The 136,278-nt window shown below is 47.4% G+C and overlaps 10 protein-coding genes and 1 non-coding gene across 22 annotated transcripts in view; 7 read left to right on the top strand and 4 right to left on the bottom strand.

Annotated features, from left to right (window-relative positions):
- The first annotated feature begins 10,476 nt into the window (after positions 1-10,476).
- CTDSP2 (CTD small phosphatase 2) lies at positions 10,477-37,402 on the top strand. The gene is made up of 8 exons (XM_056797711.1): positions 10,477-10,890; positions 27,988-28,136; positions 30,289-30,327; positions 31,010-31,111; positions 31,748-31,804; positions 32,935-33,027; positions 33,107-33,292; positions 33,506-37,402. The coding sequence occupies exons 1-8, from the start codon at positions 10,827-10,829 to the stop codon at positions 33,629-33,631; spliced, it is 816 nt and encodes a 271-aa protein (XP_056653689.1). The 5' UTR covers positions 10,477-10,826; the 3' UTR covers positions 33,632-37,402.
- MIR26-1 (microRNA mir-26-1) lies at positions 32,578-32,646 on the top strand. Its single transcript, NR_034967.1, has one exon. It is a non-coding gene; the product is annotated as a microRNA mir-26-1 (primary transcript).
- A 147-nt stretch (positions 37,403-37,549) lies between the features above and the next one.
- On the top strand, positions 37,550-56,764 carry AVIL (advillin). Of its 3 annotated transcripts, XM_001364499.4 has the most exons (20): positions 37,550-37,990; positions 39,254-39,345; positions 40,579-40,653; positions 41,281-41,477; positions 41,695-41,803; positions 42,123-42,233; positions 42,711-42,913; positions 43,425-43,503; positions 43,606-43,704; positions 44,173-44,326; positions 44,422-44,522; positions 44,786-44,923; positions 45,016-45,174; positions 51,363-51,542; positions 52,945-53,090; positions 53,247-53,391; positions 54,265-54,453; positions 54,642-54,710; positions 55,402-55,527; positions 56,140-56,764. In XM_001364499.4, exons 1-20 carry the CDS (start codon positions 37,870-37,872, stop codon positions 56,251-56,253), a joined length of 2,607 nt encoding a protein of 868 aa, XP_001364536.3. In that variant the 5' UTR covers positions 37,550-37,869; the 3' UTR covers positions 56,254-56,764. The 3 variants fall into 3 exon arrangements, with proteins under 3 accessions (XP_001364536.3, XP_056653686.1, XP_056653685.1); XM_056797708.1 differs by lacking the exon at positions 56,140-56,764 and having other exon boundaries at positions 37,848-39,345; positions 54,642-54,800; XM_056797707.1 differs by lacking the exon at positions 54,265-54,453 and having other exon boundaries at positions 37,850-39,345.
- A 1,641-nt stretch (positions 56,765-58,405) lies between these two features.
- Positions 58,406-70,716, bottom strand: TSFM (Ts translation elongation factor, mitochondrial). 2 transcript variants are annotated; one of them, XM_001380723.4, is made up of 6 exons: positions 70,536-70,716; positions 69,938-70,084; positions 67,830-67,958; positions 66,210-66,332; positions 63,129-63,216; positions 58,406-58,964 (listed from the first exon to the last, which is right to left on the bottom strand). In XM_001380723.4, the coding sequence occupies exons 1-6, from the start codon at positions 70,635-70,637 to the stop codon at positions 58,558-58,560; spliced, it is 996 nt and encodes a 331-aa protein (XP_001380760.1). In that variant the 5' UTR covers positions 70,638-70,716; the 3' UTR covers positions 58,406-58,557. The 2 variants fall into 2 exon arrangements, with proteins under 2 accessions (XP_001380760.1, XP_016282678.1); XM_016427192.2 differs by lacking the exon at positions 67,830-67,958 and having other exon boundaries at positions 70,536-70,671.
- A 721-nt stretch (positions 70,717-71,437) lies between these two features.
- On the bottom strand, positions 71,438-87,270 carry EEF1AKMT3 (EEF1A lysine methyltransferase 3). Its single transcript, XM_001380720.4, has 3 exons — positions 86,979-87,270; positions 86,639-86,750; positions 71,438-72,349 (listed from the first exon to the last, which is right to left on the bottom strand). The coding sequence occupies exons 1-3, from the start codon at positions 87,153-87,155 to the stop codon at positions 71,967-71,969; spliced, it is 672 nt and encodes a 223-aa protein (XP_001380757.1). The 5' UTR covers positions 87,156-87,270; the 3' UTR covers positions 71,438-71,966.
- A 1,143-nt stretch (positions 87,271-88,413) lies between these two features.
- On the top strand, positions 88,414-92,685 carry METTL1 (methyltransferase 1, tRNA methylguanosine). Of its 3 annotated transcripts, none has more exons than XM_016427193.2 (6): positions 88,414-88,619; positions 90,359-90,522; positions 91,322-91,506; positions 91,589-91,702; positions 91,890-92,010; positions 92,217-92,237. In XM_016427193.2, the coding sequence occupies exons 1-5, from the start codon at positions 88,495-88,497 to the stop codon at positions 91,968-91,970; spliced, it is 669 nt and encodes a 222-aa protein (XP_016282679.2). In that variant the 5' UTR covers positions 88,414-88,494; the 3' UTR covers positions 91,971-92,010; positions 92,217-92,237. The 3 variants fall into 3 exon arrangements, with proteins under 3 accessions (XP_016282679.2, XP_007506207.1, XP_001380746.2); XM_001380709.3 differs by having other exon boundaries at positions 88,415-88,619; positions 91,909-92,010; positions 92,217-92,685; XM_007506145.2 differs by lacking the exon at positions 91,589-91,702 and having other exon boundaries at positions 91,909-92,010; positions 92,217-92,685.
- A 149-nt stretch (positions 92,686-92,834) lies between these two features.
- LOC100031497 (25-hydroxyvitamin D-1 alpha hydroxylase, mitochondrial) lies at positions 92,835-99,046 on the top strand. 2 transcript variants are annotated; one of them, XM_001380705.4, is made up of 9 exons: positions 92,835-93,784; positions 94,430-94,620; positions 95,274-95,476; positions 95,622-95,822; positions 95,903-96,066; positions 96,952-97,121; positions 97,591-97,669; positions 97,887-98,084; positions 98,456-99,046. In XM_001380705.4, exons 1-9 carry the CDS (start codon positions 93,554-93,556, stop codon positions 98,567-98,569), a joined length of 1,551 nt encoding a protein of 516 aa, XP_001380742.3. In that variant the 5' UTR covers positions 92,835-93,553; the 3' UTR covers positions 98,570-99,046. The 2 variants fall into 2 exon arrangements, with proteins under 2 accessions (XP_001380742.3, XP_056653687.1); XM_056797709.1 differs by having other exon boundaries at positions 97,967-98,084.
- Positions 99,047-101,842: 2,796 nt separating this feature from the next.
- MARCHF9 (membrane associated ring-CH-type finger 9) lies at positions 101,843-106,188 on the bottom strand. Its single transcript, XM_007506142.2, has 4 exons — positions 105,829-106,188; positions 104,524-104,679; positions 104,137-104,329; positions 101,843-103,177 (listed from the first exon to the last, which is right to left on the bottom strand). Exons 1-4 carry the CDS (start codon positions 106,183-106,185, stop codon positions 102,843-102,845), a joined length of 1,041 nt encoding a protein of 346 aa, XP_007506204.2. The 5' UTR covers positions 106,186-106,188; the 3' UTR covers positions 101,843-102,842.
- A 3,749-nt stretch (positions 106,189-109,937) lies between these two features.
- CDK4 (cyclin dependent kinase 4) lies at positions 109,938-112,815 on the top strand. 2 transcript variants are annotated; one of them, XM_056797720.1, is made up of 8 exons: positions 109,938-110,129; positions 110,544-110,768; positions 110,939-111,074; positions 111,205-111,372; positions 111,557-111,666; positions 111,876-111,926; positions 112,068-112,203; positions 112,406-112,815. In XM_056797720.1, the coding sequence occupies exons 2-8, from the start codon at positions 110,551-110,553 to the stop codon at positions 112,499-112,501; spliced, it is 915 nt and encodes a 304-aa protein (XP_056653698.1). In that variant the 5' UTR covers positions 109,938-110,129; positions 110,544-110,550; the 3' UTR covers positions 112,502-112,815. The 2 variants fall into 2 exon arrangements, with proteins under 2 accessions (XP_056653698.1, XP_056653697.1); XM_056797719.1 differs by lacking the exon at positions 109,938-110,129 and adding an exon at positions 110,232-110,376.
- Positions 112,816-112,993: 178 nt separating this feature from the next.
- TSPAN31 (tetraspanin 31) lies at positions 112,994-120,667 on the bottom strand. Of its 2 annotated transcripts, XM_056797721.1 has the most exons (6): positions 115,772-120,667; positions 115,180-115,347; positions 114,835-114,915; positions 114,371-114,502; positions 113,706-113,819; positions 112,994-113,548 (listed from the first exon to the last, which is right to left on the bottom strand). In XM_056797721.1, exons 1-6 carry the CDS (start codon positions 115,832-115,834, stop codon positions 113,474-113,476), a joined length of 633 nt encoding a protein of 210 aa, XP_056653699.1. In that variant the 5' UTR covers positions 115,835-120,667; the 3' UTR covers positions 112,994-113,473. The 2 variants fall into 2 exon arrangements, with proteins under 2 accessions (XP_056653699.1, XP_056653700.1); XM_056797722.1 differs by lacking the exons at positions 114,835-114,915; positions 115,180-115,347 and having other exon boundaries at positions 115,772-116,006.
- A 2,884-nt stretch (positions 120,668-123,551) lies between these two features.
- AGAP2 (ArfGAP with GTPase domain, ankyrin repeat and PH domain 2) overlaps positions 123,552-136,278 on the top strand; it is a 17,521-nt gene continuing 4,794 nt past the window's right edge. Inside the window, exons 1-13 of one of the 4 annotated variants that reach the window (XM_056797718.1) lie at positions 123,552-123,833; positions 130,760-130,818; positions 131,884-131,971; positions 132,133-132,218; positions 132,616-132,763; positions 133,336-133,470; positions 134,062-134,171; positions 134,426-134,584; positions 134,759-134,845; positions 134,953-135,057; positions 135,559-135,721; positions 135,912-136,025; positions 136,257-136,278. The exon at positions 136,257-136,278 is cut by the window's right edge and continues 107 nt beyond it. In XM_056797718.1, coding sequence (XP_056653696.1) covers positions 123,671-123,833; positions 130,760-130,818; positions 131,884-131,971; positions 132,133-132,218; positions 132,616-132,763; positions 133,336-133,470; positions 134,062-134,171; positions 134,426-134,584; positions 134,759-134,845; positions 134,953-135,057; positions 135,559-135,721; positions 135,912-136,025; positions 136,257-136,278 — 1,439 coding nt within the window. In that variant the 5' untranslated portion in view covers positions 123,552-123,670. Of the gene's footprint in view, positions 123,834-126,749; positions 128,755-130,759; positions 130,819-131,883; positions 131,972-132,132; positions 132,219-132,615; positions 132,764-133,335; positions 133,471-134,061; positions 134,172-134,425; positions 134,585-134,758; positions 134,846-134,952; positions 135,058-135,558; positions 135,722-135,911; positions 136,026-136,256 lie in introns of those variants that run through there. The other 3 variants (XM_056797717.1, XM_056797715.1, XM_056797716.1) reach the window with 3 other exon arrangements.

Genomic DNA, 136,278 nt, shown 5'->3' on the forward strand with positions numbered 1-136,278 from the left:
TGTGTGTTTGGATTGTTTTATCACACAACCAGTAATCGGCAATATTAAAACCAAGGTCTTCTAAATCTTCTAACTCCCAGCAAAGCACTCTACCCTGGGTACCTCGTGATGTAACAGTATCAGAATGTGGCCCCCCAGGACATTTCCTGATATCAGTAGATGAATTATCTAGACCTTTTAGTAGTTAACAGGTAGTCTTACATGGTTTCTCCACTCCTGGACTTATATTGGAAATAGTCTGCCTCGTGGCCCCTTCCTCTGATTGATTCTCCTTGTCTTTTCTTCTTTCTGGGTCCCACTCACTTCTCTAGACTTTCTTTCCCAAAACTTTTTTTAATTAAAATTTTTATTTAAAAAGATGGGGGGAAAATCACTAAAGCCAATTGATACAAATTGTACAATAATAATAAAATCTGACATAATTATATACAATGTTGCACATCCATGGACCACCCCCATCTCTGCAAAGGAGCAGGATGGGGAGGGGGATTCTGTTTTCTTTGGGATCATGCTTGTAACTTTGTAACATTAACTTTTGATTATTTTGTGGGGTTTGTTCCTTTTATATTATTGTAGTTGGAGTATATCATTTTCTCAGCTTTGCTTACTTCAGTCTGCATCTGTTCATGGATGTCTTCTTTGCATTTCTTATGTTCATTGTTTCTTACAACACAGTAATAATTCCTTATCAGTTTGTTTAGTCGTTCTCAGTCAATGAACATATTCCTTCTTTCCAGTTCTTGGCTACCACAAGAAATGCACAAGCTCTCTCTAACTCCAATTTTTTCCCCCCTTAAACTCTTACCTTAGAATCAATACTGTACATTGTGTGTGTGTGTATATATATATATATATATATTTTTTTTTTTTACCCTTACCTTCTGTCTTGGAGTCATTACTGTGTATTGGCTCCAAGGCAGAAGACTGGTAAGGGCTAGGCAATGGGGGTCAAGTGACTTGCCCAGGGTCACACAGCTGGAAAGTGTCTGAGGCCAGATTTGAACCCAGGACCTCCCGTCTCTAGGGCCGGCTCTCAATCCACTGAGCTACCCAGCTGCCCCTGTATATTGTACATTGGTTGAAAAATAGAAGAGGGATAAAGGCTATAAAAGGGAAAAATAGAAGAGGGATAAAGGTAATAGGGACTAAGTGACTTGCCCAGGATCATACAGCTAGGAAGTATCTGAGGTCAAATTTGAACCCAGGACCTCTTATCTCCAGGCCTGGCTCTCAATCCATTGAGCCACCTAGCTGGTCCCTAACTCCAATGTTCTTAAACCTTTCCTGTGTTATGGATCCCTCTGGCAGTCTGATGAAGAATGTATCTGAAGTACATAAAATGAGAAAGGGAACTGAAGGTTAATGAAAATAAGGGTGTAATTTTGATTTGTCAGTCCAAGTTCACAGGCCCCCTAAAAATCTATCCACAGACCCCAGGTTAAGAATCCCTGCTCTTTTCTTGTGGTAGGAGAAAAAAATTAGCTTGTCCCATCCAAAGACATGAGTTGTTGAGTTTAGCAGCCCTTCGTTGGGAGAATCAATGTGGCTTCAGAAGCCTGCATGGTCAAAGTATTCATCATCCAGATCAGCTCTGGAATTGAAAATCTGAACCCAGAGGTCTTGATTTACAACCCCTAATCTAACCAGAGGGAAACCACAAGTAGCCACCTCGGAGGACCCTGAAGTTGAGCCCTGGATTGAATCCTGGGATCTTTTTTTTTTTTTTAAATATCATCCATCTTTGAATCAATACTGTGTATTGGTTCCAAGGTGGAAGAGGGGTAAGGGCTAGGCAATGGGGATTAAGTGACTTGCCCAGGGTCACACAGCTGGGAAGGGTCTGAGGTCAGATTTGAACCCAGGACCTCCCATCTCTAGGCCTGGCTCTCAATCCACTGAGCTACCTAGCCATACCTGTCCAGGAATCGTTTTAACCTGAGGATAAAAGAAGCAGCAAGAGAGCTGGGAATTAGGGATAGAGGAGGAGGGTGAAGAAGAATTCCAACCACTTGGGCCCACCAAGCATCTATCCCACCTTCTACAAAAAGTCTTTCCCGATCTCTTTACATTCTGGTGACTTCCCTCTGTTGGTTATTTCCCATTTCTCTTCTAAATAATTTGTTGGAACTTAGTTGTTTGCTTGCTATCTCTCCCATTAAATCAGAAGTTCCTTAAAAAAAAAAAAACATTCCCAGTGCTTAATGGAGTGTCTGATACCTAGTGGGTGCTTAATAAATGCTCAATGGAAGGAGAAGTGGGCCTCCTCCCACCCCACTAACCATTTGCTCTGGTTCCTGAAACCATACCCAGAACTGGAAGAATAGGCAACTCATGGAAAGGGAGGAAGGAGAAGAGGAGGAAGAGCCAGCAGCCAACGCAGCAAGGTATGTTTTGCTTTGCTGAAGTAACCTGTAAACACAGAAACAGAAACTCTATCTGCTCCTATCACTTCCCTATTTAGGAGCAGGGCTGGAGTGCCCTGCTCTATTAGCAACTTCTGCCTCTGTGGATATGGCATCAAGAGCCCTCACCTTTACTATATAGGTTATCACGCTTCCAGCAATTTACCCAATGGGGAGGCTTGGGAACCCGAGAACTCATCCCTGCCTCTCTTTCCTATTTTATTTATGGTTGCCCTTATCTCTGAATGATAGTCAAGCTCCAACTTCCCATTGGGCATCTAGCCAAGATAAAAGACGCTTTGGTCTCCTTTCCCCATTCTTCCATTTCACCCCCCTTTCCAAATCTATTGGTGCACGTGTCTTTGTCAGGCTCTCCCTTTTTCTCTTTCTCTAAACAGGGATTTTTAACCTTTCTTGTGTCAAGTCCCTTTGGCTGTCTGGTGAGGCATAAGGATCCATTCATAATGTGTGATGTGTGTGTGTGTGTGTGTGTGTGTGTGTTTGATTCAGAATGGAAGGAAATGCTAAATTTAGTTAGAAAATAGTCAAAATAAATTGGACACACCCCACCACCTGAAATCTATTCATAGGCCTGGAGGTGGATGGATCTCAGTTTTAAAGCCCTGGCCCCAGAGCTTTTCCTCAATTTCCTGTTGTAGAATAGGATGTCTACGTTTCCGGATTAAAGTAATGAGTGGCTCTGTCCCAGGAATCTGATCCCTCAAGGTTAGGGAAAGCCCAAATGAAATGCCTTTTTTTCCTCTCTGTTTTATCATCAAAGGGGAGTAGGAGGAGGCCATTTTTGGATCTCCCCTAAGCAATGTATTCCATACAGGTATCCAGAGGGGAATGCCTTGGGAAAATGCAGGTCAACATCAAAGTCGCTCTTGATCATCTCTAGGGGCTAGGCAGTCTTGGAATTTAACTTTCAAAATCCTGGATGGTATGTGCCAATAGCATGCCTGGGCATAGCTATACTCTGTGAGAGGCCACACTAGAGTTTCATTAGGCACCAGAAAGCCCTGATTCTGAACTCTTCTTCTATTAAGTCCAAGGGTTAGTAACTTGGGATCCCCAAACCCTTTTAGGAGGTCCATATTTTGTAAAAATTTTGTGTTTTACAGGTCCAGTTCACCATGGGGATCTGAAACTCAAGGGGAAGAAGGTGAGTGATTTCCAAAGGTAGACCCAATCCTGAAAAGGTAATTAAAGAGTAGATCCAATAATCTGAGACACAGTTCATTAATGTGTGTCACTGATGGAGGCTGGCTTTTAGATTTCATTTGCCAGGTCAAAAACAATACTTGTTTCTGTGCTAAAAAATATTAACTTTCTACCCTTTGACCCAGCCATAGCACTGCTGGGTCTGTATCCCAAAGAGATAATGGACACAAAGACTTGTACAAAAATATTCATAGCTGCGCTCTTTGTGGTGGCCCAAAACTGGAAAACGAGGGGATGCCCATCAATTGGGGAATGGCTGAACAAACTGTGGTATATGTTGGTGATGGAATACTATTGTGCTCAAAGGAATAATAAAGTGGAGAAGTTCCATGGAGACTGGAACAACCTCCAGGAAGTGATGCAGAGCGAGAGGAGCAGAACCAGGAGAACATTGTACACAGAGACTAATACACTGTGGTATCATCGAACGTAATGGACTTCTCCATTAGTGGCGGTGTAATGTCCCTGAACAACTGTCAGGGATCCAGGAGAAAAAAAACACCATTCATAAGCAAAGGATAAACTATGGGAGTGGAAACACCGAGAAAAAGCAACTGCCTGAATACAGAGGTTGAGGGGACATGACAGAGGATAGACTTTAAATGAACACTCTAATGCAAATACTATCAACAAAGCAATGGGTTCAAATCAAGAAAACATCTAAAGCCCAATGGACTTACGCGTCGGCTATGGGGGGTGGGGGGGAGGAAAAGAAAATGATCTATGTCTTTAACGAATAATGCTTGGAAATGATCAAATAAAATATATTTAAAAAAAAAAAAGAAAAATATTAACTTTTTCTCTTCTTCACATATTTTTATATACACATAACACAAGAAAAAATGGACTGTAATGAATGCTATTATTTGAAAGCCACATACTCTGACTCTATGGGATCCCTTAGGGGATAATAACTTTTATCGGGTACTAACTGGATGGGAAAATAAATTATATCTTTCTTTTCACAAAACTTTGGCTTCCTTTGGCATCCTACATATCATATTTTATGCAATTTAAAACATTGCTCTGAGAAGGGATCCATCGATTCTCAGCCTTTTGGCTAAGATCAAGTGTAGTAGGAGAAGGGATCCACAGATTTTGCCAAATTCTTTAAGAGATCCAAGACACAAAACAAGTTAAGAACCCCTACCAGAGACCATGAGCTCCTCACAGTAATAGTAATGACTCATTTACCTGTGCATGACTTCCAACGGAAACCTTGGAACCTATAAGATACTAAGAACCAAAATATTTACAGCAGGATTTTCTGTGAGAGCAAAAAAAGAGAAACAATGTAGATTCCCAATGATTAGAGAACGACTAAACACATTGGAGCACACAAAAGCACTGGAAGATTACTGGGCTATAAGAAATACGACAAATCCAGGGAAGCATGGAAAGATCCCTGAGAACTGATTCAGAGTGAAGTAAGCAGAGTCACAACATGCACAACGATTACAATGTAAACAGAAAGAACAATAATATAACATTCCAAAGAGAATGTTGCAAAATTACCAAGAATAACCATGGGGGTAAAGAAGAGATATGAGAAGACTCCTTTTCTCTAGAGGTAGGAGGTACAGGAGTAAGTTAATCAATAAACATTTAGTAAGCAGCTACTAGGTGACAGGCATGGTGCTGTGTCAAGAGGGTATAAAAACAAAAACAAAAAGGCAATCTCTGCTCCCAAAGAGCTCATAACTTAATGACAGAAGACTCAGAGTTCTAGGGTATAACAGTCAGGGGCAAAAGAAAGGGGGAGCTGGCTCACACCCCTTTCCTAAATGGAGAATCTGGACTGAATCTGCTCTCTACCCTCTACTCTCCCCCTTCTCCAGTTGAAAGGAGAGAGAGGACCCCAGGGACAAGGACTACTGACTAAGTCTGAGTTCGAGGGTTGATGTGATCTTGCAAAATGATAGTATTCCTAATGACATAATGTATAGAATATTGCACATGTTTTTAGATTTTCTTGTTAAACCTTTACCTTCCACCTTGGATTTTGGATTTGGAGGCAGGAAGTCTATTTCAGATATTTAATTAGCTATAGATAACCTGGGCAAAGCCCTTTCCCTTTCTGTGTTTTATCCAGTTTCCTCAGTTGTAAAAATAGTCCCCTGCTTGGTGAGGTTCAAAATCAGATGAGACTTGTAAAGACTTTTGCAAACCTTAAAGTATTATCTCCGTTCTAGCTATCATTTAAAAGCTCTGGACCTTGATTTCTTCATCGGTCAAATCAGGATAATTATGGTGCTTGCCCTGTTCATTTCCCTGGGCCATCTCCCCAATACCAGCAACAACATGAACTAAATGGACCATGTGCCCTGGCCCAGAGACTTAAGTGAGCTAAGATTTGGGCTTAAGACAAGAGTTCCTTTATGCTGTTTTGACAATCTAAAGAAAATTAGACAGACCAGCAATAGTGACTTTCTCTAGGGAACCTCGAGGCCCTTAGGGAGTTGTTGCCACACATACTACTTGTATCCTAGGTATTAATTCACACTCTTTTCCACATAGCCTTGGAAGTGTTCTAGGTTTTGAAGTCTTTCTGATTTCTGCACCAGACTGGGAACTTCTGGAAGGCAAGGCCTTTGCGTCTCTTATAGAAAGTAGCATAACCACTACAGCTCTCTATATACAAAGATGGATTTCGAACCCCCATTGTTGGCTAAAGACCATCTAAAGAAAGGGTGAGCAGAGGAAGACCCATTGTTAGGATGGGGCAGGAAAATGAAAGAATTTTTCCAGCCAAAGGAAAATTGGCCATTTTAAAATTTTACTAAGGAGGAAAAAAACCAACCAAACCCATTTGAAGAACAAGAGATAAAAGATACTATTCATCTCTTTTATCCTCAATTAACAATTTTAAAATCAGACTTACAATTTCAATGGCGTAGGAAGGTCCCTCCTCTACAGTAGGTGAAGGTCTGTACTTTCTCTGTAAGACAGAGGATCTAGTATTCCATCACAACCATGTACCACAACTGATACAACCATTCTGAAGAACACTTTGGAACTATGCCCAACCTGCTATAAAGCTGCATATCCTTTGACCCAGTAATACCACTACTAGATCCCAAAGAGATCTAAGGAAAAGGACCCACGTGTACAAAAATATTCATAGCAGCTCTTTTTGCAATGTCAAGGAATTGGAAATTGAGGGATGTGCATCAGCAGGAGGATGTCCAAACAAGTTATGATATGATTACTATTGTGTTATAAGGAATGACGATCCGGATGGTTTCAGAAAACCCTGGGAAGATATACAAAGTGATGCAAAGCAAACCAAACAGAATCAGGAGAATAGTAAGGGTAATATTATAACCATGATCAGCTGAGAAAGACTTGGTTACTCTGATGAATACAATAAACCAAGACAATCCAAAGGACCCACAATTAAAAAAAAAAAAGTTAACCCTCTCCAGAGAAAGATGAGCTTCTGAGTGCAGAATGAAATATATTTTTTGATTTTTTCTTTTCTCTCCTCCACAACATGACTAATGTGGAAATATGTTTTGTGTGACTTCATATGTATAAGGGTTATTGCATTTTTCCTGTCTCAATGACTGGGGAATGGGTGAGAATTTGGAGCAGAAGATAAAAATTAACCAAAAATTAACCCCCAAAATGCTTCTTGATTGAAAAATTGGACTTGGAGTCTGAAGATGCAGGCAAAGTTGAATCAACCTTCTATACTTACTTTATAAGTTGTGTAGAATTATAGATTTTAAATTAAGTCGTGTCACCCCATCCTCAAAGACCTTGCCTTTTCAAAAGAGTTTCACTGGTAGAGAAAATAATATTCCTACTCCTGAGGGCCCTTTTCCCAGGATCCTAAAATATATGGGTGATCATTCTTAGCATAGTACCAGGTCCAAAGCCTCTGTTCTCATTGAAGGAAGGAGATTAATGGCCTGCCCTGAGTGAGGGGTGGGGGTGGGGGGTAAAGTTGGTGAGATTGAGAGATGGGCATTCATGTAGTCATGAATCCTCAGGCACATCTCATAATTAAGATAATGTATGCAAATGTGCTCTGTAATCTCTAAAGCATTATTAAAATATAATTAGTGTTAATAACTATATGTCTCTATGCCCCCCTCATATAGATAGAGTTGAAAGAATGGCAGAGTGGCCCATGCTAAATTTAATCAAGTTCCGTGAGGGGCTAGAGTCACATAAGGTTATAGCTTGCAATCTCTTGGGGAAGGGTGGGGATGTTTGTACCTGAGGAAGCCTATTTTTTTCTCAATGGAGGATAGAAAGAAATTGGAGCCCAAAGGTGACCAGAGAAAAGCACTTCTTAAGTACCCTGTGCCAGGCACTATGCTAGGCACTAGGGATCCGAATGTAAAAGTGAGACAGTCCCTGCCCTTGGGGAGCTTATCTTCTACTAGGCTGGTAAAATACATGTTCATAGGTAAATACAAAACCACCAAAAAATCCCCCAGTGATGGTGGGGGCCACTTAAGACTGGGAATATAAAGGTCTCTTGAAAGAGGTGGCACTTGGGTTGAGCCTTCCTTGAAGGGAATCCAAGAAGCAGAGGTGAAAAAGGAAAGCATTCCAGGCATGAGGGGCAGAAAAGACAAAGAACAGTAGACTGATTGCCTGACTATGTCATGGATGGGGAACAGCACAAATTCATTTTGGGGGGGGAGGGGGGTCTGGACTACAGAGTTCAGGAGGAGGAGTATGGGGGAGCAAGGTACAAGTCAGCCAGGCTGAAACCAGATTGGGAGAGACTTTCCGACACACAGAGAAGATAGCTAGAGGATTTATTAAGCATTTACAAGAATGATGATGTAATATGCACCATTCTGGAATATCAATTCAGATGTACTCATCTGAGAATGTCAATTTGTCAACACTGTGCAGGGCAGCTTGTAGAGGGGAGAGATTGGATATGGGGGACCAATTAAAAGACTAGTACAGCAGACAAAGCCAAAAGGTGTTGAGGGACTAGACTAGGGTAGCTGTAGTTTAAAGTAGAAAAGGGGCCAGATGGAAAAGATGAAGAGAAGGGCAGAATCAAGACAAGACTTTGGGGAATGAAAATTTGAGAAAGTTTCTGGGAAGAACAGTGGCATGATATCTCCTCAACAATAAAGCAGTGGAGGAAGACAGAGGTGAGTTTAATGGTAGACTTGTTTAGTTTAAGATGCCTAGGAGACATCTAAGTAAGGGTCCCGAGCTGAGTTTCAGAAGAAAGGTGAGGGCTGGGTAATTAGGTAACTCTGGTAATCTCTGCATAAAAATAATGTGTGAATTTAGAGAGGGTGTATTTATGAGGAACTTGAAAAGGGGACTATGAAGTTTGACAGGCAGTACCACCACAGAGCATCTTCAAACCCTACCCCAGGGAGAATATCCAAAAGAACAGGGGTCAAGAAAGATCAAGGAAAGAGGACCAGAAAGACCTTTCTGCAATGTGTGGCATCAACACCTTCCTGTCCCACTTTCTGTACATTCTCTCTCTTTCGGTTCTCTTACTACCTTCCCAACAAATTATTGGTAAACGAACAGTTTCAGAGACTGGCAGGGAGTAAAGCCACAAGGGGTTGAAAAGTGAGTGGGAGGTGAGAAAGTGAAATCTAGTAGAGAGAGCTTTCCTCCCCCTACCCCCAAGTTTGGCTGTGAAAGAGAAAAGAAACATGGTGACAGCTGAAGAACAGTAGGGTCTAGTCGAAAGAGTTTATTTAGGGCTGGGAGAGATCTGGACATATTTGTAGACAGCAGATAAAAGAGGTTGAAAATTAGAAAGGGAGAGGATCATCTAAATGATCTGGAAGAGAAGACCCCATCCGACCTCTCCTCTAGAGCCCCTGGACCAGCAGGATCTGTATTCTTCGTCTGAAAAAATCAGTGTCTAAATCTAAGATTTAGGCCTTAGTTAAGGGCCCTCCCAGTTCTAAATCCTGTGATTCCATAATTAGAAACTGGCCCAGTCTTAAGCAAGAGGAAGGAAGGGGAGGGGAGATCCTAGTTTATATTCGAGAAGACATTCACAACTATGGGGCATGGGTCGGGGGCCGGAATAAAAGATAAAAAGGGAGACTGAGGAAATTCCCCTAGCCTGCAGTCCTGCCTTCGGAACTGCCTGGCCTGGAGAGCAGGGTCTGGTGACTTCCAAAGTGCCTATCTAAGTACCATCAGAAGAGCGGCCCAAAGCATGGAGGGGCTCGCGGTGCGCTCTTCCTAGCATCGGTGCCTTGGATCGCTCCGGTTCAGTCTCCACCCTCTAGGACACCGCCCCAAGTTGCTCGGCCTCAGGGACCACGAGAGGCGGAGTCACCGAGGCGAGGTAACCCAGACTGACAGCTCCCCTCCAGCTCTGGAAGCTTGGAGGGGTGGGGGGGAAGAAAGGAAAAAAAAAAAACAACCGGGGACCCAGAGACGCTCAGTTTAAATAGGAAGGGGGCGTGGCCATGGAGGAGGTAGAGCCTGGGATCCGGAGAGGCGTGGCCCGAGACGGCTGGAATGTTGTTGGGTCCTCGCACCGCATAGTAAAGTAGGGCAACGCCCTCTTTCTCCGGACTGGCCAATCGGGGAGCAGGAGCGGTTTCAAGTCCCCCCCCCGCCAGGCTGCCCGCCTCCCACCCCACCCCCCTCCGGGATTCGCTTTTTTTTTGGGGGGGTGGGGGGGTGGTAACAAAATTGCTAAGGAGCCGGAAGCTTCGCCAGCCCAGCCCGATCGCACGTGAGGGTCCCAAGACCGAGAACATTGCCCCATTGCCAGTGGCGCAGGGCCGGGTCCCGGAGCGGGAAAAGCCCGGCGGAGAGGAGAGTTGGGAGGAGGAGGAGGAGGGGGTGGGTACAGCAGCCGCGGGTTGTTTATCTGGAGTACGGAGGGAGGGGGGGGCCTGGAAACTGCCCCGTGTCCCATTTCCTCCTCTTGTTTTCGCTCCGGATTCTCCATGTTGGACCCCAACTGAGGAGCCCGGAGCTGCTGCCGGGGGATCCAGGTTGGGGGGACCTGGGGGGGTGGGGGTGGGGAGCTGCTGCCCGGGCCGCCGGCCCTCCTTGCAGGCCGCCTCCCTTCTCTGCCTCGGGGAGGGGGACGGAGGGGGATGTGAACAGCCGAAGGAGCCGCCTCCGCCTCCGCCGTCGCCGTCGCCGCCGCCGCCGCAGCCCCAGAGCCGGCCCCCGCCCAGGCCCCCCGTCCCCGCCCGCCCACCCATCCCGGGCCCGCGGGGTTGTTAGATGGAACACGGCTCCATCATCACCCAGGCGCGGAGGGAAGACGCCCTGGTGCTCACCAAGCAAGGTAAGGCCGGCAACTTCGCAAAACTTTGCCGCCGCCCCCTCTGGCCTCCGCGGGTCCGCCGCTGCCCCCGCCGAGTCCGGCACAGCTCGGCTCCGGGAGGAGGGGCGGGGCGGCCGCCCGGAGGGGCACGAGCGGGGGATGGAGCGGCAGCGGCGACCCTCCCCCGCCTAGGGGCCCGGCCCGGGCCGCCGCCTCCCGCGGGGGGAGGGGTGGGGCTGCGCGGCAGCTGTCACCCAGGCCCGGGCCTTCCGCCCCGGCGCCCAAGTGGGGGAGTGGGCGTTCGGCCGACAGGAAGCCAGACTCCCCGCGAGCCCCTCCGCCGTCTCCTGGTTTGGGGGACCTCGAGGTCCTCCCCGCAGCCCCCGCGGTGGCCGCCAGCTTGCCCGTCTAGAACTTGGGACCCAAGTTCCCCGCCTTGGAGCCCAAGGATGGAGATGGGAGACGGGAGAGGAGGGCCGGTCCGAATCCACTGAACATCTTCTCTCGGACCCCGGCTCCCCAGCCGCACCCAGCTCCGCCCCCGCCCGTGTCCCGCTCTCGGTCGGGCTTCCCCAGCTCTCCGGCCCGCCCTTTTGGATGAGCCGAGGAGCTCCGGGCAGGCGGGAGAGGAGACCCCCCCCTTCCTTCCCTAGCCTACCCTCTCGGATCGGGCTCCCCCGGGAGACAGCGCTGCACAGAGCCGCGTTTGTTTAGCTCGGGGCCCCGGTTACATAATTCGCTTGATGGCATCAGAGCCGGCGTGTTTCCGAATCGCGCCGTGGGAAAGTGGGAGTTTTCCCGGCTCAAGCGCCTGGATTCTCCCGGACTGTGGTCTTGTCCGACAGAGCAAGGGGCTCCTACGGCCTGGGGGCTTGCTCCAAAGCCCGGCTGTGGGGGCTGGGGTCGAAGGACCCTCCTGTGGAGAGCGGAGCCCGAGCACTGGAGGGCTTGAGATTTCCACCGCGCCCCCTTCCTTTGGGGAGGGACCCACAGGAAAATGGGTGCAGACTGGGGGCGAGGAGGAAGGAGTGCTTTCCCGGGGCCAGGCTGGGCCAAGAGCAGGGACTTGCCCAATACTGGGGGACGAGGAGTAAGTTGAGCCACCCCGGCCTGAGGAAGGGGAGAAGTCAGGCGCCTGCCGCCCGCTCCTTCCCTCGGGCCGAGATCTAAAGGAAGGCTTTAGAGAGGGCTTTGAGCTGTCAGAGCTTTGGGCTCCTTGTACCTTGCCATGAATGTGCCTTCACTTCACTCCTGCTATTAATAACCGCCGCTGGCTGAAATGCACCCATTCTCCCAGCTCGACTGCCCGCCAGAGCCTGGCATTCCAACTGGGGCAGATGGAACTGGTTTGGTGGGGTTGAGCCTCGTCCCGTGTTCCACCGAATGAACCAGGACTGGAGCTGGGCCCCTTTCCTGAGGCTCTCCCCTCGGTCCACGCTGGCAAATGTGCCTTGGGTTGGCCACAGCCTTCCAGAGATGGGGAGGAGGGGGGTCCTTCTGTGTCCTGGCCATGGAAATTGCACGGTCTCCGGCGGCCCCCCCTTTCTGGTACTTTGTTCTTGAACTGCGTTGGCTTGTGAGGATCCTGCCTTCTCTTGAGGCTGGAGAGGAGGCAGCACCTGGGCTTGCTGAGGTCCACAGAGGAGGGAAGCCTTCATCCTTCTGGAGAGGCCCCACAAGCCTGGCCCCTCTCATGTGACACAATTAAAAGGGAGAGGAGGTATCTTGGGGGTATATGATGCCCCCCTCCACATGCACACACAAAATGAGTTCTAGGTAATGGTTTCTCTCCATGCACTCCCCCCCACACACACACCTAGTTATGACTGGGGTTTGTTTTGGGGAGACCTTAGTAGTCAGCAGTCAAATGGAGACTTGATCAAGTTTTACTCGTTAGAGGGTCCTAGAATCTGAGCTGAAAAGCACTTTACAGGTCACCTAGCCCCACCACCACATTTTACTGGTTAGGAAACTGAGGCCCACAGAGGTTAAGTGACTTTGCCAAGGTCACCCAGTTAGTCCAAGGCTTGTTTTTGTTGTGAATGTTGAAGAAGACTGTAAACAGAATCCAGCTCCAGTATGGCAGTGAAGTTGTTACTTTTTCTTGGTTTATACTGGCTTGCATTAGCTGCTCTCTCTCCTTCTTTCTCTTTCTCTCTCTCTCTCTCTCCCTCTCCTCTCCCTCCCTCTAAATAAGAACTTTCAAACATGCAGGTTATTATTCATACACTTTTCCCCATCCTTTTTCTGTACCGATTAGGACTTTTAACTCTGATAGATTTGATTCCACCCAACAAATTCTAAGTCAGCTTTCATTTGGTGCTAGACACTGCCACTGGCAAACCCTTAATAAATGCTCTTGGTGGTTCAGATCCCTTGTCTTTAACCAGAGGGAGGGAGGTTGGGATAAATTACTTTGGGGGAAGAAGAAATTTGGAGAAAGCCTGGAGCAGTGTGCTCAGAGTAAACAAATTGCTCTTAGCCAAGGTGTCTTCAAAGTGGGGGAAGCCCAAAGGTAGAAATGATGTTTAAAATCTTTTCTTAAAAATTTAAAACACAGAAGCCTAACACAATCTTTTTTTCTTCAACTTTTATTTTTTAAGCTCTGATTCCCTGAGCATTGAGAGGCCTTGCTTTGGGGTCAGTTGATGGGTCAAAAAAATTATAGAAAGAAATGAGAGAGCAAAATTTCTTGAAAAGTCGAGGGAAATTTGTTCTGCTTCTCAAGACAGATAAAAGCCTTTCTGGGGCTGGCCATTCTAGGGCCTCTCTGGACACTGGACAGTCTCCTATTGAATATTGGCTGTCCTGGGATGAGCTCATCATAGTAAGAGGAGGCAGGGATTGCTTCCCTTGCTCCTTTGGGGAGCAGGAGAGAGGAGTTGTCCCCAAAGAGGACACACCCAATAACTCCAGGCAGAGCTGGGACCTCTCTGTTTGATATCAGTGGTCATTCCCTTTAGGGAGAAAATAAAACTTGGGTTTCCTACTGTCACGTCTGGAACCTGGCATAGAGAGCAGGAGAAAACTGAACTAAACCCCAGCACTTTTTCCATCCTACGAGCTATTTCACTAGCCACTACAGCCTTGGAACCTACATAAGAATGAATCTGCATTTGGATGGTGCTTGACAGTTTGGTCTGCTGCAGACTATTTTCTAGAATTCTGGGCCCTGCTCTTCCCCCCAGGTAGCTCCCTTCCCCTTTCCTAATAAAATGACTACACATACATCCCAGGCAGCCAGGTCCCGAGGGGGCTGGAGCTGGCTCTGCTCATGACTTGAGGAATACCTTCAGGAGTTGCTGTTAACTCCGCATTCGGGGGGACAGGACTTGAATGGGGCTGCCTTCTGCATTCAGAGTGTGCTCTTGGGGGGCTGCCCTCAACAGCATTTCCCGCCCTCTCCTCCCAGCTTTCTCCAGGAATTCTTCTGTGGGAACAGAAAGTCCACGTATTGTAGGTAAAATCCCTTCCTGTCAACCTCCACAGAACTTGGCAGTGTCTTCCTTTTCACCAGAATTGTGTTTGGTAGAAATCGAAGTCTGCGTAGCCTAGCATTAAAGCAGACTTGCTGCCCCACCTCTCACTAATCCATTAAGAAGAAGAAAGCCGCAGTCTAAGGCTTGTGGGGCAGAGAAGGGAGACAGAGCCCCAAGTCTTTCCCCTGCACCCCCTCTTATGGACAGTCTTTTTCCTCCTGGCCTGTTTTGAAGTGGGTTAAGGGGTGACAACAAAGGACTGTCAGTACTTTGGCCATAATGCAAATACTACTAGATCTTGGACGGCTTCAAGTGCCTTTCTTAGAGAGGAATCCATGAAAAGAGGCTACGATAAAGGATTCCTGACCCCAGAGGAAGGGCCTCCATCTCTGCCCCCTGGGAGTAGCCTGTGAATGCACAGATTCCTCCCTTGCAACAATAGACCTTGCTGAGGGATTTTACCCCTAGTGAAGAAGGTGGCAGAGAGGTCTGGCATAGGGGGTTGAGGGCCAGTCTTGGGGTTGAGAGCTGACTCCTAGGAACTCAAGGACCTTGTATCTCTCAGTGCCCTTCCCCAAAATCGTGAAGACTTAGAACTTAGAGATGAGTTATTGATCTCCAATGTGGAGGGAGTTTTCACACCAGGAAATCCTCACACAGGGATTCCTCTTCCCTACTCTCCTGGTCTGTTCTCCTGCCTCACCCTAAAAAAGAGAGACACTTCTCTTACCTCCTGCCACACTGCCAGGTGAATAGATAACCAGGACAGTGGGGGGGGGGGGGTAGGGAAGATTTGGGTGAGATACTGGTTTGGGGAGACAGTACTTTCTTGTGGAGGCGTATCTATAAATGTAATTCAATAAACATTAATCACCTAGCAAAGTTTCAGAGGAAACAAGCCACCTTCTGTGTCAGGGATCCTTTTGGGGGTGGGCACAATACAGCATGTACAAAGAAAAGCAAATATAAGGTAATTGGGGGGTACTCACAATTGGGGGACTTCATGGAAATGGCACCTGAGCTGAGTCGTGAAGAACCCAAGGGTTCAGATGGGTGGGACGTGAGGAGAGAGCCTGAGATTCCAGCTGGAATGCTGTTTTTCTGGCATTGCTCAGCTTCCCAAAAGTAAATATGATAAATACTTGGAGTAACAAATTATCATATTTTTAAAAATGACTTGGCTCAATGGTTAGAGAACCAGGCCTAGAGACAGGAGGTCCTGGATTCAGATTGTGGCCTCAGACACTAGTTGTGTGGCTCTGGGCAAATCACTTAACCTCAATGCCTAGCTATTACCACTCTTCTGCCTTGGAATAATACACAGTATTGTTTATAAGACTCTAAAAGGTAAGGGTTATCTTTTTTTAATGGCTTCAGGTTGCTTTGGGATTCTACGAATTACTTTCTTATAAGATTTGGACTCCTTTTAAACAATTGTAGCATTGGAAATGAGAGAGACAGGGACTTTGAAAAGAAATAGAGGTTCTTAAAATATAGTTTCCTGATTATTACCATTCACCACTCAAAAAATCAGCCAGAGTTAAATCAACTGTGTGAACAGAAGGGGTTAGGCTAGCTAATCTGGGTGGTTTGCTTTAGGGCGAGATTCAGAAGATCACAGATGTTTTTCATTGTTCATTCTGTGGGAGTGAAAAGGAAAGCTTGGCCAGTTCATTCTGTGTGTCACTAGGAGGACCAACAGTAGATTCGTGCTGAGGTGATGGGCTCCCCACTTTCTGAACTCAAGGAGGGCAGGGTCACCCTGGAATCCCTGCATAAATGCTGCTTCCCTCATAAAGGAGACAGCAGAAATTATGCCAAGGACCAAGTAGAAGTTTACTTCTGGGACCTCTTAGCAGCAAAAGATGCTTGGAGCCCAGTATCTCCATGCAGTTGGTCTTCAGCCTGATCTGTTTTGGTATTCTGTCACCTTTGCCCTTCCCCACCCTAATCATCCCAGAGGAATAAATGTGTTTACATCACCAGGCCCACTTCCAGCCCGCCCAGGGAAATTTACAGAAAATCTCAAATGGCAAAAAACTTGGGGGATCATTGAGTTAGAAGCGGAACAGTTGGTCCTGACACACACTTCTCAGCAGAGACAAACCAGAAGGAGGGCAGGGAACAAGTCTGGAATGTTGGAAAGGTGAGCATAAGAATAATAACAATCTGGAGCTGAAAAGTTTAGAATTTATTCATAATATAGCCTTGTAGGTAAGTAGTAGAACCATCGTTATCCCCCTTTTACAGATAAGGAAACCCAGATTAAGAAAGTGACTTCCCCAGCCACTACCCCAGATCTTCTGTATTTCACTGCCTCTCTGAGCCACCTTCTGAAGGAACACTCTGGCCTGGGATGATGGAGTAGAAAGAGCCCAAGACAAAGTCAGGGTGACTTTGGCATGTACTTCCAGTGTGACCTCAGTGCAGGTTACTCCACCTCTCTGGCTTTGAAGGAAAATTACATTATATGGTCTCTAAAGGCCTATTTATTAGTTTGAAAATCTTAGGTTCACCCTAAGACCCAGAAGTCTCAGCCACTTAGCAAAGCTAGATGAGGGGACCAGAGGAGAAATTCTAGGCACCGCCCACAGTCGAGCTTACAAATTGACTCTTTTCCTTTAATTGAATTGAGTCTGCTCCCTTCAGATAAGATAAAGAATGTTAGTGGGGAGAGAGAAGACTCTTACTTTGTTTCTCTCTGTGGAATCTGAGCCTTCCCTATGGCAGAGAACATACATTCTTGCTTAACCCAGCCTCCTCTTTAGAGGGCAGAAATAAATCCACATAGCTAAATGTTGCTACCAGGAGATAGATAACTCCCAGTGTCCTTTCTTTTTTTGGCCTTAACCCAGCTGTGTCAAGGACTTTTTGGATATTTTTTAACTCTTTTCTGTCTTAGTAATAACTTTTAAGAAAGGCGGGCAAGGGCTAGGCAAACAGGGTTAAGTGACTTGCTTAGGGTCACACAGCTAGGAAGTATTTGAGGCCAGACTTGAACCCAGGTATATTCTATCCACTGTGCTACCTATGTGCCCCTTACACCAGCTATGAGAAAGAGTAATATTAATCCAGAAATAATTCATGATATTGAAGTCTTGAAATCCAGTAAACCACAGAGAGAGAGAGGGAGGGAGGGAGAATGAGTATTCTATGAGAATGAGTATTCTATTCAGCATTGCCTTCATCCTGGTCCAGACTATCCCTTTCTCTGTGCCAAATTTTAATTTTTCAAAACTGTCTTTGATCCTGTGGGGCCATTTGAGTTCAAAGAATGTCTTTGACATAATAATCCACTATAGTAGCTCCACAGCCTAAAGTCCCTAGGCCCAAGAGTTCTTCTTAGTTCAATAATTGCTAACTTGCAGCAACCATGGGAGGAAAAAAAGATCCAGTCATCAGGACAGATGAACTGGTAGAAGCAATTTTTCCATCTAAACAATTCTACTCCTTTTTTCTTCACATACTCCCAAAAGCCCCCTAAACAAGCCTGGAGATAGAGAGTGAGTTAGAATCCCATTCCCCGTGATCTGAGCAGATTTTGCAATGCCAGCCCTGACCTCAGAAGAATAGAAATCCTAGGTAAGAATTGTCATGGCCATTGAGGAAGAGTGTGTTCTTTCTAAATCTCCCGGGACTCTCCCCCATTCTGTCTCCTGAAGGTAGAGGGGCCCCAGCACCACAACAAAGAAGGAGCTTTCTCCCCCTCAGCCACATCTTCCTCCACTGACTCCCAGGAATTGGCATGTTGGTACCTGTGCTGTCTGAGGAAGGTCTTGATGTCACTGCTGTCCATATTTGGGAGTAAATGTTGACACATTCTCTAATATAAGCATTTGCCTTTAGTAGATACTTGAGAACATCCAGTCTTTCCCTCCTTGTCTGTTCGAATTTCAGTTTGATTAAATTCAACAGGTAGTTTTAAGTGTCTGCTGAATGCAAGTCCTGTCAAAGAAAAAAAAGTCCTTGCCAGCCCCCATAGACTAGCCTTAACCCTACTGAATGCTGAAGGAAAGGGGACTCCTTTCCCATAGGAGCACAGCTGAAGAGCAGAAAAGGATCATAGAGTGTCAGCTAGTTTTTTTTTTACTTCCCATTTTACAAATGAGGTAACTGAGGCTCAGAATCCCTGCTGTCACACAGTAAGGGGGCAGAAACTGGTTTGAACCCAGGTCATCTGACTCCAATTACAGCACTCTTTCCACTGAATTATGCTACCTCCCCCTTGAGTTTCTGAATTTTCTTCCCTATCTGAATTATCTGGCTATCTTACAAGGGCCCCAGGGCCTCCTAGATAGGCGCTTAGTCTCAGACTTTATCTGGACCTCACCATCAGCATTTATTTTAAGCATTCTACAACTGCTCTTTCCTCAGAGTTGTTTGGACAGCTACTTCTTGAGAAGCTGAGGCTGAAATCTGACAGCAAGTATCTTCTTATATCTCAGAAATTACCAGGATTTCCCCCTCAGATGCACAGATCTTTTCTCTGCTCTCTCAGGAGTCTTTTTGGGAGAGATGGAAAGGATGGCAAGGCCCTGCCCTACGGTCCAGCAGCATCAAAGAGAATGGGCATCTGGTTATATAATTAGGCTCCCTATCACCAATGGCCACCTCCTAAATTCTCAACATCACCTGTCCCATTAGAGGGATGGATGTGTACATTCGGTTCCAGCTCACTCAGAAGTCATCTGCTGACCCCAGAATGATTCTTCCTCTCCCTCCTACCCCAGTTGTAGAACTGAAGAGAGCACAGTATTTCATAAATCCCAGGGAAATTTTATTCCTCATCTGCCCCCAGCAGACCCTGAGCACAGTTTTCTGAGTTTGTGGCTTGGGTTTGGGTTTTTGGCAGTTACTGAAGAGTTGGCACTATATAGATATCATTTGAGGAATCCTGAAGCTGCCATCTCTATAACCAGAATTGTAGATTCCTGGGGGGGGGGGGGGGGGGCAGCTGGGGAAGGAGGCCCACGGACTGGAGCAGGAAATCCAATCCCATTCCACATGTCCACCTCCAATTCCATACCCGTGTCTATTTTAAGACCAGGTTAGTCAAAGATTGCATTCTGGACCTAGGACTCCCTTGACTTGTCCATGGCACAGACAAGGAAATCTAGGGCAAAGGAGAGATTGAGCCCAGCATCAACTTCTTTCTCCAGATTGCCATGACACATGAAAGCCCTCAACTGAGAGAGGACCTCCACATCCCATGTGGCAGAGTAGAAGCTCTCCAAGACTTATTTAAACATTTAGAAACTTGGAGCTGTCCTAGGAAAGGTAGTTGCTTGTTTAACTAATATGACTTTCCTTCTCCCTTGACTGAAGAAGGAAGCTATGCACCTGCTTGTGCTGAAGTCCTCAGAGTGGCTTAGAAAGACTTAGAGAACTGGAAGGAACCTCGGCAGTTGTCTAGACCAACCTCTTTTTTTGCACTGAGGCCCATGGAAGGGAAGTTAATTGACCAGGGTCACATCAGAGATAGGATTTGAACCAAGGTCCTCTGACTCCAGAGCTCTAGTGCCTTTTTCACTGAACCACATTGCTCTTCTTGGCAGTATTTCCTTTGAAATGTCCTGTCTGTACTTACTTGTATGATACCTAGTATTCAGAGGTACCAATCCTGCCACTTAACATTTCAAGGCCTTCTCCCCAATTCCCCAGTAAAACAGACGAGTCAATTCCTCAAAAATAGCCAGGGAAGGAATCTGGGTGGGGGGGGAGCAGAAAGGAACAGGGCACAGATCCTGAGAAAGTTGTGCCTTGCCTCCAAGAACCAAGGCATTGAGCCAATGGCAAGACAGAAATGCTCTAAATTTTCTTCCTTTACTAGTAAGAGGCCATTTTGTAGCCAAAACCCAGCCTATTCTTTATTTAACCATCGGGAGGGAAAATGAACCAAGAAAAAAAATTTCCTCTTTGATTTCCATGCATATTACATTCTCAGAGACAGGAAAGAACTTTGAGGATCCTCCTTTGGTTTTGACCAACACCATTGCTGGGATGTGAGACTGTCTGTGGGTATCAGCAATGCCAACATTTTTAAAAGGATTAGTTTTCAGATCATTCCTAGAAGGTGCCATTTCTGACCTGAGAGAGTTGGGTACCAAATGGCCCAGTTAAGATGTTTTCTTCTGAGGCTTCTCTCTTATTCAAAAATACTGACCATCCAACTAAATACATCATGCCCAGTATTTGTAACCTTGTCTTCAGTGGAAGTGCCACCCCAATGTAGAGTTGAATCACATTTTAGAGCTAGAAGGGACTTTAAAGATCAAGTCAAACCTATTTTGTTGATTTTTTTGTCCCTACCTCATTAGCATAAAACTCCTGTGGGTGTGAGAACCGAAGGGTAGAGTTCTCAAGGAAGGTCATTGGATTGTTTTGGTCTTGAGGGTCAAGGGATCATGGATATAGCTTTGTATTTGGTCCTAGCACCATTTGGGCATCTGCCTCTTTGACTTTCTGTACTGTTCTTCAGGACCTTTATCCACGCCCTGTGGGAGGCCTCATGCCTTCCTGCTGTGAAGCCTGTGCTTCTGGCCAACTGAAGGGGCTCCCTCTTCTCAGGCTGGGTTTGCTGTACTCCCCATCCTGAAAACAGATGTCAGAATCAGGGAAAGCAGCAGTTTGACAACAGCTAGACTTGCCAGGAGGGGAATTCTCCCAGTGCCAGAACACTCCTGATCCAAAGAGGTGCCTGGAGGGATCATGGGCTTGCTTCTGGAGAGAAAATGTAAGAATGTTCATGGAATAGGAGGAGCTGGAAAAAGAGAAATGAAGAGTTGGCTCCCTGGAGGAGCCTTCCCAATCTCAGTCTTCCTCAGCCTTTGGAAACTATTAGTTTATAATAAAATTACAGACCTGGCTCAGCCGTAGAGTAGTAAGTAAGGAGTGTCCAAGATCTCTGGCCCAGAGCAGTCTTCTTCCATGACTAAAGAGAACTTCTTCCCCTTAGACCCATTGCTCCCACCCTGCCTCCCTCCATCCCCCACCCTCACCCACCCCCATTTACTCTGCTTGAGGACAGCTCCTTGCACCTGGCTTAGAGGAACACAAAGCTGGGACTGAACTGAAAGGAATGATTTGAAAGGCTAATTGACTGAAGTTTCAGATCCCACTCGGGTGTGTAGTTTCCCCCTTCCCCTTTAAACCAGCTAAACAAAGCCAGAATTGAAGGACACCCTCCCCAAGCCCCCTCTGACTGTTCTCTATTGTCCTTACACTTCTTCCCCAATGGTTTCTGCTCTGGAGAAAAAAACGTGGACAGTTATTGAGACTATAGGTTGGAGCAGAGGTCCCAAACTCTTGAGCATTTCATTGCCTGCCCAGGTGTAAAGCCAAGGTTAGGCCAGAGCTGGATAGTCTATCAAGTCACTCACCAATTTGTGACATTTTCTTGCTAGCTCCTCTTGCCCTCACAGGAGGAATAAAATAAGTTAGCATGATTTCCCCCAAAATAATACCTTGAATTTGTGTAGCTCTTTGCCCTGGTTGTTTTTAGAGACAACACGTCTTATTTGTCCTTCTTAGGGACCTATAAGGTAAGTAAGATCATCATTATTATCACCATTTATAGATGAAGAAACTGAGGCACAAAGCCATAGCTTTGCCCACTGGTATTCTTTCCATTATGTCAAACCAAGGCCTGGCAGCTTTCATGTTTTGCCTCTCTCCAAGACCCTTCAGCTATGAGATGGTGTGAGTAAAGTGTTTTCATCCTCCTGATCATTCTTATGGCTTACCCCCGTACTGGCAGTGTCCCTCCAGAAGCCCTTGATGACCCAGGAATTGATCGTGAATTGAGTAGACTATAGAGTATCTACCATCTGCAGGGCATGCCAGGAATATTTGGTGATATCTGTGTTTTGGGCTGAATCCAAGACAATTTGACTTGATAGCATTCCCTTCTGGGCGGGGAGAACATGGTGGAGACTTGTGTATTTAGGATTACCTCAGAAGGCCTAAAGGAGCAGTCCCTCCCAAACTGAAATTGCTGGGAGAATTGAGGGAAGCAAAAGAGCAAGGCCTTCAAATAAAGGAAATCAAGAGCACAGACCCAGCCCCTCCTTCCCTCCTCATTAGGCCTCTTACTAGTGAAACTGGCTTTGCTAGCTGGTCTGGGAGAGCTACCCTTTGTCTCACCTCCTTCAGGACTGGCCTTCTTGAAAGCCCAGGTCAGACCTGGTCTTGCCTTTGGGGTCAAAGCTCTTTGTGTCTTCTAAAGTCCGGCAACTGATCATTTGTGTTAGACTTTCCAAGATCCTCAGGCTCTTGAGATTTCAGAGCTTGGCAGGAAAAAGGCCCTGCCCAGCTGATGTCAACCTAGGCCCCACACTGCTGATCTTGCTAGTCAGAGTTGGGCTTCTCGAGGAGAAGCTTAAAGGGCCTGGGCCCACACTCTCCCCCGTCATTCCCTAGCTCACAGGATTACTTCTGCCTTTAGAAAATGCTAGAAGCTTTTCTGGTCTGTTCTCTTATAGAGACGCTCAGGGTGTTTGACTTTGTAACCAAACAGCAGGCAGAGTGAAGTCTCCAGCTGTGGCTTCATCTTGGGGCTGTGGCTGTCTCTTCTGTGTTATGTTGTGGCAGCCTTAGTCAGAACGAGGTTTCCCCTCTGGATTTCTAGTTATATAACACACACACATTTTAAAATAAAAACAGGAAAAGCCCAATGAGCTTTCCCCTTAAATACTGACTGCTGTATTCTCTGTGTGAATAGTTAGCTTGATGTAGACATTCATTAGAAATGGAGTGAGAGCACGAAGCGTCACTTCAGCCATCTTGTGCTTGGACCGTGGACATTCCTAAAAAAAAAGTTCTCTAGGATCCTTCCAGTTCTGAGATTGTGATTCCAGAATGGAGCTGGGAGGGGTGGGGTGACCCTCCCACGCTGAGAAAATGGACCAGTAGGGTTGTTGCTCGTGATTTTAGGCATTGGAGTAACAAGAGAGCATCACCACTTTATGTGGTGAGATGGACAGCAGGGAGCAGAGAGGAAGTGAGATCTCTGAACTTTGCTGGCTGGAAAGGCTGCGGGGACTTAACCCATCTGTTTGTGGTCTCTTGGTCACCCCAGGCTGCACCTGCCGGAAATCCTCTTGTCTTTCATGTTGTTGTTCCTGTTGAATGGCAGCGAAGTTTCTGAGCAGGGTTGTCTGCTACCTGGTGCTGACAGGGAGCGGTCTACTCCTTCTGCTCCGTTCCTGGTTGGAAGGAGTGCTGGGTGGTTCTCTCGTCCTTCCTCACAGGGGGCTGTCCTGGAGATAGGCTAACCCTCTGCCCAGGGAGAAGTGGAGACTTCTGCTGGAAGAACCCGCATTGGGAGTGAGCAGTGGGGACTAGCGTCCTAGAGCAAGCTTGGCCGTCTGGGATCTTCTCAAACTCGTCTTCTGCTCTTCGTCCTCCCTCACCACAGCCTCTGCCCTACAAAAACCCAGACCTTTGGCCTTCCACGTTCTTGTTCCCATGTCGCTCCCACCTCAGCCAGGCCACATGGCCCAGTGGCAATGGGCAGGGGGGGAAAGTGAGCTTCTTAATTGCTCTGTGTTCTGGACCAAACCACTGCCTGCTTCAGAGCCTCCTTTGGTCCTCCCTTCAATGGAGATAACCTTGAGACCACTGCCCTGGAGGGTGGTGTAAAGAAAGCCACTCTGTGCCGTGGTGGACACTAAATAAATGGGAGCTCCCACCACCGTCTCTATTCTGCTCGTTTGAAGTGTAAAGGGACTCTTCGGGCTTCATTGTCCCCTTTGGAAAAGGAGGTCTGGTCCAGTTCTTGGTTCCTTTCCTTGGTTTCCTAACGAGGTCAGTGGCCTCACAGACCTTGGCTAGTCCTACCAGAACTCGGGACATTTTCGGGCTCGTTGAGCCTTGGCCACATTGCTCGGCTGAGTGGGTCTCTTGCACCACCTGCTGGCTGGGAGTGAGTTTTGCTTGTTTCTCCATGCTACAGGTAACGCGCTCTTCTTTAGCCATGCCAGAGATATTCCGAGATGAGGAAAAAGAACTTGAAAGTCATGTTTGTTTGCAGCATTAAGTGCAGGCTTTGGAGACCATGGAGTTGGAAATAAGCAAGGCTAGTGGTGGAGATGAGGAGGGCCAGTCAGAATCATAGGGAAAGAAGAAGCAGGCCAGTGACCAGACCATGGAGTATGTTAAGGGAAGTAGGAGGCCTGGGAAGGTAAGGAGGAGAGCAAGCTTGCCATGAGTATCCGGTACCAGACCCTATAGTTTACATTTGATTCTGGACGTAATGGGAAGCCCCTGAAGCTCAGGGCTGAGGGGGAACAGACTTGTACCTTTAGTAGCAGTGTGGAAAGACAGCTTGGAGTGAGGAGGCCAAATAGGAAACAACATTGTAATAGCCCAGGGGGAGCTGAGAGGTAATGAAGGGCTGGACTAAGCCGGCAGCTTATGTGAGTGCTAGAGATAGCACAGAAATAGAAACGGCGAGATTGGCCATCAGGAGATCTTCAGGATAAATAAGAATGAAGGGTCAAAGTAGACTCTAAGATTGTAAACCTGACTGACTCCAGTACCTTCAGCAGCAATAGAGAAATTCAGAAGAATGGTTTTGGAAGGGAATGAGTTCTGTTCTGGTCACTTTGAGTTTAGGGTGCCTAGAGGACATCTATTTCCAAATGTCTACTAAACACTTGGTGATATAGAATTGGAGCTCAGAAGAGGGTATAGAAGTTCTGGAGCTGAGAACACCAAGAAGATAGAGAGAAAAAAGGTCTAGAATTGAGTCTTAGGATACCCCATAATTAGAGTGGGGTTGGAAGAAAATTAGGAAAGAACCCTGTCAGGAAAATCCAAAAAGGAGAACCTATCCAAGAGGAGAAGGTACTCAACAGGGTCAAAAGCTGCAGAAATGTCTCAAAGGATCAGTTTAAGAACAAGCCCTTAGATTTGGCAGTTTAAAGATCAATGGGTAACTTTGGGGAGAGCAGATTTCCAAGAGTGTAGAAGAGGCCTAGGGGTGGTGGTATAGACCTGTAATCCTTCCTCTTGGGAAGGCTGATGGTAGTGGATCTTTTGAGCTTTGTGGCTTAAGCATCTATACCAGGTCAGAAATGGAACAAGTCAAGAGTTCCCATGCTGAACAGTAGTGGGATTGGATCTGTGATTAGCCATTGTATTCCAGGATGAGCAAATTAGAGAGACCCAGTCTTTTAAAGGGGAAAGAAGTAGAAACATTAAATAATAAATTTTATTTTTCAAGAATTTTGACTAAAGAGAATCAGTGGGGATATCTAATAGTCAGTAGTGGGAAATCAGATCTGGTTCAAAGGATAGAATAGATTTGGGTGTGTTTGGTAGGCAGCAAACAAGGAGCAGGTAAAGACTTGACAGATGGAGATGATGGTATATGCAATTTCCTGAAGAAGACAGAGGGAAAGATATCAAGGGTGCAGGGAGAGGAGTTGGCCTTGATTGGAAGGGCCATAATCAGAGCTGACATGATGAAGGAATAGCAGGAGTGATGTCAAGAGGCTTTGAGATAAAGAGAAATGAAGAGGAGCACCCAATAGCCTTGATTTACTCAGTTTAAGTAGTGGAGAATGTGGCAGAAGCAGTGGTGTAGACAACTGGAGAACAGAAGAGACATCAAAGGGCTTCTGTGGGGAAGAGGGATGGAGACTCAGTCACAGAAGAGTAAAGGGGGCCCTCACTGAGATCAGATACAAAGGGGTAAAATCAACATCACTACATGACTTCAAGTTAATCCAATCCATGAATTAGAACACAGAGGCCCAAAGTTGCAGTGGTAAGATACATTTGGGCAAAAGCACCCGAACTGGTTACCTTTAGAGTTGAGATTTGGAAAGGAGAATGTAGTGATGCCAGAAGAAGAAAGTCCAGTGGGGTTGGAAGATTGGAGGAGATAATGAAGAGAATGAATGACTTTAAGAGGAATGAGGTATAGGAAGAGATGGGAATGAAGAGAGATTATGGAAGAATGTTCAAGGCCTTCACTGTGGAAGTGAACCCTGATGGATTATGATAGGACTAAAGGTGTGACCAGCCCTGGGTAGCAAGGTGGACTGGAGGCTGGGTCAGGGGAATTGAGGAACTTGGAAGTTAGGCTAAAACGCAAACATGTATGTTGAAGTCCTTAGTGTCAGGACAGGATGGGGAGAATGTGACTCAGGCACAAAATACTTTGAGAAATGAAGGAGAACAGCCTGAAGATCGACCAGGAGATAACTGTGATCAGGATCTGGATTGGGCAGTAAATTTGGGTAGCATGAATCTCAAAGAAAGAGGTTACTGAATGACGGCTTTAGAGGGAGATTCACTAAGTGGGGAGAAGAAATATTCTGACTTGGCTTTGAGTATTAGTGAATTGGAGCTAAGGAGAGGCAGAGGTGGCTGGTGGATGAGAGAAGATATGTCCAGCACTGGAAAAGATGACCAAGAATTCTGTGTGGTGGGGGATAACCAACCAAGGAATGGCAGAAAGTGGAGAGGACGAGGTCTAAAATGGAAGGGCATGAGTGCATTATAAAGCAGGAGATGTAAAGCTAGGCAGATAATGGGGCAGAACACCCCGAGTGTAGGATTGAGGTGGTTGGGGGTGAGTGAGGTGTTCTACTTGCTTTCCATCTTCCTCCCAAACCCTGTGAGCTCACTGCTCAAAGTGTCCTTATCCCTATTTTACAGATCAAGAAACCAAGTCATTCTGCCTGAGGTCAAAAAGATAGTGACAGGTCTAGGATTTGAACCTAGGTCTCCTGGCCCCAAGCCAGCATTCTTTTTGCTGCTCCACGTGGCCTGCCATTTATAGCTGACAAACACCCTGCTCTTGAAGACAGGGGATTCGAAGGTACCTTAGGTGGACACCCTGGTGGTGGAGTGATGGCAGGAAATGGACAGGGGTTAGCCATAGGTTGAGATCTGTATTGAAGGGAGTGAGTGTTCACAATTGGAATCTTAGGTTCATCTTACAGGTAATGAACCTTATTCACTACTCCTAGGATTTAAATTGGCTAGTGGTAGAGAAACTTGTCTGCTGAGCAAAAGGGAAGAAGGCAGCCGGGAATTGCTATAGATAGTCATTGCAAGTGGATAATCCAGATGTGAGTAATTGAGAGTTAGTCATACATCTTCCAAGGAAATTGGGAGTGGGGGGTGGGGGGGTGATTTGAGGAGAAAATAAAGCTTCATCCTCAGAAGGTTTTGTGGGTTTTCCTGAAGATTTTAACCTGATGCTGAATGGGAACTCCACACTGGGTAAATAATCAAATAGGCTCAGAAATGCAGCTCTTCTCTGTTGGAGAGGGGCTGCTGTTTGTTCCTGGAACACACCGATTTTGTATAAATTTGCACTTCCCATTTATTGCCATTTCTTTGGCCTTCCTCAGTTTAACAGTGGCTGGCTTCAATGCCTTGGGTGCCAGAAGCCACAGTTGGATGCCTGAGTTCCTACATAGCCTGGCTTCATTTTCTGGGATTAGTTGTAAATCCTCTGTACCTCCCATCAGCACCTACAATCTCCTCTGCCCACCAAGTGAGGATGCTGGGGGAATAATGAAGTACAAGAGACTCTGCCCGTAGGAGCATCTCATTGGAATTGGAGGAGTGCTATCCAGAGAGGTGCACTGCCTCTCACACTTTGTTACTATCTCTGTTCTAGGTCTGATCTCCAGGTCCTCTCCCAAGAAGCCTCGTGGACGTAACATCTTCAAGGCATTTTTCTGTTGCTTCCGTACCCAACATGTTAGCCAATCAGGCTGCAGCAATGAGCTTGCCTCATACAAGGATGAAACCAACACCATTGCCAAGGTAACAGGGATGCCCTGAGAAATGGGGGTGGGAATATAGTGGAAGGACCACCGTTTATTTGCATAAGAATATAAAAACCCTGGCCTAAAGGTTCCTAAAGGCCTAAAGAGTGTTCCTTATAGAATTATTCATCTTGTTTCTAATTCTCCCTGTTCAGGCTATCCTCATGACTTCTGGGTGTCAGCCATTATTGTCTTAACCCCATGATTCCTTAGCCCACTTATGTCCCTGATTGGCAATCCTAGTAGAACTTGGGGAACAGTGGTCTCTCCTCCTTTGTAGTCTTTTCCATCAGCTCAGCTGCAAAAGCTCAAAACAGTTCTTCAGGCCCGCACCTAAATTCTCTTCTCAAAAAATCAGTCCTCTGTATCTGCTTCCTTTAAGGATTAACCTCACTGACTTCACTCCCTCTTCCTGTCTAGCATTCTCCTTCGCACTTCATAAATTTAACGTATACTCTATTACTCTACCTCTGAATGGTAGACTCTGTAGCCATTCCCTCTCTCTTTTTCCTCAGGTAGATTATACAATCCTCAAAGAAAGAGAGAGTGCCTTCCATTTTTATGTCCCTGTGACCAAATCTAGCCAGTTTGAGATAGCAACTTTTAAACTTCTTTGCAGCTTTAGGCTTTTTTCAGATTCAGTTGTGATTATATTTAAGAATTGGAACTTGTTTTTTCAGATTTGGGGGATCCAAATTCCTGAGACAACCTCCACAAAACATTTAGAAATCAAATTTAAGAAAAATCATTTTCCCCCCAAAAGGCTTAGTCAGGGTAGTTTCTAGAGATGTTATGAGTTTAGTTAGGCCATACTGTACCAATCCCAGTCACAATAAAGTTGTCAGGGTTTTTCCCACAACAAAGTTTTAATAAGTTGATGGAATCTGAGTATAGGCCAAAACATAAACTGTATTTCCTGTTCCTCTTTTTTGTTTTATTTTGAGTTTTTTGTTTAAGTTCTCTTCCATAAAGTGACTAACATGAGAAAATGTTTTCTATTATTGCATATGTAAAATCTCTGTCAGATTGCTTGCTGTCTTAGGAAGGGAGGGAGAGAGAGAATTTGGCTCAACATTTTTAAAAAAGGCAAAGGTTGGGCAGCTGGGTGCTCAGTGGTTTGAGAGTCAAGCCTAGAGACGGGAGGTCCTAGGTTCAAATCTGGCCTCAGACACTTCTCAGCTGTGTGACCCTGGGCAAGTCATTGACCCCCATTGCCTAGTCCTGACCACTCTTCTGCCTTGAAACCAATACACAGTATTGACTCCAAAATGGAAGGTAAGAGTTTAAAAAAAATTTTTTTTAAATAATAAGGCAAAGGCTAAAAACTATTTCTTATGTATAATGAATGAGAAGAAAGGAAGAAAGAAATTAAGGGGGTGGAAATCCGTTAAAAAATGACTTCTTATTCCAGATTATCATATCCCTGAGAAGAGGTGATACATATGCTTCCATGGATCCCCCTTATTTCAAGGGCAAAGCAAGAGACCAAAATTGAAGCATTATGTGTGGGGTGAGCCCGAGTCTGCCTCTTACATACTTTAGGTCCTGAGTTGATCACTTTAGCTAGTATCTTAGGATCTTTACTAAGTTCCCTAGAATCCTTTTATTTTTTTTTAAACCCTTACCATATCTTACAATCAGTACTGTGTATTGGTTCCAAGGCAGAAGAGCAGTAAGGGCTAGACAATGGGGATTAAGTGACTTGCCCAGGGTCACACAGTGTCTGGGGTCAAATTTGAACCCAGGACATCCCATCTCTAGGCCTGACTCTCAATCTACTAAGCCACCCAACTTCCCCCTCCTGAGTATCTTTCTGGACAAATAGAAGGAGCTGAGAATCCACAGGCCTTGTAAATATATATATAAAATATATGTACATAAATAATATATATGCAAATAATCCTTGTAAATAGGGGAGCAAAAATTGGATTTCCCTGATGCCCCCTTTCCTTCCGTTGTAGCCACCATGTGTCCCAAGGTCTTTTTTTGTGTAACTAATGTGGCCTTAGCCCTAGAGAGCCACCTTACACCGCGGTTGCAGCATGAAGGGTTAGTATTTTTCAGGCCTGGTGTCTGAAACAAGGCTCAGAGAACACTAGAGGGGGAAACGGGGAGTTCTTTCACTGACACTTTTTCATTTCTCTTTCTAGTCGGATCTGCTCCAGTGTCTTCAGTACCAGTTTTACCAGGTATTTAATTGTTATTATTCCGGCAGGGCTGTTCTGAGCTTGGCCCTGAGACTAACTTCCTGGGCTTTTGCTTGGCAAGCTGCTCTATAGAGAGGCTAGGAAATCCCTAGGATTTGGGATGGGCAGTTTGCTCTTCTTGACTCGGTTGGACAGTCCCCGAGATGTGGGGATGAACAGTGCTTCCTTCTCAGAACCTCTAGCTATAAGAATCTGGGGGGGATGGGAGGGAGGCAGCAAGGTGGCTCAGAGGATAGAGAGCCAGGTCTAGAGACAGGAGGCCATGGGTTCAAAGCTGGCATCAGATATTTCCTCTTTGTGACTTCCTGGACAAGTCAACCCCAATTATCCTAGCCCTTACCCCCCTCTTCCTCCTTGGGAACAATACTTAATACCTCTTCCAAGACAGAAGGTGAGGGGTTTTTTGACAGCTATTCTAGGGAGCAAAATATTTCTGGTGATCCTTCCTCTGGCTAGTCCTGTACCCCAAAGAGAAATTTTCAGGTTTCTCTCTGATTGGCCACGTCCCCAGAGAGGTGAGGAAACTAGGGAATCTGCTCTGCCTCAAGTTTTTGCGCCCTGTTTACCTTCTATCCACTCCCCTCCTTGCCTTGCTCCCAACTTTCCTGCCGAGAACCTAGTTATCTCATTTGGAGAAATGATGGCAGCTTGACGTTGTTTACAGATTCCAGGAACGTGCCTGCTTCCAGAGGTGACGCAGCAGGATCAAGGAAGGATCTGTGTGGTCATCGACCTGGACGAGACCCTTGTACATAGTTCCTTTAAGGTAATCTGCCTTGTTGGCCCTCTTGCTCTTCCTGGCTTGGTCCTGAGAGCTCGGCATGACTGCCGCGATGCCGTGATCACGCCAGTGCAGCTGAGCTGGCCCTCTCCAGTTCCGCTGCACGGCGGGCAGGGAGGGAGAGAAAGACAGCCCGGGGGGGGATGTAGGCGAGCTGGGGTGGAATGGAAAGACCCTCTGCTTAGTTCAGAGAAGAAAAGAGAGGAAGGCTCTCTCCTAGACTCCCACCTGTTCAAAGAGCCTTCCCTTCACCCCCACCAGAGAGAGCCACGAAGAAGCAGCGGGCCGGGGGCCGCTGCGGTGCTTTTCGGCTTTCGTTCCTCTTCCGACAGTGGTGATGACTTTTGGCATGGAAGCCCTCTCTGAGGGCAGCAAGCTGGAGGGGGACTCCTTAGTATCTCTGCCACTAGTCCAGCACGAAGCCAGCACTCGCTGAGAATGGGCTCCAGGTGGCTGGAGCGCCAAGTCGGAGGGCCCACGTTCAAACTTAACCCCCAAGAGCCCTGACTGCTCTTCTGCCGGGGAGCCAATACGTAGTATTGATCCTAGACAGAAGGGAAGGGGACGGGGGAGATCTCCGTTTTCTGCTAGGCTGACTCCTTCCTTAACCTTTCCTTCCAGCCAATCAACAATGCTGACTTTATAGTGCCTGTGGAGATTGAGGGGATCACTCACCAGGTAAGCAAGCCCCTGAATAGGGATGGGCTTGAGCCTGGGGCCATAGTGGGAGAAAACCAAAGTGACGGGCCGCGTGGCGGAGGCAGCAACCCATCCCAAAGCCTGAGGGGCTCAGGACAGACCCTGGTGTCTCTGTGGCCTATTGAGAGGGTGAAGAACACTATCCACAGAGAGGGCGATGAGGTCATTGGCACGGCCCTCGCTGGGATGGGTGCTGCGTAAGGGCTCCTGGGGCTCCTTGGTCAGTTGGCGCCATTTGGTGGGGCCTAAAGAGGCCTCGGTCTGGCCCTGGGACACAAAGCCCTCCTGAGAAGGGCTCAGTGTGTCTGAAACACTGCCCACCGGAGGGCGCCGCCTGGGCCATGACTGAGCTCGGAGCCATTCCTGAAAAGCCAAGCAGAGAGGCGCTGAGCCAGGGAAGACGGAGCCTCCAGAGGAGTGGAAGGTGCGCCGATGGGCATTCAGGGACCTTGTTCTAGCTGCTCTTGGATGCCAGACGAGTTGCAGAAGAGCAGAGACCAGCTAAGACTTGGTGAGCGCTCCCTCCTGGGCAGCAGAAGTACAGCGTTGTATCAAAGCAAGACAGCCAGAAGCCACACGCCAACGTCTTAGGGGGAGGGCCGCAAGCACCGAAGGACACCATTGGAGCGCTGCCGGGAGGGAAGGAGCCCATCGAGAAAGGAACGGTTTTGGAAGAGGCAGCATTTTAAGGTGCCTCGAGTCCCCTGCCAGAGCTGAAGAGAACAGCGAGATGAGCCAAGGCTGCGGCCAGGTTCAAGTAATCCAGGATAGGCTGTGTCCAGCTGCGGGCCTATCCTTGATTGCTTGTTTCTGGAGGTGGCCCACTGCACCCTGCCAGAAGCAGACGCTCCGGGCCTGGCCCCGGCCCTGCCTCCACGTCTGCCTTCCCTTGCCGTGGGCCACGGAAGTGGACTTGGCTCCCAAGCCCCCGGGTGGGGCCTAGGAAGAGGCCCAGCTAGTAAGGCGGAAGGCTTCTCGTCCGAGCCCGCACCGGAGCTCCAGAGAGGAACGGGTTGGGAGAGTCGGCCGACGCGGGCTTAGGCCCTTCCCGAAAGCTGTCAGCCCTCCCAGCTTCGCCCTTTCTCACCGCTCCCCCCGGTTTTCTCCAGGTGTATGTGCTGAAGAGGCCTTATGTGGATGAGTTCCTGAGGCGAATGGGGGAGCTGTTTGAATGCGTCCTCTTCACTGCCAGCCTGGCCAAGGTATCCGGGAAGCGTGGAGGGTGGCAGGCAGAGAAGCCGAGGAGGGCCTGAGCCACACGCGTGTCCTCTTTCTCCTCAGTATGCTGACCCTGTGACTGATCTCTTGGATCAGTGTGGCGTGTTCCGGGCCCGCCTCTTCCGAGAGTCCTGTGTGTTCCACCAGGGCTGCTACGTCAAGGACCTCAGCCGATTAGGGAGAGACCTGAGGAAAACCCTGATATTGGACAACTCTCCTGCCTCGTACATCTTCCACCCAGAGAACGCAGTGAGTACCCCGGGCTCCGGGTTCTTTCCCGCCCCCGGCTTCCGTCCTGTTTATTGGGTAGGGAAAAGGCCATCCGTGTCCTAGGGCTCGTGGACCACCAGGAGTATTGCTGCAGCCCCTTTTAGGCTACATGGAAGACGAGGATGGGACTCGTCCTGAGACCCAAGGGCCCCGGCCCCCAGCAGCTCCTCCTCTTGCCCGTCTCTTCCACAGGTGCCTGTGCAATCCTGGTTTGACGACATGGCAGACACAGAGTTGCTGAATTTGATACCCATCTTTGAGGAGCTCAGTGAAGCAGAAGATGTGTATACCAGCCTTGGGCAGCTGAGGGCACCTTAGACTTCTCCATCTCAGCGGGTCTAGAACTGCAGGGGACTGTGACACACTGTGCCTTCGCTCTCAGCCAGGAAGAGATAGCAGAAACAGGGAGAAACAATGTAAAGTGAGTTAGGGCACGTTAGATGACCATGTGGGCAAACAGCAGACCAGTGACACCTAATACCCCCTGCTCCATGAACTGGGCGTTAGAGGAACACACTGTGTGAGCGTGTATGTGTGCGGGCATGTTGGACACCGACACCATGATGATTCGGGTGGGGGAGCCAGAGCTCGCCTCCTAGAGAGTCGGTCCAGGAGCCATTGACCTCTCGTGGGAACAAAGACCATTCCGTGCTCTGCTGCCAAACCTCGAGTCTTCCCTGGGTGTGTAGAGCCTGATGTGTAGGCCACCTGGCACCACATTCAAATGCACACTATTCAGACACTTCCCTTGAGACCCACAGCAACCTCGGGAAACAGGTGGTTTTTAAACATCCCAGCAATCCACACTTTGGCCTCACAAACGTGGCCGGGAGGGTTGGGATCAAGGAGCCACTCCTGCCCTTCTCTCCCTGGCCTGGAACTTCGGTGCCCTCCTTTCCTCTCCTTCTTCACCTCCCAATTACAATTCTGAAACCATGGGCAACCCTCAAAGGAGGACAGAGAATGAGTTTCATTGGAGGGGCTCGGTTCATTCCTGAATAATCTTGGGCTCTGGGCTGAAAGCTGGGGGACAGGGGAGTCAGAGGCTCGTTCCCACTGCTCAGAACAAATTTGGAAAGCCAGAATGTCTGTCCCTGAGGCATGGATCAGATTATAGGTCTCTAGAGAAAGCTGGAGAGCCAATCTGTGCAGGGATCCTTCTTCAGAGGACCTGGAAAGGGCAGCTTTAATGCTGCCGACACTTCCAGTTCCTTGAGCATAAAGGAGGAAAAGGTTTCATCTCCTCCAGGCAGTTTAATTCAGGGAAGTTTGGGACGGTGAGACCTTTGCATGGGCAGCCTCGAGGACACCTGTGTCCCCTAGGTGGAAAACAAACAGCAAGAGCCAACAGTTGGTTCTCTTGATTACGGTGTGCTAGCTTCCTGCAGATGCCTTAGTGACACAGAAAAGAGTGGAGAAAGAAGACCCAAGGCCTGCTCAGGGCCGAGGTTTCAGAATCCGTATGCACTTCAGTGTCTGCAGCATGGTCCCGGGTTCTCTTCTAAAAAGCGTTTATTCGTATTAAGCCACATGTACAAAATGGAAGGTCTTCTAAGTTTGGAGGTTTCGTGAGGAGACCCCCCAAGTAAGCAGCACTGGCTTGTAGGCTTGGCTTCTGCTGGAACAGGTGTGCTGTGGAACTAAAGGAAGATTCCCTAAGAGGTAATCGGCAGTCAAATCTCCCCACCTTTCCCTGAAGGAATTCCACACTTGTTCAGGTACACTTGAAACTCAGCATTCTTCTCCACCATTCTCTTTGTCTGAAATGCTTGCTTTCTGGGGGTGGGGGAGATGGGGGAAATGGCCAATTGGGTGAATTGGCGGGGGGGGGACAGAGCAGCTTTTCTGTGTTCTGGTGTGCGTTCCGATTAGAGTCCCTCCTTACTCAATCTTGGTGCCAATTCTGATCCCTCCCATTGTTGTCAGGTTTCCATCTTTTCTCCTTGGTTTTATACCAAGATGGTGCCATGGAACACATGTCCAGGGACCCAGAAGCTATGAAGACATAGAACTGAAATTTCCTAGAATCTGTTTTCTTTCTCTAGCTACTTCTCTGTGGAAGCATTTCCTAAAACTGACTCTTGGGGTAGAATTGGAGGCCAAGTCTGAGTGCTGACAGAAACCTCCTCCAAACCAACAACCAAAAAACTGCCCAAATCAAACAAACCTAATCAGTCCCGTCCCACTCTTAATGCCAAATTCCATGGCCAGTTATCACAAGAGAGTAGGGGAGGGGGGAGATTTGGAGCTTGATCCTCCACCTCCAGGCCATTATCTACTGCTTCTTAAGGGTGGGAGAGCAGTGGTGAAGACATTCCTGACATCTGGTCCAAGCCCAACTGCCTTTGCCATTAGGGGCTTTGGGACACTGTCCTGAAACACGTGAGCAATAATGAAAGAGACTGGGCCGAAAGACGTTCCTCAGCCTCCGTTCCCAGGCTCCCTCGCTGCTCTGAGTAAAGAAGGGGGGACGCTGACATGCCTATGTTGCCTCTACTGAGATGCCCTCCAAGTGTCCAACAACAAATGTCCGTGTTCCCCAGCCCACTGGGACGTGCGCTTGCTGTCTCTCATAGGAAGCCCTGTGTCTTTGGCACGCCAGCCATTTGTTCTTACTCAGCTGTACATACGCACCCTGGCCCCTCTAGCCGGTCTTCTTGGTCTTCCAGTTAAAGCATGTTCCTCATCCACCTCAGCCAGATTTGAACAGGACCTTATGCCAGCCTGGAGCGGCCCAAAGCCCTTAGAAACAGTTGTTTGGACAGTGGTGTGTCAGAGGGTTGGCAGGGCTTCCAAACCCTGGTACAGACGTGAGTTTAGTCTTGGAATGAGCTAGGACTTGGGGGGTGTCTTTTCCAGTGGTCCCCTGGGGGATGCCCTTTCCCCCTCCTCTACTCTAAAGAGCTCGAGTCCTTGAGCAAGTAGAGGGCTTCTCGACAAAGGGCGACCCAAGTTCTTTACCTCACCTGGTTCTGAGCCAAGCTCAGCCAGGGTGCCCCATGGAAGCTAGGTCTCATTAGAGACCAGGCCACATGTGTACCAGCCATTCCAGGAATACTCCCTTCTGCCAATTTTAGTTCTTTAAAAGTTGCCTCTTCAGTGGCACAGTTCTAGTGTCTCTGATTGGGCTTCTGTTTAGAAAGAGCCGGATGTTCACATCCCTCTCATAGGGGGAAGCTTTAAACAAAGGGCCGGTTTGGGAGAGGGTCAGGATTAAGGGTCTCAACTCTGCATATTGTAGAGAGGGTGCTCTTCAAAGGCCTGTGGATCCCAGACTGGGGAGGCAGAGAGCAGTGTCTTGGACCTGAAAGACAATTGACAATTGGACCATGAACTTGAGCGTTTAATTGCTGAACAGGGAAAGAAATATCCTTGGGTAAATTTGCCTTAAGAGAGTCTGGGACTTTTTAGCTCCCTCCTGCCTCCCAAAGATGTTGACTATTTTGTAAACTTGTAAATTTACCTTTACTGTTTTATATAAGAACCCAGAAACTTTGGATGTGCTAATCATGGAAAGTCTAAAAAAGTAGCCAGCCTGGCCCTGCCCCGAAGCCTTCTTCTGGGAGCCCCTTGTGCCATAGTAAAGAATTCTCCGCGCCCCAGCCGCGGGGGGAGGATCTCCCTTTGTATTGAACCGGGAAGGAGACTGTTCTCACTCACTGCCTCTGGGGGGTGCAGGGAGAATAAGGGAGCCCAGGGTGTTTGGTTTATGGGTTACTCATTCTGGGTCAGCTCTGCAGAATGGGGCTTTGACCAAGCTGTGGGCTGGGGCTGCTGCCCGGCCAGCCGCCTTCTTCCGCCTCACAGGCAGCCTGCTTTCTTGTAAGGACCGTGGGGCGAGAGTTACTCTTGTGCTGCCTTTCCACTCGAGGGTCTGGAACGCTGGCTTGGGGGGAGACCGGGACTGCGCCCCACGTCACCTGTGCTATAGGATTCCGACTACCCTGGTTACAGATTAATGGTTTCTTGGAGAAATTTGTTTTATTCCAAAACTTGAAATGTTTGACGCCATTAAGTGTCTGTTTATATTTTTGGAATATTTGTATTACTTGCAATTCAATAATAAAAAGGTTTTTTTTTAAAACCCAACCAAGACTCAGCCAGCATGTGTATGTTGTTCCACAAGGGGCGCTTAGAGCAGAACTGGCCAACTTGGGATGGGCGTGGGCTTCTCCCAACCCCAGCAACCTGTTTGAACCCTTTCCCCCCCATCTGGCTCCCACCCATTTTGCTCTTGACTGAGAGCCCGAGGAGGGAGGGGAACGCGGCCTTCCTGGGAGCTTGGTCCCTTTGGTTCCCATCAGCTCCATGCCTCCCATCTTGGATATGGCTAATTTCATATCTGGCCCTCCACTCCGCCCCGCTTCCTGCATTATTGATGGGCTGTGCACTTTAGAAAAATCAATTAGAATAGGGTGTGGAACCGCTGAGGAGAAGAGAGCCTTTCAAAGTCTCCTGGGCTGCTGTTTTGAATAGGCGCACAGCGAGCCTGGGCCAGCCCGCGCGTGATTGGCCAGGCCTGACAAAATGCGCTTCAGGTGCAAACATAAGCAAATATGAGCCATTGTGGGCTCGCCATCCTGGGCAAAGAGCAGGCGCCGGGTCCCTCCCCGGGCTGTGCACGGTTGGGTCGTTGCTGGCCGGAACACCGAGGACCCTGCTCTGGGCAGAGACCAGGTAAGGCTGGCCATCGGCGGCTCCCACAAGGTGACTTTTCTGGGCTTTGGTCTTGAAGAGATTGTGAAAGGCAGGATGGAGGGGAACCGTCTGCGGGGACGGCGGGAGGGCTGGCGGGGAGCTCAGACGGTGGGATTCAGTGCAGAGGGAACTGGCCGTGCCCAACACCTTGAGTTGGGAAGGGCTGGAAGGCTGGCTTGGGGGCGGCAGAAATCGGGGCCTTCAAGAATTCTTTAGTTTCGACTCCCATCCTGGGGCCTGTCCCTGCCAATGGGTGGAGGAAGAATTGGAAACCAGGCTCTGGAAGTGCCTGGAAAACCGTCTGTGTCTGCCTCGGAAGCCTTCGTGGGGGGATTCTGGGGCACTTTTCTATCCTCGAGGGCCCCCGGGGTCACACCATCGGCCTGGAGCCCCTTCCCCAGTCTGTCCCTCGGGGCCGTCCGCCTCTGAACTGGCCCGGGTATTTTAGGGGCTGGAAAATCGGCCTGCTGGGGGCTTCCCTGTCTCCCCACTCTAAACTGAGGGCCGGAGCCCTGGGGAGGCACAGTCGGCGCCCAGTGGGGTGGGGCAGGGCAGAAGCCGGCAGCAGAGCTCTGGCTTCCCGGAGCAACAGCTCAGCAAGCCCTGGGACCGTCCCCGGAGGGTGGCTTTTCTTAGCGAGCTCCTCCATCCTTTCCTTCACTGGGTAGGTGAGCAGAAATCCTTATTTATCATGGCGCCTGCGTGCCAGATCCACAGCTAAATTCTAGGGGAGCGCAAGCTTCCTCATCCGACAGGGCGCCCCTCTGGGCCAGCCCGGCCCCTCTGAGCTGCCCTCTCCTCCCTGAAAAGAGGAGGCAGCAGGCCTTTACCACCATCTTGGGGCTGCTGCCTGACTCACCCACACCTTCCCCGGCAGCCCTTGTGACACCCCCAGTCCTCCCCTGCGCTCCGGGCAGAAGCTGGCAGGCTGGGCCTCCCCTCCCCCGCCTGGTGGAGACCCTTTGTTGGGTGTCCCGGCTGACTTCAGACCAGACTTAAAAGGGCAGAAAAAGGGCAGAAACGGAGACCAGAAGTCCCGAGTGCAACCCAGATCTGCTGCCAAGTCCCTGGGAGCCGTCCCGAGAGCGGGGAGCGGCCGACCGGTACCATGGCTGCCCCTCTGTCAAATGGGGCCGTGATGACGTCTTACCCTTTCTGCTTCCCAGGACTGGCTGCCCTAAGGACGAGGCCTGAGCCTTCTGTGAAGGCAGGGCGGCCCGCCTCACTGGACCTTTCCCTCAGTTACATTTCAGGAGAAGACCAAAGCCATGGCTCTGAGCGGCGCCTTCAGGGCGGTGGGCAATGACCCCGGAGTCATCGTTTGGAGAATAGAGGTAAGGGGGCAGGGCCAGCCGCCCCCAAGCCCTCACTGCCCCAGCCAGCAGGGCCCCCAAGCCCTCACTGCCCCAGCCAGCAGGGCCCCCCCAAGCAAGCCCTCACTGCCCCCCAAGCCCTCACTGCCCCCCAAGCCCTCACTGCCCCCCCAAGCCCTCACTGCCCCCCCAAGCCCTCACTGCCCCAGCCAGCAGGGCCCCCCAGCCCTCACTGCTCCAGCCAGCAGGGCCCCCCAAGCCCTCACTGCCCCCCCAAGCCCTCACTGCCCCAGCCAGCAGCTCCCCCCCCCCTTCTTGAACACTAGCTTCAGACAGAAAGTCTGGTCCTTGGAGGCGCCCCTTGGCTTCCATATGGAAGGATAGTGGAAAATGGGAGCAAGGGGCATGGATGTACTGTGGCCCGGCACCCACGGGAGCTGGATAAGGGCATCGGTCTCCACTCTGAGGAGGTATTTCTAATGACGGCCCCCACGAGGATCCACGTGCTCCCCAGAGGGCCCCGTTGGAGGGACGCAGGCAGACTTCCCGTAGGCAGCATCCCCACTAACTGAAATCTGGCCCCACATCTCTGAGGAGGCCCCCCGCCAGGGCCTTCAGTGTAGCCCCGGAACCCAGGGCTTAGCCTGGGGGGGGGGGCAGGAGACTTCCTGTGCCACCCCCCTTCAGTCCTGCCTCCAGCTCAGCCCGCTAAGAAACAGAGGAGGCGGCGGCAGCGCCACGTCGGGGCCTCTCCCGGAGGTCCCATTCCCCCACCCACTGAACTGGCCCCAGGTTGTGGGTTTCCGTGTTCTTTTTTCCTGTCATCACTGGCCTGGGTAGGCTTTGGGGTTGGCCTGGAGCTGTCCCGTTTAATTTGTGCATTGTTCATAGTCATGTGAGTTCCACCCGGTCCTCCTCTCCCTGCCCCCCCCTCGTGGAGAGGCTGCCCAAAGGGTAGACCTTTCAGGGGCCTTGTGGCTGCCGGGACTGCGGGTGCACCAGCCAAGGGCGTCCACCCCCATCTGCGGGGCAGCTCCAGGCTGGCCTCAAGGCTGTGCTTCCATTAGTCAGAAGCCCACGGGGGCTCCTCCAGGGGCATGACCAGCTTTCCAGGCCTGCCCCAAACAGTTCTCTGCCCAGGCTGGGGTGGCCTCCTGGGCCCGTGACTCGGGCCCACGTCCCCGGCCCTGGGCGTTTCTTGGGTGGGGAGGGCGGCGGCCTGGCGCGGCCCTCACGCCCTTTCCGTCTTTGCAGAAAATGGAGCTGGTGCTGGTGCCCCTGAGCTTCCACGGCCATTTCTACGAGGGAGACTGTTACGTGGTCCTCTCGGTGAGCCTTGGGGACGCCTGCGGGGGGTGCAGGCCCGTGCCTGCCAAAGGGTTGGGCCCAGAGGCCCGGAGCCCGCTTCTGGGGCCGACCCCAAAGAAGTGGCGAGCAAGCCCCATGCCCCAGGGGGCTGGGGAGCTCCGGGAAGGCGGGGAGCGGGGGCGGTGGGGGAGGGCTTTATGGAGAAGGCCGCAGGAGGCCAGAGGCGCATCTGGCCCAGTGGGGACAGCTGTGCAGGCTCAGCAGGCCGTAGTGTGAGGAAGAGAGGGGCCTCTGGCTGGCCCGGTGCCCAGAGCCGCGTCGCCCTCCTGCTCTTCCGCCCTCCACTAGGCACAGGATCTCTGTGAAAGTCCTCTTGCTCTCCCCGACCCCGAAGTTCCCTCCAAGACAGGCCCCTTAGATAGGTGCAAGTGGACCGTGCAGACTGTACGGGAGGGATGAGGGCTGGGAGAACAGGCTCCCGGGGAGGGAAGCCCGGCCCAGGGGCTGAGTGGGTGCTTGCTCGAGAACACGGCGGCGCTGCCAACCCTGAAGGCGCCTCCAGCTTCGCGGCGAGCCCTCTCCAGGGCAGGGCCGCCGCCCGCGATGGCCGCCCGTCTGAGCCATCCTCCGGCGGCGCCCTGCCTTCAGACCCGCAGCTCTGGAAGCCTCCTGTCCCAGGACATCCACTACTGGATCGGAAAGGACTCCTCCCAAGACGAGCAGAGCTGCGCCGCCATCTACACCACCCAACTGGACGACTACCTGGGGGGCAGCCCCGTGCAGCACCGCGAGGTTCAGCATCATGAATCGGACACCTTCCGGGGCTACTTCAAACAGGGCATCATGTGAGTAGACATCGGAGCGGGCCCTCTGGGCACGGCCCGTGCGGGAGACCACAGGAGGCGGGTGGGAGACAATGGCAGCAACCACTCACAGCCCTCCCCTCCCTGCCCAGCCCCCCGGAGGAGCCTCAAAGGGGTGGGAAATGACTCCCTCTCCTGGTAGGCCGCCTTGGAGAGGCCCGCCGAGAAAGCTAACGCTGGCTCGCCATCTCTCTCCCAGCTACAAGAAGGGAGGGGTGGCCTCTGGGATGAGCCACGTGGAGCCCAACGCCTACCGCGTGAAGCGTCTCCTGCACGTGAAAGGGAAGAGGCGCGTAGCGGCCACCGAGGTACGTTTCTGAGGGCCCCGCTGCCCAGGGCAGGGCATTTACTTCCCAGGCGAGGGTCCTTAAGCCGGCATCCGCCACCTAGGTTTTGGAAGAAAGCGCATTACATATTGTCATGACTGTCTCACGATCTCTGGCTTCCTTTGCGAAGGAGGGGGTCCGCAGGCTTCCCGACGCGGCAAAGGGCACGAAAGGATGAATGGCGTCTGCCTAACCGGATGCGCTCCCGTCCCTTCTGCTTGCTCTGTGGAAGGGGTGGTCTGGGCGCCGTGTTTCCAGCGGAGCCATAACTACCCTGAGCAGTACCGATCTCTCATCGTAGGTGGACCTGACCTGGGACAGTTTTAATCTGGGTGATGTCTTCCTGCTGGACCTCGGGAGAGTCATCATCCAGTGGAACGGCCCCGAGAGCAACACTGGAGAGCGGCTGAAGGTATGCTTTAAAAAAACCAAACAACTCTCTTACCTTCCATCTTAGAATCAACACTGTGTATTGGCGAGGGCCAGGCAATGGGGGTCAAGTGACCTGCCCAGGGTCACCCAGCTAGATGTCTGAGGCCAGATCTGAACCCAAGTCCTTCCCCCAAGCCTGGCCCTGTCCACTGAGCCCCCTAGCAACTCCCCAATGAAGATACTGTGGGTGCTGTTCAAAGAAAGTCTCTCTTTCCCTTGGAGCCCCCAGCATATGGCTGAGGATCTTCCAAATATGGTTTCCTTCTTCCTAGGTGATTATCATTAGTGTTGCTATGATGGTTGCTCTTACTTATCATTATTATTTCTTTGTGTCGGTCTTCCCTGAGATTACAGTTAGACCCCTATTATATACTAGAGAGTTTAAGGGATGGCTCCTTCCACGATACTTGAGCTCCTGTGCTAAGGAAGGCAAACGGAAGGCCTTGCTTTATCTCAGGCCATGCTCCTGGCCAAGGATATTCGGGACCGAGAGCGTGGGGGGCGCGCAGAAATCGGCGTGATTGAGGGAGACGACGAGGCGGCCAGCGCAGATCTGATGAAGGTCCTCTTGGATACACTGGGCGAACGTTCCCAGATCGTGTCTGCAACCTCCGATGAGCTCCTAGACCAAGAGCAGAAATCAAACATCACGCTCTACCAGTAAGGCTCTTCCCTACCCCTGGCTAGAGACCCCCTCATAAATCGAGGCACCTTCCACCATCTCCATAGTGGGTCCTGAGATGTCCTGTTTCCTCCCAATTCTTCTTCAAAGAGCCCCAGCATCTGTAACGAACATGCGTGTTCCTCCACGCAGTCATCTTCCGATGGTGGCAGCACCAGCTACAGATCTCGTGTTAGTGCTTCCTGCTGCTCATCCTCCCCGGGGCGAAGCTACTGTAGTCCTGGGAGACGGGCATTCACCGTCCCTGGGGCGCCGGAAGGGACAAGGCTTGGGGAGGAAGGTGTAGAATCCTCAGGAAAAAGGGACCGATCAAAAACAGGATGCAAAAGTTAACCCTCTATGAAGCCCAAGTACATCACTATAGATTTGGGGCAATAATCTAAACCCTACAAAGAAACTGGCCACCAAAAAAAGCCAGGAAAGCGCCACGCAGGGAGTGAGCCTTCTGAGGAAGGGAGCCCAAGTCAGCCCACATTTCCCCTTCTCCAGTGTCTCTGACTTCGCTGGGCAGCTGAAAGTCGCAGAGGTGTCCACAAGGCCCCTGGTCCAAGATTTACTGAATCATGACGTAAGTACGCCTTGGGTAGGCTCGGACGAGAATGGCCGAGCGGAGAGTCTCTCTGGCTGTGTCAACCGGTTGAAATGTCATTTGTCCGTGTGAATGCTTCAGGATTGCTACATCCTGGACCATGGTGGAAGCAAGATCTACGTCTGGAAAGGAAGGGGGGCCACCAAGACCGAGAAGCAGACCGCTATGTCTAAAGCTCTGGTAGGTGCAACGGACGGCCGAAGGGTTTGGGGCCCCGCAGAGTCAGAGGTTCTTGGGCCGTCGGCCCCGACCTCCTAGCCCTGGGCAGGGCAGCCTGGACGGGCGTCTTCACCCGTAACTGGCTCAGACTAGATGGCCTGCTCCTGCCCATCCACCGACAAGTGGCTAAGTCCCGACTCGGTCGCGGACGCCGCGCTGGCTGTTGGGGGCACAGAGTCGGTCCACACACAGTGGTCCAGCATGAGCCAAAAAATAACGTGACACCTAATAGAAAGATGCCCGTCTGAGCGTAGGCAGTTGGAAGTGCATCAGCCGGGAGGACGGGCGGGGCATGCAGGGAAATCTGGCCTGTGCTCCACAAAAGGCAGGATAAAGCCCCGTTTTTTAAGAGGTGCGTCACGGCCTGAGCACCTGGCACCGGCGGCACAGAGCTTCCGTGAATGGCTAACGCGTCTCTCCCGGGTGCAGGGCTTCATTCAGATGAAGGGTTACCCAAGCAGCACCAATGTGGAGACGGTCAACGACGGGGCCGAGTCGGCCATGTTTAAGCAGCTGTTCCAGAAGTGGACAGTGAAGGACCAGACCTCGGGCTTGGGGAAAAGCTTCAGCATGAATAAAATTGGTGAGCTTCTCGGCCCAGCCTCCTCGGCGGCTGAAGGGCAGCGCTGTGCCTGTGGCATCTCCCTTATTGGACGTCTCCCCAAATCTCTTCTGCAGCCAAAGTCATTCAGGATAAGTTTGACGTGACTCTGCTTCACACAAAGCCCGATGTAGCGGCCCAAGAAAGGATGGTCGATGATGGCAGCGGAAACGTCGAGGTGAGGCGCGAGCTCAAGAGGGAAGGAGGGCAGCGAGGGTATTTAGCAGAGCCTGCTTCGAGGGGTCCCCCCTTTCAAGTCTCAGACCTCAGGAGTCCCTTTCTAGAAACATCGGCGTCTGCCCTGGGCACGAGAAGCGCCTCAGGGTGCCGTGGACACCCGAAGATGCCCCGCAGCCCAAAGGCCCAGGATGCTGGGTGTGCTCGGCTGCCCCTGGCCTGCCGCAGCTCCGCCCACACAATGGCTGCCGCTCCTTTGTCTAGGTCTGGAGAATCGAAAACCTGGAGCTGGTCCCGGTGGAGGATCGCTGGCAAGGCTTTTTCTACGGCGGAGACTGCTACCTAGTTCTCTACACGTACCACGTGAACGCGCAGCCCCGCTACATCCTGTACATCTGGCAGGTAAAGCTCCGGAGCTCCCCCGCGATCCCTCGAGGGGGATGAGCAGGGCCCGGCGCTCCCACGACACAGCTGTCCCCCTTTGTCTGCGGCAGGGCCGGCACGCTTCCAAGGACGAGCTGGCGGCTTCGGCCTACCAAGCCGTGGAGCTGGACAGACAGTACGGGGGCGCTCCGGTGCAGGTGCTGGTCAGCATGGGGAAAGAGCCGGGCCACTTCATGGCCATCTTCCAAGGAAAGCTGGTCATTTTTGAGGTAACGTCTCCCCCCCCCCCCAAGAAAAATGACCCTGGCCGGGCCGAGGGGAGGGTCTGTGAAGGAGACAGAAAGAGTACTTGGGCACAGCGGAAGGAAGACGCGCTCGTCGATCCTTGTGCGCCGGCCTGTCAGATCCATCTTTCCAACGCTGATGAACTCCAATGGCTTTTTTTAACCCTCACTTTCTGTCTCAGCAACAAACTCTAAGGCAGAAGGGCAAGGGCTGGGCAGATGGGTTAGGTGACTGGTCCAGGGTCTCAGAGCCAGAAAGGGTCTGAACCCGGAAAGCGACTAACAAATCTCTATCTCCATCCCCGCCCTTTTACCTGCACTTCCGCTTGGCCACGGGCACCTCGGCCTGAATTCATTCTCTTCCTCTCCTTCCATCTTTCTATACCTGGGCTGGACAGGAAGAATTGGCCACCGGCCCCTGACTAACTTTCTTTTTAACCCCATCCTTTTCTGCTTAAGTGGCAAGGGCTGGGCAACGGAGGGGAAGTGACTTGCCCAGGGTCGCACAGCACTAGGAAGTGTCTGAGGCTGGATCTGAATCCAGGTCCTCCCCACTCCAGGTCCGAATCCTTGTCCTTCCAAGTCCCAGCTCTTCACTCATTTCAGTAAACTGTTTTTAATCCTTAACTTCTGTCCTAGAATTGGCCGAAGTTTTGGCTCTAAGGCAGAAGAGCAGCGAGGCTAGGGAGCTGCCCAAGGCCCCAGGGCTGGAAGGGTCTGAGGCCACACTGGAGCCCAGGCCTGACATGCTCCCCCGTGCTGCCTCGCTGCTCCTAAGAACCGCGGGGCCTCTACCAGGAGCAGGGCTCCGGGGAAACCAAGACTGTTCTAAGGGGGGCGCTCATGCTTCGCTGCCGGGGACCGTGTCCCTGAGCGCTCCTCACGGTCTGGCTGGCCCTAGAGTGCCTGGGGAGCGTCTCCCACCCGGAGCCGAGCCACATCTGATTTTATGGCCACCTGGTGGCCAAGGAGGCCCGCATCCTGGCCGCCAAATCCCTCAAAGGGACCCGCCGATGAAGGCGGCTGGAGGACGCGGAGGGCTGACGCGGCCACCACTGCTCCGCAGTGCCTTGTTCGGTCTGCCCCTTTGGCCATCCCGCCATGGCAGTGCTCTGTGAACTCCGGAGCACGAGGCCCAGGGCAGCAGGGGAGCTGAGCGACCCCAGAAAAGTGGCTTTGCCCTTTCGCCTCAGTTCTCCTCCACTGTCCAATGAGCTAGGGAAATTGAATTATAAAAACATGGATGGAGAAAGACTTTGTACAGATTGGAAAAAAGATTTCCCTAGAGATCGATCAGAGAGATGGGATCAAGAGAGTTAATTTTTTGTCTTTGTTCTACTAGGGCCACAAACTGGCCAGTGGTAAGTCATTTGTCCGGTTCAAGATAACTGTAGTTTGGTTTCCTCGGACTTGTTGTTAAACGCCAAAAGACATTTCTGAACTGTAAATCTGATTCGATGGTCAGCTTTTTCTGTTTAATTTCTTTTGAAAAACGTTTGAACAAAAAAGCTCTGAAAATGTTTTAAAAAATGAGCTAGGGAAGGAAATGTCAAACGCTTCCATTGTCTCTGCCAAGAACATCCCAAACGGGGTCACCAAGACGCGGACAACCGCCACGTGGGGGCCAGCCTCTGGGCGCAGCATCTTGCGCAGCCACTGCCATCCTTTCATACACTGGTACTCGCTGCCTCTGGGCACACACCGTGGTGGGATCGTTTTCCCACATCTCCGACACTGAATTAGTCCATATTCGCCCATCTGATGAGTGTCGTTTGCTTTATTTTAGCTTTCTTACAAATGGATTTGAGCACTTTTAAAATTGGGTGGTGAGAGTTTCTCCTTTTGAAAATTCTGTCTTTATTTCTTAACCATTTATCTGTTGTACAGATTCATATCAATTACCCATAGGTTTGAAATAGGTTTCTGAAAGATATCTTGTGCTGTTTTTTTCCCATTCTGTACCTTTTCGTCTCAGAAGCAGTGTGACACAGGGTAAGATCCGAGTTCAAATCCTATCTCTGATATATACTGTGTGTCTCAGACAACAAAGGAGTTGCTGGGCTGCACTGATAGAGGGACTTACCCTCACCCAGAATTCCTTTTACCAATGAAATCATCAAGTTTAAAACAAATCTTATTCTAGCTGTTATTTCTTTTCTTGATGTAAAAGCTTATGTTTACATCACCGAAGTAGTCCAGTTTCTTTTACAATATTCTCCGACAGCACCCTCTCTCCATAGTGGTGAACAATCTAACTTCTGTTCTCCTTTTTAATCGATTCTCAAATATTCAACTCAGTTATCCAGCCTGTGGCAGGATCCCAGTCTTTCTTATCTAAATGCAGTTCCGTTTTCCCAGCAGGACTTGCTTTAGAATTCTTTCCCCAGTCTATAAAGACGATGCTACTGTACTAATTCCAAAGACTTGCTTATCTAAACTATTCCACTGATTAATTTGTTTTTATTTATTAGCAAATAGCTTGATAATTACCGCTTTAAAATTTGAGCTTGTTTTAAGCACTTTCTTAGGTATTCTTGACTTTTTATTCTTCCATACTCCATTTTAGTATTCTGTCTGTCTCTGAGAGTATATGCTCCAGAGTATCTCTTCCATACAGCCCCTTCCTCTCTACTTGCGTGGTCATCATTTCCTCTCACCTGGACTATTTTAATTCTTTTTTATTCTGAACTTAACATACCAAATAAAATTAGTGTTTCCATATTCATAAGAGAAAAGGGTTGAAATATAGAACTATAAACCTCTATTATGTACAGCTTCCTCTCATTTTGGAAAATATATACTTGCAAAGTCTTGCTTGGACTGTTGCAAATTGCTTTTTAGTTGATCTCCCAGCTCTAGACCGTCCCCCAAGGCGGATTCCTATTGCTTCAAGGTCCAAATAGAAACTTGTCCATTAAACATATAAAGATTTTCTCATTGTCCCCCTGATCTGACCTACTCGTTATTTAGGATGAGATTTGTTTAGCATGTTTAGTTCTTTTTTAAGGCTCTATAACTGATAGAATAATCCTGTCTTTTGTCTACATTTGTTTGTAAGTCCTTGGTGCCCTAGCATATGACAGGGTTTTGTGTAAATACTGCAGGAGCCTAAGAAAGGTTCATTTTTAAAGGGTCTGACTCTGAAATATCTACAGCTAGGCCAAATCAGTTTTTCTAACATTTTGTCCAAGTCTATAATTTCTGTCTTTCTGTTGGATTACTCACACAGAGAACATTATTGCTTTCTAAAATAGTCTAGGTCTTTTGTTATTTGATGGCTTTTGCTTTAAGAATTTAGTGGCTATATATCAGGATACATATAGTTAATGTTAATATTTTTCATTCTCTAACATGCTTTTAATTATTTAGCTTAATTTTGGAGGCTCTAAATTATACATTTGCTATTGCTTGCCCAAAAGCATAACTGAAATCCTGCCTTTTAAAAATCTATCTGGGGGCAGCTGGGTGACTCAGTGGATTGAGAGCCAGGCCTAGAGATGGGAGATCCTAGGTTCAAATCTGGCCTCAGACACTTCCTAGCTGTATGACCCTGGGCAAGTCACTTGACCCCCATTGCCTAGTCCTTACTGCTCTTCTGCCTTGGAACCAATACCCAGTAGTAATTCTAAGATGGGAAAGTAAAGGTTTAAAATAAATTAATTCATTAAATAAAATAAAAATCTATCTGAAGAATTCCAGTCTTTTCCTTTGAGTCTGCATATGTCTCTATGCTTTAAATATGTAAGTATCAAATTATCAGGTTTTATTCTCTAATCTATTCAGTATTTAGATTCCTTTTTATTGGTATGATCCGTCTAGTTAGGACAGATTTCCCTCCATTAGATCCTTTGATATTATTCCTGGCCCTCCCTCCTTTTTAAGAGTATAGTGCCAGCCCGCTGTTTTGTTTAATAACTGAGTCATATCTCCCTGCAGAAAGAACACTCCCCTACCAAGTTGTAGCTAAACACAGTAAATCTTATCTATCTAATAATTCTGTATTATTCTGCAGACAGTTCTCACTTTATGTAAGTGGACCATTCCACATCCTATAGGAAAAGCAACTTTATGTAATTTGCCTGCAGAGAAGCAGGCAAGAAAGGGGGCCACATACCCAGTAAGAGGGGGCTGACACATGGTGCCAGGGGCACACTACTTCTGTAAAGTTAACAAAGGTATTTTGGGGGGGAATGCAGACTTCTTTCAGAATTCTTTATGTAAAGTCAAATTTATGTAATGCAATTTTACACAGAACAAGAGCTAACTGCATATTATATAATTATTCTCTAATTTTTTAAAAATCTGTCCCCAGGTAAGCATGTAGTTTAAGAATCACCCTTTTTCTTCTATTTCCTACCTCTATTCTATCTTCCCTAGTTGTGCCCAACTTTTAAAAACAATCTATCGCTTTCTCCCTCCATCTCACCTTTGTTCTTCAGATGGTCCAGTTCTATCTGCTCCCATTTCAGAGGATTCTTTCCCCAGCCCTTATTTTCAATGACCCTCCTACTGGGTATGCCTTAAAAGTTACCTCCTTACTGCTCAAAAAGACTGCCATTCCGTACTCACTACTTATATTCAAAACTAAGTCACTCTAATTAGCTGCGGTTGCTTACTCAAATGATGTCAAAGGCCCTGTTCAATTTAAGTTCTTAGCAGGAAATACATGTTCAGACCTCACTAAAGCATCATATTTCCCCATGCTAGCATAACCTCCATTTTTTAGGACAGGTAGTCTGGGGTTACAGGCCAATCTCCTTTATTCCAGCTTCTTTCATTTCTGTCAATGAGTAGTTTTGCCCAAGTCAAATTGGTGCTTATTGATATGTGAACTGCTTCCTCCAGGCAATTTGCAGGATTCTCTTTGACACTGATGGTCTAGAACTTGGCAACTGCATTTCTAGGTGAGTTAAAATTAGGGTTCCTCCCTGTAGTAACCTGTGGATTTTGACAATGTATATTCTGCCTTTTGTTTTCAGTACTTCAAAGCAATTTTAATTACCTCCTTCAATACAGTATTCCAACTGTTTCTTCATAGAGACCAGTAATTCTCAGACTATCTCAACAAATTCTGTCTTCTATATTTACTGTTTTGATCTATAGGGAGCTGAAGTTTTCTTCTAGTTTTGTTATTTTTTAAATTTTGCTATTTTTTTCTTCCATCACAGAATGTTTTCATTCTTCCTCATCCATTCTACTTACTGGAAATCCTCTTCACTGCTTCACTGAAATTTTCCATTGTATTTTCTTTATTGTCAGTTATTGTGTTCATGTCTTGAATTCTCTCTCTAATGGTCTTATTTCTAATTTTATAGATGCAAGTTCTTCCCTTATATCGTATTGTGACTCTAGACCAACCTGAAGATTCATAGTATATATCTATTCCCTCTTCTAGAAGCATGTATGTTACTGCTATAATTACATGCTTTCTTTCTGGAGATTTAGCTTTGCTTTTACTTCATACTACTTATTCAATTTTTTGCTGTTTTTTTATTATCTCATTTCTAAAATATGAATTTCCCTGTGAGGCTTGTCCTTTGAGAATTTCTCTCCTTTCCGCTCTTTTTTGGTTGTGGTTGTTCTTTCATTTAATTTGATGCATTTGTCATATTTCTGATGGAACAGGGAGCTGGGATTAGTTGCATCCACTTATTCTACTATTGTGCTAGAATTCTTATTGAATATACTAAAATAGGTAGCACAGCACAGTAGAAAAGAATACTGGCATTGGGATGGCGAAAGACACGAATCTAACTCCCAATCCTGACATTATAAGCCAGGTACCCCTCATAGAAATGAACTAAATTCTCTGGGCTTTACTTTCCTTTTCTATAAAGTGAGAATAATATTTTTAATACTTCACAAAATGCTAAATGGAAACCACTTTGGAAGCCTAACACATACATAACATGTAGCAGTTGTTATTTGGCATCCCCAGGAGTACTTCACAAAGAGCTAGACACATAATAGGTATTGAATAAAAACTTAATGATTAAGGAACTCACAATTAGTTTCTAGGCAACAAACTTTTAATATTCTAAATCCATCACTAATCTGATATGCTGTTGATCTCTATTGTTCCTCTTAATGGAGGCTATTTTTTTCTCTGTTGCATCCTTAACTAGAGGTATACAATGAACTCACAGGCCCAAATGGTTTTCTCTTCTTCTTAGGGTGGCACATCCAGGAAGGCAAGTGCTGAGCCTGACCCTCCTGTGAGACTCTTCCAGATCCGAGGGAATGACAAATCCAACACCAAAGCTGTGGAGGTACCAGCATTTGCCTCTTCCCTGAATTCCAATGATGTTTTTCTGCTGCAGACACAAAATGAGCACTACCTCTGGTATGGAAAGGTAAAATGATCTGGTATTCTTCTCCTTTTCTCCTTCCCAACAGCAAGATTAAAGGAACTCAAAGAAAAAATGGGCAATTATAATTACTTTTCATCAGAACCTCACACCACAAGGCCAAGGAAACACTATAGCACACCAAACTCTGTTTTGTTTTGTTTTTAGACTCAATATTATGTGTGTTGATTCCAAAGTAGAAGAGCAGTAAGGGCTAGGCAATGGGGATCAAGTGACCTGCCCAGGGTTACCCAACTAGGAAGTGTTTGAGGCCAGATTTGAACCCAGGACCTCCTGTCTCTAGGTCTCAATCCACTGAGCCACCCAGCTGCCCTCTCTGTTCCATGCTCCTCATGAGGATGAAAGCTGGACATGAAAATCTTTCAATCTCAGTTACAATGACAGTCTAGTAATACTATAGCTACAATTGTAAATTGATCATCTCTATTCCCCAATTCTATTTCACATTCTCATTTAAAAATGACTTTAGAGTTACAATAATGGCTAGTGAAATCAAACCAAGGCAAACAGAGCATATGTCAATCTATCTTGTAAATGAAAGACTCTATTACAGACCTCCTTTTGCATAAGTGGTCCATTAAGACCTCTCCCTAAGGAATTTTTATATGCTGCAAATCTGCCTGCAGACATGGGGTAGGAAAGGAAGGAGGCAGGAAAGGGGCTGCTCACCCTGGAGGGAAAGGGCCAGCACCCAGTTCAGGACAGGTCGGGACAAAGAACAGAATCAAGGGTGGGAGGAACATACAGAGGACTGAGACAGGCATGCACGGAAGAGAAGACACTCAGGGGCCAGACCCACAGGCTGGTGGGTGGAACAAGGCAAAGGTCTCTCTCACTGCTGGAAATTTCAAGCCAAGCCAGTAGTGATGGCAGTCTCACAATGTACCATTCTTCTACTTTCATCTGAAGTTTTTATAAAACCTTTTTTATGAGCGAGCGAGAGAGAGAGAGAGAGGGAGGGAGGGAGGGAGGGAGAGAGAGAGAGAGACAGAGACAGAGAGAGAGAGAGAGAGAGAGAGAGAGAGAGAGAGAGAGAGAGAGAGAGAGAGAGAGAGAGAGAGAGAGAAGGAGAGGGAGAGCGCTATATGTGGTTTTTTAGAAAGAGAATTTTTTTCAGAATTCTTTACATAAAGTCAAGTTTGTGTAATGTAAATTTATATAAAGGGACAACTGTCTAGATTCATTCCTCCACATTCAAGTTTCTCTTTCAAATAACCTCCACATTCAAGTTTCTCTTTCAAAGCACTGCAGACAGATAAAAATAACCATATTCCCAATCACTGGTGATTATGACTTTATACCTAGTCCTTGTTAGGTCCCCAAAGTTTCTCATTCGACAGGCAGCACCGGAGAAGCTAAGGCTCTCTTGTTTTTATTCTAACCCCAGGGTTCCAGTGGTGATGAAAGAACAATGGCAAAGGAGTTAGCCGGAGTGCTTTGTGATGGCACTGAAGACACCGTGGCTGAAGGACAGGAGCCAGAAGCATTCTGGGACTCACTAGGAGGGAAAGTCCCTTATGCCAATGACAAAAGGTGAATTTGAGCTCAGACTTATCACCCTTCAACTGCTTTACAAAGGACACAAGATTAACAAATAACGTACCATATTGAGATGATGATATTTTAAGTCTCGGTTCCAAAATTACTTTTCAAGTAAGCTTGCTTTCACATAATCACTGTACCTTGTAGACTCCAACAGGAAGTTATCGATGTCCAGCCCCGGCTCTTTGAGTGTTCCAATAAGACTGGGAGGTTCGTTGTCACTGAGATCATAGATTTCACACAGGATGACCTGAACCCAGGTGATGTGATGCTCCTGGATACCTGGGACCAGGTAAGGGCCTAAAAACGGATGACAAAGATTCGTGCACTTTGGTTTGTTTGCCCAAAAGTCAAGAATGAACCACTTCAGAGGTCAGGGGAATAAGCTGCCATTTTTGTAGTTTTCCAAGGTGAAAGAGGGCAGTAAGGGGCCCAAGAGGCCTAGCAGCGTGACAATTTTTACAAGTTGCTCTATAAAAGTTATCTTACGGAAAGATCTTGTTTCCACTAAAAGGAGCATAAGTCCCAAATTCCCCAAACCTAAAGGGGCTTCATTCTATTTATTTCATCCGTAAGGTGTACGTTTCCGGAGCACACGAACTCCCAGGAGGAGGCCGGTGTCACACATAGATTTAAGATGTCGTATATGCAATGCAAAGAACTACGGGCCTGGCAAGACAAGACCCAAGTTAACATCCCGCCTCGACCCTGACTAGCTCATTTGTAAAATAAGGGTTCTGCCCTTTGTGACCAGCAGGGTCTACCCAGTTATAACATATGTCAGATCTCTTTTGGTCCAGACCTGAGAATTCCATCCATAAAAGGATCTCTTGGATGGAATTTCTTCCACCAATACAAATAAGCAGCTGTCTGTAACGCACACTCTCAGCAAGCTACTGGGGGACAGTGGATCGAGTGCAGGGTTAGAGTCAGGAGGACCCGGGTTCAAATCTGAACTCGGACATTTCATGGGCAAATCCCTTAAGCCCTCCCTAGTCTTAGTCTTAAAACTGACCCTAAGACGGAAGGTAAGAGAGAGACGGACGGACGGACGGACGGACAGATACGCGACTTACTTCGGTTAACCCGGCTATGGTGCGTCAGAGGCAGCCGTCCTGACTTCAAGGCCAACCACACACCAGCTACTGAACCTTTTGCACACCAGGTGTTCCTGTGGATTGGTGCGCAAGCTAATGCCGCGGAAAAAGAGGGCGCCTTCGCCTCAGCCCGGGAGTACCTGCACACCCACCCCAGTGGCCGGGACACGGACACGCCTATCCTGATCACCAAACAGGGCTTCGAGCCCCCCATCTTCACAGGCTGGTTCTTGGCCTGGGACCCTCATAGCTGGAGCGTAAGAGCCAGCGGCCTGTTCTGGGGGGACGCACGCGGCCTGCCTTCCCTCCCGCCCCTTCCCCACAGCGGTGCTGCCACGTTACTCTTAAGTATTGCTCTAGGTGGATTGGCACTGCTGTGCTAATGAAACGGCTCTCCAGAGAGGCTGCGTGGGCTGCTCACCCTCTGTGCTCTCTGCTCCCCCAGGAAGGCACGTCCTACGAGCAGCTGAAGGAGGAGCTGGGAGACCCTGCCGAAATCGTGAAGATCGCTGCTGTGAGTCATCCCCAAGACATGCCAACGGGGAAGCGCGCCAGGCCAGCCTAGGCCAGCCCACTCTAAAAGAAAACGCGTTGCCCTTGCTTGGTGTGTTTCAGTAATAGTCAGCCATTATATGCACTTTGGGTTTACAGAAGGCGACTCTTGGTCCTCCTTTTATTCCTTTCTCTGGTAGGTGAGGACCCGTGACTTGCCTGGTCACAGAGCTAGTAAGTGTGGAGGCTAGAACTGAACTCGGGTCTCCCTGACTCCGCGGCCCCCGGCTGCTTTTGCTGTACAATCCACCCAGCACCCTAAGTTACTTCTATCCCTCTGAACTAAAAAGCTCCAACGAGAGGGAACGGGTCGCCACAAAAATGTTCACTGTCAGGCTAAGTATTCCAAAAGCAAATATTCTGCCAGACTGTCTTTTACTCTCCCCATCTCTCAAATCCATAGTACCAGACACACTCTTTAAACGTGACTTTAACTAGCCTCGCACTCCGCCTCACCAGGGTGGGCAGACACTAGCACGGAGGCGACTCCTGGCGGCGAGGCCCAAAGCAGGAAGGGCAGGAGTGGCCAGGACCAAGAGCAGGATTTAGATGATGCGGTCTTCCAACAGGAAAGCACGGCTGTTGAGGCAGCTAGGAAGTTGGGGGCTCGCAACGATTCTTTACTGTCAACACATGCAAATCTCTTTTTCTAGGACATGCACAGGGCTCCCCTCTTACTGAGCGCTGCTGATGGTGAGCAAAAATATTACCCTCTGGAAGTCCTACTGAAAAATCAGGACCAGGAGCTGCCGGAGGATGTAGACCCTGCCAAAAAGGAGGTCAGCGGCTACAGGACTTTCTTTTAGGCAGAAAAACAAGTTCTCCGCAGTCCGAAAGAATATCTCTAATGACGTCTGACCCGTCATTCCTATAATTTTGCAGTCATATCATCAATCCCTTTAAAGCAGCTAAAGGACTCCACTTAGACCGGAAGCATCAGCATGAGAAGGGACAATGTTGAGTCATGTATCATTCATAACCCATTTTTTATACTATCTAGCTAGGGACAAGCTAGTCTGCTCAGACAATGAGACAAGACTAGACACTGCCTGCTTCTACAGGCTAAAAATCGGACTCCAGATTACTAACAATTTATATCAAAAAGATAAAGTCTAGGGGGCAGCTGGGTGGCTAGGTGGATTGAGAGCCAGGCCCAGACTTGGGAAGTTCTGGGTTCAAATGCGGCCTCAGATACTTCCTACTCATTACCATTCCTCTACCTTGGAACCAATACAAAGTACTGATGCTAAGACAGAAGGTAAGGGTTTAAAAATAAACAAATCAATAAATAAAGGAGATACTTTAGCTTCACTCAACAAAATCACTTCCTTCCACACTAACATGTCCCTGATCTTCCAGTCTCGTCAGAAATGTTGTTTTCTCTCTCCTAGAATTACCTCTCTGATGAAGACTTTGTGGCTGTATTTGGCATCACGAGAGAGAAATTTGCTGCTTTGCCTGTCTGGAAACAGCTCAACCTAAAGAAAGAAAAGGGGCTTTTTTAAAGAATGGAAGCAAATGTCTATTTTTAGGTAATACTAGAGAATAGACAGTGCCAATTATGAGGGAAGAATTGAAATCCCTAGCACAATGTACTTGGTTACTTATAGAAGCAAAAGAGTTTGCAAAGTGCATGTTACCTACAGTGAATATTCTTGCCAATATTTAGTTGTTTAAATATGTTTAACTATCCATTCTGATTTCTGTTTTGCACGAATTTAGAGATGAAAAATAAAAACATATATAGTTCATGCAACAAACTATTCAATCCTAAAAAGTTATAATGAAGAAAGTGCTTTAATTTTGGTGTTTGGACATGAGGTTTAGATATCGAGATCATTAATGCCAAAAATAAAAATAAAATACTTAATCTACAAGTCACTGAAGTCTGCAAGCAATTTTCATACACCTCCTGGGTAAGTCCCAGACATCTTTTTAAATTAAAGCCATGAGATGAGGGAATGATAGCATTTTGTGTTTGCTCATATAACAAATAAAGCATATACTTCACCTCTGTGGAATGTTTTTGTACTGGGAAGGTTAGGGTGGTGGGAATAAGAAGAGACCAACATCTGTATTGGCATAGGAAGAACAAATTTTGCCCAACAGCTGTCTAAAAAACAAACATCCTGGCCATACCAAAAGATGCAAGCAAGAAGCCATTTGGTATTCATCGGAGTAATAAGTCCAACACATCTGCATGTGGGCCACTAAAGAATATCTTCAAAGATGCTGTAAACAACCACGTTTCCTAGTGAACTCCCTATTTGGAATCAGTTTCGGGTGGGAAAGAATCACAAGTTTAATACAAATTTCATTTTCATTTGTTTCTGATGACATTACATCTACCTAAATGTGTAACCTTAGAGGTTGATACAAATGACAAACAAAAGTAGTAAAATGATTCTCCCATGTGTCCTCCATACAGCTGCCAAATTGCTTTTCCCAAACACATATCTAATCACAACCCACCTCTACTCAAATTTCCTATCGCCTCTAGGATAAAACTCAAAGGTCAGCCTGTTGCTGGAGATCCCACCAGGCTCCCAGCCTCCTTTCCAAATGTATTTCCTATCGCTACTCCAAGCACACCACATGCCATTAAACTGAACTGGCCTTCTACCTCTTTTCATTTGACTTGCTGTCTCCCATCTCCTCTTAATACAGATTTTTGGACATTGTTTTCCTTTACACTAGTGTACATTCTCTCGTTTTATTTATTTTACTCCAAAGTAGTTCATACAGTCATCTCAGATTTCTCTGAATCTGACATGCAGAGAAGCAAAGATACTAAGATATAATCTATCCCCACCTCTGCCACTTAGAATCTCCAGCTTTATAGGGGGCAGCTGGGTAGCTCAGTGGATTGAGAGCCAGGCCTAGAGACGGGAGGTCTTAGGTTCAAATCTGGCCTCAGCCACCTCCTAGCTGTATGACAAGTCACTTGACCCCCATTGCCTAGCCCTTACCACTCTTCTGCCTTGGAGCCAATACACAGTATTGACTCCAAGACAGAAGGTAAGGGTTTAAAAAAATCTCCAGCTTTCTACAAGAAACCTTTCCTGAGTTCCTCCAGGTCTCTGTTTTCACCCTGTGTGTACTCTGGGACTGGCTCAATCTGCACATCCCTTCCACAATCACCCCACAAAAACAAAAACAACACAATAGCTCTCTTAAGATGGGGATAGTTTCTTTTCTTTTTTTTTTTGTCTCTGTATTCTTAGCACCTGGTGTAGTGCCATGTACAAGGACAGTCAATGTTAGTAGAGGTGAATTAGGATAATTCTGGGGAGAAATGGATGAGGGATCTGGCAGCCCTCCTAGCTTAGTGTGAATAAATTAAAGGAGTGAAAAAGAGAGGGCCACCTGTGGGGCCTTGGGATATTCCTGGCAAGGTTTCTCTAAGTTATTTATTATCTAAATGTATTTAGACCCATTTACTGGAGTTAAAATGAATGGGAATGCCCAGGAAAAAAAAGCAAAATTAAAAACATGCAAGGGCCAAGATTTCACTGAACGCAAGAGATAAGCAACTTACTCACATTCTACATTCCAATATAGCTCTCTGCACTTTCAGGGCTATACTGACAAAGCACATCAAATTCACAATATAAAAAAGCAAAACCCACCATTTCACAAACAAGGAAGAAGGCTAGATTCTACAAGGAGGAAATCATCTTTATTTAGATCTGCTGCATGGAATTACCTTTTCAGTTTTACCATATATGCAAAGAGAAATATAGTTCACATGTATTACTAAAACTATGATCAAACCAATCCCCTCAGGAGGTCTAGAATGTCTCTGGAGTCTATTCTGTTTTTGTTGTTCTTAAATCTTCTCCGCATTCAAATCGCAAGAAATCTATCACCGACACACCCTGGGGCTTTACATACTGTCCCAAGGTGATGCTGGGATCCAGCAAATAGGGCTGAGCAAGCATCTTTGTTTCCTCTTCTCCGCCAGGCTCATCATCCATTGAGCCTACAGACAGAGGAGCCATTCCCACAACATGCTGACCAAGTCGTCGGCCAAGGTCTTCAAGGTTCTGTTTCTTCTCAGTTGTCTGGCAGATGACGAGTGCGCCATATTTTCCAAGCACCATGTTACCGAGAGAGGGGCTATGCATTGCTCCATGAACATAGGAACCAATGTAGAATCCATTTGGTACAGTCACCCATGCAGCTCGTTTAAGAGTCAAATTTTCTCCCAGTTTGCCTGCAGGAAAACAAAACTTAAGCAGAGCTATCACAATCATCATATGCACGATATGTTTTGCACAGACGGCCTTCCACTCCTGGAATGTGATCCTCTTACTTCTGACTGGCAGAATCCCTAATCTCCTTCAAAGCCCAGCTCAGGAGCCACCAGTTAAGGCAAAGCCTTTCTTGAAATCACCACCCTCACCTACTAAAATAGGACTGTCTCCCTCCTGAAATCTACACCATTAAGAAAAAAAAGAGAATGAGATAAACTACCTTTCACAACTATGGCTAGAAGAAAAGTTGTTCATCAAAGAATAGAGAAGATTGATCAAAAAGAGATATCATGAGCAACTCTCACAAAACAAAACTGAAAAGATTTTACACAAAATCAACACAGTGAGAATTAGAAGAGAAGCATCTGGCTGAAGGATAATCTTTGCAACAAATCTCTTTGCTAAGGTCTGATATCTAAGACCTAAAGAACTAATTCAAAAATATAATAATGATCAGTCAATCAAAATAAATGAATAGACAGTTTTCAAAACAAGAAATAGGCGCAATCAGCAATTGTATCTAAAGAGAAGCAATAACTCAAGGTTCCATCCCACCTCCATCAGACTAAAAAAAAGGCAATTGTTAATGGAACCATGGCTCCACAATATATAACAGGTCCACTACACTTGGTGGAACTGATTATGCCATTCTGGAAAACAATATAGAGCTAAACTGTGACTTCTGACACAGCCATATAGTTACAAAACACATACTTCAAAAGGGTCAAAGAGAGGGGAAAGACCCATGTCTACAAAAACATTTATAGAAGCATTTTTATGGTTGCAAAGAACTCAAAACGAAGCAGAAGTCCATTAATTGGGGAATGAATAGTTAAGAGAGGCAAGAGAATATTGTGAGCCAACAGAAATGGCAAAAGGGGCAGATGTAGAGGTGGCTAGAAAGATGGCTTGCATGAATTCAGACTCAGTGAAGTTCTCAGCAGAAAGAGAACAATTTATACAATCACAACACCTAAAGGAAAATGACTTGGAAACCTAAGAACTCTGATTAATGCAATAACCAATCTCCAGAAGACCAAGGATGCAAGCTTCCCACTTCTTCATGGAGAGGCAATGGACCAGAGGTGCCAAATGAGACACAATATTTTTAGATATACCCAATGTGGGCATTTTTTTTTTACTTATCTATACTTATTTCTTACTCCAATGGGATTTCGTGGAAGGGAAAAGTTGAGGGGAACAGGAAAGAGTGACAATGATACCAAAAAAAGAGATTATCAATGAAACATTTTTTAAACTACACAGAACAGAGTAGTAGGAAAACAAAGATAAATGAGTCAGTGTACTAAATATTAACAGATAATCTTAAAAATGGAATTAAGAGTTGGTTTCATACACAATCCCCTCTTCCACTTCCTTTTTTACAAAGATGTGTTCATGTTTATTGAAGCTTGTCAAGAAAAATTCCTAAAGCTTATTTCAAATACAGCCACTGATACGAGGTCTTTATTATCCTCTCACAACTATTAGTGCTTTCTCCCTCTTGAAATAACTTGTAAGGGTCATGCCATAAAAGAGAAAAGCTGGGACGAGCTTCTTTCAAAACTATGGTTAGAGGAAGAAAAGTTGGAAGAGAAATAATGGAATAGGGAAAAAATTTGCATAAAACATGACCCAAGTCTTATGAACAAAATACATAAAGAAGTGATACATACACAGTTCCTTAATATAGGGGTAGCAAACTCCAATCCCTAGGCCAAATCTGGTCCACCCTCAGTTTCTGTACACCCAGGAGCCAAGAATGGTTTTTACTTTTTAAAATAACATTTTATTGCATTTAATGAAGTTTTATTGTATTTTGAAATATAAAAACTCTTCTTGGCTCATTGGCTACAGAAGTAGGGGGAGGGGTCTTGATTTTTGCCTGCACGCCATAGTTTCCCAACTCCTACCTTACCCAGTAAGAGAAGTGGCCAAAAGATACAAACAGCTTGCATGAGAACTATAAGTTATAAATGAACATATGGAAGAATGCTGCAAAGGACTGATAAAGAAAAGCAAAAAGAAAATAACTGAGATTTCACCTCACACTATGTAAGTTGACAAAATTAACAAAAGAAGTTGAGAAAGCTAGTGGCTCAATAGATAGAGAGCCAGGACTGGAGACAAGAAGTCCTGAGTTCAAATGTGGTCTTAGATACTTCCAGCTGACCCTGGGCAAGTCACAGCCCCAATTTTGCATTAGAACCGGTACTAGAATTGATATTAATATCAATTATATCAATTCTAAAATGAAGGTAAAGGTTTAAAAAAAATTGTCACAAAAGATGGGAACACTATGTGGGTGTAATAAGGTCCACCGGTCCACTGCTGGTAAGAGTTCTGAAGTGACTGAAGCATTTTGGACATCAATTTGGCACTATTTGAGAAGTGACTAAGCTGTCCTTCCCCTCTGATACAGTGAGTTGGCTACTAGATATATACACCAAGGAAACTGCAAGGCTTTGTTTTTTTGATGTTTTTAATAGAATAAGGATCTAATAATTATTGAATAAATGAATAGTCAAAACATCTCTGATACATGAAATGTGGGGCAGTAAAACAATGAGAAGGCATTCAGAGAAGCCTGGGAAGACTTACTGAAAAACTAATGAATGAGTACAGTGACTTTGGAGGAGGGTTTTGAAATGACCGCGACAGAATGACAAAAATGAAGAGTTTTTTTTAAATGTTTACATGAAGTTGTATAACCCTGTACATACTTTGTGTTTGCTCATCTAGGTACATGGTTATCACTTCTGAGAGAACCTAAGTTCCTCAAGAACTAGGACAATTTCTTTTTTGTCTTTGCTTGTCAGGCACATTTAGTGCCTTGCTCTGAACATGCCATGAAAACCCTGGAAGACTTGTGTGGACTGATAAAATGTGAAAGGAGCAGAACAGGGTACCAATGATATTATAACTGTAACCAAATCTGAAAGACTTAACTATTCACAATTCCAAAGACTCATGATGAAAAATGCTATCTAATTCCAGAGAGTGATGAACTCTGAGTACTGTGTGACACATTTTTTTCCATTTCATTTTTCTTGCAACATGACAAAATAGAAATGTTTTACATGGTTTCATGTGTATATTAGGTACCATGTTGCTTGTCTACTGAATGGGTTGGGGAGGGGCTATAGAAGGGGAGAGAATTTGAAACTCTTGAAAAATGAATGCCCAAAATAAATATTTTTTTTTTATGAATGAACATGCCACGTTAGATAAACAGAATCTTAAAGTGGTATAACAGGACACAGCAAAAATCCCAGAAACTCCCAAACTTCATTTTTACCCAACAGTTTCAAAATGAATTCTCCCCTGAAATTTTTTCCCCCAGAGTTGCTCACAAGCAGCAAAAATTACCTGGAACTTCTCCTTTTATCAATGCCACCCTCTAAAGAAGTAAGGAAAGAGCCAAAGGGGCAGGAGAGAAGGGAACAGAATAGCAAATTCAATAATTACCTATGATTTATTCAAGAGAACACAAGCATAAATAAATACTGACCCCAGTGAGTTATATCCTAAGGGTACAAAAAAGGGATGTCCAGAAATGAAAACTAATTTTAAAAATAACTCAAGCATCTGCTCAATAGTTACAGTAATTCCCCAGAAAAAAGAAAGGCGAAAACACCCAGATACTTCCAGAATTACTTAACCAACTCCCTACACTTCTGTCTAACCTGGTTCCTCATCTCTGACTCACTAATATATTGCAGACAGTGTGAGAAGATCTGGTTAAAAGGCTGTTCTCATTGTCTGTAACTTCACATAACAGCTGATTTCCAAGATTCCACAACCATCCTCCCAACCCCCTAGTCCTCACAAGGGGAATGCAAGATAAATCAAAATTCCCCTCGCCACAACAATCTACCCTGGACAAGTTCACTAGAAAGGTTCCCATGACTCCCGACTGATCATTCTTGCCTTGAAAAGAAATATAAAGTCCAAAGAACTAGATGCATATGGATTCAAATACCCAGAAGCCTGAATATCTTTTATTTCTACTCCCATGCTTTGAGAAATTATAAGATTTTTTAAAAATAAGTCTACCTAATGGGAACCACTTTTTGATTTCTATTCTCAATCTCATTCTAGGGCCTACTACTACCAATACTCACCAATAAATAATGTCAACTGGTCCTTGAGAGAATCTTCTCTATCAGGTCCAGCTCTAAGCTGAGAAAGTTCAGCTGTCTCTAGAAAACCCTGAATTTGCACAGAAAGGAAAATAAAGATCAAATTGAAAAATTGCAAGTTTATGATGTGGAAAAATAGGGACACTTAATACATTATTGGTGGACCTGTGAACTGATTCAACCATTTTGGAGAATAATCTGGAATTATGACCAGAGTTATAAAACTGTGTATACCCTTAGACCTAGCAATACCACGTTGGATCTGTATCTCAAGGTAATCAAGAAAAAATGTTCTACAATATTTATAGCAGCTCTCTTTGTAGTGGCAAAGAAGTAGAAACTGAGAGGAATTCCATCAATTGGAGAATAGCTGAACAAGTTGTGGCACCTGAAGAGCAGATTAATTTAAAACAAAACATGGAAAGATCTACATGAAATTATGAAAAGCAAAACAAGTAGAAACAAGAAAATGTTATATACAACTACAGAATGAATGTTTGAAGAATAACTTGTAAATGTATGACTCCAGAAAAAGTGAGAAATAAACAAGTGACAAAAGACATAGTTTACATATACATATATTTTTAAGCTGAGCAATTGTCTGCTTCAGGTAGGGAAAGGAAGAAGGAAGATATATGGGAATTTTGGTGTAATCAAAAAACAAATTTTTAAAAATATATAAGCAAACCAAAATTAGAAGGAAAGCAACAAACTGGGAAAAAATCTTTATAACAAAACTCACTGATAAAGGTTTACTTTCCCAAATATATAAGGAATTAAGTCAAATTTACAAAAAACCAGGCCATTCCCCAATTGACAAATGGTAAATAAAAAGGGATATGAATAGGCAGTCCTCAGCTGAAGAAATCAAAACTATCAATAATTACATGAAAAAGTGTTCTAAATCCCTCCTGATTAAAGAAATGCAAATAAAAACAACTCAGGTACCACCTTACACCTAGCAGATTGGCCAATATGACAGCAAAGGAAAATAAATACTGGAGGGAATGTGGCAAAATTGGGATACTAATGCATTGCTGGTGGAGTTGTGAACTGATCCAATCATTCTGAAGGGCAATTTGGAATTATGTCCAAAGGACTTTAAAAGACTGCCTGCCCTATGATCCAGCTATAGCACTGCTGGCTTTGTAACCCAAAGAAATAATAGGGAAAAGTATGTGTATAAAAATATTTATAACTGCGTTGTTTGTGATGGCAACAAACTAGAAAACAAGGGGGTGTCCATCGATTGGGGAATGGCTGATCAAACTGTGGTATCTGATGGGGATGGAATTCTATTGTGCTGAAAGGAATAATGAACTGGAGGAATTCCATGTGAACTTGAATGACCTCCAGGAAGTGATACAGAGCAAAAGGAGCAGAACCAGAAGAACATTGTACACAGAGATAGATACACTGTGGCACAATTGGATTTAATAGACTTTTCTACTAGCAGCATTGCGAACCCAGGACAATCCAGAGGAACTTATGAGAAAGAATGCTATCCACATTCAGAGAATGAACTGTGGGAACACAAATGCAGAAGAAAAACATGTGATCAATCACATGGTTCGATGGGGATGATTAGGATTTTGGCATTAAAAGGCCACTACTGCAAATATGAATAATATATAAATAGGTCTTGAACAATGATACATGTATAACCCAGTGGAATTGCTTATCAGCTCGGGGAGGAAAGAGGGAAGAGAGGTGAGAAAAATAATGAATCATGGAATCGTGGAAAAATATTCTAAATAAATAAGTTATAACCAAAAAAAAAAAGCACACAAATACCAACTAAAAATAATAAAAATAAAAATTATAAGCAAAAAACCCTAAAAACCACCAAGCTTGCCTGAACAGTACTCTTACAACAACTTCAGCTTTGTTACTATAAAGTTACCCTAATACCATTTTTCTGTTATATTGATAATATTATGCACCTATAAGAGATTTTTATATACAACCTTTTCTAACACCAGTGCCTTTAGAATATAAGCACCTCAAAGGGAGAAACTGGGTGAGTTCTGAGGTTCTTTCAAAAGGACCTCAAAAATCATTTAGGTTCATCACATTGTTTTATAAATTAGTAAACTAGTACCAAGAGAAGTGGAGTTGGAGCAGACAATAAAAGAAAAGCTACTAAAACCTGAATCTTGGTTCATATTCTTTTGCCTATGCTATATAGTCTTATATAGCATCCCACCATTCCATACATAAAATAAATTTTTTAAAGTTCCATTAAATAACATTTTATTCCCTGTGTCTCTGCTCATGACTGCGAAGATGGGATCAACTCTCCCCAGCCCATTTTTAATCACCAGAAGTGTATACTTAAATATGGGGAGGTCTGTGACCCACATGTCCCCCCTGGGCAGTCCTAAGCAAAGATATAGCTGCAATTGGTCCACATAATGTGGAAGGAAGGCAGTGTCGAAAGGAATGGTCTTTAAAAGTGGGAGAAACTTCCTGTGACCAGCTCTTTGGACTTTGAAGGAGCTCCGGCTTGGGACCTTGGACTGCTCTTGGATTTTCCCTTAAAACTACCATGTGGGTGAGTGAAAAAGGCTGACTCCTTTTCCTAGCTTTTCTGGAGGTACTAAGCTCCAGAGAAGCCCCTTGATATGGAGGCCTCATGGCTAGAACCCTTGTTTAATTTACCTCTGGGCCCTCCCTTTCCTGGGGCCTCTGAAGCCCTGCCAGGTTCAGACTGGGCTGGAGTAATTATCTACTCTCTCTCATTTCCTTACTTTCACTTTTGCTCCTTTTGTAAATAAATTACCATAAAAAGTCATCCTGACTTGAGTAATAATGTTGGCAACCACATTTTTATATATTTAGTCCAACCTTTTTATTTTTACCCTTACATGAGACAGGTGGAGAGAAAGAAGAAACAACAAAAGCATTGCAAATAATTATTTTGGCAGCCAATGAAGACCAGAAATATACTAAAATCGTGTCTTCTCTATCTGATCATCTTGTAATTCCTTCCTTTTTTCCATTTTAGAAACAGAGTCTGGTTTGAGCTGTGAACTCAGAGATGACTAACAGCCCAAAACTCACCTTCCTATATGAGGAGAGCTGTTCCCTCAGGCTCTGACAGTACAGCATGGTTCCCAGGGCCACTTGCTGGACCAGTTGTTGAAACTTTACATTTCTAGAAACAAAATCTGTCTCACAATTCACCTGTAGGTAAAAATTCATGACATAAACAACAGTTTAGTGGCAAATTCCTAAAAACGAGGATTAATTTTGTACAAACCAAAATAAAGCTAGGTTGTATTTTAGACATAACTACATCCCTATTCCTATGCCAACAGAAATCCAGGCATTTAAGTGGCTCTTGCCACAGTGAATTAGACAACATATGCCAGTTGAGAAAATCTTTTCAGAGCATTACCAGTGATGCTTTGAGAGTGAGTTTATAACTAAGCTGGACCTTCTCCCTTTTAATTCTATTTCCTACCTTCCATTTATATTCCCTCGTTCTAGACCAATTACCTTGTTTGTCCTCTCCTTTCCCTTTTTCTGATCCTTCATCTACAATGACACCTAAACTTCTTCCAAGTCCATTCCCCTCTCCATCAGTCAACGTACATAATTTCTAAGCCCTTAAGGAAATCTTCCAAGACTAGATGAAGCATGGATTCATATCTACCTTGAATTAACAACTTAACATTTAAGCAATACCTATGATGTGCATGAAAACCACTAAAGTCCTAATCAGAACATGGCATGGACATAACACTAAGATTTTAAAGGCTGTGCCAGTGGGACAAAAATTCCAAAAAGTCCTACACCAAGCTGGAAAGGTTTCAAGTCAAAGCCCCCATGATATCTGTTATTTGTCTGTTGTCTAAGAAGCAAACTAACTAAATCTGGAGAGGCTCCTCACCAGATTGTCCAAAGGATAATGCTAAAATATCTCTCAAACCCAATTTGCTAAGATTTAGAGAAGCTGTGATTGGCATCAGGAGAAGTACTATGGTAAGACAAAGCTGGGGACACATACAAAGATGAAGTTAATCAAGTGGCTTCACTCAAGGAACTTACACCCTGGCAATAGAGGAAATGAGGGGTTAGAAAAGATTTGATCCATGACTTTTCATTGGCACTGGAAACTCCCTCTAAGCAGGTCAACACCTTTTCTTCAAATTATTATTTCAAGTGACTTATCCAAGGTCACAAGGCCAATCTGAGTCAGAGAAGGGCCTTGAATTGCCAGTTTTCCTGGTGCCAAGACTAGCTTTCTATCTATTGTGAAATACTGCCTCTCTAAAGGTAGAGATAAACACAAATTAGAATAAAAATACAAAGGAGAGTAATGAGACTTAGATACTTCCTAGCTGTATAACTCTGAGCAAGTCACTTAATCCCAATTGCCCAGCCTCTCTTCTGTCTTAAAACTGATACTAAGACAGAAGGCAAGGGATTCAAAAAACTACAACAACAAAGTATTTTGAGAACCAAGAAGATAAACCTCTCAATATTACTTTGAGCATTTTTATATAATACTGAGATCACTAAGACCATATATACTGATGACTCCTGATTACACTGCTTACTTGGTTCCACTGAGTTTCTGACAGCTCTTCTGGAGTTTATAACTTTCCATCCAAAATATCTGGTACAAGTAATGAAATATTTTAAGATCCCGGAAAGTGGTGTATTTGAGGAGCTCACCTCTACCATTACAGCTGAATTTCCTTCTTGTAACAATCCAATCAGCCCTTCTTTAGTTTTTCTCCCCTTAAGTTTGGTAGCTTTGCTCCATCCTTCTTTCTGGGCCTGCTTATGTAGCCAAGCTTCTGCCTGCAAATCATAGGAGAAGGAAAAAAAGCATGTCAGAAAGAATTCTAGAGCTGTAAAGTCTAAATGTTTTCCTGTCTTTGATTTCTCTCTGTTTGCTCTGAACCCCAAGATGTTTAATAAAATACAATCTGGAATGTAAAGCAAAAACCAAGTCTTGTAATAATGGGTTCCTGGTGTAAAAATACTTCATCTTCTACTTTTTTAAAAACAATAACCCTTATTACCAGCTTAGAATCAATACTATGTATTGATTCCATGACAGAAGAGAGGTAAGGGCTAAGCAACTGAGGTTAAGTGATTTGCTCAGGATCAGAAGCTAGGAATTATCTGAGGCCACATTTGAACTCGGGACCTCCCAATTCTAGGCAAGGCTCTCTATCCACTGAGTCACTTTCAGTTACAGCTCTGTAACAGCAAAGGCTTAAAACATTAAGAATAAGAGCAACTAACATATAGTACCTTCCCTCACAACTGGCTTCATAATAAATAATAAAAAATTTTAATATTATAATTATGTATATTTTATTATAAAAATTTAAAAAAAAAAGATTTATTTTGAGAAAAGCCAGTATTTGGCCAACATGGAAATATGTTTTGCAAGATTTCACATGTATAATTGATATGTTTTATATATATGTATGTATTTGGATCATTTTATAGATGAGAAAACTTTGGGGAAGTTACAGCATATATCAAATTACCCACATGAAGGGTATCTGAGTCCAAATTCAAGCTTCCTTCTACTACCTCCCAAAGGAAGGTCCCAAGGTCACAAAGCTAATCTAAGTCAGAAATGAATGGCCCCTGAGTTTCCAGTCTTCCTGGCTCCAAGACTAGCTCTCTTTACCACCTGAAAGGCACAAGAGTCTCTTCCTCCTAGGAAATATGAGGCTGGAAGTAGTCCTGAATTCAATTCTCCCCAAATTAAGGCCCCATAGGCTTTGTCTGCTATAGTGGCTAGAGAACTGGTTATGGAGTCAGAAAGGTCTATTTAACACTCGACTTTAATACTAACTGTGTGAATCAGGCAAGTCACAACTACTTTGAGACTTCATTTCCTCCTCTTTAATGTATGTTTTACTTCTCAGGACTGTTGGGGAGGTCCAAAGGAGGGAATGTGTATAACCTTCTGCATACTTCAGAATGCTGTCAACATGTCAGCTGGGCTGTTCTGTTATAGTTGTTTCTCTTGAGTAGAGGCTTGGTAAGTGCAAATTGCATGATTAAAGGAATGAGAGGCATGACTCATGACATATTTGCTATAAAACATAACCATTTCTTAAATGAATATTGTAAATACTGATTAAGCATGATAAGAGTGTGGGAAGGGAGTGGAGGTTCTTGACCTACAGTTCTTAAATTTTAATATTGTGACAAAATACAATTGATCTCCTTTGCAATCCTATGCATTTAAAACATTCCTCTTAGAAGGGGTCCACTGGTTTCACCATTCATTCATTTTTTTTGTTTTTAAAACCTTTACCTTCTGGTCTTGGAACCAATACTAAGTATTAGTTCCAATACAGAAGAATGGTAAGAACTAGACAATGTAGTTAAGTGACTTGCTCAGGGTCACACAGCTAGCAATTGAGGCCAGATGGGAATTCAGGTCCTCCTGACTCCAGGCCTGGCTCTCTATCCAGTGTGCTACCATGCTGCCCCATTCATTGTTCACTCATTCAATAAACATTTATTAAGCTCCTACCATAATCGATGGGGATACAAAAAAAGACAAAAGCCAATCCCTGCCTTTAAGAAGTTACAATCTAATGGATTTGCCAGTCAGCTACAGGCTCAAAACAAGTTAAGAACTTCTACCCTAGAACTGGAGGACCTGAGTTCAGATCTAGCCGTAAATCTTCCAACCCGTGTGACCTGAAACCAACTTAACTCCACCTCGGAGTCCACTTAAGGAGAGGTCATTTTAAATACACTATGAGAGCCTCAGTTTCCTTCCCTGCCTAAGGGGCTTTCCTCACCTGGGTCAGGTCTCCACCACAATTTTCCAGCGCTTTCTTACAGTTGGTGAAGGAGTAGCCTGTCTTCCGCCTCAGCTTCTGCAGGTGCTCCTTGCTGGAGACCACCTCGGGCTTCCCAACTCCGAAGAGGCGGGAACCCAGGAGCACCTAGGGGAGCGAGCAGGAGATGAGAAGGAAGGGGCCCACGGATCGGGGGAGGAATAGGGAGGATGGGGAGGCTGGATGTGAGGAAAAGACCGGAGGGCAGTAGGGGATGAAGTAAGGAGGTATTCGAAGGGGAAATAGAGTATAGGTGAGGCAGGAGGGGAGAAGAGAAGCAGCCTGGAGTGGGGTGGGCAGAGGGAAGGAGAGACGCGAAGGGCAGTAACTGGGGGGGAAGAGTAAAGGAGATTGGGGAGGCTGGAAGTGAGGAGGGGGCGGGAGGGAAGCAACCCAGAGGAGGAGAGACAGGAAGTAAGAAGGGGGCGAGAGGAAGGCAGCGGGAGGGGGCAGGGGAGACAGGAAAGCTGCAGACTAGGTGGGAAAGGGAACTTGCAAAAGAGGAGGACGTGGTGGAGAGGGCTGGGTAGATACGAGCTCCGCGGCCACATCCCCTTACCGGACGGCTCCGGCACCCCAAGTCCCTGAAAAGGCGCAAAGACCGAAAGAAGGACATGTTCTTCAGCCCCGGCAGCAGCTGCCGGCTGACCCTAGAGTGCATGCGCGATTCAGAAAGGGCGGGGGAGCAAAGGAGGAACCTACGGAACGGCGGCTGGGACAAACCTATTAAGCCGGCCCCGGACTCGAGTTAGGGGAGGGCAGTGCCATCAACCAGCCTGAGGTTTCCTGATTCGTTGGGCATCCGAGGGGGGAATGGAACGTCGCTCAAGGATTAGCTAGAACGGAAAAAGGGGTGGGTCATTGTCCTCAAACCCGCTATACGGCACTTGCCAATAACTGTCGTACTGCAGTTAGGTCCAGGAAAAAGACGGGGAAAGCTCGGGGTAGGGAATAATATTGATGTTTATACCCTTAAAATACTTGGCTCACAACTTCCCGGATGAGGGAGACGGTGCAAAGAGTCATCCTCATTTAAGAGATGAGTAAACCGGGGTCCAGGGAGGTGCCTTTTTACGTAACTGATCCAGAGAGAGCTCCTTAAGAGCGAGGACTGTCTTTGCCTTTCTGCGCATCCTCAGCACTCAGCACTGTGCCGGACGCACAATAGGAGCTTTTAAAAAATGCTTTTTCAAATCCAGTACTCTTTCCACTAAACCATTCAACCTCCTTTAGGAAGCGATAGATCTGCTGCACCCTAAATCCCTACCACCCCCAGAATGGGAAGCGCAGTCTGGAATTAGACACTCCATTCTCCTGCATTCCTACATATAAAAGAAGTGGTCTGACATCCCCTTTCATCCAAAGCCCATTTAACAAACTTTAAGGTCTTAACTTTCAATATTCCCATCTTTCCTTTAAAAAAAGAAAAAAAAACAATTGAGAGCATGCCCACCGCCGGGGTAATCATAAAAGAGTATTTATTCAGTGGTTACTATGTGAAAAGCACTAAGTGTTGGGGATACAGACAGAAAAGCAAGGAAGTCCTGCTTGCTGTAAGAGACAGTCAGAGGAAATTACTCTGCCGATGACACGCGATATTCCATCAAAATACCTTCCCTCTCCCCATCCCAAAAGCTTCAGGTCAGTTTTCCTGCTCAGCCTCCACATCCAAGAACAAGAATTGAAAATCTTCTTATAGTCTACCCATCAATGCTTTTGTGAGACAGGAGTCTCAGGCTTCCTATGATGATGCCCAGTATTTGATCCAGAAGAAATGGCAAAGTTAGGAGGATGGGGACAAGAGAACCAAAGAAAGTAGAGAAATGAAGGCAGAGAGCCTCCTGCCCAGGACCCAGGGATCAGCCCTGTTTGGTCATTATTCCTGGCTCTCTATATGCCAGTATTCTTCACTTCTTCCCAATACCAAGAGAAAGAAGACTGATCAGAGGAATGTGTGTGATTAGAGGTAAGGAAGAGCTAGCTATGCCTCTCAACCTCCCCTATGCGTAGCCCTATATATGTTGATGTTCTCTTCCTCATCTCGCTGTGCCAGCTCCAGCTGAAAATGCTGTGGTAACATATCATGAAAGAAACTCTTGGTCCTGTGCTCTTCCCTCATCTTGGAGGCCAGATAGATAGTGCCGTTAGGTCCACACAGGTGCCTCAGGGTGCCCAGGAGCAGTGGAAAGGTAGGCTCCAAATACACGATATCAGCTCCTAACACCAAGTCATAGTCTCCAGGAAACACACCCTGGTCTAGCCCCCAGGCCAGAGCTCGGACCTGTGCCCGGCCACCAACTGGCACATTAGCTTGAACATTTCCCTGAATCTGCTCCAGGGCCAGAGGCAGGTCCGTGATGGTGACATCTCCCCCTGAAAGAGAGAAAACAGAAAAAAAGTAAGGTCTAGGGACCAGCTGAGGGATCACCTTTCAGAAAAGCCTAGAAAATTGTCAGTTCTCATTAACTTCAGAAAAGTGCCTCCTTATTGACTCTCAAAATTGAACAAACATATTGTAGAGGGTAACATTTATAAAGCACTTTATGGATTACAAAGGCACTTTGTATACATCATATTTGATCCTCAAGACAATTCTCTGAGGTAGATGGTTTTATTATCCCCATTTTTCAGATGAGAAAACTAAGGTTGATGGAAGTTTAGTAACTTGCCCAGAATCACATAGTGACTAAGTGTCTAAGGCAGGATTTGAAGGCAGATTTTCAAATCCAGAATTATCTCCACTATACGAATTGGTTATCTCAAGTCATTATGCTTGATGCTGAAGACATAAAGGTGACAAAAATAAAGCCGTTGTCTTCAAGGATATTTGAGTTTAATGGGGAAGGGGACAAAGATTGACATCATATGTACACAGTTAGTTATGATAAAAGGCAGAATTCAATAGTGACAAAAACAGTTTCTAACATAAACTCAGCCAGCAATTTAAGTATTCCCAAACTATCTCAGCAACCTCATCTTTCAGTGCTATAAAAAATAGAAATATGGGAGCAGCTAGAAAACCAGGCATGAAGTTGGGAGGATATAGGTTCAAATTTGACCTCAGACCCTTCCTAGAAGTGATCCTGGCCAAATCACTTAATCCCAATGGCTTAGCCCTAACCAAATTGATTCTTAGTATTAATTCTAAGACAATTCTAAGGATTTTTTTAAAATGGAACTCTAGACAAACCAATCCTCTCTTTTTACCTTTTATCCTTTTTTACCTTTTGTCAAATGTGTGTGTTTGACAGAGAATAGCCTCCTCCCCACAATACTTCAGTCTTACCATCAACTGCCCAGAACAGTATATAATTGTATTAGAAGGGAATGAGATGAATAAAGTAATTGGTGGAAGGAAATGGTAATGGTGTATGTAGTAAAGAGATTGTTAAAAACAGTTCCCTGAAAAGTAACTGATTTATATGGATCAAGGAATCAGACAGATATTCCAATTGGGGGAAAAGAGCACATAACAATAGTATACAAGGACATACTACCTGTCTAGTGCCTAAAAGAAAATAGATAATATTAGGTAATAGATAATAAATGATTGTTGATCAACTGTTCATGCTAACCTCTGACCTCAAAGTCAACATAGATGTTGATGTTCCTTTGAGCATGCTTATCTCCCAATTCATTAACCACCTTAACACCCATATTCTTTGTTCTCTGTCTACTTCATAAATACAGACACACACACACAGAGGAAGGACCAAACTGGTGTTATACCTTCCTGATGATGAAGTCCCAGCTTCCTATTTTCAGTCATGAAGTTCTATCCTTCCATCTCTTCTTTCTCTTAATCCTACCATAACTATTCCATGTCCACACAGGACTTGTAGTCTCTCTTCTACTGCCACCACTAACTCCATCCTTATCCTCTCAATCTATCATTCTGACTCAGTTTTCTTACTTTTACACCACATTGCCTAGCACAAGGTAAATAACTGCTAATGGACAGAATGACTCAACCTCAAGTTTGGCCCCTTTCATTCTCTAATCTAGAATTCTTTGCCCCCTTATCCTATCATAGGCCATACTGTGCCACTTAAGGGGTTACTTCTGTCATCCTTCTCCATTCATATTCACTAGCTACAGAATATTGTGGTGAAAAAGACAAGGGAGGATACTCACTGGGTTTTGTGAAAGGGATTTTTCTTAATCCCTCCCTCTGTCTCTTTAAGAGGCAAGAGAACAGGATTTCTAAGTAGATCAGAGCTGACAGATGTCAGTGAGCCAGAGCTGAAGATTCTGTTACCAGAGAGACCAGGAGAGAGAAAAAGGAAGCAGCGGTGACAGTTGGGGATTTTTGCCTCTGGATCTCAAGAGCACAGGAGGTCTGTCTCTAAGACAAGAAGCCACTGGCAGTTGGCTACTGACAGTTGGATGATAGAAACTGATTGAAGGAGTGGTGGATGTCAATTATTTAGGAAGATAGGTAGTTAGTGAATTAATTTTTAGATAGTGTAGGTTAGATAAGCCTGGTCTTGCCAGGCAAGAAGAACCTGTCCTCAGAAGACAGTTAGAAGTAGAGTTTTAGAAATTTTAGATAGTATTGGGAATTTAGGTATAGTCATAGGATATTAAAATAATAATCTCCCTTTCCTCCTTTTCTATTTTTTATCTGTACTTGTTCTCAAATTAAACTAAGTGTTTTATTCAACTGCTCTTCTCACTTTTGTCGAACTCCTACTTTTAACCTCTACAATCCCCTACAAGCTTATGTTATCCAACATTATGTGCTTACACTAATAGTGGGCCTTTAGAGTTGCAGAGAAATCCTCTTATTCTTCTCTGACTGACTTTATATAATACTCGAAGTCCTTCCAAATATTCTGTATCAACAATCACTTAACATTTATTAAGCATCTAGGCATTGAGTTTACAAAGACAAAGATGAAATAGTCTCTGGTTTGGGGGTGGGGGTGGGCTCATCGTGTTAGGGGAGACAACATAAACATACATAATTGTAGAATCATTAAAGAATGGCCTGTTCAGTTATTCCTCACCCTACTGTAGATCTATTAGCCAGATAGATTTCCTGTTATATATGTTCCTTCTCCACTATGGGAAGAAGAACAAGCCTATTTATCTTCTTGTTAGCTCTGAGCCCCCAGCCAGAAATCAGAGACGGTACTTCTGGCAAAGAGCTTCAGAACATTTATCTCTTCTCTAGGTAGATATCCTCTTCAGTTGCTTCTGCCCAAGTGAATTCCAAATCAATAGAAGGTAAAAGAAAATGCCAGTGATTACCACTGTTTACATGTCCAACATGACCTACATGTCCAAAGGAAAAAGCTTCAAACCCCCATGAAAGAGCTCAAGGGGAGAAAGAAGATATAGAACTTCCTTTTGGGGGTTATACTGAAGAGGCAGGGAAATGATATTTAGCTACACAGTTTCTAAACTATCCTGACATACCTCATGGCTGATCAATCCAACCAGTCTCACTCTTGAACCACTGATGGTTTTTGGTGTGTCCTCTGCAAAGTGCTGAGTCCACATTAAGTACTATATAAATGCTCATCCTCTTCTCCTCCCTTTCACTTAGATTTTTACAACTTTTATTTCCTCAGCTCCAGGTTTCTTCTGCCCCTCCAGTCAGAAGATCAATTCTTGACTTTTAAAAATCACCTTTAGACTTCAAACTATCCTAAGTGATTCACTTGAATGATAAGTAGAACTTCATAAAGCAAACACACTTGATACAACCAAATAATTTATAGTTAAAACACCTCATTTGTGACCCCTTTTCTATGATTAGGTCCTGAGTTTTCAAGAACCACTCTCTTACATAAGAATAAACAAAAGAAATATAAAGTAATGAGGGAGGAAGCACTAGAAGCTATGGGAATGAGAAAAATAATATAGGTGGACTTGAGCCCAGTTTTGAAAGAAACTTGTTTCTAAGAAACTGTGAAGGCTTTAAGTGCCAAACAAAAGAAACTATATTTGATCTCAAAAGAAATAGAAAGAAACCACTCCAGTTTACTAAGAAGGGAAGTGGACAAGGCCAAATCTTTGCTTAAGAAAATAATGTTAAGAACTCTGTGTAGGAAGGATTGGAGAAGGAAGAGACTTGAAGCAAGTGAACCAGTTAGAAGGCTACTACAAAAAAGATGATAAGGACTTAAACTAGGGTAATGGCCATATCAGTAGAGAAATGGGGCAGATTCAAGAGATGTTGAAGAGATATCTCTATCCTCAAAAAAAAAATCATTAATCTCCAGGAGTTATCATCATATCTCTCTTCCTTTTCATGGTTAAACTCCCTGAGAAAGTCATTTACAACAGTGACTCTACTTTTTTTCCTCTCACTCCCTTCTTAACCTTCTACATTCTGACTTCCTGGCTTTACCATTCAAATGAAACTGCTCTCTCCAAAGTGAATGATAATTTCTCAATCACCAAATCCAAAGGTCTTTTCTTAATCCATGTCCTTCCTGACCTTTCTGCAAACACTGACACTGTCAATTACCATTTTTTCCTTCTCTATATATATTTGTGACACTATTCTATCCTGATTCTCCTGCCTTAGTATTCTTTGCTAGATCATCCAGACTTTACAGGCCCTCTACCTTTGAATGTTTCCCCAAGGTTCTGTCCTAGGGCCTCTTTTCTTCTCCCTCTATAGTTTTTCCTGTGGCAATCTCATCTGCTCCCACAGATTCAATTATCATTTCTATACAAACAGTTCTTTGATCTATTTATCCTAATTCTAACTTTTCTCCTGTCCTCCACTCTCAAATCTTCAACTACCTATTGGACATCTCAAACTGAATATCTCATAAAGATTCCCAATTCATCATGTCCAAAATTGAACTCATTGTCTTTATCCCTCCCCACCCAATCCACCCCTCTTCCTATCTTCCCCTTAACTCTTGTCTCAGACCCATATCCAGTTGCCACATCCTTCCATTTCTGCACCCCTTATATATGCCCCTTTCTTTTCTCTGACACTGAAACCACTCCCATACCTGGAATATTGTAATAGCCTTTGGTTGGCCTCCATCCCTCAAGTTTCTCAACATTCCACTCCATCCACCACATGGTGGTCATCTCTGGCTTCTGTGAAGACTCACCTAAAATCTCATCTTCTGAAAGAAATCTTCCTGGTTCCCCCTTAAAGGGGGAACCTTTCTGTCGAGATTACCTGCAGTTTATCCTGGATATATCTTGTTGGTACATAGTTGTTTATATATTGTCTCTCACATGAAATTGTGAACTCCATGAAAGCAGGGACTGTATTTGGCTTTCTTTGAATTTCTAGCAGAGAGCCTGGCACACGGTAGTTGTTAAAGATAGTTTCTAGACTCAGTATCTGTTGTTGTTAACCAGATACTCTAGATAAAAGGGCCAAGGTATTGGGCCTACTTTGTAGATTTGCACAATGGATAATGTAGGAGACAGATGTATAAAATAATCTTAATTTAATAAAAGTTAAAAGTATTTAATAAGGTGATAAACAGGAAAACCAAAAACTAAGGAAATACTAAGCTTTTACCCACTCCCAACTAGACCTCACAGTCTTTCTTCTCCCAGAAACCAGGCTACTCTATTTCTCCTTACCACTAAATAAACCCAAATTTTCCTATCTAAATAACCCATTTCCAATAACTTATAAATAATATATTTATCTTAATCTCAGTCTCCAAACTTATCAAAAGACCTAAAGCTATAGCAATTTGGTTGAGGCCTTAAAGAAATTCAGCCTTGGCTCTGGATTTCCCCTAGAGCCCAGAGAAAAACAAAATCTTCTGGTTTCTTCTCTATGAGTAACTTCACTTCAAATACAGCCAAATGATCAAAGAACTCTTAAGTCCTGGTATTCCCAAAATGTCACAGGGAAAAACCAAGGAGCTCAGAGAGAATGCTGCCTCCGGGACAAACTAAACTCCCAGAGAGTCAGTCAGCAAACTCCCACTCAGCTATTCCCAAAATGTTTCCATAGGGAAAAACCAGGAAGCTCAGAAAAATATTCCTTCTTGGACCAAAGTTCAGATCCAAGACCTAGTCAGTCAGAAACTGCTCAGAATCTCAGATCTCTCTATGGCAGTTAAAATTTTCAATTTAACTCACCTAGGAATTCCAACAGAATTCTAACAGATGCTTGGGCTCCAAACTCCAAACTGGTCTTAAGGCAGCTTTGCAAGATTCTCTTCTGCCACTCAATTTATCAGAATAAATTACTAATCAATATATTCCTAATGTAATTAATTAATAAAATTTTATTGTATATGTATTACCTATATCATATTACCTGTCTTCTTGAGGAGTAGGGAGATGTGGGAGAGCAAAAGAGAACGAGTATTAAAAATTGCATTGACCTGAAAAAAATACTGTTGACCTGAGTTAGGTATGTGGCTTGAGAGAGAGTGGAGAACAAGGATAACACTGAGGCTAGGGAGCTGAGTAGAAGCCAGACTCCAAGGGACTGAGAAGTGAGAGAGCAAAAAGAAAATAAAAACAATTCAATTTTTTCTAGGAGATATGTAACACAACAGCTTAAGGAGGTGGTCAGGTCTTTTGATTTTTTTTTTGTAAGGCTAGAGAAGATTTGGGGATGTTTGTGGACAACAGCCAACGGATCAGCATATCAGGAAAGACTAATAATGACTATAAAGAAAGAAGAAATGATGCTAGAGAAAATGGCAAAGGGTTAACAGTACATGTAGGAGACTGGCCATTGTAGGAAACAGCCTACAAATCAGAGGAAAGTCTTCTCATCAGAGACTGAAGAAAGAGGAAAGGGGAGTGGAGATGACAAGAAGCTTTTTGAGTTGTAGATAAGGAGGAGAAGAAACTCACAGGGAACAGCCTCAGTAAGTTATCAGATGTGGTCCTCAGCTGAGTCAGTGGGGAGAGGAGTGATGGGACAGGCTTGAAGAGAGAAGGTTTGGAACAGATGTGATGAGGAAAAGAATCAATCAGAGAGGGGGAAAAGGTTTACCTTCCTGCAAGGAAGCCCCAGTTCAAATCAGATAACATACATTTTAATGGACTTAAGTCAGGATGATTTCCTGACTTCCACCAGCTCCATTTGCCTGAAGAAGTATAGGAGACAAATAGTAGTGGTAATCCAGGGTGGATTTTGGCAAAGCAAGAGCAACAGGTACTAACTTCCTGTTAGAACAGGAATTTATTTTATAAACAAGCAATATAAAGATAATGTTATAAGGTGGGAGTCTAGAAAGGGATTATAAAGAGCAATAGCTTGAGAGATGTTAAAGATATTATCATCCTGTCACATGTAGAAAGTTGGAGAAGGCAAAGACAAAAATAGGGACGCCTCTTTCTTGGGGGAACCATTTTAGCATTTATCTTGTAAAGAGGATTGGAGAGAAAAAACTTTTTGGTGTACTGAGTAAATAAGTGAATGGAAAAGCATTTATTACAAACTTAGTATGTGCTAAGCACTGGACTGACAAAAATGAAAATGCAGAAGTGTGTAATTAGAATTTCTGTACCCTAAAATTACTATTCCCAGCACCCCACTCTCCTTCTCACATTACATGCTGACGTAGGGAGGATATAAATTGTGTATAGCCCCACCTCTCCCTCTCTCTTCTTCCTGGAATGGCAGCTGCCAGCTGTTTTTTTAAATAGGCAAGAGAATTTAGTCATGTGGTTTTATTTTGTTAGATAATTACCCTTTTATTCCTTTACTTCTTTTTTTTTTAAACCCTTACCTTCTGTCTCGGAGTCAATACCATGTATTGGCTCCAAGGCAGAAGAGTGATAAGGGTAGGCAATGGGGGTCAAGTGACTTGCCCAGGGTCACACAGCTGGGAAGTGTCTGAGGCCAGATTTGAACCTAGAACCTCCCGTCTCTAGGCCTGGCTCTCAATCCACTGAGCTACCCAGCTGCCCCCTATATTCCTTTACTTCTAATGATTATTAATCAACCTTATAAAATATAATACTCAAGAGTATTGGACGTTAATTTAAATCCCACATTTTTGGCAACATGAAGTCTCGAATCTAGAACCTTTACTCCTCTTTAAGTAAGTAGATAAAACTCTCTTTGGAGCTCTCCTGATGGTGGTGTGCCCTCCCATTCCCTTTGCTTTTCCTTGTGGGACTAAGCTTGGGGCTCTTGGCTGAAGGGGATAAGCTGTTTCTCAATGCATCATGTCCATGCCCATCTGCATGCAGTAGCCACTTGAATTTCCAGCTCAGGACTGAAAGGGCTTTTAGCCAAGAAACAGCCTAACTGCAGCATAGATGCTACCTACCCCATTTACCTCCCAAATTTTATACTGACCCTGGAGGTTTTCATGATCCTGGCTAGGAACATGGAAACTGAGTGTTTAGCCCACATGGAGGTCTCCTGTGTCACCCTTTAGACCCTAAAACCCAGCATAACAGTGGGGCGGCTAGTAGCTCAGTGGTTTTAAAGCCAGATTTTTGGAAATTGGGCTCTGGTTTCCTGACCCAAACACAATTATCTCCTCTATTCCTAGCATAGCCACATAGTTTACTGTAGTAGACTTGTGCTTAGCATTTTTCTCAATACCAATTCATGAGAATTCCAGGAATATATTTGCTTTCACTTGAAAAGGTTCCTAGTGGATCTGGTGCTGACTACCACAAGGGTTTGTGGACAATCCTACATTGTTCTCATAATTTTTTTTAAACCTTTACACCTTCCATCTTGGAATCAATATTGGGTATTGGTTCCAAGGCAGAAGAATGGTAAGGGTTAGGCAATGGGGGTCAAGTGACTTGCCCAGGGTCACACAACTGGGAAATGTTTGAGGCTAGATTTAAACTTAGGACTTCCCATCTCTAGGTCTGGTTCTCAATCCACTGAACTACCCAGCTGCCCCCTATTCTTATTAATTTTGAGTCAAGATACAGATAATATTAAATGTAAGAATAGCCATTTAATTCAATATGTGGATCATTTGCTCTTGGCTTCACCAAATGCCAAAGCATGCCAAGAAGATAGCAAACATATTATGATCTTTTAGAAACATAAGTGAGGCCACAGGGTCTCAAAGACGAAAGTTCAGTGGTATCTCCCTAAAGTGGAATATTTAGGGTTCATTTTAACTGCTGGTGCCTGCTCCATTTCCCCTAAGCTCATTGAAGATATTCAAAAATTGTGTGCACCCTCCACTAAGAAACAGTTTAGGGAAATTCTTGGAACAACAGGTTTTTGTAGGCAGTGGATCCCTTGCTATGGGGAAATCACTAAGCCCCTTATTTCTCTGACAAAAAAATTCAGTCTCTGAACCCCTTAAATTAGAAGCAGGGGGGAAGCTGGGTAGCTCAGTGGATTGAGAGCCAGGCCTAGAGATGGGAGGTCCTGGGTTCAAATCTGGCCTCAGACACTTCCCAGCTGTGTGGCCCTGGTCAAGTCACTTGACCCCCATTGCCTACCCTTACCACTCTTCTGCCTTGGAGCCAATACATGGTATTGACTCCAAGACGAAAGGTAAGGTTTTAAAATAAAAATTAGAGGCAGAACACTTGTCAGCCCTTTCTAAATTAAAACAAGCTATCCTGTCTGCCTCTGCTTTAGGCATCCCAAATTACAAGCCATTTACTTTGTATGTACACGAACAGAGAGGGGTAGCTTCAGGTGTTTTAATTCAATCTTTGGGATCTGTTCAGCATCCAGTTGCTTATTATTCAGCCCAGCTGGACCCAGTGGCTTCTGGAGCACCATCATGTCTTAGAGGCATAGCTGCCACAGCTTTATTGGTAACAAAATCTGCTGATTTAATCTTAGGATGTCCATTACCCATAATGTGCCCACATGAAGTAGAAGCATTGTTGCTAAGACATAAAACACAGGCATTTTCTGATCAGAGACTTGCAAGGTATGAGGTAACCTTGTTAGGTAATGAGAATATTACCTTAAAACATTGTACAGTTCTAAATCCTGCAACCTTGCTTCCTGATTTACCAGCCTCAGGAGAACCATTGCACAGTTGTGAATCTTTAGTGTCCATGGCTGAGAAACCTCGAGACAATTTCCTGGATAATCCTTTAAATAATCCAGACTTAGTCTTATTCACTGATGGTTCTTCTTTTATGAGGGATGGCATATACTACACTGGGGCTGCTGTAATCCCAAAATTTGCCACTCTGTGGTCAGCTTCACTGCTCTCGGATATAAGTGCTCAAGTTGCAGAATTGCTAGTTCTGAAGCATGCCTGTATAATTTCCAAAGGTAAGAAGGCAACAATTTACACAGTCTTTAGATATGCCTTTGGAATATGTCATGCAGTGGGTATACTATGACTTCAAAGGGGATTTTTAACATCAGCTGGAAAATGTATGGCTAATGTAGAAGTTATTAATGAAGTTCTTTCTGCCCTTCAGCTCCCTGAAGCCTTGCTGTGTAGTTCATTGCCCTGCCCATACATGTGACACTGACCCTGTCTCTAGGGGGAATGACTGGGTATCCACTGCAAAGCTAGCAGCCTTAGAAGGGCCTGAGTTAATTTTAACTTTGACAACTATTGATGACTTAAATTTATCCCTTTCTTATAATGAAAAGGAAGTGGAAAAATGAAAGCAAAAATTTAAGGGTAAACAAATAAATGGATTATGGGTGTCATCTGAAGGAAAATCCCTGCTCCCTAGATGTCTCTATCATCAAATTTGCCAATCTATTCATAAAAATGGTCACTCTGGTACCCAGGGTATCATGGACTCTGTTAAGAGAGTATGGATAGTCCCTGGTATAACTACTATAGCCTCTAAAGTGTGTACAGCCTGCCCTACCTGCCAAGCATTCAATCAGCACTCCTTTAATAGCAAAGCTTTTGGTGGACATCCTCTGGCTTACACACCTTTTGAGCACCTGCAAATTGATTTCATCACTATGCCAAAGGCTGGACAGTATAAATTTTGTCTAGTCATAGTGGATCAGCTGACTAGATGGCCAGAAGCATTTCCTATTGCTCTGGCCACAATGGCTTTTGTTGCCAAAGTCCTTTTGAAAGAAATTATTCCTCACTTTGGCCTGCCTATATATATATATTGATTAAGACAGGGGAACTCATTTTACTGATTCAGTTCTATCTCAGGTATGTTCTTGTTTAGGGATAACTCCCAAATTCCACATACCATTTCATTCTCAGAGCTCAGGCCAAGTTGAGAGAATGAATAGAGACCTTAAAACCATGATTGGCAAACTGTGCACAGAGACTCGTTTAAAATGGCCTGAAATTCTCCCTCTTGCCCTATTTTTTCTTAGAAGTAGGCCCAGGGGAGATCTACACATCTTACCATATGAGATGCTTTTTAGACATTCCCCTATGCAGGCTAAGCTTTTATCTCCGACATATACATCATTGCTAGGGGGAGACACTTCTATTGCCTGTTAAAATGGAGATTTTGAACCCTAGACTTCAATCCCCAGAAGTCCTTGGTATTTCCCAGAATTCCCTATAAGCTCACCTGAGTCTCCACCTGGGCAAGATCACAATTGGTATTTAACTGGCAGTAACGCCTATCTCTCTCTCTCTCTTCCATTCCATTTCAATGATATAGTAAGTAAGCTAAGCATAGGGATTTTGAATTGGCTAATCAGCGCTGGGCACATGGTTTATTATTTTGTATCCTTGATTTCTAATAATCCTTAATAAACCTCATAAAATATAATATTTTTATTATGAATAGAATTTAAATTTTTACATGCCTCATATATACAGGATTTGCCAATCAAATTATGAGAACTCCACGAATCCAGAGCTGCTGTACAAGCAGGTCCTATAGACTTCTCGCTCTATGACCTACACCCAGGAGATCAACCAATCCCAGAGGGATTGAAGAGAATCTGCACCAAGACAGAGGACTTGTTTGAGGTTTGAGGTTGTGGCTGTTTGACATACATCAGACACAGGTCTTCCCCATGCCACATTCTGACAAGTACTTAAATTTGGCTACCATCTTGGCTCCCATATTCCTGAGACCAAAGATAAAATTAGACCAGGGAATGCTATTTCCCATTTGCTGCTAAAATCTAGTCCCTTTTCTGTCTTTCATAAGAGTGGCAACTTTCTGTAGTCCTGGCTGCTGATTGGGTAAGTACATATTGCTACAATGGTCCTATAGGCATGTGAGACATAAATCACTTTTTTGGATCCTGATTCTAGGATCTGTTATGGGCTTATTCTTGCTTACTCAGAATCTTTATATACTATTTAATTTAATATTTTTTCTTTTCTTCTATTTGGTTTTCTTTATGTTTTTGACTTCCTCTTTACAATTGATTCATATACCTCATAACTCACTCATGTATCTCAGGGTGATCCACATGTTTGTCAACACCCTTCTCAGGGGGGATTGTATAATTGTCATCAAATTCTAGTTTTATAAAAATTTTTCTTGTTTGAGAGTAATTTTAGGATAAGAAACTTGCTACCTCCCTGAATCAAGAAAATGAACTTTTTGGAGAGGGCACCATGGAGATGTCTGGAGAAACCTCACACTGCACCAAAAGATCCAGAATGGACTTTGGGATGTAGTGAAATTGAACTGTAGGGGGTTGGAACATATTTATTTTGAATGTACACTCTTATGCCAAAGGGGACTGCCCCCTAATTGTCTTTTTGTCAATTCTCCTAACAATCATTGGTTTTGTTATCTTTCTCTTTTATTTCCCTTTTGCCTCCAAATTATTATAATTTCCCCTTAGAAAGTGCAATATCGTATGTACCTCTAGTTATAGATCTTTAGAGATGTACGTTGGTTCTGTGTACTGATTCCATGGGGAAACTAGGCATGTAAATCTGGGAAATTTCTACTTGCTCATTTTCCTGGGAATCACAGGGGGGACTGTGTAATTAGAGTTTCTGTACCCTAAAACTAGTATTCCCAGCACCCCATTCTCCTCACGTTAGGTGCTGACATAGGGAGGATATAAATTTTGTCTAGCCCCGCCTCTCCTCTACAAAAGAAAGATTGTAAACTGAATGGTAGGACTTCAATTCCAGAAATAACAAGTCATTTGTAGTTACAAGTGCTATTTGGAGGGAGGTGGTTCTAAATATGATTGTTTTCACAGCTAAAATACTGCAAGTGACTTGTCATTGTTAATAAATTATATGTTCAATAATTTTCATATTTAAGTCTAGGAGATTAAAGGATTAAATATAAATGGATATGAGTAGCTACAATTGGGAAAGGATGTTTTTGCAATTTATTAAATAATATTTGATTAATTGGGGCAGCTAGGCAGTGCAATGGATAGAGGGCTGGGCTTGGGGTCAGGAAGACTCATCTTCTTGAGTTCAAATCTAGCCTCAGACACTAACTGTGGAACCCTAGGCAAATCACTTAACCTTGTTTGCCTCAGTTTCCTCATCTGTAAAATTATCTGGAAAAAAAATGTAAAACACTTTTACCTTTACCAAGACAACCCCACATGTCTTGGGTCACAGAGTCACAAATAAACAAATGTCACAAATGACAGAAGAACAAAAAAAATGGTGAATTGATGGGGCTCTGAGGTTATATGATATGGTGAGAAATATGTTGACATTTTATCAGTTAAAGAGAAAATATACCCCTGGATTAATTAAGAAACTTGGAATGGAAATATTAAAAATGGGAACAAGTCAAGTAGTAGGCTGAGGGGTGATTTAAAAGTAAAGTTGGTGACTATGTAACTTTGTTACACAGGGAAGTCAGTCCCTAAACCCACATACACTAGGAAAAAAAAAAAAAAGAGCCTGCCTATTGTAATGAAACCCCCAAAGCTCTCTTGATCATCCCCTGTCCTCTCTTCCTTTGGCACCAGTCTCCTATGAAGGAGAAACCCTTCTTGCCAGGGCAGTCCCTCTACTTACAGCCTTGATCCTCTTCCCTCCTGTGGACTCTGGGTGCTTACCAGCTCCATCATTCCTTCTCTCTCATCTTCAATATCTCCTTATCTATAGACTCCTTCCCTGATGTATATCCTTTATCCTTAAAACAACAATCTAGCTTCATTTGAGTCTGCCGTCCCCTCAAGCTAAACATCTTTATTTTTTTCTCTTCAGTCTGCAGACAAATTCCGATTGGTCATGGGATTTCATTTCTTCACTTCCCACTTACTTCTCAGTCTTCAGTAATGAGACTTCCCACTCTGCTACTTAATTTAAGCTTCTCTCTCCAAGATTACAAATAATCATTTCAATTCTAAATTCATTTCCCTTTTTACAGCCCATATTACACTTAGTCTCTTTCAGAAGCTTAGGACATTGTGAATCCCGAGGAGGAAGTCCCCACGAAGACCTGCCTGTTATCAAATTATGTACCAGTTTAAGGCTGGCATGGAGAGGCAGAAAGGATCCCCCCCCTCCTTTTTTAATCCTCAGAGCTCGGCACAGTGCCCACACAGGGTGAGCATTTAACCAACACTGATCGCCTCGAAATGACCAGTACGGGAAGGAGGGTTGGCCTTCGAGTCAGCCTCCGACACGTCATAGCTGCGTGCCCATCAGAGTTTCAGAGATGGCTCTCTAAAACTATAAACTAAATTCCCGCTGACAACCTGCCTCAGTCCTTCCACAACGGGAGTTCCCTAAACTGAAGGAATGACTGATTGGCCACTCCCCCCCTCCCCCCAATAGACAGTCTAGACTGGTTTACAATACAGAAACGGACTAAATTAACAGAGATCCTTTCCAAGGCTGAGATTTCTGTTTCTAACTCGCCTACCTTGCAGAGCTGCTAGAATGCCCACGATGCCGGTCCCCGCGCCCAGCTCGATCACCTTCTTGCCTCGGAAGTCGAGGTTTTTCCTCTCGAAGTAACTGCATAGGCTCAGCGCCTATGGGGGTGGGGACGGAAGAAAGGGAGAGAGAAAATTAGGGGAAGAGAGAGCAAGTTGTCTTCTAATTACAGAGGAACCCACGCACTGGCTATCTTCATTGGGTGTCCTCTGTCCCAAGTGGAAGAGCCAGAGCGCAGACGAGAAATGAAATTGCCGCAGCCCCACTGGTTCTCCCCTCGGCGCCTTGCCCTCTGCGGACCACCCAGTGCACCCAGGGGTCCTCACCGCATCCCACACCGGCGCAGCCACCCCAAGCCGAGCCCCGAAGCTCTGTTTGATGCTTAGCACGTGACCGCAGAAGTGGAACCGAGACTCCTCGGTGTAAGAATCAGCGAAGAGCCCGTCCTCCCGAGGGAACACGGACTCCGACTCCAACTCCAGCTCGGAACCGGACTCCGACATCCCGGACAGAATGTCTCGGGAAGCCGTGCACCAGCAGCCCACAGAGGGGTTCTAGTGACCGCCGGTCCAGCTCTAGGGGAAGGGGTGGCTTCCACGTGGCAGGGCAGGAACGATACCCTACCGTAGCCTCCCACGAGGAGGAAGGGGAGGTCAGTCCCTGGGCACCCCCAGCCTACTAGGTTCCTGTACTCTTGGGAGGCGGAACGAAGTCGAAGAGACCTAGCCGCCAGCCCAAGCTCCTCCTACCCTATTTCCTCGAACTCTCTACTACTCTATGCGAGCGGGCTGGCCCTGGCACCTGAACCCGGGAAGGCTTAATGCCATATACTCTACGTGGCAGTTGGGGAGGTGGCCCAGGGTTCCCCAGACTGTAAGAGGGAACTCGTCCTAAAGAGAACACTCAAGAGGCTGATTATGATTCCGGACCTTATTGGCTCTGTGTCTTCGGGAAAGTCAACTGATCTTTCTCAACCTCAGTTTCCCCAACTGTACAATGAGAGAATTGACTTGGACTCAAAGGTTCTTAATTTGGGGCGGGGAGGGAGCCTGGACCCTTTCAGCAATCAGTGAAGCCTATAAGGACATTTTTTCAGAATCATGTTTTTCAAATGCACAAAATACATGGGATTAAAAGGAAACAAATTACTTTAAAATATAATTCAGAAAATTTTTTTAAAAGTTTATAGGCCGGGGGTTAAGAACCCTGGCTTAGAGGGGGTCTAAAATCACTTTTTGCTGTTAAAAAAAAATCTTAGATTTTACATTTTACTGTAGCAAACTAGCCATAGAAAGTTGATAAGGTACAGAGACAAGAGTTCTCTCTCAGGTTCAAATCCTTGCCTGTGAACCTTGGGTAAGGCACTTTACACTCCTTAGGTTTCAGAAAAATGAAAAAAAGGTTTCATTCTTTTTGATGTGGTAGATGAGGAAATTTCTTTTACTCATTTCAAGGTTTCTCTCTGTCTCTGTCTTTTTCTTGTGTCTTGGTCTCTGTCTCCGTCTGTCTTTCAATGGAAAGGGACGAGGGTAAGGAAAATATATTTGTTCAGTTTAAAAAAAGATCTTTTAAAATACAATTTCAAAACGAGGTGAATGATGTGAAAACTTCTCGTCTAGTTCTGTGGGTTTTAAAGTTCCAAGATCCACTATTACACGCTGATAGTTATCTTCCCTTTCTCGGAATCCCTGAACGCCACCAAATTATTGGTCCTCAGCCCCTTTAACGGGGCGGAGCCTGGAGTCCCACGTTGATGACGAAATACGTACTTCATAACCACGCGACCAGGGTCGGCGGCCGGGTATCTCCACGTGAATCCGGTGAACCCTGGGCCCCGGAGCTATGGAGGCTTCGGAACCTATGGAGGACCCTGAGCTCGGGGAGGAAAGCCCGACCCCGGCGCCCCAGAAGCGCTTCTACCGACAACGAGCTCACTCCAACCCCATGGCCGACCACACGCTGCGCTAGTGAGTTAGGCCCTCACTGGGAAAACCGGCTCCCTAGTCTTTTTTTTTACCCCTACAATCCTAATATTTATTAAATGTATATCACGTGATAGGCTTTACAGAGAAACCTCCTGGGCCGGACCCCCGAGCGAAGCGGCCCCGAGGGAATCTAGGGGGACTAACGGGGCGCTGGGAGTGATCGTTCGCGGATGGCCTGGAACCCCGCTCACTGCCATTTGGGAGTCAGGAGAGTGGGGTCTCGGCGGCACTGGGGGGCTGGGGCTGGACTTCTCCATTTGCCATAGCAACCGGGGGCTTTAGTGAACTTGACCTCAGCAACACTGGGGGCTGGGGCTGGACCTCCACCTCCACCTCCCCATCCCTTTCGAGTACCCGCGGGATTAGTGAACGTGACCTCAGCTACGTTAAGGGGCTGGACCTCCTCTCCCATAGCAACTTCTGGGTGCAGAACTTGACTTTCGCAACAGGGGAGGGACTTGGCTTGTACTGCAGTAAACTTGGATCTCTGAAACAAGAGGAGGGCCATAGAGTACAAGACTCAGAAACCCTGAGCTCCTTGAGTAGCTGTGTGACCTTAGAGAGGTACTTCTCAGTTTTCTCAGCTTGTAGAGCCCAAGCTCATTAGCTATATCGTCGATCTATTTAAGGTGGGCACCCATGCATCCAGATGCCCCCCCAATCTTTCTCTATTTTAGGTTGACATGGTCAATAAAATTAATTACTTAGTGGGTACTCTTCTGGTAATGGATCTTTTCTTACTCAGCTAAACTGGCCCTCCACTGGCAAGCACAGCATGTCAGTGATCCAACTAGAAGCCTTTTGAATTTAGTTAAAACCTACCAGAGTTTGTGCTCCTCATTCAAGAATGTTGGATTGCCTCCCCTCATCCCATCGTGTTTCAGAGTAGAACTATTCCCTCATTTTGTCCAAAAGGGTAATAATATCTATGCCTCCTATTTCAGTGGATGGAAATTTTTTGTAAATTAAGACCCCAAATTAAAAATGAACTGTTATTCGTATAGTAAGTAATGGTTTAGTTTAAGAGGAAGGGGGAAAGAGTTGGGTAGGAGTTAGAAACCAGAGTGAAATGAGTTCAAATTCTGCAAAGAGGAAACAAGAGAAAGAGGATTCAATATATAGGATGTAGGAGTCAGATGAAAGTGGACTGTTAGGGGTGGGTCTGGTGATGGGAGGAAGAAGTTGGCAGAGGTAAGTAGGTATGGTTCTGGAATCTAGGTTGTATAAGCTTTGTTGCCTTGCAGTAGAAGAGATGGTTGTTAGTAAGGTTTAAGTAAGGTGGTAAATAGAGGCAGGACAACTTGATAGGTTAGTGTGAATTTTGATCCTTTGGTCCCCCCACCTGATAAACTCTACAAAAACAGTTTACCTAGGTGATACAACTAGACCACGACTCCAACCTCACTGTCAGATCTTTCCCTAAATCAGCCCCTTTAAAAAAAAAAAGTCTGCTTTCTGTCACTGAAAGAAACAAGACTAACCAGGGGTCACACCAAAAATTAGAAATCAGGCTACATAGATCAGCAGATCTGTGACCCTAGTGAGTGAGGAACATTTCCTTGTTATAGGCCTGTGATTCACACTGGTGGGTTAAGGGTGTTTTCCATTGTGTCTTTGAGGCCAGAGGGCCCACTGTTTGTGGGAAAACTTCCTTTTACCCCACCCACAGTACCATTTCTGCAAATTTTTACTCCCCTACTCATACCACCCTCCCTCCACAGCCCTGTGAAGCCAGAGGACATGGACTGGTCTGAGCTCTACCCCAAGTTCTTTGCCCCACTGACCCACAACCAGAACCATGATGACCCAAAGGATGAGAAAGAAGAGGGAACTCAGGCCCAAGTGGAATTTGCAGACATAGGCTGTGGCTATGGTGGTTTGTTAGGTAACGATTTGCAGTGGCCCAGTTTCCTTGGGCAGGGGGGCAAGGGAGGTAAGACTAAGAGAGCTCAGGCTCTTCTGCCTGTGCAGCAACTTTGGTGGGGGCTACAGCCTTGACCTTTCCCCTTTGGATCCAGACATTGATTCTATGACATCAGTGTTTACCCCCCACTCAGAGGCTGTGGCCTTTGGCCAGGAACAGGGAAGATGCTGCCTCAGATGCCTCTCTGAGTCAGGGATGACCTGTCTGGCTCCTCCCCCTGACCACAGTCCCTACGTGAGCCATCTTACCTGCCAGGTAGTGGGTCAGTGAGTAGGTCAATATGAGCATCAGAGATCAGCCACTGTGTCCAGTGATCCTTAACCATCTCTCTCAGGCCTCCCAGGAATTCTTCCCTCCTTCCATGACTCCTCTTCTTGCCTTGCCATCAATAGTATCATTCTTTCCTCTCCTTTTTGTCTATTTTCTCCAGTGCTGTTGATATTACACTCTCTTGCTCTTGCTCTCACTCGCTTGCGCGCGCTCTCTCTCTCTCTCTCTCTCTCTCTCTCTCTCTCTCTTCTCTCTCTCTCTCTCTCTCTCTCTCTCTCTCTCTCTCTCTCTCTCTCTCTCTCTCTCTCTCTCTTATTCTATCTTTTTCATTCCCACTGGGGCTTATATGACAATTCCCCATTCATTCAAGACATTTCCCTTGGGCCCATTTCCTATTCCTAGTCTAGGTAACAATTTTCCCCTTGGATTGGGGCTTTCCTTCCGCATAGCTTTAGTATGCAATGATTCTGCACTTTTCCTTTCCACCCAGTGGAACTATCCCCGATGTTCCCAAACACACTGATCCTTGGCCTAGAGATCCGGGTAAAGGTCTCAGATTATGTTCAAGATAGGATCCGAGCCCTTCGATCCACTTCTGGGGGTGGCTTCCAGAACATCGCCTGTCTTCGTAGCAATGCCATGAAGCATCTCCCCAACTTTTTCCACAAAGGACAGGTGAGAAGGGGCACTGGAGACAATGGATTTTCCCAGACAGGGTGGTGGAGGCTGGTATCTCACCACCCTGTCTTCCTCACAGTTGACAAAGATGTTCTTCCTCTTCCCTGACCCACACTTCAAAAGGACCAAACACAAGTGGCGAATCATCAGCCCCATGCTGCTGGCAGAATATGCCTACGTGCTGAGAATTGGGGTCAGTTTGAGGTGGGAGGAAAGAGTGGGAGATTGTGTCGAGTTCCTCACTTTTATTTAACTGCCTAGGGTTGGGGATTAGGGTGGGAGGGGTGGAATTTCCTCGAAGTCTTCTCACTGTCTCATCTAGCCTTCCTACCAGCTAGCCATGAGGTAAAGGACCAATTATATCCCATCACGCTGACCAGTGGGATGGGGTCTCTGCAGGGGCTGGTGTACACCATCACCGATGTGATGGATCTGCACAGCTGGATCTGTACTCACTTTGAAGAACATCCCTTGTTTGAGCGAGTGCCCCAAGAGGAATTGGTGAGTTGGGAAGCAGGTGGTGCTGGGGGAAACAAATGAAATAAGATACTTTGAGAGTGAGAAGTTCCTTTTTTTTTTAAACCTTTACCTTCTATCTTGGAATCAATACTAATTATTGGTTCCAAGGCAAAGGAGCAGTGGCACCTGGGGTTAAGTGGCTCACCCAGTACATAGCCAAGATTTACCTTGCGTTTTCCCTCTCCTAGGTTGATGACCCCATTGTGGGACACCTTGGCACTTCAACTGAAGAGGGAAAGAAGGTTCTTCGGAATGGGGGAAAGAACTTCCCAGCTATCTTCCGGAGAATTCAGGACACTGTTGTCTAACTGACTGCCCCTGGCTTCACTGGCCTCTCCTGGGAGGAGAGATGAGGCTCTTTGAGGTGGGGGTGGGTATCTCTGTGTGGCACCATTTCTGCTCCGGGTCTGAGAGACCTGGAGGCTGCAGGGAGAAGGGACCCAGATGTTCTGAACAGCCTCCTTGACTCCTTGATTGTTCTTCGGTCCATTTTTCACCAGGAAGCAGATGGAATTAAGACTGCTCAAGCCTAAAATGTGTTGGAAAGTGTTCCTGAGAGCCTCATTCCCTGGTGCCCCCTTCAGCCAGGATCTGCTCTGTGTAGCTGGAATAAGAAAATGCATTGTATTACCAGCTGAACTGTCTGCTGGGCTCCCATCCCATAGTTACTGTGTTTATTTCGCTGTGCTGAGGAGTGTGTTCGTCTGTCTATCTGTCTACCCCATGCAGGAGGCAAAGCCCAGGTTTCTCTCCTGCCTTCTCCATCCCCTCTCCCTCTGAAAAGCAGGAGGGCCAGGCAAGCCCAGGTCACTGCCACCTCTCTGTTGACTGCAGCTTATATTCAGATTGTTAGCTGACTGCCGGGGTAAATGGGCAGATTCTCCTGTGATCTGGAAATGAAATGAGCCTATGGAGCAGCTGGCCAAATGGTGATCCCCTGGAGGGGTCTGCCTGGGCCAGACTGAACTCGTGGAGCTTGACCACCAGCCTGGTCCCGTCTGCTTCGGGTTACCTCCATTGCCCCCTTCCTCTCAGCACACGTGGAGCCTCCCTTCCCCCAGTGTTGTCCTAGAAGAGAAAAGAACCAAGTGCCTCCTTGGGGAGAATGTACTGTCCAGGAGCAAAGAGAATGGGAGCAGAGGCCACTTTCTATTCCCTGAAGGAGCTGGAAAAGGGGGAATTCCTTAGGGAGGGGCAGGGGGGAGGTGGCTTGGCTCCTTGGAAAAAAAGGGGGTGGGGATGCAAGACACTGACTTAGATGCATCACCTCCCTCACATTTATTTGGGGGGGGGGTGGAAAATGGGGACTAATAGACCTAGAGAAGAAACTGAGGAAGCAGGAGGGCCACCCGGGGGTGAGGAGGAGGGTTTCTGGGTTATATCAATTGGGTTCTGGCCTGCTTAGGGTATTTACTATGCAAATAATGGAACCCAGACAGCTCAAGAGAGAAGGGATTGGCTGGAGTGCACGGGAGGGGGCGTCTCCTCCATAGATTTAAAGGGGGAGGTAGAGCTGTTAGATAAGATGCTCTGTAGAAGCCCGGGCATTTGCTGTCTCACCATGGCACAGACCCTCAAGCCGGTGACAAAGATGTCACAATTTGCTCGCTGGATCCTAGAACTGGGTGCAAAGCTGGGCTCAAAGCGCAGGGAGAGAGCCCCCTCGGGCTTGACAGACATCCCGGGCCCTTCTACCCTCGGCTTTCTAACAGAACTTTTTTGCCAAGGAGGGTTGTCGCGTCTACACGAGCTGCAGGTATGGGGTAACCTCGCCTGTGCCCCGGCAGGTGCAGGGAGGCTGAAAAAGGGGTTGGGATTCGGCAGCTGGCAAGTCCTCTGGGGAAACATTCCTTTAGAGGCGTTAGCACAAAGGGTGCAGAGCTTTGGGGAACAGATGGAAATGGGAAAAGCGATCCAGGTCTCAGCGCGCAGCTTTTGGAGGTGTGAGCGCGTGTAGATGCATACATAAGACATACAGATCTAAGTGGATACCGGCTCCCAGATGTGGGAAGCCGGGAGGTCTCCTGGCCGGATGAGTGCGTTCACAACACCGGGGTGGGCAATACTCGGATTGGATGCCGGGAGGAGTCACCCGATGCATTAGAGATATCCAGGAGGCGCCTGTCCCCCAGTCCAGACCACCGTACGAGTGCCCTTCAGAGCTAGAGTAAGAAAACTGCCCAACTAGTCTTTCTGATGGGAGGAAAGTCAGCAGTACCCCCGCGGACTTGCACTTCCAGGGGCTGGGAAAGGGGAGCAGAGATCTGCGGCGGATGGAGAAGGGGCTCCAGGAGGCTCAGATGGTATAGACTCCCTCAATTCTGAGGCTGTGCCAGCCGAGGTCGCAGAGCAAGCGAACAAGCAAGGGGGAGCAGATCCCAAGGTTCTCATTTTGCTCCAGGTGCAAGATTCTGCCCGCTTCGGCCCCGTGTGGTTCGCCAGCTTCGGGAAGGTGCAGACGGTCTATTTGGCAGCTCCCGCCTTGATCGAGCAGCTGCTCCGCCAGGAGGGTCCCCACCCAGAGCGCTGCAGCTTCTCCCCTTGGGTGGAGCACCGGCGACGCTGTCACCGGGCTTGTGGACTTCTCACAGCGTAAGTCTGCCCTTCAAGCCCCAGCTCTGGGGCACCCCTATCCAGAGCTTCTCTCAGTCGGCTTCATCTTCGACTAGTCTCCCTGCCTACCCCCAAACTCTCTACTCCCAAAGTTCTGCAGTCTCTCCATCGATAGCCCAGCCTCCTCTCCAAGCGCAGGTTCCAGCCTCCTTATTCCGCACCGCCCCCCATCCCCCACCCCTCACCCCGGACAGCCGCAACTGAATTCCAGGAACTCCCCTGACCGTAACCTTCTCGTGCCTGGACCCTAGTTCCCCATGAGCCTGGCTTCTTCTGTTCCTTCAGTGCTCTGGGCTGATCAGGGCTCTCCCAGCCGAGGAGATGCGCTTTCCTACGCGGAGCCCGAGGCGGCTCTGCCCTAAGGGGCTTGCGAAGGGCCTGGACCGACTGGAGATGCTCTGACTCAGGGCACCCGGGAACTGGGGTCGCTTGGAGGCAGGAAATGAGTAACTAGGGACCAGAGGAGGAAGGAGGGGGAAAGCCCGGGAAGGAATGTCTGTGCGCCCTGAGGGCGCAAGTGTGCGGGAAGCAGCCCCTTCCCTCCCTTCTCCCCCTAGACTGCGCGCTCCAGCTCAGTCTCTGCCGCCGGGTAAGCCGTCGCCCTGGGGGCACCTTCCCCACCTTTCCTCCAGGGAAGGGGATGAATGGCAGAGGCTCCGAAGCCTCCTGGCCCCGCTCATGCTCCGGCCCCGAGCTGCGGCGGGTTTCGCGGAGACCCTAGACGGTGTGGTCGGCGACCTGGTGCGCCATCTACGGAGATGCCGGGGCCGTGTGGGAGACTCCCGCGACCTCGTCACAGATGTGGCTGCAGAATTCTACAAGTTCGGCCTGGAGGGTAGGCCCAGGGTTCGGGGATCTTGGCCGGAGCCGGGGCGGCCTGGTGCGGCATAAGGCTCCTTCCCTCACCCTGGCCGGGCTGGGGAGGCCGGGCGCAAAGTCTGTGGAGTGCCCTCGGGGCTACTTCCAACATCTTCCCGCAGGCATCGGGGCCGTCCTGCTGGGCTCCAGACTGGGGTGTCTGGAGCTCGCCGTCCCCCCAGAGACAGAGGCCTTCATCCGTGCAGTGGGCTCCGTGTTTGTGTCCACGCTGCTGACCATGGCCATGCCAGAGTGGCTGAACCGGCTCTGCCCCGGGCCCTGGGCCCGCCTGTGTGGGGACTGGGAGCAGATGTTTGCCTTCGGTGAGGCTCTCCGACGGCCTGGGAAGGGGAGGATGGCCTCCCGGGAGGCTCCGGGGGTCACGGCTTTCTTTCCCGTCCAGCCCAGCAGCACGTGGAGCGGGGAAAGGCTGCAGCGTCCACAGGGGAGCCTCACAACTCCAGTGTATCTGGACCCCACTTGACCCGCTTCCTGTTCCAGAAAGAGGTGCCCGAGGCAGCTATCCTGGGAAACATTGCTGAGTTACTGCTGGCTGGAGTGGACACGGTAAGGCCCTTCCTCCCGGCTCTCCTCACCTGGGAACCGCATTTCCTCAGTTTCCTCATCTGTAAAGTCAAGCTGGTGTCACATTTCACCCAAGCCCCTCATCGCATAGATAAGGAAGCTGAGGCCCAGGAAGTGACTTGCCCAAGGTCTCATAGGCAGAACTAGCTTGTCTTTTTACTCATATCTTGTCTTAGAATCAATTCCAACAATTGGTTGCAAGGTAGAAGAGCAGTAAGGGCAAGGCAATGGGGGTCAAGTGACTTGCCCAGGGTCACGCAGCTGGGAAGTGTCTGAGACCAGATCTTTAACCTGGACCTCCAGCCTCCAGGCCTGGCTCTCCATCCACTGAGCCCAGCACTAGGTTCTGAATCCGTGGCCTCACCAGGCCTCTTTGTGCTAGGGAGACCTGTAGTACCTACCTCACCGTGATTGGAGGTTCAAATGATTTGTGTAAAAGTACTTTGTAAACTTTAAAGTGTGATGTATCAGGGGCAGCAAGGTGGTTCAGTGGATAGATCTCCAGGTTGGCTGTTGGGAGGCCCTGGGTTCAAGTTTAGCCTCAGACACTTCCTAGCCATGGGACCCTGGGCAAGTCACTTAACCCTAATCGCCACTCTTCTTAGGAGTGATCCTACGACAGAAGATTAGGGTTTGCTTTTCTAAGTGTTCCACGTTAATTAGGGGTTTTGTTTCTGGAGTCCTGCTACTCTTTCTCCTGCCCTCCCCTTTGGGTGCTTTGGCTTTTGTCACTGGGTTCTGGATCCTGCTGCTAGTTTGGGGTCGCCGCTCCCCAGATTGCTGACTAGCCCCAAACCTGACCCCAGGTAGCCGCTGTCTGTAATCCGGCCTTCAGCCTCTAAACCCTCTTGACCACAACCCTCCCAGGTCTCCAACACACTGTCCTGGGCTCTGTACGAACTTGCTCATCACCCGGGAGTCCAGACTGCGCTCCATGCTGAGATCACAGGTGCCCTGGCTCCTGGGTCCCCCAGACACCCAGCCACTACCTTGGCCCAGCTGCCCTTGCTGAAAGCTGTAGTAAAGGAGGTGCTGAGGTAAGAGGGGTAAGGAGGTTCCTGGGAGAGGCAGTAGAACCAAGTAGGAGCCATAAAGGAATATGAAGAAATGGGGGCAGCGGGGTGGCTCAGCGAATTGAGAGCCAGGCCTAGAGACAGGAGGTCCTGGGTTCAAATCCTGCCTCAGACACTTCCCAGCTGGGTGACCCTGGACAAGTCACTTGACCCCCATTGCCTAGCCCTTACCACTCTTCTGCCTTGGAGCCACTACACAGTATTGACTCCAAGATGGAAGGTGAGGGCTAAAAAAAAGAATATGGGGAAATAGGACACAAGAAGATCCTAATCACGCTATTAACAGAGGTTCCAGAGTAGTGGGAGTCCGGTAGGCCAGTCAGGAATATAACAAAGACAAAGAAAGCAGGCAAGCAAGGAAGGGCGGAAGATGGGAGAGCGGCTGCCCGCCTCAGCTTCACTTTGTGGTCCTCTTCTCGACTCTGACTTCAAGGCTATACCCTGTGGTACCTGGAAATTCCCGAGTCCCGGACAAGGACATCCGTGTGGGTGATTACGTCATTCCCAAAGATGTGAGTAGGGCCAGGGGGCTCCTCCAGAGTCCGCCGTTCCCCAGCTCGCCTGGCCCACCGCCCCATCTAGACGATACCCATTTCACCTGTCAGGGAGGCTCAAAATATCTCTAAAGGGCTCCCTAGAAACTTCTTCCTGTAGTGTCAGCCAGAACCCTTCATCCCCAGGCACTGCCCATCTGACCCAGCTCCTGGCTAGTTTTTCTTTTCTCGCCAGACCCTGGTCACTCTGTGTCACTATTCCACGTCTCGAGATCCTGGCCAGTTCCCAGATCCAAATTCCTTCCACCCAAACAGATGGCTGGGGGGACAGCCAGCTCCACATCCTTTTGCCTCCCTCCCCTTTGGCTTTGGCAAACGCAGCTGTATAGGAAAGCGCCTAGCAGAGCTGGAGCTAAAGCTGGCTCTAGCCCGGGTGAGTGTTCTTGATCCCTCCCTACTTGACCTGCCAGCCCTCTGGGCTCTTCTCTCCCACCCCAGTCCAAGCCTTAGAGAGTCCGATAGAGAATCCACTTCAGTCCTTTGGATTCCTCTCCTGGAATGTGATCACCCCGTAAGAGATCTCTGGAGGGACCTACAGTGTCCCCCTTCTCTGCCAATCCTGTCTGGTTCGGACTATTCCCATCTGTTATTAATCCCCTTAATGTGCTCTATTCTTTGATTGTGATCTTCTCCCACAATGCATCACCTCCATGTCTGTGGCGTCCCGGATGTTGTATCTCCTGGTGGTGACTGTGCCCACACGTACTGACCGCCATTTATAGTGTCTCCTCTCTCCTGTTCTAGATCCTGACTCACTTTGAAGTTAGGCCAGAGCCAGGTGCTGGGCTCATCAGGCCAATGACTAGGACCGTCCTGGTGCCTGAAAGAAGCATCAACTTGAAGTTTGTTGACCGATAGTGTCCCCTCTCCCCCATTCCTTGATGGGAGTAAATAGACACAAGTCTTAAAGTGCTTGGAAGCCCTGTCCTCCACTGTCTCCACTGGGAAGTCCTTCTGTGCTCAACTGGAGAGGGACCAAACTAAAGGCTTTAAGACAGACCTGGACAAAGGACAGAAAGGTCCATCTGTTGAACGTGCAGACCAGGGAGTAGGCTGGAACACTGGGCACCACAATGGAACTTTGGTGAGCTTCTACCTTCAAGTCGCATGGAACAAGAGTCGAAGGAACTATATGCCTCCATCCCTTCCCATCCATCCTCTCTGAAGCCCTCTGAGCACTAGGCACGTAGGCACTTGTTCCTTGCCACTTAAACCTGGAGCTTTGGGCCAACTCCTAATGCAGGACTTTGGTTTTATATCACTACCAACCCAAGTCACAAGCCTTTTTTGTATTGTGATTTTTTATATTTTTGTAATTAAAAAAATATTCTGCTACCCTTTCTGGATTTCTCTTGTCCCCCCCCCCTCCAAGTTTAGGGGTGGTAGTTCTGGATATTTCTACCTTCGTTGGTTTCTCTGGCACTGGAAATGACCCTGTGATCACTGGGTGGTCTGGGCACCTTGGAAGAGTTTGTTGCATCACTGACCCAGGCATGTTATTTTCTGTCATGGGGAGCAGCCAAGCCTGACTCGCTACAAAAAAATATTAGAGCAGGAGGGCCTGAAGAATCAGGCTTCTAGCCAATAGGTTAAAAAAATCAAAGCGAAGCAGAGCTGTAGATTTGAATAAAAGCATTAGGACACTACAGAGATGAACTGAGGGTGTTGGGTGGTTTCCAAACAGGGTTCCTTTGGAAATAGGATGGTCAAGGGGCCAAAGGAACTGGATGGAGTAATTCTCCAACTCTCTGAGAAAATCTCCTTCATAGGGCTGACAGATACCAAAGTATAGATGGAGAATGATGGAAGGAATGACAGAAAAAAAGACAGATACATTCACACTTTTGCACAGAGATGATGTATACTGAGTATGGAGCCAAGCAGAAACCCCCAGGCACTGATATAGGAAGGTTTAAAGGCAGATTAGACAGAGGAAATCTCTCATTCTTTGATTCAGCATGCCCTCAACCCTTCAGACTGGGCACAATTCTTCCCCTTGTGATTTAAATATGGATGAACTCATCTTTCTTCTGCAATAAATCTGTCAGTAATCTCTATCTGGCTCCACCCTGCTCCCCTGAAGTTGCCCAGGAAACCAATCTCCGTTAGGACTTGCCCACTCCCCCAATTATCAGAGTGTAGATCAAGTTTGTTTCATACTTCCTCTTTCTTTGGCTTGGCCAAATAAAACCCCACTAGCCATAGTTCAGTGGAGGACAGAGGGCTCTCTCTTACCCCAGGCTCTCTGAGAAAGAACATCCTTGCAAAGTCAGTAAGAATCCAGAAAACTTACAGGCTCTCTTGGCTGCTTCATTGTGCAGGAACAAAGATGTGTGTAATATTAAATATCCTTGTTCTCCTCCCCCAATCCCATTACTACTCTTTCTAGATTAAAAAAGCATAAGCATGTATGTCAAGAGCTTGACCAGACTACCTTGGGACCAACCTGAACCCAGTTTCCCATCCCCAGGTTCTAGATCTGAAGGGATAGGGATTTATCCTCAACCAAGCTGCCCACCCACCCACCTGTGGTAGGCTTACTCAACACCAATGATCCTTCCTACAGAAGCACTGATTCCAAAACTGCCCTAATGTAGACAGGGACTCCCCAAGTTAGAAAAGGGAGCTGTTCTGCCCTGCACCTCCCTCCTACCAGACCCCAGCCTCACCCTCAGCCACTCTACTGAAGCCTTCTCTCAGTAACAGGAGGAAGGGGAAAGGCACTGACGCATTTGGCCCAGACTCAGGCCCTGAAGGGCACTAGTATATAAGTACTTGCATGTTTTGAGTCTCCATGTGGGGCCATTACTCACTGGGAAAAGGCCTGAAGGTAAAGAGAATTTGGCAAATACATCCCCAAACCTGTATGTCTTTGTCTGAGCATGTCAGTGAATGTGTCAATATATGCTAATGGTCACTTTCGGGAAAAACAGCTGCCTTGTGGATGGTAAAATGACAGCTGAGGGTGCAAGTGCCCTCTCCAGAGTGGCAGAATTGCCTAGGAAGGGATCTCTGCCTAAGCCCCTTTCCCTGTCTGGCCCAACTTCAGGGATGGGGCAGAAGAGATGAGGGTCTAAAGAAGGATGGAAAGGGATGGTTACTGAGAAAATCAGGAGTGTGGGTAGGAGGGTAGCATGTCTGCACCTCTAAGAATCAAGGGAAAGCTCTTCCATCCCACTGTGCTTCCTACACCACTGTCCCACTCCCACCTTCTTGCTAATCTAAAGGATAGCACCATGGACAGCACCTCCACAGGAGCTGGGAAGAGGAGGGGGATTTTTCCAGCCTCTGACTCAGCTGACCACAAAGAGGCAAAAGGAAGTCGTCATAGTCAATGCAGAAGCATTCCCCCCCCCAAAAAACCCTTGAAGGAGGCTCAGAACCCCCCTGAAGACTAACAATAAAAGGAATGGTTTCAACCCTTTAAGCTCTACTCCTGAGTCTTATGTAACCTGAATATTTTCATTGCTGTTGAATAATTCACTTAGCATGACAGCATAGACCAGAGGGCATACAGTCCCAGGGCTTCCTGGGTAAGGAGTGACCAGGCCTGGTGTTGACCCATATTCAGGACCAGTCTATAGCTGCTATCCGATAGCACTCCAGCACCATCTATAGGCAATAGCCCCTCAGGAATAATCAATAATTCACATCTCGACCCTTTGCAGTGGAGGTGGAGGCACCATTTGGTACATTTGATAAAACCTACAGGAAAAGAATGAGACGAAACCTTAACCCTGCCAGTTAGCCCAAATTGAGTAAGCCCAGGTCTGAACTGCAATCATTGGAAAGGCTAAGGGGAGGGAAGGCCAGAGGCAATGGAGAATGGCCAGTTTTGCTCTGATGGAACAAGAATCCATTTTATACCACTGGCCATTGAGAACACATCCTGATGAGGAGTCATCTGACCCAAGATGTCTATGGTGTAATATGTGCCTTCCCCGTCTCCCAAATGGATGGAAGGGAAGTGATAGGATATCTGACCAAACTTATTCCCCCTTTCTCTCATGGATTCTCACACTTAGAAAATGACAATAATTCCCCACATTGATACCACACATTTCTAAAGCATTTCCAGGTCGATCCCAAGGCCCATTACAGAAAACTCCAAGGAACGAGCCAAAAGCCAAATGATTTTGATGTTCAGTGAATTGGTGGACAGAATACAACCAGAAATAATGCTCAGGGCTTGGAAAACATTGATCATTGAGAAATTGTCTTTGCAGTGGAAATTTACCTACATCTCCTTTTCCTCACACCAATCTTGTGCAGTAGATGAAGAAACTGAAGCCCAGAGGACAGAGCACAGGTCTTCTGGCTTCTGGGTCAGTGACTCCCCCCCCCCCCAGACCTCTTCTGATCCTTGCCAATTATACACGTAAAGTGAATTATTCACCAGCAAGTGTTTGCGAGCCACTTGTTATCAACCATTATGGGTCATAGGGAGAAAAAGAGTTAACTAAGTGCTTTGGGACTTGTGACCTGTGTAGTCAGAACCCCCCACCCCCACACCAAAAAATGCCCTCAAATCTTCCCACCATCCTCAGACGAGAAATAAGCCTCCATTTGCATATAAATGACTCTTTATGCCCTCCCCTCAGACAAGAGGGGGTAGGGCAGGGGTAGACCCCCCCTGCCCTCATGCAGGGAGCAGGAGGTGGATGTACACTAGTCTTATTGCCAGATGCCCTGTGGCCATAGAGTAGGAGGGGTGGGTGAGTTGGTAGCCCCTTCCTCCTGGCACTGGCCCCCCTTCACCAAATCATCCCTGTGGAGTTGGGGGGCCAAAGGCCGTGTGAGCTGAGGTAAAGATGATTCTCTCCATTCTCTCCAGGGGAAGAGATGTTCTCCCCACTTCCCAAGAGGATAAACAGCCATTGATGAGGATGGAATTTTCATCCAGGTGGAATCTTTGCCCCAGGGAGAGATGAGTGATCAGTGGGGGCCAGATATTATTTCCAGCATCATGTCAGCATCACAGATCCCTTGATGTATGGGGGCTGTCAGATGTGGGAGCCACACCTTGTCTAGGTGGACTCTCCATTGGTGCAGGGAAGATGTTCAGCAGGGGCTGGACCACATTTCCAGCCAGTGCACTGACTTTAGGGTCCTCCTTTCCTGAGAGTTTAGCTCAGACAGTGGTGACCCTCATGACAACCTCTCGGCCAGATCGGGAGCTGGAACGGGCATCTGGGGGCCGAAGCTGTCCAAGCAGGTGCAGAATAGTGTAGCCACAGTGCTGGGGCAAGAGCGTCCGGACACGCTGGGCAGCTGGAGGGCGACCAGTGGCCCCAGGTGGGGAACCTGTCCGTGAGGTCCTGGGGCCTGGCTTCCCTGCCATCCCCCCTCCTGCATCCCCTCCAAGGTCCTTGGTCTTATCATAGTTCAGGACCTTCCACTGTTGGTTCACTGCCTGCCAGCGCTTGAAGATTCGGTAGACAGAAGAGCCCTCGTGGACAATGAGACCTGGTTGGGAGAGGGGTCAGAAGTTGGGTCAACTTTTTATTGAACTCAGGGCCAGGGGGAAATGCAAACTAGCTGTTTTTTTTCTGGACTGAATTAGTGAGAATAGAGGCATTAAGGTAGAGTAGAAAAAGAAGTCTCAGGGAGATACAGGGGATCTCTAATTGATCATAGCACCATAAAGGGGGCATTAGCATTATTATTTTTCTAAACTCTTACCTTCTGATTTAGAATTGATACTGAGTGTCTATTCTAAGGCAGAAGATTGGTAAAAGCTAGGCAATTGTGGTTAAATGACTTACCTAGGGTCACAGAGCTAGAAAGTGTGAGGACATATTGCCTGATGACACATTTGAACCCAGAACCTCCTGTTTCTAGGCCTGGTTCTCTATCCTCTAACTATCCTAGGAAGTGTTGTTTTTAAAAAAAAATGACTTGGGATCAAATACTGACTCTCCAAATATTAAGAGCAACAACCACCACAGTAAGTAAAAATATCAACATTTATATAGTGCCTCGATGTTTTTAAAACACATCAAAAATACTGTCTTATTGTATTCTCACAATCCCCAGCCCAGTGGTAGGTGCCATTATTACTCCTATTTTACATATGAGGAGACTGAGGCAGAAGAGGGTTAGAGATCAGACTTTCAGCGCTTCATTTAATGCCTCTGAGTCTGAGTTTCCACATCGATAAAATGAAAAGGTTGTATTAGATGACCCATAAGGTCCCTTCCAGTGCCAGCTCTAGGATCTTAAGCTAGAGGAGAGGGACAATTATTCCATTTCACATCAATTTCTTATTTATTATTAAGCAGCTACCATAGAGGGTATTAGCACCAATGAGTGTGGAGTATACCTAGCTTAGGTGTAAAAGATGAGTTTAGATAAAACAGTTCCTTAAAAAATGTTCAAATGCCCCTTCCCTGAGTGTGAGGGATTTTAGGTAGGTGGTCTCTCACCAATGCAGACGACATCCATAAAGCCGTACATGCCATAGCAGATCTGGAAGAGCAGGTCCTGCCTCTGCCACTTGGCCGATGGACTGAGTGAAGACCAGATGAGCCAGGAGATGCTGGCAACAAGGAAAAGGGAGCCCAGGACAATGGCTGCAATCTGGACCTTCTCAATGACTGTCAGGGAGATGGCCTGCCACTAGAAAAGGAAGGTGTTCTCAGAGAGACACAAGGCCTCACCGGCTATGGGGAGTAGGTGCCAGGAGGCCACCAGGGGAGGGAGGGCCCAGGGACAAAGAGGCACAGTGACCCTGGAGAAGTTATGGCCAAGGGCTGGCTGGCTGGGGCCGTTCCTAAAGCCCCTACCTCTGCCCTTTCCCCGTCCCCCCTCACCTGCAGGGGGTTCTTGGTGCTTATTGCCAGGACCTGGTACTTGAAATAGCAGAGTTCACAGCTCCAGGATCCCCGCTCACTGATCCATCGGATGAGGCAAGGCTGGTGGGTACAACGCACAGAACCATCACACCGGCATGGGCTCAAGAGCTCACCCTGAGGGTAGGGACAAGAGGAGAGACCCAATTACCCATAGCCTCCACAGGATAGAGAGACAGGATCTCATTTTGACCCCTTCCCCAGTATCAGAGAAACCCTCCACACTAGAGATCCCAATCCAAGACCCTCAATGGAAACCATTCATTCAGGACTGAATGAAGGGCACACTGTGGAGAAGGAAAGTTGGGAGATTGAAAGAGAGACTGTTCCCAAACCAGAGAATGGAAAGTAGGTGCCAGGGCAAGGAGAACATCTCTTTTCTTGGAGCCCTGGAGAACACAGTCTGTGTAAACCAAGAAGATTACAGGGTCTGGGGGCTGAAGAGAGGCAGGGTGGCTCGAAGATCACCCCTTCTACCTCCTACCAAAATAATCTTAAAACACTTTACAGATTTTGCAGTAATTCAGAGGATTCTCTTGCTGTATTTCCATGGGATCCCCAAAGAAATCCTTCTTACTAGACTAGGTCTGCCCTCAATTAGGGAAAGGAAAGTCCCTCTGGGCACCTTGGGATAACCATCTCTCTCCCCCCTCAACTGCCTATGGGGAGCTCCCTCCAGAACAATTTAAACAAAGAACAATTTTTGTGTGAAGTAGGGAAGTTGCTGAATTTAAGGCATAAAACGATTCTTCCCAAAGGCTGCGGAGGAATAAAGGGAGAGCACAGATAAGACGCTCCAACCCCTACAACCAGGGCTTGCTTTTCAAAGACCAGCCCTTTCCTCTGCCTCCATGAAGGATGGCCCCTCCCACAGTCTACAGAGATAGTAAAGTGTGGGGAGGTGGTGATGGGGGACAGGCTGCTTTGCCCAGAAATCTCTTCCCACCCACCCCCCACCACCCCAACTAGCTTCCTAGGCACACAGCCTCGAACCCTTTTCTGGGCAATCAGACCCCAAACTTGAATTCATCCCTGGCATCATTCCCCATCTGGCCTTCTCCTGGGTACCCTCTACCAGTGTCTGGTCTTTTCTCCCAGGCCCCCTTCCTTAGGTTTCCCCTCTCTGCCCAGCCCTTCACCTCTTCCAAGCTTATCCCTCTTCTTCCTTAGCTTCCTCAGCTGGGTCCCCTCAGGGTTCCCTGCCCTCTGCTTCCCTTCCCATCTCCCTGGTGCCCTGCTCCCAGTCTCCCCAGGCCCGGGCCTGACCTGCTCCGGCCCCTGGAAGCAGATCCGGCACTGGGGGGTTCGGAGCCCGCTGTCCAGGCTGCTGCTCAGAGACAGGGAGTCCAGGCCGCCAGGGGCAGGGGGTGGAGGCGGAGGGGGCGGCGGAGGGGGTCCAGCCCGAGTTTCCTTGTCCCCCGGGCCCCGGGCCCGAGGCTCCGACCCGTAGTACTCCTCGTCGTCGCCGTCGCTGTCCCGGGCCGAGCAGCCAGCAAAGGGCCCCCAGCCGCAGCCCGCTCCCCCGCCCCCCCGGGGCTGAGGTTCGGGCCGGGGCCGTCCCCCGCCCGTCAGCACCAGCAGCTTCAGCTCGTTCAGGAACATGCGGAGCCGGGACTTGAGCATCGTCCGGGAGCCGGGAGCCGCGGGGTGGGGGTGGGGGGGCCGCTCAGGAGAGGCCGCTGGGAGGGTGGCGTCGGGGGGTCTGGCCGGGGAAGGGGTCGAGGCAGAGGAGGGGGCGTCGGGGGCGTCGGGGCCTGCGAGCTTAGCGCTGCCTCCTGCCCTGCCCCGGGACTGGCGGCCCGGGGGCCATGGCAAGGGTCCTCTAGGGCACGGTGCCCCGAGGGGCCGGGGCCGGAGCGACCCGGGTCCCCGGGGTCACGGGCCCGGGTCCTCCTGCGGCGGGGCCGCCCCCCATCGCGGGCCGCCGGGCCCCGGCCCCGCTCGGGCTCCGGCTCCGGCTCCGGCTCCGGCTCGACCCGTCCGCTCGGCCGTGGCAAATGGCGGCTCCTTCCGGCGGCGGCGGCGGCGGCGACGGCGGCGGAGGAGACCCCCCCCACCCCCACCCCCCGGAGCGGCGGGCTGGCGGCGGGCGGGGAGAGAGCCCGGGAGCCGGCGAGGGAAAGAGGGAGGGGCGGGGCGGGGAAGGGGGGGAAGGAAGGGAGGGAGGGAGGGAGGGGGCCGCGGCTGCGCATCCCCGCCCCGCCCCGCGCGAGCAGGTGGCCCCGAGGGCGGGGGCGAGCAGACCCCGCGGACGGAGGGCCGGGCGGGGGAGTGGTCCGGGGCGCGCGCCGGGGGAAATATATGAAGGATGGAAGGGTTCCTGGGAGAGGAGTGCGTGCGCGAGGGCAGGGTGAAAGAGTGTGCGGGTGTGTGTGTGTGTGTGTGTGTAAGGAAAGAATGGAGACAGGTAAACGGGCTTGAGACGTGGAGTGAGGGGCAGAACTAGCAACCCTTCTCTCATTTAATCAGAGGCTGTACCGATGCCAGCAATCCTGACATATATCTCCCTTTGACTCTCTGCCCCTTTCCCTCCTTTAAATGACCCTCTAACCAGCCCAGTCCCCACCACCGCCATCGCTACTTTAGTTATGCCTTCGCCAGCTCCTTCTCTTTCCCTTCCTTCTCCAGACTGTGGGAAACGGGAGCCTGGGGAGTCCTTTCGGTCAAATACATTGGGAAAAAAGTAATTAGTCAAAGAATAATTAACCGAAGGACTGAGGGGACAGAGATAGGGAGGGGCAGGCAGCAAAAATCAGAGCTTCCCCGATGAAGGGGACGGGGAAGAAAGAGTGAATCCAATTTGGGGGTTTTAAAAATTCAATTTTATTTTCAGTTCCAAATTCTTTCCCTTTCTACTCCCCCTTCCTCACCTATTGAGAAGAAAAATCCTATCAATAATATATTTTAAATGGAAATAAACTCAAAGAGAAAGAAGTTGAAATAAAGGAAAATGGGGTCTGGGGTGAACTTATGTAATGGAAGATGTACTAAGAGAAATGTTGGGTAGAGAAAGTTTTTCAAACCATTCAATAAGCTTTTAATCGGCATAGTTATGTTTCTGGCACTGTTAATATGCCTACTGTTAAACACTAGCTAGAGAGCAATTCCTGCTCTCAAGAAGCATATATTCAAAATACTATTGTGCTTATAAGAAAAGATAGAAGCAAGATCATTTCAGAAAAAAAGCTGGAAAGATCTGCAGGAACTGATGCAGAGCAAAATAAGCAGAACATTGTACACAGTAACAGCAATATAGTGCGATGCAACTGTGAAAACTTGGCTACTCTCAGCAATGCAATGCTCTGGGACAATCCTGAAAGACTTATGATGGAGAAAGAACTGTTGGTGGGTTGTCTTTCAGGTCAGTGTATACATGGTTTTATTTTTATGTCTGGATCATGTCTGAATGTGTTCTTACAACAATGACTGATATGGAAGTGTGTTTTGCATGGTAATAAAAATAAAAATTTTAAAATAGGGAAAAAGAAGCATACATTCTAATGAGGGATATAACATATAAATCAGTCCCAACAAGACATATTGAAAGAAAATATTAGTTCTTTACTCACCTTAATCTCAACTTGTAGAAAGCTCAACTAACCAGGCAAGCCCTTGTTGTAAGGTGGTCAGTATACAAATACTCCCTTCAATCTCCATCCCCATATGCCTAGAATTTCCCACCCCATGGATAGTACCTTTGCTTACCCTCATTAATAGAAATCTGGAGCAAGAAGTAATTCTGGGGGAAAGAGGGAGAATGTGTTTACACTCTTTCCATTTTGCCCCTGAACCTGATTCTTTTAATGCTGAAGTGCTCCTTTTTTCAAGTTTGAAACTGTTGGAAAGTGTTTTTGAGAAAGCTGGGAAAGAGGCATTGAAGGTTCTAATTGAGACACTGAATATTATCTGCCCCACCCCAAAAGAAATTATAAAGTGGCATTATTATTATCTCTAATCCAGACAGAATAACAGTAACAAACATCTGGGAGTAGATGTCTTTTCCAATCCCTCCCCCCCATTCCTTTCATTTATTTATTTTTATTTAAGTATTTTCCATGGTTACATGCCTACTCTCAGAGTCGACAAGCAATTTTACTGGCCTATACATGTATTATCATTCAATATCTATTTTCATATTATTTATTTTTGTAATAAATTAACCTTTTAAAAACCCAAACCCCACATTCTATACCCATATAAAAAAGTGATAAATCAAATATTTTCCTTCTGTGTTTTTATCCCAACAGTTCTTTCCCCCATTCCTTTTAGAATAAAAGGGGGGTTGGAGAGAGAAGCATTTGAAACAGGGATAAAGGCTGAAGCCAACTTTCTTGTAGAATGATGTCTTGGGTATAAAGGAGAGGGTTTCAATGTGGTAGAATGGGAAAATCATTGGCTCTGTATTTGGTTCAAATCTTCCTTCTGTCATTTTCTGTGTGGCTTTGAACAAGTCATTTAATTATGAGTCTCAATTTCCTTACTTTTAAATGAGGGTGTTGGATTAGATGGTACCTTTAAGGTCTCCTGCAGTTCTATGACATGATCCCACTAACTCTGTCTCACCCCCATTTTTAGTATTCAGCCTTACATTTGCTTGGTCCTATGCATAGAGAAATCTGATCTCTATACTTAAGGATGCAATAAAGACTGAATCTGAGATTTGTAAGGGATTTTAGAGGTAATTTATTCCTCCTTCTCTCCCAACAATATCTCTAATGGCTGATCATCCAGCTTGAAAATTTCCAGTGGCACAGAACTCATGCCTTTTCCAGGCAGTTGTTCTCAGTGGTGTACAGCTATTGTTAAAAGTTCTCTATCTGCCCCTCTGTAACTTCCATCTACTACTCCTACTTCTGCTCTCTGGGGCCAGGCACTACAAGGACTGAATGTTTTTTTTCCTTTCTATACCTTTTTTGGGGGGTAGGGAGGTGGAGGAAAGTGGGGAAGGAGTTTGGGAAGCAGGTTTCCTCTATGAAGAAATGTCAGGAGAAATGCAGGAGAGACAAAAACAGAGAGACAACCTGCCAGAGACCATAATTCCTCCAGGCTTCTGCCTACAACTGGGATCTGGGTGGCCTCGGTTGCCATGGCACCATCTCAGGGCTCCTCCCCCTCTCCCCCACCTCTACGGGGACCTTGGAGGCCAAGTCACATGACCCCTTCCTAACCACACCTCTGCCCCACCGAGCAGTGTCCGTAGATCACGTGTGATAGCAACAGATCACATGGTCAAATTCCCTTCTCCCAGCTGGCCGCTCCCCTCCTCTCCATAGCCCAGCTCTCGAGCCACCCTAAGGCGCATGAATGGCCGGTCACGTGCTCCCTCACGCTCCGCGTGCGCCAATCCCTCCCACCTCCTCGTTTCCGCGCGCCGTCTGGCAACGCGGGTCACGTGGTGAGGGTGTGGGGGAGGGATCCGCTCTAGCCCCCGGGAGTCTATGGTGAGGCCTGCCGCGTCCGGCCCCTCGGGACCAAGTTACCCTGCATGGCTCCGCCGGGGCTGGCTCCGGTTCCTAGATAACGGTCTGTCCCCGCCGCCCGCGGCGCGGCCCCCAGCGCCAGAGGAGGTGAGCGCGATCCGGGCCGCCGCCCGCTCGGCGAGGGGCCGGGCCTTTCTCCGGGAGCGGATTTTGCCGCGGAATGGCCCGAGTCCCCGCCCCCTGCTCTTCTTTGCTCCCCGCGTGCGGGATTGGGAGGCCGAGTGAGCCGGGCCGCGGGCCGCAGCGGGGCGGGGAAGGGCGGGCTTGGGTTCCGCAGGCTGTTTGCTGGTAGGGCCCGACCCTGGGATGTAGACGGCGGAATGGGAGCGGAAGGGTACGGGCTCAGCCCTGTCTCGTTGGTGACTGGTAACGGGCCATGCGTAGGCTTGGGAAAGGGGCGCTCACGGGGAATCCCGTTTTCGGGGAGGGGATCATAGGGTAGAGACCCTAAACCGACTGGGGTCGGGGCCCGTGTGTAATCGTAGCTGCCTGTACCCCTAGGCCCAGGATGGACATTCCTCGGTATGAGCCAGTGGCCGAGATTGGCGTGGGTGCCTATGGGACGGTGTACAAGGCCCGGGATCCCCACAGCGGCCACTTCGTGGCCCTCAAGAGTGTGAAAGTGCCCACAGGAGGAGGAAGTGGGGGTGGCCTGCCGGTCAGCACTGTCCGGGAGGTGGCCCTCCTCAGGAGGCTGGAGGCCTTTGAACATCCCAATGTTGTTCGGTGAGAAGGGAGAAGAGAGTGTGGGAGGAGGAACTTGGGGGAGGGCCATGGAAAACAAATTGGACCGAGATGGAAATTGGTCAGGACAGTTGGAAGAAATGTGAAAGCCTCAGGGCTTTCACATTTCCACAGAGAAGAGTGACCTGGGAGTAATCATCTGCTCCGATCAGGCTGATGGATGTCTGTGCCACTGCTCGAACTGATCGAGAGACCAAGGTGACCCTGGTGTTTGAACACGTGGACCAAGACCTGAGGACATATCTGGACAAGGCCCCTCCACCAGGGCTGCCTTTGGAGACCATTAAGGTGTGAGCCTAGAAGTGCTGGGGGTGGAGAGGTAAATGGGAAGAGTTATGAGGCTTTTGGAGAAGAGGCATACATTACCCCCCCACACACACCCCATTTCTTTACAATGACCATATCATATTTTTTTCAGGACTTAATGAGACAGTTCTTAAGAGGCCTAGACTTTCTTCATGCCAACTGCATTGTCCACCGTGACCTGAAGCCAGAAAACATACTTGTGACCAGTAGTGGAACAGTCAAGCTAGCCGACTTTGGCTTAGCCCGGATCTACAGCTGCCAGATGGCACTCACACCTGTGGTCAGTGAGAACCAAGGAGTAGTATTTTATTCTGGAGAGGGCCAAAAAAGAAGGTGGGAGTGGTAAAAGTTGGAGGAAAAAATGACCACTTTATACAAAAGAGAAGGAAAACTGAGTAAGACTGCAGCTTCATCACTGTCCCTCTCCCATGCTCCCTTTAGAGGTTCTTTTTTGTCTCTCTTAGGTAGTCACTCTCTGGTACCGGGCCCCTGAGGTTCTCCTGCAGTCGGCATATGCAACACCTGTGGACATGTGGAGTGTTGGCTGCATCTTTGCTGAGATGTTCCGTAGGAAGTGAGGCGTACTTGAGACTTCAGTTGCTCCCCTTCTTTGGTCACTAGAAACCCTCCCTCCCTTCCCCACCCAAAACTGCTCTCCATCATTGAGAGATGATCTCACTCTAATGACCCTTGACAACTGTTATTGTGCCTGGCATCTCAATGATTCTTTACTACCACTACTTGACCTTGATTATGATTCTTTTGTCTTTTTTCTACCTTCAGGCCTCTCTTCTGTGGAAACTCTGAAGCTGACCAGTTAAGCAAAATCTTTGAGTAAGTGAATAGAAAACTGAAGCAAGGTTTGCCACCCAACCCCTGTTCTGGAAGAGGTGGCTTTTGACAGTCTTGTAGAATTGGGGATGAGGTATGGAAGCTAGGGTGATTCCTGCTCACAGGTCTTCCTTTTCCCTACAGCCTGATTGGGCTCCCAGCAGAAGACGATTGGCCTCCTGATGTTTCTCTGCCCCGAGGAGCCTTTACTCCTTGTAGTCCCCAGCCTTTACAGTCTGTTGTGCCTGAGCTGGAGGGACCTGGAGCACAATTGCTGCTGGTAAGAGACAAAGTATGGAGACAACTCTCCTTTCTTTTAGGGAAGAGAGGACGATGTAAAATGGGCAAAACACAAATACTTTGTGAATTTCAGGAGGTTAAAGTCTTGAGAATCAGCAAAGAAAGGGTCAGGAGGAAGGAATCTGTCCCTAAGGGTGCTCAGGTTTCTTTACTGTTACTTCAATAACATTCTTTCTTTTCAGGAAATGCTGACCTTTAGTCCCCACAAACGAATTTCGGCCTTCCGAGCTCTGCAACACTCTTACCTACAGACAACTGGGGAAGGGAACCCAGAATGACCACTGGAGGGATTGTATCCAGGACCAACACAAAGAGCTTTTTGAGAAGGACAAAGTGACCATTTCCCCTCCCCACGGACACTAGGATCACTCCTGTGGCCACTGTGATGTACAACATCACAAGGCGGGAGGGAGAACATGATCCTCCATACACATCCCTTACCTACTCTCAATCCTTACTGCCTTAATGACATTCCCCTACCACAAATGCCCTTTGTGAGAGACATCCCTCTGTCCCCACCCTAACCACCCCCTCCTGGATTGGGGGGGGAGGGGAAAGGGGGATTTATACAGAAAGAAAACAAAAACACAAAGCTGGTCTGGTTTTTATGTTTCTGGCTCTGATTAACTGTGAATCTGAAGTTTAATGGAGGATGGAAATAGACCAGAGTACTTAAGTCTACGAACTCCTTTATGGAATAATATAGATTACAAGGCCTCAGCTGTTAATACAGTATATAACTGAGGACATAAAAAACCAGCATATGCAAATACAGGGTTAAAAAGGTTTTTATTTTTACGTTCACTACACTATATTCAAAAATACAAAGCCTATGTTCTCAGTGACATGAGAACTCTTACCCACCCATCCCACCCCCAAAGAAATTGCTTCCATTCTGGCTGATTGGCTGTGTGTCTTTGCTGTGATTAATTTGGGGCAGGGTAAGATAGATCAAGCCAGTCTAGGGGGGAGGCTGGCAGGGTTGGAGTTTGCAGGGGGCTTCCTGCCCCATTCAATCACATGCACTTGATAAATACCATCCCCTCCTTTGGGTACAGGGGTATGCTCAGAATCTTCCTATCTCTGCCTATCCCTAAAACATCATGTCAAGGACAGAAGCCTACCAGTCCAATCAGCTTAGGGGTTTTAGCAAAGAAGGGCCTCTTCTCTTTTCCTTACATGGAAAAGGCCCCAGAATCCCCACCATCAGGGAGACTGGGGAAAAGAAGGATCATGGGCATCAGAGGTCTTTAAAGGAAGGCACTGGGATTGGCTCGAGGGTCCTTCTGATTCCGGAATCTCATTGCTAGCCACACACCTAGGATCTGGAAGAGGGAAGACATGGAGACATTTAGAAGGAAAGAAATGAAGAAGAGGAATGGTAGCACTGGTGTATGGGGTACATGAACCCACACCCTTGAATTGATGGATCCCAGTTGGAGAGAACTGATATGGAGGTAGGAAGTCAAAATGTAGCCTCACCTCTGTAAAGCTGAAAAAGAGTCCAACACCCCCCAGGATTTTCAGTGCTTCATCTGAATGTTTAAGGAATTTGTCTCCACAAACCTGGCACTTTGAGCCATGGGTCTTACAGTGCTAGAAATAAGAGGGTTCAAAATGGTTCTTGGTAGATGAAAAATATGCCCTACCCCTCCCCTTCAAAGTGCAACGATTTCTCTGAAAGCACATGCTTAATTTTAATGTCCACTGACATTTTTAAATACTCAACCTTCCCTCATCTTGCTGTTTTTCTCCAGCCACTTTAAAAAAAAAAAAAACCTTTATTTTAAATAATTTAAAATATATTTTTCCAGTCGCATGATTCATGTCTTCCTCCCATTTTCCCTCCTGAGCTGACAAGCAATTCCACTATAAAATCAATACTACATAGTCCTTCCAAGGCAGAAGAGTGATAAGGGCTGGGCAATGGGTTAAATGACTTATCCAGGGTCATATAGCTAGGGAGTGTTTGAGGCTAATTTGAACCCAGGACCACCTATCTCTAGGCCTGGCTCTGTCTCCTGAGCCACCTAGCTGTTCCTCTAGCCATTTGTCATCCAATTTCTGCAATATACCAAGATGCATATCCCCACCCCCCTTCCCAAGCCATGGTCACTGCCCAGATAGATCCCTGGCATTCCCCTTACTGCAGTGCAGAAAGCATAGTCTTGCAAGTATAAGGCCGTTGAGTTGAAGAGGCCACAGCAATCCAAACTTGTCTCTAGTTCATTCCGGGTCTTGTTATTCATGACAAACCAATAGGTGCTGATGACATCTTTCTGGTGGAGAGAAAGGCATAGCTTACTAAACAAAACATGAACTATGTTAGTCCCAATCCAATTGAACTTGAACAGGCCCTTGCCAAATATGTGCCCCAGATCATCATCTGGGGATTATGGAGTAAAACTAAGGATGATATCAAGCACACAATAACCACTTTTTCCCCCTGAAGATTTCCCTTACCCAATCATTAAAACCCAAGCTGACCAGAAATTTAATAAATCTAAGGTTTGGGGTCAGGAGCCTGGAAGTGGTAGGTCTAGAACAATCCTGATAAAAGGAGAAGGAAGTGGTATCCTGGGGAAGAGGGTAGGGAGATATGGCTCCTTACCTGTTTGCTTTTGTTAATTGCCAGACAGGAACAAGAGATTCCAAATTGAAAGATAAAAACCAAACCAAGTATGATCATATACTGGGAGTGGGGTTAAGTTAAGGAAAAAGTAACCAGACATTCCCATTTGAATCACATCCATTCACTAATTTTGGTCTCATAACATCAACATCATGAGAAATGTATAGGGGAAACCAATTATTCTACATTACGGGAGGAAGCAATTGTCATTAAGTAAGGCAAGACTTCTAACAAACTATACAGAATTCGACCCTAGACATTTTCCCATCTCAGTCTCCTCAACCCCTGCTCTCTTCCTTTAAAATCCCAGTCAGATTAGGATACAAAGAAAAGAAGAACTTGGTGGTGATAGACCGCACCAATGAGTCCAACCACGGCAATGAGGAGGAGAAAGACCCCCACTGCGATGACTCCCCCAATGATGTGGATGCTGGACACCAGCCCCAGACCCTTACCCCAGGCAGCCACTCCGATCAGCAGCAGCCCCACCAGCTGCAAGAGAACCCGGAGAAAGATCAGGGCGCGGCAGTGGACCCTGGGGGGCTAGAGGAGGCCACAGTGGGGTCTCGAATTAGTCTAAAGGCTTTCCTGAACCAACCGGCCCTCGGCCTCTACACTCCCCTCACCCTCCCCCCCTCTGGGCATCATCAGGCCACCGGGACCTGCAAACCAAACCGTGGCTCCTCTCCCCTGCTGCCCCGAGGAGAAACCTGAGATAGAGGAAGGAGAACAGATCCACACCTCCCTAGGTATCCCCCCCGCCCCTGTCGTGGCCGGAAGCCCTTCCCCCTTCCCACGGAAGTCCTGGAATCTCCACTCCCCATGGCTCCCCCCGGAAACCCCCTTAGGAATCTTCTAGGAACCTGTCCGGGGACCCTCTCCCCACCGGAAGTCCCCGAGGGACCCCTCCCCTCACCATGTAGACCACGTTGAGCGCACATAGGGCGTTCTTGGAGCAGGCAAAGCCACCGCAAACCATCTTCCCGGCTCTGGGGACCGGGGTCCCGGGGACTCAAGAGTGCAAAGTCTTAAGGACCGTCCGCTGAGGCCCCGGCGGCTTCTGTCTCTTTAAATCATCTTCTACCAAACCCCCCGCACTTTGCGCCTGCACCGTCCCACCTCTGCCTCTGGATTGGTAAGGCTCCGGGCTCACGCCGTCCCCCGATTGGTTTACCTGTCGATCAATCAAAGCAGAAATCACTGCCCAGGCCTCACGTTTACACCGGCCCGTTCCTCATTGGGCGAGATGTGAGAAAGAGGCGGAGCCTCCAGGGACTCCAGTAAATGACTAGGGCTGCTGCGGCCGCTGCTACTGCTGCTACAAAACCCCGGATGACTGCGGACCTCCCCGAGAGAGCGGGGCGGCAAGTGGAAAGCTGGGCGGGGGGCTGAAGCAAAGCGGGGCGCTGAGGCAGAAAAGGCGCGAGGCGGGAGGACGGATGGAGAGAAGGGCGGGGCCTACGGGCCCCACCCCTGGAGGAACCGCCCCCAGAAGCCCCTCCCCCAGCTTGTCCCGCAGTGACCTCATGGGGAGCTTGTTTTGTTGTGGCGTCACACTGTGTCTGGACCCCGCCCAGAACCTGCGAACTCTCTCGCCGGACGGAGGGAAGGCGGAGTCTTGGCCGGACTGATGGAGGGCCAGACCATAGGCCGGGAAAAGGCCGAGGCCTCGGCAGTCACCCTGCCCAGAACCTCCATTTTACAGACGAGAAAACTGAGGTTCAGGAAAAGAAAGGCAAAAAGCAAGCGGGCTCATGTCATGGTCCGTAGAGACAGGAAAACAGGAATTTAGATTTATGCCCCAGATGACACTTACCAATTGGGCGAGCCTCAGCAAGTCGCTTACCATGAATCGCCTTAGTTTTCTGATCCACAAAGTGGAATTGTTGAGAGCATCAAAGGAAATGACTCATTTAAAACACTAGATTATTCCTGTCATCCTCTTCTTGAGCTGGAAGGTACATCAGGCATCTTCTCGTCCAATCCCCTCACTGACTTGTAGTTCAGGAACATCTACCATGGCAACAATCGTCATTTTGTAGATGAGGAAACTGAGGCTCTGACATTTGTCAGAACTACGTCCTCGTTACGCAGAACTCAGCTTACTTTTGTATTTTCTCTGTAAAGGAGAATTCAGATTGGAAATGACAGCAAAAACGATTAACTAGGAGGGATGATACCAAAGATAAGGAAGGTGATGGCTATTGAAGACCTCACTGCCCTAGATGAATTCGAATCTCTTGGCTCCTCTGGTCCTGAAAAAACTACATGCTGAGCAGTCACTGTCAGTGAGATTTGCAAGATCCGGGAAAATGGAAGAGGCATCACAGGACTGGGAAAGGACAGATATTTTAAAAAGGAAATTTCCAAGAAGGGAAGAGAATAGTATACAACTAATAGACCAATGGATTTGACTTTGATTCCTGGGAAAATAAAAGAAATGGTGGATGGATATATGAGAAGGAAATCAGGGAGAGACTCCAAAGAGCCAAGTCATGCCAGACTAGCTTCATTTTCCATTTTGACAGGATCATTAAACTATTAGATGGGGAAGAATGTTGTGGATATATTTTACCTATATTTTAATAAAATTTTTGATGAAATATCTCATGTATTCTCACAGAGAAGATGAGGTAAAGGTTAGATGGCTTCCAAACTGGTTGAATGAACTGAATGAAGAGTAGCTATTATGGTTCAATATCATCATGATAAAATGTCTCCATCCAGAGATCTCTGTCCTGTGCTATTTAACATTTTTATCAATAACTTGGATAAAGGCTTAATTGGCATGCTCCACATATTTACAAAGGGCACTAAACTGGGACACCCCGGATAATAACAGTTGTTCTGAACAGGATCTGAGGGTTTTTATGGATTGTAAACTCAATCTGAGAGTGATGTGATGGGGCAGCCAAAAAAATCATGTGAGCTGCAGAGGGGCTACTTTGAGAATATAACTTCCAAGAATGCTTAGGGAGGGTTGATAGTCCCACTGTGCTCTGCCCTCATGAGAGAGACTTCAAATGAACTCTTGCATGACTTAAAGAGGACATTGATTAGCTGGAAAGCATTCAGAGCAGGGCAATGAGATTGGTGAAGGACTAGTCTTTGATATAAAAAGTCTTTTGAAGGAACTAAAAACATTCATCCTGGGGAAAGGACATGGCAAGCTGGCTTCATGTATCTGAAAAGCTGTCATGTAAAGGAGGTTAGACTTTTTCTGTCTGGCAGAGGGTAGTTGCAGAGCAGAAGTCCCAAAGAGGTAAATTACAGCTCAATAACCTCCTCCTTGTAGGTCTTTAAGCAGAATTTAGAGAACCATTTGTTTTGTATACTATAGTGGGTTTCATTCATTGAACTAGCACCTCCCTTTCAACTCTCAGATTCTATGATTCTAATTCCAAATCCAATATTCTTTCCACTACAACATTCTGTTCCTTTTCTAGGACAGGAAGGTAGGTATTAGCTTTTGTTTTTGTATCTAGACTTGTGATTTCATCAGTGTGGTTTGGAATTCTTGTAATAAAACTCCCACAATTGCAAGTTTATTACTTAGTTGTTTGGGACACTTATAGATTAAGCAGCTTAACAATGCTCACTCAGCTAGAGTCAGGAATTGAACCCAATTCCCCCTAACTCCAAAGCTACCCCTCTATCCATTATACTAGGAGATTCCTCCCATAGTACCTTTCAACAAAGTTCAAAAGGAATAAGAAACAATTAGATTGCTTTCCCCCCCTCCCTCCAACTTGAAATTCCTTCACAAAATTTTCAGGTCATATAGGTAATCAGATGGGGGACTAAACATTTTCTCCAATCCCCATGACTTCTCCAAAACACAAATTATGTGCCAAAGATAAGGCAACTTCCACTGTTTCCATGGTTTAGGACACCTAGAATCCCAAAAAAGTTAAAAAAAAAAAGACAGGAAGGGATGCTCACTTATCTTGAGCTCATTTATCACCTTTCCCCCACTTCCCAGCAGCAAGTCTGTACTAGCAGACCCAAGGGAACCATACCAGCTAGCATCAAAACTCACCTCTATATCCCAATCCCTCCCTCTTTCTAGTGCCTTGGAAACCCCAGCTACAGGCTTTGGAAATCTGCATCAGCCTCAGCAGCCAGCTTAACCACATCTTTCAGGAACAAAAGTCTGCTGTGGGCTACAGTCCTGAAGCACCAGTGCTGCAAAACTCTGAACTGCTGGTTCTGAGCCAGAGAACTAAGGAGCAGAGGGGATGGGACAGCTCACTATGTCAGGACACTGTGTTCAGGGGTCTGTACTGTTGTACTCCACCAAACCTGAGGGGAAAGAGCACAGTATCCAGTTGGGACCAGAAGACCTAGGCTGGTGAACTGTGAATTGCTCATCTTTGGGAGGGAGCAGGGGAAAGAATTTGGAACTCAGTGGTAAAAAATTAAGGTTAAAATTTTTTACCTGTAATTGAAAAAATATTAAATTTTAAAAATGTTTCCTGTAAAGTAAGAACAATATATTAAGGAATGACTAAACAATTTGAGATCTAGCCCTCAAGGAAACCACCATCATCGGGGAGGGATTCAGAAAGTGAATAATATGAAAAATAAGAAGGGAAGGGAGAGACTGAGAATGCCAAAGATTTCAAGAAGAAAGAATCTCAAAGACCTCAAATATAAACAGATAACAGGAAAAAATAGTAGCAAGAGAAGGAAATGTAAATAAATGCTACAAAACAAGACAAAAAATACTACAAAAACAAAGGGAAATGGTCCAACACTTGATGATAAGGGGACTCTGTGGAATGTGAGAACATGGAACCACAACACCCTGTTTCTGAGTGGTTTAAAAGAGAAATGAGAGGGAGCACTGGGTGGATTAAGAGCCAGGCCTGGAGACTGGAGGTCCTGGGTTCAAATTTGGCTTCAGATACATCCTAGCTGTGTGACCCTGGGCAAGTCACTTAACCCCCATTGCCTAGTGGTGCCTTACTGCTCTTCTGCCTTAGAACCAATACACAGTACTGATTCTAAGACTGAAGGTAAGGGTTTTTGTTTTTTTTTAAGAGAGAGAGAAGTGAGAATTATGAGAGCAGTACTTATAGTTTGCCCTGCAAAAATAAGGAGCTGAATAGAAAAAATTGAATTTGCAATGGCAAGCTGCACCAAAGAAACAAAAGACAGAACAATAAAACTGAGAATTCAAATACACAGAAGTGAATAACAACCTAAAAGAAAAGAAGTAAAAAGCAATAACATTAATGGAGTTCCTCCCCAGGCAACTGCATACATAAGATACATATGTATCTTATGTAACCATACCTTGTATGTATGTAGCTTGAATGTACTTCCTTCCAGGCCCCTTCCTTTTCCTTTAATGATGGTGTCACCTCCTCCAAGAAAATTTCCTGAATCCCAGGTGAAAATGATCTCCCTTTTCTGCAAATTTCTCTACTAAACACTTCATTCAAAGACTTCTTTTCTGCACTTCTCTCTGTCTGCCTTGTATTATTTTGTGTACATGCCTTCCCCTTATCCCTCCCCAAGCTTCTGAGGATTGTCAAGTCTCTGATAAGTCTGCATCCTTATATATCTTTGTATGTCCAGGGGCTGGCTAACACAATGCCACAAACCTGTTGGGTAGCAGATAGTTAATAAATGTTTCTTACAATATGTTTTGCATGACTACACATATATAACCTTTATCAAACTGCTTGCCTTCTCAATGAAGGGGAAGGGGAAGGAGAATGGGAAAGAATTTAGAACTGAAAATTGCAAAGAATGAAGGTTTAAAGTTGTTTTTATATGTAATTGGACAAAAACATAAAAATATTTTTAAAACTTTTTCTTGCAAAGTTGGTCTTATATTAGGAAATGGTTATTCAGATATTACTGTTCTAGGAAAATGATGAATATGATGAAAGCAGAGAAGCGTGGAAAGACATAAAATGAAAAGCGAAACTAGAAGAACCAGAGAAGCCATAGATATGACTCTGCTAATGTAAAAGCAATTAAAACTGGAAACTACAAAATCATCGTGACCAATCCTGACTCCAAAAGCCTACGAGAAAATACCTCTCCTCCTCCTTTGCAGACACAGGGTTTATGGGTATGGAACACTACAAAAAATGCCAGACTTTTATATGTTGGCTAGTTTTGCTGAAAAATATGGGGTTTATTTTCATTTTTCATTCTTTTCTCTGGGAGAGGTAAGGATCCTTCCAGAAATGATGATGTAAAAATAAGCTCACTCCTCATTTAAAAAAAAATACATCTTTTTAAAGTATTTTGTCGAACTGAAAGAATTAAGGCTGGGCGAATATGAAACATAGTCTCTAGAATATTACAGCTAGAAGAGATTTTAGCTTGTAACACAAACTCCTCACTTTACAGATAAGAAAACTGACATCCATGGAGTTGAAGTGATCTGCTCACAGTCACACAAGAAGTAGCAAAGGCAAGATTTGAATCCAGATCTAGATTCCCAATTTAATGACCCATGCTCCCTGCCTTCCTAAGGTTCACCCCTTTCCGCATCTCCTCCATCTGGAATGACCAAGACACACACCTGGAAACTCACCTTCTACCTGTGCAAACTTGTAGATTCATTACCACAAAGTGCCATAGAAGCCATTAGAACCACAATAAAGAAATCACCATGAAAAGTCACATAACACACGATTACACCCGTCCATTGCAAGGCATGTCCAGGGAGATTATTTATTTTAAGCCTTATCTTCTGGTTTAGATACTAAGAGCTACTTAATATCTTAGATACTAAGGGATACCAAGTATCCTTTCCACCCTAGAAGAGCAGTAAGGGCTACACAATTGGGGTTAAGTGATTTGCCCAGGGTCTCCAATGGCAGCGTCTGACACTGTATTTGAACCCAGCACCAGGAGTTTCCAGGTCTGGCACTTTATTCACTGGCACCGTGCTAGCTAGTTGCCTCTGGTCAGGGTGATTTTTAACCTCATTATGAATAGTCACACCCAGGTAGAGAGGACTCTGAATAAAGTGAAGAGTCCTAGTTGATTCTTTCCTGGACTATCCTTCCATTTGTGAGGCTAAGACTTGGTACCACCCCCCAAAGCTTCCGTCATTTAGCACCCCAAGGCCCAAGAAGCAGTTGCAGCCTTAGTAAGAAATGAAAACAAGCTTTCTCCCTGTCCCACAAAGTGAGCTACAGACCTCAGGAAGACCCTGAAATACGTACCACTTCTCCAGGGCAGCGCATGGCAGGAGGCACCAAATCTTCCAGACACCTGTGAACATTCCTGACCTGTAGGGCTGAAGTTGGTGATCATCCTTTCCCATATCTCCTTTCTAAATTCTTCAAAGAATCCTTGGGAGACCGAAAATTAAGGGGAGTTGATTGAGAATGCAAACTGGAGAGAATGGTGATGGCCTTGGGATGACAGGTTTGGAAGTTTGAACAGACCTTCAAGATCATTTTACTTTCTTATTTCTTCAAGGAAATGACCACATTAGAAAATGCTTCCAAGAGAGAGCCAGACCAGAAGTCAGGAAGACCTGGGTTCAGACTGGACTCAGACACTTCCTAGCTGTGTGACCCTGGGCAAGTTATTTGGCCCCAGTTTTCTAGTCCTTAACAATACTTACTTTTCCCCCTTCCTTCCTTTCTTTCTTTCCTCTTTTCCTTCTTCCTTCCTTCCTTTCTTTCTCTTTCTTTCTTCCTTTCTCCCTTCCTTCCTCCCTCCCTCCCTTCCTTTCCTCCTTTCTTTCTTACCTCTTTTCCTTCTTTCTTTCTTCCTTTCTTTCCCTTTCTTTCTTTCTTCCTTCCTTTCTTTCTTTTCTCTTTTCCTTCTTTCTTTCCCTTCCTTCCTTTCCTCCTTTCTTTCCTCTTTTCCTTCTTCCTTCCTTCCTTTCTTTCTCCCTTTCTCCCTTCCTCCCTCCCTTTCCTCCTTTCTTTCTTACCTCTTTTCCTTCTTTCTTTCTTCCTTTCTTTCCCTTCCTTCCTTCCTTCCTTCCTTCCTTCCTTCCTTCCTTCCTTCCTTCCTTCCTTCCTTCCTTCCTTCCTTCCTTCCTTCCTTCCTTCCTTCCTTCCTTCCTTCCTTCCTTTCTTTCTTTCTTTCTTTCTTTCTTTCTTTCTTTCTTTCTTTCTTTCTTTCTTTCTTTCTTTCTTTCTTTCTTTCTTTCTTTTTCTTTTTCTATAAATAACTCTTGCCTTCTATTTTAGAGCGCTACTAAGTATCCATTCCAAGGCAGAAGAGTAGTGGGGGCTAGGCAATCGGGAGGGAGGGACTGGAATGACTAGGGTGGCCTGTTTGTGTGCGCACTGTAAGTATTCAGAGCTGCTAATGTGACAGGTTATGAGTTGTGTGTACGAGTTTCTGAATGAATGTATCCAGCATGTGAAACTGAATATATGTAAAGCTATAGCTGAAACACAAGGCTGCGAGTGTGGAAGATTCAATGTAGATTTGTTGGCTCAGGGTAGGAGGCACCAAACGCTCCAGACACCTGTGATCATTCCTGCCCTGCTTTCCTGTAACCAACACCTATACAAATGAGCCATCTTCTGCAATAGGCACTGACCTTCCCCCGAAGGCGTTTCTCCTCACCTGCTTCAGGAATCCTGGTCGGGGCTGCTCGGCGGCCTACATGACAACACCAGAGGGGGGGGTGGGGGGTGAGGCGCAGACGTTGGCTCTGTCTCAGGCTGTGGCTTCGGAGCACAACAGCCAGGAAGTGAGACTGACAGACAAACGGAAGGACGGGTGGGGGCCAAGGAGCAAGGGCCCTCCTGGGGCTGGGACTGTGGGCATGGGTCAGGGGGCCAGAGGGAGCTGGTAGCCTGGCCGCCCAGGCCTGGGCATGATGTATGCCCAGAGGCAGCTGGCTGCGGCTGCAGTGAAGGCAGAAGTCAAACGGCATGAGGTGGCCAAGCGGCACCTGAACCTACTCAGAAGGTTGGCAGAGAAGGTGAACGACCCACTGCTCCGGGAAGACATCAAGACGTCCCTGGACAATATTCGAGGTGAGAAGAGACTTAGCGGCCGACCAGAGGGTGTCCGGGGATCTGAGGGGGCAGGGGCCATGCTGCGGTGACTTCTTCACATTTCTCGGGTGAATTAAGTACTTCCTCATCTCTCAACCAGAAAGGGACTCCAGGGGAAGGAGCCCTGTAGGGATGGAGAGGGAGGGTAGGTCAGAAGAAGCCGAACTCTGTGTCTAGCTCCAATAAGAGGTCACCAAAGGCAGTTTTTTGCATGGCAAAACAAGGGCAGTTGCTGCTGACAAGGGTGGGGATGGTGGCCAAGTGGCCCAGTCTCTTACCTAGGGAGAGAGGGGGACAGGAAGACGCTTCTGGGGAGAGGAGGTCTGCAGCATGATCCTTTGATGCCCAGGCTCATGGCCACGATTTGCCTGCTGGAGCCCAGCCTGGGAAACAAATGTATGCGTCCATACGCGGGCCCATTCTTAGACAGGTATATTGGGGCACATGTTAACAGTGGTACACAGAGGCTCTGACTCTCACAGGCACACCAGGCATAGACATACGTGCTCATTGACCTAGAGACCCCCCCAATTTTTGCCTTCTGGCCCCTTTCCTCAATCTTCTCTTGTTCCTGTCTCTCCACCCCTGCTTCCGCTCCACCTCATTAGCTCTATTACAGTAAGAAATGACAACACAGGGAGGAAGTGTTGCCATAACAACACCATCTGCCACATCCTTCTGCCCCTTTGCACCCCCAACCCCTGTGGTATGGGCCTTGAGTGGGGAAAAAGTCTTGAGCAGTGGCAAGTCACCTCCACAAGTCCACACAATGTTCAGCAACAGTTTGCCCCTTTGGGCTCCCGGTTTGGAGTGTCAGAGAGCTAACCCAGAACAGGCCAAGCTTTGACAGAGATGGGGGAGGGCAGGGTGGAGAAGGGGGTAAAGTGGAACCCTCCAATTGACTGCATTGTTTTCTTCCCTCAACTGGCTTCCTGGCATCTTGAGTCGGTGAGGGCTGCCCTTCCAGGGATCCTTTCCCCAAGTGCTTCATTTAAAAAGATTGGGGAAGGAGGAGGAGAATCTGCCTCCGCCATGTCTCCCCACTGTGGGATTGCTTTTCTGATTCTGTCCCTGTCCCTGCTGGAGCCTGGGCAGCCACCCTACTGTTCACGTTTTCCCCACATTACTTTGGCCACAGTGGGTGCATTCTAGAAACAGGCCTTGGGGCTCCCCCCACTTTCTGGTCATGCCCCCCTGCTTGTCAAATACTGGTGTGTCTAGTCAGGATGTTGGGCCTGATAAGGCAGAGGGAGGGTTTTTGAGTGGGTTGTTACGGTAAGAAAGAGGCTCTGCCCAAGAGAAAGAAGGAACGGCACGTCTGCAGAGGCTCCCTTCTCAGAAATTCGTTGGTGACCTCAAGAACCGGGATGTGACAGTCTCTTAGGGACAGTTGTACCTATTATACGGAAGGACAAACTGAGGACCAGGGTGAGGGAAATGGAATGGAGGTAGCAACTCTTCTACCCCCCCACTCCCTACAAAGAGAGACAACCACAGAAAAAGCTCAGGTGTTCAGGCGACCGTGTCCAGGAGAGGGCGACATCTCGGCTTCTCCAAGTCCTTTTGTAAAGATGGGGAGGGGGGGGGGAGGGGGAGGAACCGACCCCTAGGATGAGCGCCAAGGGAAGTCGGGTACACGCTCAGCGCAGAGAACAACCCCCCACCCCCCCAGTCTGGCCCCAGTTTTGTTCCCAACCCAGGACCGGCTCGCCGACTGCTCCTGCCTCCAAGAGCCGCCCACGGCAACTCTTATTTTAGCCCTAGCTGGGGGAGGGGGAGAAAGGGAAGGAAGACAGGGAAAATGTTTGGTTCCTGGGGGTCTGGAGGGACTTTGTCCAGTCCTTGCTCCACCCCAAGGCCAGTGTCTTCCACCTCATTCCGAGGTGCCAGTACAAGAGAGGAACCTCGAGGTTACCCACCTTTATTTACTTTCTAGTAAAGATACGAATCCCCTGATTCAGGGTACGAGATTTCTCGGGCCCCTCTACCTCCCCTCTATTCGTCACCCCTTTCAAAAAAGTCACCAAGCTAAAAAAAATGGGGACTCAGGAGTTCTCAGCTCCCACTCCCTCCGTGAACTGCCATCTGTTGAGGAAGCCTGAAAAACACGCCGGTGTACAGTTCTGCATTATTGGGGAACAGTAGTGAGGTGGGGCTTCTCTCACCCCAACTTTTTCCTCAACAACTCGTTGCTTAGCCTTTCTCCAGAGGCCCCCTTTGGCGCCCCTGCCTTTCACTGATCCCTCTTCCCTCCTTATTCCAACTGTTTCCCGGGTACTTTCGGAGCCTTGGTTGCTATGGCTACAGGATGCATTTTTGTGAGAGTGGAGGGGTATGGAGCCTCAGATTTACACCCTCCTCTCTGCCCGGGAGCCTTTGACTCTGCAGCGTCCCGGTGTCCCCGCTATGTTCCCCCCCCCCTCCCCACCACCTTCTGCCAAACAACTTGGTGCCCGGGTTCAATCTCCTCCGGGGAGATGGGGAACTCGAAATGCCAAGTTCACTCCAGAACAGGCTCGGAATGGGGCGGTCTTAGCCTACCTGGCAGGGGTGAGAGGGAATGGGGAGCCCAGCACAGGAGTGGGTCCTAGGTAGTCGCTGTGGCGAGGGAGGACAGCCGAAGTCCTAACTGGGCTCGAGGTGAGGGTCTCCTAGCAGGGCAACGTCGAGAAGCTTCCGAACTTCTTTCTTCAGAGACCCCCCCCCCGAATTGGCCAAACGCGGGACTTCTCCTCTTTGTGGGTCCTGCTCTTCACCTGACTTCAGGAAACCCTTTCCCCGGGAGAAGGGGAAGAGAGAGGGGCAGTGACTTAGTGGGCTGAAATCCAGTCCGGGATTTGGGAGGGGAATCCAGTCCGGGTCTTGAGAAGGCAATCCAGTTCTGGGTTTCGCGCCGTCCATTTAGACAGCCTGGCTGGTGTGTGTGTATGTGTGTGTGGTGGGGAGGTGGGGGGGAGATTCGGTTGGGAGGGGGGGGCGGCAGGGGGCCGCCTCCTCCTCAGTGTGAGGGGAGCGCCCGGATACATCGCGCATCCGGACCGAGCCGAGTCGCGGTGAACCCCTGCGAACCCCGGGACCCTCGCCTGGACCTCACGCCCCTCCCTCCCTCAGACCCTCCGGCCCTCATCATCCTCCCGCATCCTCCTGCATCCTCCCCCCGCCTTCCCATTACATCTCCATCCTGCATCCTATCCTCCCTGCGCCCCCGCGTATCCTCCGCATTTCCCTCACCCCTTGCATCCCCTTCCTCCGGACCCCACCCCCAGTCCCTCTGCCCTGCTCTCCATCCTCCAGCCTCCTCCTAAAGGCACCCCAACCCGCCAAACCTCCTCGCCCCCGCACTCCATCGCCTCTGTCTCCCCCTTTCCTGGCATTCCTCTGTTTCCCCCACATTGCCTATTTGCCCTGTCTACTCCCTCCTACTCTCCCCAGCCTCCCCCTTCCAGACCCCATCTCTACCCCCCCCCCCGCCCGGGCTGGGGGATGCGAGGTTACGCCCTCGCCTCCTGAGAACCGCACCAAAGGTCCCGGGCCTCGGAAAGGGGTGGGGGTGCCGGGCGGGGGGCATGGAGAGGAGGAGCCCTGTGTGATGGGAGGGGGGCGCTCTTGGAATAGGCGGAGGCGGCGGGGACCTAGGAGCCTGGGCGGGGGTTGATCAAGGGGACCGAGTCCAGCGACAAGCACGCAGAGCTACCCCATGGCCGGGCCCCCCTGAGCCAATTTGGGGGAAGCCCCCTCCCCACCCCAGCCCGGGGGTTTTGGGGCCCCATGAGCCGGGGTGCGGGCGCGCTTCAGCGCCGGACAACGACCTACCTCATCTCGCTGACCCTGGTCAAGCTTGAGTCTGTGCCTCCACCGCCTCCCTCGCCGTCAGGGGCTGGGGCCCCGATAGTCAGGGCACCTGAGGGAGGAGAACCTGGAAGCCCTCGGGGAGCGGATGAGGCCGGCAAGAAGCGGCAGGAACGTCTCTTCCACCGGCAAGATGCGCTGTGGATCAGCACCAGTAGCGCGGGGGCAGGGACCGAGACCCTTTCCCTGTCTCCGGCTCCAGCTAGCCCAGCCTGTCCAGTCTCCCCTGCTCGGGGTCGCCGCCTCTCCCTATGGGCCGCCCCGCCTGTTCCCCCACTCTCCGGGGGGCTGAGCCCCGACCCCAAACCTGGAGGGGCCTCCACTTCCTCTCGGCGCCCACTACTCAGCAGCCCGAGCTGGGGGGGACCGGAGCCGGAGAGTCGAGGTGGGGGATGCGTCCCAGGCTCCTCTTCCCCCCACCCTGGCACCGGCAACCGCCGACTCAAGGTGGCGCCCCCCCCACCTGCCCCCAAGCCTTGCAAGACGGTAACTACGAGTGGGGGCAAAGCTGGAGGGGGAAAGACCGCAGGGAGTCGCCTATCATGGCCGGAAAGCGAGGGCAAGCCGAGGGTCAAGGGGTCAAAAAGCAGTGCTGGGGCAGGAGCCCCAGCCGGAGTTGGGACTGCCGTGGCAGCAGGTACTGCAGCCGGGCAGGGGGCTGGAGCCCGAGGAAAGTTGTCCCCACGAAAAGCCAAGAGTAAGACGCTGGACAACAGTGACTTGCACCCAGGGCCACTAGCTGGCTCTCCTCCTCCTCAAGCGGCCCCAGCAACTCCAGCTGCCTCTCCAGCTTCCTCCACCACCTCCCCTGGGCTTCCCCCAGGGCCCGCACCTCCAATCACCCTGGAACCCCCTGCTCCTGGGCTGAAACGGGGCCGGGAGGGGGGTCGTGCCTCCACCCGGGACCGGAAGATGCTTAAATTCATCAGTGGCATCTTCACCAAGAGTACCGGGGGACCCCCAGGTCCAGGGCCGTCTCCTGGACCCCCAGGCCTCACCTCCAGCAGCGGGTCTCGGGAGCTGCTGGCTGTAGAGCTTCGTGCCTCCCCCAGTGAGTAAGGCCAAGAAAAGTGGAGGGGGGTGGTTGAACCCTGGAGGGCATCACAGCTAGGATCTCAGGGGCAAAGCTTTGCAAGCCTAAAAGACATGGAGATGCACGTTGTTCTACTAACTCTCCAGTGCAACCTGTAAGAGAATCTAGAATGGGAAGATGGGCCTCCTGCTCACTATTTGATGACCAACCAGTATTTGCCCCTGTATGGCCACTCGCTGGGTGTCCTTTCAAGACTAGGGGGCCTGGGAAAGGGAGCTTGATTAAGGGGGAGTGGATAGCCTGTGTGTGGCTATGGGTCCAGCCTGCTGGGAAAATGTGTCCTTGGTCAGGGTGAGAATTAGCAGTCATTTGCAGATTTCCCCAGGAAGCCAGGCATCCCCAATTGCAGTTTTTGCATGGTCCTTAGAACAGAGAAATGAGACCTCGTGTGTTAGCTTGCAACCCCCAAAGGGAATTTGGTGGAAGATAGGGATGGGAGACCTGGGAGAAGGTCTGGGATCTGGCTTCTTCTATGTGCTTGGTGCCAGCAGGCTCCACAGCTAGTTTGCAGGCAGCCACTCGCCTATGCAGGTCCTCCCCAGAGGGGAGCAGGCGAGTGAGATGGCAGGGATTTTGTCTTGTGCTCAAAGTCCTGGAAGCAGAGGGAGGGGCGGAAGGGAAGTGTGTGGGCTGAAACCACTGGATATTTAGCTGCCAAGCTCTGTGGGGAGAGAGCTGGAGGTGGGGGTGGGATGTGCTGGGGGAGCCTAGCTTCCCAATTACCCTCCCCCCTCCTACGCAGAGTCAAGTTCAGATCAGTGGAGGTCCTGACTCAGTGAGTCAGGAGTGCTAGGGAACTGCAGAGAAGTTCATGCCCTGGCTGGATTTGTTGTGTTTTGAGCTTTGACTTTTTTGGACTTGTGCTGCAGGGTAGGGGCGGAGTGGGTCTGTTCCCTCTCCTGGGAGGCTGTCGGGGAGCGGGGGTGGTGGCCCGGAGTTTGGCTCCGGAGCTGTCAGGAGCAGATGGCTTCAGATCCGCTTGCTCCCACTGCAGCTGCTCCACCCTGGGAACGTCCGGGCCTCCAGTGTCAGGCTGTCAGACACCGGGGACCAGGAGGACTGGAACAAGGCAGCAGCAAGGGATCTGAAGGGATGGGGATGGAAGGCACTTCCCAAAGCTCTCTCCCTACAACACCTTGCTGTAGCTCACAACCCGAGAGGAATGAATGAGGCTCCCCCTTCCCCCAGACCTTCCCTTCCCCGATTTGCTGTTGAGGTTCTGACCTGGCCAAACCCTTAAGTAATGAGAAAGAGGGTGAATTTTTAAAGGGCCTTGGGTCTTCCAGTTAAGTTTGGGGAGCCTGGCAGGCACCTGTGCATGTGACCTTGAAAGGAGGAGAGATTTTCTTCATCCTTCTCACCACCTTAGCAAGCCTCAGTTTCCCTTCTCTAGGAAATGGAGGTTGAGAAGTTCTTCCTTTCCTCCTTGGCTTCCATCTTCTCCTCAGTCAGTCCCTGCACCTAACCTCAGCCTCTGTCTGCCCTTGGAATCCACCCCACCTCCTCACATCGTAAATCTCCTGGAGTCTCTTGGTCTTCCTCTTAGAGAAGGGCCTCTCCTGTCCTTAGCAGGCAGCAGTTCTCCTGGGCTGGGATATGGGGAGACACACAGTTGGGGATGTGCTTTAAGGGAGATGCCAATGTGAAGTATTTTTGTCTCTCTGGTTCTGTTGCTAAGCAACCGCTGAGCGGCAGCAACAGCTGTGGGGAAAGCAAGCTTGATGGGGGCGGAGTGTGGACCACTGTCTTAGCATCTTATTCCCTAGCTTTTTCAACTCCAGGGAAGTGACCCACCTTGGGGGGGGGGAGGCATAAGGAGGGGGGTGAGGAGTCAGAAAGGTATAGGAGCTTGCCTGTATTTGGATTCGTGTTGCAAAATGCTATTTCTTTCATTTCCATGTGGGCTGTCTCCATTGGGTCTGGAAGGCCAGCTCTAAAGCTCTTCTGCTCTCTCCTCTTTCAGAAGCTGTGGTCAATAGCCAGGAATGGACATTGAGCCGATCCATCCCTGAACTGCGTTTGGTATGTGAGCCAGTCTCTTGGAGTGTGGGAAAGTCCCTTCCAAGTTCTACTCTCCCTATGTCCCACTGTATTCTCAGGCAGTCTCTTTCCTTTCTTTCTAGGAAGATGAGAAATGGTGGGCTCTGATTCTTCTGATTCTCTCCCTTCACAGACCCATATTATCGTTCTATTTCACCCCATGCTTTTATTCTGCCTGGCAGGATCCATCCAGTCCCTCTCCCTGCTCTCCCTATGCTTCTCTCCTCCTCATTTTAGGATCTCCTCTAGACCAATTCAGAACTTGAAATAATATTCTAATGGATTCCAGGGTGGTTATCTCACTCTCTGTCCCTTTGAAAGAATAAGAGACTCCATTTGGTTGGTATTTCTTTATGTGATGTCCACTTTGATCCTTAGATCATTTTCTGACTTTTGGAAGAGATCTAATTTAACATATATCTGAATAGGGGTCCTAACTACAGCCCTCTTACTATAAAATCATACCATATTATAGTTAGAAGGGAGCTTAGACCTAACCTAGTCCAATAACCTAATTCTTCAGATAAAGAAACTGAGGTCCAGAGAGATAGAGTAATTTGCCCAAGGTTACATAGCTAGGAAATGGCAAATCCAAGGACTCACACTCAGGCCTTTTGACTCCAAGTGCAATGGTCCTTCCATTCTACCTGTTGCTCTCTTAGTTTTCCCTATGCCCTCTCTCTTATTCAATCTCTACTTTATTCCTCCTTGGATGATTGGCCACCACAAGTCATTTCAGATTCAATGTGGATGATCATCTATCAGCATTTCAGATCCCAAAACCATGTTCTTTTTTTAAAACCTTAATTTCTTTCTGTGTATTATTTTAAGGCAGAAAAGTGGTAAGGGCTAGACACTGGAAATTAAATGACTTACCTAGGATCACACAGCTAGGAAGTGTCTGAGGCCATATTTGAACCCAGGACTTTCCATCTCTAAGTCTGACTCTTTATCCACTGAGCCACCCAGCTGCCTCCCCAAAACCATGTTCTTAATTCCCTTGATCTTCGTTCCACTTGTGACTCTAGATCACTCCTTTGTCCACAGGGAGTACTGGGTGATGCCCGGAGTGGGAAGTCATCGCTCATTCACAGATTCCTGACTGGTTCCTACCAAGTGCTAGAGAAGACAGAGAGTGAGTTCTCTAGAATGAAAGGGGTTTGGGTGGGGGAAGAGTCAAGAAATCATTGAATCACGGACCAAACTATGGGACCTTCCTCAGTATCTTGATAACCAAAGTAGATACAATGTATGTGTGTGGTACAACTCTTATGTTCTCCTAATCATCTTGGACAGGTGAGCAGCATAAGAAGGAGATGCTGGTGGATGGACAGAGTCATTTGTTGCTGATCCGAGAGGAAGCAGGGATGCCAGATGCCAAGGTGGATAGGGAGGGTAAAGGCAGAGAGGAGACTGGGTAGACAGACTTCTGGGGAAGCAAAGTTATGTGGGGGCCATCTTTTTCTTACTCCAGCCCTTCCTGTTTCTCACAGTTGGTAGTCTTTTTTTAAGCCCTTACCTTCCATCTTAGATTCAATACAAAAAAAGTATATTGGTTCCCAGGCAGAAGAGCAGAAAGGGCAATGAGGTTAAGTGACTTGCCTAGGGCCACACAGGTAGGAAGTACCTGAGACCAGATTTGAACCCAGGACCTCCTGTTTCTGGATCTGGCTCTCAATTCACTGAGCCATCTTGCTGCTCCCACTTGGTAGAGTCATTGGGGTTATAAGGAAGGACTCCTCTTTCTCCCTGAGCCCTCATTTATCTTTCCTCATCTAGTTCTCAGGCTGGGCAGATGCTGTCATTTTTGTCTTCAGCCTGGAGGATGAGAATAGTTTCCAGGCTGTGAGCCGTCTCCATGTGCAGCTGAACACTCTTCGAGGGGAGAGCAGAGGGGGTCTGGCCCTAGCACTGGTGGGGACACAAGGTAAGGAGATACTGGGAAATGGGCAGATCTGCAGGGGAGGAACAGAGGAGTCCCGAGGGAGATGTGTGACAGAAGGGGAAGCTTAGGAGAAATGTGATAGATGTCTTCAAGTATCTAAAGAGCTGTCGTGGAGAAGAGGTAGGTATTAGACTTGTTCTCACTAAAGGATAGAAGCAGAAGCAATGGCAGCATTTAGCGCAATAGAAAGAAAAACTTCCTAACATTTAGAGCCATCCAAACATGGCATGAGCTGCCCCAGAAGACAGTGGCTGCCTCATCACTAAAGACAAAGGCTGGAGGACCACTCGTTGGGAACACTGGAGAGCAGATTTCTGTTTAAGTGCAGGTGGGACTAGACAACCGACTGACTGAAGGTCCTTTCCAGCTCCCAGACTTGGTGATTCTGTGAAAAAGAGAGCTGGAGCAGGATATGACAATGGTGGCATCACCTTTCTCTGAACAAGTTCCCCATTCCAATTCCCCAGCCTTTAGGAGACAGAAAACAGGAAAGGCATAGGGAAACTGGGTGAGGATGTATTTTTTTGACTCATATACCTTCCTCTCCATACCAGACAGGATCAGTGCTTCCTCCCCCCGGGTTGTGGGAGACGCTCGTGCCCGAGCTCTATGTGGGGAAATGAAGCGCTGCAGCTACTATGAGACCTGTGCCACCTATGGGCTCAATGTGGACAGGGTCTTCCAAGAAGGTGAGAGTGATGCTTGGGTTCCTTGGGAGGAGGGGGTGGGACCAGTGCATGGGTAAGATTCTTGAAGAGGGGTATGGAAAGAGTGAATGAGTTTGAGGCAGCACAGTGGATAGAGCACCAAGGCTGGAGTCAGAAGGATCTGGGTTCAAATCTGATATCAAACACTGCTCAGCAATATGACCCTGGACAAGTCACCTAACCTCCTTTGCTTCTCTGTCTTAGAACTTTTACTAGGTCAGAAAGCAAAGACTTTGAAAACAGAGTGAATAAGTGAGTGAAGATGAAAAAAGGAGGTTAAAGGGAATGAAAAAGACTAATAAAGGGTCTAGTTTACTTGAGAAGGGCAAAGGGGGCTTGGGGAAGTTGTTGCCCAGGCACAGGAATAGAGGTTGGTGATGGAGCTTTGGGACATCAGTATGGGGGTTTTCCAGGTCCAAGGGGTGTGTGTGTGTGTGTGTGTGTGTGTGTGTGTGTGTGTGTGTGTGTGTGTGTGTTCATGATCTAGAGGGCATGCCTAAGAATGTGAGGAGGCACTGTGGATAAGGGAGAGGACATGTCAGGCCCTCTTATGCTTCCCCCTACCTCCTACAGTGGCCCAGAAGGTTGTGACCTTGAGAAAACAGCAGCAGCTGCTGGCTGCCTGCAAGTCCCTGCCCAGCTCCCCCAGCCACTCTGCTGCCTCCACCCCTGTGGCTGGGCAGGTGAGAGGGGGCGGTTGGGGGAAGAGAGGGGGGGGACAGCAGGGAGGCTATGAGATACTGGGTTGGATTTAAGGAGAGAGATGCAGGAGCTCAAGGAAGAGGGAGAGACGGGAGAAGAGTGAGGACGGGGTGGAGGAAATGCTCCTGGTCCCCCAGGGCAAATTCCCAGAGTCGGTGGTTTCTAGCCTCTGGGGATCTATCTGGGCTTGAGGAAATAGCCCAGACTCTCCCTTGACTCAAATATCTTCTCCCAGGCCAGTAATGGGGGACACACCAGTGACTACTCATCATCTCTTCCTTCCTCACCCAATGTTGGTCACCGGGAGCTTCGGGCTGAGGCAGCTGCTGTGGCTGGACTGAGCACGCCAGGGTCTTTGCACCGAGCAGCCAAACGGCGGACGAGTCTCTTCGCGGTAGTGATCTCCGCCCCCTAGCTACCTTAGCGGCACCCTTCCCCTTTGGCCTCCAGTCCTTCTGACTTTGCTTCCTCGGTTCACTCGCCCTTTCTGTCCCTACTTCCTCTCCCTTCTTGATCTCGGCCACTTTGGCTCTAAGCTTCTCTGTCTAACGAGAGCAACCCATTCCAGAATCGCAGGGGCAGCGACTCGGAGAAGCGGAGCCTGGACAGCCGAGGGGAGGCCGCAGGAAGCGGCAGGGCCATCCCGATCAAGCAGGTGGGTAGATCAGGACGGATCCTGGGGCTATTGGAGGGGGAGGAACCCCTTCCCCACGATGAGCTGCTCTTTGATTTTTCCTCCTGCCCATTTGCGCCCCTCCCCAGAGTTTCCTGTTGAAACGGAGTGGGAATTCCCTGAACAAGGAGTGGAAAAAGAAATACGTGACATTATCAAGCAACGGTTTTCTACTCTATCACCCCAGCATTAATGTGAGTGTGTGTGTGTGTGTGTGTCCCATTGTCCCTTCCCTCCCCCCACCCCAAGCTCTGCAGTGATGGACCCCACAGACCCTAAGAACCACCTGGATAATTTCAGCCAACTATTGGCTGCCTCTTGATAGGCAGTCATCCATCCCCAGACACTGATCTTCCTTTGCCCCTGCCCATCCCCAACCAATTGTCACTGTGTATTAAAGAAGAGGTGTGTGTGCTTAGGACTAGGGACTTGGACTTCGAGACCCCTTTCTGACAGGAACACTTGGGGGAGTTGTTTCCTCTCTTCATAAAAGGGGATGCTGGGAGTGTCTGGCCTTCATTTATTTTGGGGGAGAATGGCATGAGTTAGTGTATATTAAAATGACTTCAGCCTTTGGGGAGCTTGTTGGATATCAAAGGATTGTTTTTTAGATGCTTTCTAGGACCTCCCAACTTGACAGGGAGTCAGACATTTCCTCCTACCCCGATCCCTGTGGGAATCCTTCTGCCTTTCAGGATTACATCCATAGCACCCATGGAAAGGAGATGGATCTGCTTCGAACAACAGTAAAAGTACCAGGAAAGAGACCTCCTCGGGCCATTTCAGCCTTTGGGCCCTCAGCCAGCATCAATGGGCTTGTCAAGGATATGAGCACTGTCCAGATGGCTGAAGGCACTGGTGAGGGGGCAGGGAAGGAGAAAGTGGAGAGAAGGGGCAATGGGTACTCATCAGAGCTGGTCAATGGGGAGTTGAGGTAGGGGAGGGCTGAGGAGAGGAAGCAGGGAAAGCAGGAGACCGAGAGAACAGAAGGATGAAGAAATCATCTAAAGATTGCTGCTTCTTCCCTCCCATCTCCTCCCCTTATCAGACATCCCCACTCCTACCCCTACTCCCAGTCCCAGTTCCCTGCAGCTACCCCAGGACCAGACATCCAAGCACCTATTGAAGCCAGACCGAAACCTGGCCCGAGCCCTCAGTACCGGTCAGTCTTAACTGCTCATTTCTTAGCCAAAATGAGGGTGGGGGTGGAAGATGGGTTGGTGGAACATTCTTGAGGGGAGGAAGATAGATGAAATAGAGCTGAATCTCTGAAGAAAAGAAGAGATGGGGGGAGGGGAGCCCCCTGGGGGAAAAGGGTTTTGTTTTTTTTTTAAATCATGAGAGGGCAAAGCTGACTCAAGGGAAACTGAGTTAATTATGCATCCTCCCAAAGACTGTACACCATCTGGAGACTT

The sequence above is a fragment of the Monodelphis domestica genome, chromosome 5, assembly GCF_027887165.1.
Source record: "Monodelphis domestica isolate mMonDom1 chromosome 5, mMonDom1.pri, whole genome shotgun sequence".
Taxonomy (NCBI): Eukaryota; Metazoa; Chordata; class Mammalia; order Didelphimorphia; family Didelphidae; genus Monodelphis; species Monodelphis domestica.

Excerpts from the sequence above, each read along its gene's own strand:
- METTL1 (XM_001380709.3), top strand. The coding sequence starts at position 88,495 with ATGGAGGCTTCGGAACCTATGGAGGACCCTGAGCTCGGGGAGGAAAGC. Across the intron at positions 91,703-91,908 it reads CCTACGTGCTGAGAATTGGG|GGGCTGGTGTACACCATCAC; the intron begins GTCAGTTTGAGG and ends GGGTCTCTGCAG. Across the intron at positions 92,011-92,216 it reads GAGTGCCCCAAGAGGAATTG|GTTGATGACCCCATTGTGGG; the intron begins GTGAGTTGGGAA and ends TCCCTCTCCTAG.
- EEF1AKMT3 (XM_001380720.4), bottom strand. The coding sequence starts at position 87,155 with ATGTCGGAGTCCGGTTCCGAGCTGGAGTTGGAGTCGGAGTCCGTGTTC. Across the intron at positions 86,751-86,978 it reads CTGCGCCGGTGTGGGATGCG|GCGCTGAGCCTATGCAGTTA; the intron begins GTGAGGACCCCT and ends CCACCCCCATAG. Across the intron at positions 72,350-86,638 it reads CATTCTAGCAGCTCTGCAAG|GGGGAGATGTCACCATCACG; the intron begins GTAGGCGAGTTA and ends TCTCTCTTTCAG.
- MARCHF9 (XM_007506142.2), bottom strand. The coding sequence starts at position 106,185 with ATGCTCAAGTCCCGGCTCCGCATGTTCCTGAACGAGCTGAAGCTGCTG. Across the intron at positions 104,680-105,828 it reads GCTTCCAGGGGCCGGAGCAG|GGTGAGCTCTTGAGCCCATG; the intron begins GTCAGGCCCGGG and ends CCCTACCCTCAG. Across the intron at positions 103,178-104,136 it reads TATGGATGTCGTCTGCATTG|GTCTCATTGTCCACGAGGGC; the intron begins GTGAGAGACCAC and ends TCTCCCAACCAG.
- CTDSP2 (XM_056797711.1), top strand. The coding sequence starts at position 10,827 with ATGGAACACGGCTCCATCATCACCCAGGCGCGGAGGGAAGACGCCCTG. Across the intron at positions 28,137-30,288 it reads AAACCAACACCATTGCCAAG|TCGGATCTGCTCCAGTGTCT; the intron begins GTAACAGGGATG and ends TTCTCTTTCTAG. Across the intron at positions 33,028-33,106 it reads TCACTGCCAGCCTGGCCAAG|TATGCTGACCCTGTGACTGA; the intron begins GTATCCGGGAAG and ends CTTTCTCCTCAG.
- CDK4 (XM_056797719.1), top strand. Across the intron at positions 111,373-111,556 it reads AGATGGCACTCACACCTGTG|GTAGTCACTCTCTGGTACCG; the intron begins GTCAGTGAGAAC and ends TGTCTCTCTTAG. Across the intron at positions 111,927-112,067 it reads CAGTTAAGCAAAATCTTTGA|CCTGATTGGGCTCCCAGCAG; the intron begins GTAAGTGAATAG and ends TTTTCCCTACAG.
- AVIL (XM_001364499.4), top strand. The coding sequence starts at position 37,870 with ATGAGCCATTGTGGGCTCGCCATCCTGGGCAAAGAGCAGGCGCCGGGT. Across the intron at positions 44,523-44,785 it reads ATGGCAGCGGAAACGTCGAG|GTCTGGAGAATCGAAAACCT; the intron begins GTGAGGCGCGAG and ends TCCTTTGTCTAG. Across the intron at positions 53,091-53,246 it reads CCTTATGCCAATGACAAAAG|ACTCCAACAGGAAGTTATCG; the intron begins GTGAATTTGAGC and ends TGTACCTTGTAG.
- LOC100031497 (XM_001380705.4), top strand. The coding sequence starts at position 93,554 with ATGCTCTGTAGAAGCCCGGGCATTTGCTGTCTCACCATGGCACAGACC. Across the intron at positions 94,621-95,273 it reads GCTTGTGGACTTCTCACAGC|GGAAGGGGATGAATGGCAGA; the intron begins GTAAGTCTGCCC and ends CCTTTCCTCCAG. Across the intron at positions 96,067-96,951 it reads TGCTGGCTGGAGTGGACACG|GTCTCCAACACACTGTCCTG; the intron begins GTAAGGCCCTTC and ends CAACCCTCCCAG.
- TSPAN31 (XM_056797721.1), bottom strand. The coding sequence starts at position 115,834 with ATGGTTTGCGGTGGCTTTGCCTGCTCCAAGAACGCCCTATGTGCGCTC. Across the intron at positions 114,503-114,834 it reads CAATTAACAAAAGCAAACAG|AAAGATGTCATCAGCACCTA; the intron begins GTAAGGAGCCAT and ends TCTCTCCACCAG. Across the intron at positions 113,549-113,705 it reads TCTTTTTCAGCTTTACAGAG|ATCCTAGGTGTGTGGCTAGC; the intron begins GTGAGGCTACAT and ends TCCCTCTTCCAG.
- TSFM (XM_001380723.4), bottom strand. The coding sequence starts at position 70,637 with ATGCACTCTAGGGTCAGCCGGCAGCTGCTGCCGGGGCTGAAGAACATG. Across the intron at positions 67,959-69,937 it reads GTGGTGGAGACCTGACCCAG|GCAGAAGCTTGGCTACATAA; the intron begins GTGAGGAAAGCC and ends TATGATTTGCAG. Across the intron at positions 66,333-67,829 it reads ATTCAGCTGTAATGGTAGAG|GTGAATTGTGAGACAGATTT; the intron begins GTGAGCTCCTCA and ends TTTTACCTACAG.